Source organism: Schistocerca americana, chromosome 3, assembly GCF_021461395.2.
Source record: "Schistocerca americana isolate TAMUIC-IGC-003095 chromosome 3, iqSchAmer2.1, whole genome shotgun sequence".
Classification (NCBI taxonomy): Eukaryota; Metazoa; Arthropoda; class Insecta; order Orthoptera; family Acrididae; genus Schistocerca; species Schistocerca americana.
The window spans coordinates 912,221,613-912,365,791 of record NC_060121.1 but is presented as its reverse complement, the minus strand read 5'-3'; positions in this window follow the sequence as shown (position 1 = coordinate 912,365,791).

Sequence of the window (144,179 nt, the reverse complement as noted above, 5' to 3'; positions counted from 1 at the left end):
CACACAACAAAACACACACACGTGCACACAAAACAGACGAAAAATATAAAACAACACAAACGAAAGACGTAAGATAAACACACAGTGACAGCTGACAACACTGCGCTCTGTAAACACACACATATAGATATCCAAATGGAAAGTTCAAAGCCGGCCGCGTTGGCCGAGCGGTTCTAGGCGCTGCATCCTGGAACCGCGCGATTGCTACGGTCGCAGGTTCGAATCCTGCCTCGGGCATGGATGTGTGTGTTGCCCTTAGGTTAGTTAGGTTTAAGTAGTTCTAAGTTGTAGGGGACTGATGACCTCAGATGTTAAGTCCCATAGTGCTCAGAGCCATTTGAACCATTTTTTTTTTTTTGAAAGTGCAAGTGACGTTTTATAATAAATGTAGGTGTAAAAACTCGGGAAATCGACCAGCATGAGAATGAGGACCTAATGAACACATCTCCAGGACCACAATATAAAGTATTATAGATTAACAACACTGGAAATCGTAAGTAACACCGAACGATAATTTAACATCACAACATTTGTGCTACAAAAGTTGTTTCTAACCTGAAAGAAGAGAAAATCGTAACAAAATGTAACATAGTAACAAACTGTAATTACTATATAATACATTTATCATACGTATAAAAAAACTTGTATTACTGGCCAGTGAAGATGCTACACAAATAAAAGAAAAGAAACGCAAATGTCAAAAAACAAACTGCCTTTCATCTTGTTGCACAGACAGAACACGTTTCCATGAATTTTGAAGCAACTAAGGACTGACGGCAAAAGAAAAAATGACGAGTATAATGTGATTAGCTTGCAGCAACGACACATTAATATGAATGAAGTTCAGTATGCAACACCACCTTTGAATTAGCCTTCCCATGTTCGATAGTACCGTCACAGCAGCATGGCATACGTCAGTTCCTCTTCGGAGCCACACAGTCACTGCTATTAATGCGCGGGCACGTTGTTGTAAATTCATTAGGAAAGGGAGATGGTGTTTAGAAAATTAAAATTCCCCACCAGTTAACTTTGCCAACAATTACTTGAATTACTCAGTTTCATCTTAATCAATGTTTAAGTTTGCACCAAGTAATTTCATGATACGCCTGTTTCATTTTTTGCCCATTTAAACTTGTATAAACTCAGAGTCATGCGATTCATGCGTTTGATTAAAGTAGTTAGCAAACCCTCTATCACGCGCGATGTTCGTGAATAAAAGAATTGTGAATACCCCAACTTAACGATGACTGCTAGGGCTGAAATTTTCTTAAGCGTTAACTGAAGCTGTTGCGCACGTTGAATCCAGCAATTATCCGGGCGTATGTTAACTCGACACAGATTATTTTTAACAATCTTGAGGTTTCACAAGGTTACAGCAGGTGAGGAATCCATAGCGGGCAGCATCAGGCCAGTCAGAAGACTGACGACTCAAAAAAAAGTGTATTTTTAATAATGAATGCCTGCTACTGCAACTTACCAAAAGAATTTTATTTCTACATCTCAATATTTAGAGAAACTGGAATGCAATTCAGAACGCAGTGTGTACTACCTTTTAGTAGCGAACCCATCTTCGCTATTAGTCAGTTGAAGAATCATGCTAGCTGAGAGAAGCAGATAAACAAGAAGATTGGCTGTCAACACGTCGTGTTGGCTTCTCAAGAAACACATCACTGGTCCCTGTTTTATTAATGGGACGCTAAATAGCCAACAGTATCTACAATTCCAAAAAACATACTGCTGCAATTATTGGAAGATATTGCACTACAAATAATATGGTACCAACGTGACGGATGTCCTGTCCACACTGCACAGATAGTTGCAGACCTACATAATAGAACAACTGGAGATGGTTCGATCGGGTGTTCAGGAAACACACACTCACCAAACTTCAGACCTCTGGATTTTTATTTGTGATGAGAATTAAAATAACAGGTCTACCAGTAAACACGAGTGATCCTCGAAGATATGAAATGCCATATAACACGGGCCTATGCCTGTTCGGAATTGCTTATAGCAAGTATCAGTCCTTAAGGCCAACATTTTCAGTGCTTGATATGGTGTGATAATAGAAACCTGAGCCACACCTAAGTTACAGGTTTGCTTACTTTTGGTACAGTACTGACTGGTGTTTGTGAGGTCTCTTCTCCTACTGCGGGACTGTGGTTTACGGCACTGTTACCTTGTTACTATCTGATCAAGTTCCAAACATAGTATGGCGTTTGAGACATCTTTGTAGACTCTCCTAATGCCACAGAAAAATTATACAGTTTAATTTAAAATTTGAGTGGATGCTACAAACGTTAAAAATTACTTGCATACGTCAGTAGATTCTCCATATCGTCCACTGTAACTTGGCACTAACGGCACCTCTAATATTTACTAGTAGTCTCACTGTATGTTTACTTAACAACAACATACATGCATTACTTCTTACCTGTCTTTTTGTTCTTGTTCGCTATGACATACGATAATGCTGTAAACATTTTAACAGTTCCATGTAAACTAAAACGAACGCTCTTACTTTATTTCTCACACTCATTTTTCAAGAATGTACTTAATAATAAAAAATTTTTTTAATGAATTTTGAAAGTCAGAAACGACAAGAAGCCCTGCAGAGAAGTTCAGTGACAACAGTCCATCGAATCTCGTGAGCAGCTGGCACGCTGCTTCTCAGTCGCCTCCACAGACGGCGTGGAACTTGTCTTGTTCTGCAGTATTTTTCAGAAGTTTCTGATCCCCTCAACAATATACAGGGTGGTCCATTGATAGTGACTTGGCCAAATATCTGACGAAATAAGCATCAAACGAAAAAACTACAAGGAACGAAGCTCGTCTAGCTTGAAGGGGGAAACCAGATGGCGCTATGGTCGGCCCGCTACATGGCGCTGCCTTAGGTCAAACGAATATCAACTGCGTTTTTTTAAATAGGAACCTCCATTTTTTATTACATATTCGTGTAGTACGTAAAGAAATATGAATGTTTTAGTTGGGCCACTTTTTTCGCTTTGTGATAGATGGTGCTGTAATAGTCACAAACGTATTAAGTACGTGGTATCACGTAACATTCCGCCAGTGCGGACGGTATTTGCTTTGTGATACATTACCCGTGTTAAAATGAACCGTTTACCAATTGCGGGAAAGGTCGATATCGTGTTCATGTATGGCTATTGTGATCAAAATGCCCGACGGGCGCGTGCTATGTATGCTGCTCGGTATCCTGGACGACATCATCCAAGTGTCCGGACCGTTCGCCGGATAGTTACGTTATTTAAGAAAACAAGAAGTGTTCAGCCACATGTGAAACGTCAACCACGACCTGCAACAAATGATGATGCCCAAGTAGGTGTTTTAGCTGCTGTCGCGGCTAATCCGCACGTAAGTAGCAGACAAATTGCTCGAGAATCGGGAATCTGAAAAACGTCGGTGTTGAGAACATTGCACCCGTACCATATTTCTATGCACCAGGAATTGCATGGCGACGACTTTGAACGTCGTGTACAGTTCTGCCACTGGGCACAAGATAAATTACGGGACGATGACAGATTTTTTGCAAGCGTTCTATTTAGCGACGAAGCGTCATTCATCAACAGCGGTAACGTAAACCGGCATAATATGCACTATTGGGCAACGGAAAATCCACGATGGCTGCGACAAGTGGATCATCAGCGACCTAGTCGGGTTAATGTTTGGTGCAGCGTTATGGGAGGAAGGATAACTGGCCCCCATTTTATCGATGGCAATCTAAATGTTGCAATGTATACTGATTTCCTACGTAATGTTCTACCGATGTTACTACAAGATGTTTCACTGCATGACAAAATGACGATGTACTTCCAACATGATGGATGTCCGGCACATAGCTCGCGTGCGGATGAAGCGGTATTGAATAGCATATTTCATGACAGGTGTTTTGGTCGTCGAAGCACCACACCATGGCCCGCACGTTCACCGGATCTGACGTCCCCGGATTTCTTTCTGTGGGGAAAGTTGAAGGATATTTGCTATTCACCGACAACGCCTGACAACATGCGACAGCGCATTGTCAGTGCATGTGCGAACATTACGGAAGGCAAACTACTCGCTGTTGAGAGGAACGTCGTTACACGTATTGCCAAATGCCTTGAGGTTGACGGACATCACTTTGAGCATTTATTGCATTAATGTGGTATTTACAGGTAATCACGCTGTAACAGCATGCGTTCTCAGAAATGATAAGTTCACAAAGGTACATGTATCACATTGTAACAACCGAAATAAAATGATCAAAGGTACCTACGTTCTGTATTTTAATTTAAAAAACCTACCTGTCACCATCTGTTCGTCTAAAATTGTGAGCCATATGTTTGTGACTATTACAGCGCCATCCATCACAACGCGAAAAAAGTGGTCCAACTAAAACATTCATATTTCTTTACGTACTACACGAATATGTAATAAAAATGGCGGTTCCTATTTTTAAAAAAACGCAGTTGATGTCCGTTTAACGTATGGCAGCACCATCTAGCGGGCCAACCATAGTGTCATCTGGTTTCCCCCTTCAAGCTAGCCGAGTTTCGTTCTTTGTAGTTTTTTCGTTTGACGCTTATTTCGTGAGATATTTGGCCCCCGTCACGATCAATGGACCACCCTGTATAATGAGTTGTATCAACATCACCTACTAACTTAACACATGTTTGACATCATTGCACAACCGGCGCTATTGTACCATAATGCTGACCGCAGCGGCCGTATAGCACCATTATACAGTATGTATGTGAATGGTGACAGTATCTGTATTTACGTTTCTTGTGTCCGCCATGGGCACCAGTATTTAGGAAACCACGCTCATAATGTAAGCCACACTTCTTCCGCGGAGGAAGAGTTCAGAAAGGACAGCAGTGCCTGGTACTCAGAAAGAGCACCAAAGTCTATTGGCGAGTTTCTTGCAGGAAGCGAAGGCTGCAGCTTGGAGGGGCGGCTTTCAACCACCTCTTCTCGGCGGGCGGTCCTCTGACTGCATAACAAAACGCCGGCCGAACAATAAGTCCATAAAACGGAGCGCGCGCGCCGATTGTCTGCTCAATGGGCACGATTATTTTATTGACACCTATTGGGTGTCGGCGGGCTCTCGTATAATGCGGCCATTATTTTTACGTAACTTTCTTTCCCAGAGAGAGAAGGGGCCAACTGCATAACAACTTCCGCGTTTAATTGTAGCCGACATTGCGAAATCTAGAACTGAGTCCAGCCAGCAGCGAATGCCCGGACGAAAGCCTTTAGGTTACCAATGCGACTTTCACGCCCGTAGCTTGCACGGTATCTTCTGGAACGTATCTCTGTTGTTCGATTGCTGCGGTCGGAAAGCCGTGTCCTACATTCTTTTGACGGAGGTCTCCAGTTAGTTGTTATTGTTAGTTGATCCCCGACAGAAAGGGTGTATTTTGTGTTCTTATCGAATCGGAATGTTCTAGCCATAAACAGGGAGTGAAAATAACGCTGACAATAAACTTTTTGGCACGACCGAATTCAGTCGATCGACTGAAGGTGCAGTAGTCGAACTGCGATATTGACGGTTCTAATGGCTCTGAGCACTATGGGACCTAACATCTGAGGTCATCAGTCCTCTAGAACTTAAAACTACTTAAACCTAACTAACGTAAGGACATCACACACATCCATGCCCGAGGCAGATTCCAAACTGCGATCGTAGCGGTCACGCGATTCCAGACTGAAGCGCTTATAACTGTTCGGCCTGCGATATTGACGGTTGATCTCCTCTATTTGCTTTGTCGTTACACCTTATTGCCAACATTCTTTAAGTTGTGCACTGAAGAAAAAATGAGGATGGGGGAAAAGATGCAGCAGAGGAACAGAAGGACAACGAAAGAATTAGCACTGATTAGATGGACGGATGACAAAGTTCTTCTGGTAAACAGTGAGGAAGACATGGAAAACTTCATGAATAGAATGGACAGGATACTTAACGTGGACTGTTTCTTATGATTAAACGAAGCTAACATGAAAGCTGTGCAACGTAGAAGAACAATGAACAGCGACTTACTTGAAAATGAATACTGAAAGACATTCATTTTAGAGTGAGCAGGAATGAACAGTATGGATGAAGCAAGAAACATATCAAAAACAAAAGGCTCACGAAAAGAAAACTTTCTTTAACACAAAGGATCTCCTGGTATAAAATGGTAACACTGAATAGAGAGATATTTCTTGAAAGTCTACGCCTAGTACCAAACAGAGCAAGGAAGCGTAACGTGGACGCAAAAAAGCCAGTGAAGATAAAACTGGAAGAATTTTAAATATGGCGTTAGGTAAGATGTCAAAAGAAGCTCAGGATTCATTGAGATAGTTAGAGACGGAACACAAACCAGGATTTGGCGAATAAAGCGAAGGAAATGGTCAGCGACCACTTGAAAAAATCTGTCAGATATTCTCATTTAGTAATTTGGGGAAACCAAGTGAAAATGAAATCTGAGTGTCCATATCGCGTTCTGAACCGTGCTCATTTTGAATGAGAATCCTGTGCCTTAGCCTCTGAGTCTAGTGGCTCAATGAGGATGTCAAAAATTAGGTGGACACATGAAGCAACGGAACGAAGAGAGGACTGCAAAGAACGAGTGGAGTAGGAAGTTCATGGAAAATTCTTTCCATAAACCGTACCTAACTGATGGAACAACTGCTACGGCAGACCTGGATAGATAGCTTTTTGTAATACGAAGTAGCAGAAGGGAAATATCGCAGGACTAGACGAAGACAAGAATATGCTTAAGAGATTGTGGAGGGTGTTGACTGTAGCAGGTAGATTTAGCACAGGTTGTGGAGGGATATGGATTACAGCATCAAAAAGTGATGTGCTATGACGTAAAAGACAGTGCAATATGTGCAGGACGACGCTGGCCTCCTTTTCATCTGGAAGACATTGAACAAATTGCATTTAACGTCATTCTCCTCAGTTAAAAGGCATACACATCCACTGAAGAACAAGAGAATAATACGAAGACGACATTAAAAAACTTTAGAGAATATTAATTTATAAAAAATAAATACATTGAACGATTCTATTGCATTAAGAATATACTCCTTTAGCGTTGAAACATAATGGGGTCTCAATAGCTGTTGATTGTGTTTGACCACTGTATACAACGAAAACATCGTCACAGTGAGAACAACAAACGTAGGTATACAACAGATTACATTTGTTTCTTGTGGGTTGCCTCACTATGGAAAAGTTGTAGGACAATTAAGAGATCTTGAAACATAAATCAGATCTGAGAATTACAGATTTTTATTTGCTCTTTATGATGCACAAAATCCGCATAAAATTGGATGAGAGCACAGTTCTCTAAAATATCAATAGAAATTACACAAAATGACGCAAATACTGGGCGGGGAGAGGGGGGTTTGGGGGGCGGGCGGTACCAGATGTAGCGTTGTATCAACAACAACAACAGAAGTAAATGGTATAACAAGATAGAATTCGTTACGAATAGTAAAATTGAACACCGAATCAGTTACTGTGAACAGTTCAGTGAAAGGATTGTTCTTATCAGATTCGACAACAAACCAATGCCGAAAACGACAGTTCAAGTAGTAATGCCAACGTTGCAAAGAAAATATATGAGAATATTGAAGGTAATTCAGAATGTAAAGGCAGACGAAAATGTAATATTCATGGTGTATTGAAACGCGTTTATGAGGGAAGGAACAGAAGAAAGAGTTACAGCAGAAGATTGACTTGACAGTAGGAATGAGAGAGGAGAAAGACTAATTGAGTGCTGCAATCAATTTCAGATGGTAATAGCCAACACTCTGTTAAAGTTTGAAAAGAGGAGTATACGTACTTGGAAAAAGACAAGAGACGTGGTAAGTTTGCAGATGGGTTACATCACGGTCGACAGAGATTCCCAAATCATGTACTAGATTGTAAGGCCTACCCCGGTGTAGACATAGAATGAGATCGCAATTAAGTAGTGATGAAGGGTAGACCGAAATTGAAGAGAATCGTGCGGAAGAATCAAAGTGGAAGGAAATGAGAAACTGAAGTACCGAGGAATGATGAGACGCATTTGAAGTTCGCTAAGGATGTGGATCCTGCGATAAGGAATACAGGAGCAGGCAGTTCAGTTGAAGAAGAGTGGACATCTCTAAAAGAGGCAGTCACAAGTGTTGGACATGGTTACAAGGAAGGTAACTGCGAGGAAGTCTTGGTAAAATGGTTCAAATGGCTCTGAGCACTATGGGACTTAACATCTGTGGTCATCAGTCCCCTAGAACTTAGAACTACTTAAACCTAACTAACCTAAGGACATCACACACATCCATGCCCGAGGCAGGAGTCGAACCTGCGACCGTAGCGGTCACGCGGTTCCAGACTGAAGCGCCTAGAACCGCACGGCCACATCGGCCGGCAGTCTTGGTAAACGGAAGAGGTACTTCAGTTAATCGGCAAAAGCTAAGGTACAAAAATGTTCAGGGAAAGAAAATATTACAGCAACATCAATGCCTTAGGAATGCGAAGTTCTGAGAGGTCTAATTTCTGAAGTACACACGATGTATTTGACGGAATCTTTTCAATGTATCCATTTTATTTGCCTGTCACAGATTTTTCAAGGTGTTGGTTGAAATGTACGATTACTTGGCTAAGACTAATTTGCTGAGTGCTTGACATGATGATTTTACCAATACAGTCTTTCTAATCCACTGATATCATTATTAGTTTTACACTTTGAGAACTGTTATATTTCTAAAATTTTCTAAAATCCATTTCTCATGCTCGTGAGATTAATGCAGATACGAGGAGTAAGTACTTTTGTGCCCTGTTGGCTAGCATGTGACGTAGCATGTGAAAGTTGCTGGATTTGGACGGGTTACTCCTGTAACTGAAATATCAGATCTGAAGATGGTTCTGAATGAACCGAAACCGATCATATGAATAATAAAAAAAAAATTTGCAATCAAGACGGATTTTAAGTAACATTATAAAATCACTGATTGCTGTTATCCCATAAGACATTATGTCTGTTTTTGTAAAATGAGTACATTGAAAAGATTCCGTCAAATACATCGTCACCGTGTGTACTTCAGAAATTAGACCTCGCAGAACGAGCACACACTGAAGCAGTACCTTAGTGTTTAGAAAACAACACACATCTTCCTTTACACTCTGTGTGGTGACAAGACTCCAAGTTCCTCTCGCAATCACAACATGTCACACCAGTCCTGTCTCACAGAAAGGTGCGAGCAAACCTACAACTTCGATCTTAACCCCAACTCCAGTTATTAGATGCTAAAACAACAATTGAGGAGCGCCGGAACAAAAACCGATAAATCCGCATTGGCTGTTAATACAGGAAGTAACAAATAGTGATCCCTAAACGGCTCCACAAGCTATAAAAAGAAGAAACACACCATAAAACACTTGATGTCGCGTTGTGCTGAAAATTATTTTGTGGCAGCATGTATTATTACTCCCGTACCTCCCCCCTACAGCTCAAACTCGCGAATACAGCAAAAGTGGATATATCGTGTTTTGTTCCGGCGCTCCTCAATTATATCTTAATTTCGCATCCTTCTCTCTAGTTCACTTCAGTTATCAGACAGTAAGACAAGTTTCATTTTACTTTTTCAATTCCTACGCTTTCCTCTATAATGCATTAAAACTGAAGGTACCGTTGTCTTCTACATGCACAGCAGCATTGTGCGTCTGTAAAACTTGTTTTATTTTCCTGCTGTTCATTTCGATTGCTTTTATGTAGATGTGAGTTAACAGAATGTTCGTTTGTTTTATTTGCTACACTTATACAAAGTATAGTTCAGGAACTCTGTTCACGTTCTGAGTGCTGTTATATGGCTCATGCGTCATTCAAAACAACCAACAGCAGAAGATGTCAACAGTTTGCAGTACGCTCAGCTGAAATGGCAGTTGTATAGTGAACCATGTTATAATAATCGAGCGAATAGATTCAGTAATGAAGGTAATGTTGTTTCCTGAAACCAGGCAGCATAGACTTGAAAATACATACAGTTAGCGTCATGAGCTGATGATACGCGGTGCCTTTCATGTCATTAAGTTTTTCTTTCACTTCCAGCTTCGGTCTGTATCAGTAGCATATGAAGAAGAGAAACACGAGGCAGCTTCATACTCCACATAGCAGGTCTAGCGGGCGGCAATAGCCGCACATGTGGCGCATACCAAAACGAGCTTCGGTGAAATTAAATGCAAAAGGGTGAATATTAAGGCTGCAACGGCAATGTCAGTGTTGAACTCAGAGCAGAGAGCGGATAGGTGGAAACAGTGCACAGTAGGCCTCTATGAGAGGGGCCATTTGTCTGATGACATGATAGAAGGAGAAATTGCAGTCGATATGGAAGACATAGGGGATTAAGTATTAGTGTCAGAATTTAAAAGAGCTCTGGAAAGCTAGACATCAAACAAGGTAGAAGGGAAAGCAACATTCCATCGTAATTTCTATAATAATTGTAGGAAGTGGCAAGCAAAGAACTATTCAAGTTGATGTATAGAATCTATGATACAATCGGACGTTCAAAAAAATATCATCCACACAGTTCTAAAGATAGCAAGAGCCAGCAAGTGCAAGAACTACAGGACAATCAGTTTAACAAGCTCTTGCATCCGAGCTGCCTACAAGATTTATATACAGAAGAAAATAGAAATAAGGAATAGGGAAAGACAGTTAATATGTAAGTGGCAGTCGAATGAAAACAAGACAGATGGAAATAAATAAATAAAATGTTCGTTATTTTAAAAGTAATCACCATAACTGTTACTACATTTATCCCACCGTGAGACAAGATGGTCCTACATGGAAAAAAGGTTGCGGTTGCCTACGGAACCACGATTGTACCCAGACGTGGACCTCTTGCTCCGAACCAAATCTATGGCCACGAATGTCTTTCTTCAGAGCGCCAAAAATATGGAAATCGCAGGGGGAGAGATCGGGACTGTATTAAGGACGTAAATAAATGCATTAACAATTATGGCGATCACTTTTTAAATAATAAACAGTTTACTTTTTTCCCCATCTGTTTCGATTTCTTTTGACTGCTTCCTATACAAGAACCGAGTAGGAACAGCAACACAGCAAGACCAAGAAGTAGAGCCCGGATTAAAAATTATGTCACACAGCAACGCAGTCTGTTCAATTTATACACGGAAGAAGCAAAGACTGAAATAAAGGAAAGTTTCAAGAGTGGGATTAAAATTCATGGTGAAAGCTGCCAATGATGAGCAGTACTGATGACATTTCCTATTCCCAACGAAAGTGAAGGAGAATTATAAGATCTGTTGAATGGAATGAACAGAATATGGCTTGCGAGTAAACCGGAAAAAGAAGTAATCCGAAGTAGCAGAAATGAGAATAGCGAGGTTCTTAACGTCAAAACTGGTCATCCAGAAATTAAGGAATTCTGCTACATTGGAAGTAAAGTGACCCATGACTGACGAAGCAAGGACGACGTTAAAATCAGACCAGACTAGTACAGGAAGAGATGGTATTCCTGGCCAGGATAGGTCTACTAGAATCTAACGTAGGCCTTGATTTGAGGAAGAAATTCTGAGAATGCGCATTTGGAAAACAGCATTGTATGGTAGTGAATCATGAAGAATTGCAAAATCGAAACAGAAAAGATGCGTTTGAGATATGATGCTCTAAAGAATGTAACATATGGAAAACACTGACAAGAAGAACGAACATGATCATACTATACGTGTTAAGACACAATGCAACAACCTCCATGGTACTAGTATGTGGGAAGACAGAGACTGGAGTACATTCAACGAATTCTTGAAGATGTAGGGTGAAAGTGCTGCTCTGAGCTGAACATGCTAGCACAGGAGCAGAATTGTGGTGGGCCACATCAAAGCAGTCTGAAGATTGATGAGTCGAAAAATAAATAATTAAGTAAAAGAGAGAGAGAGAGAGAGGAAACGCAGCAAGATTTCCTCATCCGGGCAACTTGCGAATTCAAAGTTAACAAGACAAAATGGAGGACCAAAATTTAATTAAGTAGGCAACACAAGTAGGGTGGCAGAACATATACGCTGCATGCTGGTCAGAATATGGATCTTACTATCGCATTTGCGACAGTCACTTTTCCACAAAATCAGCTAGCTTGTGCTAATCATTATCCCTTGACGACCGGGAGACGAAAAGCGGAGAAATTTCCTTCTCTACCCTCAAATACCAATTTTTCAAAAACTCCACATGGATGGGCAAAAGTCATGCTCTCAGTTATTCTGTGACAGATGGCCGTGGCAGTATGGTGGTCTCTGCCCTCAGTGGGGATATGTGTCAGCTGTAGCCAACAAAAGTAAGGAGAGGCCCATGGTCGAACTTCTGCAAAGCTACACAGTACCCTACGGATGCTTGCCCTCCTAATGAGACTCGCTGACTGCTTCCTGTTAGCTAACAGGAACTAGAGACGAATCTGGAAACACTACTTCCCAGAAAGAAGAACACAGATCTTTCCGCCCAGGCTGACAGGTCCAGAAATCTCAATAAAATACCCATGGAGTACTGGTAAAAAAAGGAAACAAAATCGCATAGCGGTATGTGACAGTCATGTCATATCACACCTTCATCCCTCATTCAAAAAATAATAAAAACTTGTAAAACTGCAATATTTATTCACCGCATGGTTTACGCGTTCCAGAAATTAACTAACTCGAACAACCACTGGAATCAGAAAGGATTTCTAAAAGTTTTCCACCAGGACACACAAAATGACAAGGTATCATATTGCTTGCTTCATTTATGATATCACGAGGAGAGGATAAAAGTGGTACCTCAGTCTTGTACTCGTATAAAGTGTGTTAGCTGTATCAAAACATAGTACCAAGACTCTCCGTTCCATAAAATATAAATCAAAAAATCATAAAGTTTCTTTCAGGTTGGATTGGCTGTGTATACTTGGTACCAGGAGCGTAATCTTGATTGCCTTAATTTAATGCAGTGTTTGTTACATGCAAGAAGCCTGTCATGGAGCCTTGATTTAAACTAGGCAGTATGGTACCTGATCTGTCTGGACACGCAAGCAATTAGTGTGTTGACAAACTGCCTATTGGCTTCACCCTCAATTGCCGACAATGGAGGGTGAAGCTTTGACAATGCCAGCCAGCCACTCGTGCTGGCGAAACGTCAGTAAAATCATTAGACGAACGTCGGCCGAAGAACCCGATACAGAAGCCAATAGGCAGTTTGTCAACAAGTGGCCACGAAAGCCTTAACAATTTTGAATTAGTGTGTTCCCCACCGTGACTACAACAGCCCTTATCACTGATTAATCCCTGGTAAGATCAACCAACTGCTACTGCACCTGGACATATAGTATTGTCGATGCATAGCTCTATTTGAAACTGTCGCTCGATATAGTCAAAGAGTCTATATGTACATCTCTGCTTTCGTGTCCATTAGATAATTTGGCTGAAGAGATATTTATCTGTGATTGTACAGTCAAATGACCTTAAGATTGGCAAGTTATTCAAATTTCAAATAATATCAAGTTACAATGAAATAATAGTATTAATAATATAATAACCAGAAGGGTCGCTATCTACCAATATGAAACTACAAGATTTATGTTGAACAAACTGACAATTTATTCAGTTAATCACTTCAAAACAAAATACTTAAATGGTGGTCCTATAATAACTGAACCATCAGTGATCCTCGAAAAGAACTGAGTTTCCCAACTTGTAATTATATATTGTCCACTATGGCGGTAACTATACTAAAGTATGCGAAATTATAAGCAGGTCTATGTAATCAGTTCACTACTACTTCCAAAACAGCAAGTAAATAAAGGTAAAGTTCTATAATGCACATCCTATGATGTTCACGAATTGTCAAATTTCCCGCTAACTCTCAAAACTGAATTCGCACTTGCTGCACTTGCTTCAGACTTTATCTAGTTGAGAGCGAGCTTTCGTGCAGCCACTTGGCACCCAAAAACCTACACTTTGCCGCACTACCATGTCTCCGACAAGTCACGTGAAGACTGCCCTGCACCAATGCTCACTGCTGAAATAGTGTTCCTAAGAGCAGTTCCACGACCCGGCATGCCTGAGCGACTGTTTGCTCGTGTCAGTGAGATCTCACGTTTCCCCACCAAAACGCACAACCTACATAAAAATATAGGAAATGATCCGCCATTTGAATGATAATGAAGTCACTAATTTGACAAATGAGCTAAATGAAAGGTATTTCTCTTACAGTTCCATTAAGACCAAACACAATATTCTATACATAAATGTATAGACATAAATAATTAAAATATTGATCCTGTGCATACATGGTTATGACAAATAATTATCAAATATACATTACACCACGTACAATAATAATCTTGACCTGCACAAGTGACATGTCTTTTCATGTTCAATTTAGTGATAGTATCAGTTCTTATGTACCATTTATCATTTCTTAGTTTTAATACAGGCCTAATTAAGTTTTAGTGTAATAAATCAAAAGCGATTAATAACCAGACGAATGTAAATGGTCTCATAAGGAAAACTATGAGAAACGCCATACTAAATTCATTTGTTGCGTGACCGTGCAAAATACTGTAATGTGAAACATTTACTTAATTAAAAATGTTTAAAATTAGTACTAATGCAATAAATGAAATATATACAAATGTCTGACTTTAAGTGATCATAGCTGTACTGCTAGGTTGCTATGCAACGCCCTGTTTGTCGCAGTCATTTAAATTGTTCGATAGTTCATAATTTTCAATGTATTTTGTCAGAGCATTTGTTTACTGTAATTACCTACCTTCTGCAGTTTCTGTGATAATTATAATACTAATACTTTAATAAATGCACACCAGCGCCACCCGTCTCTTGATATGACTTGATCTGCTCTATGATGAAAAACTGAATTACTTCTGAAAGTTTTTCGAGTTGCAACTGCCACCATTTAACAGATCATTCATACTCCAGTCCAAGTTTTCAGCCATCCCTATTTTGGTTTTGTTGGCAAACAGCTGTTTAGCTGATACTGGGCGCTCGTTTGTCGGTGACTGAGTGACTGGCTGTGAAATCCTTGGGTATCAACGTTAATAATTGGAAACAGTCGCCTCAGTGTGACCTGAAATAGACGTGGAAGGTATACCCGGGACTATTTGTATAGCTAAGCAATAATGATTATATGATTTGGATCTTACCAGTATGTTACGTTATCATCTACCCTTCTACAAAGCTTATACAGGGTGGGGCAAATAATAGTGGCTCGAACGACTGGATACGGCTGGCCGTGACTACGTGGCAGCGATAACGGAGGAGGAAGAAACCTACCATTACTTCCAACAGGATGGAGCAGCTGGCCATACAGCTTGCCGGACCTTGGAGCAGTTTTACACAATCCTCACGACTCACAGAGTTGTTGGTAGAGGTGAGTCTGGTTACGGCCATACCTGGGCACCCAGGTCACCTGATCTGTCAGCGTACTATTACTTTGTGTGGGAAGCTCTCAAGTCTAACGTGTATCGCAACAACTATCATAGTCTTCAAGAACTGCTACAGAACAGACTGCAACTATTCCAGCAGTCAGCTTTGATCTACCTTCAGCAACTTGCTGACCAGGAACAAAAAGTGCCAAAAGATTAATGGTGGTCACTTTCAACATCTGCTTTACTCAGATTAGTATGTTTCTTTGTATCCTGGAACTCTCTTCCCCAGGCCACTTTTATTTGCCACATCCTGCACAATTATAACACTTTTGATTCATTTTCTGTGTGTTTAGCACTAATGATAGCTATACGGTGGTTGAAAACTAGATCTGCGATTAACAAATTATATTAGCGACTGATCGCTGCACATTTTCTCAACTGTATATATGCCTCCGTATGAGCCCTAATTTCTCTTATCTTATCTTCGTGGTCCTTATACGTCTTCGTGGTCCTTATGCAAAATGTTCGTGGATGGCAGTAGAATCATTTTGCAGTCAGCTTCAAGTGCCGGTTCTCTAAATTTTCTCAATATCGTCGTCTTCTCTCCAGGGATTCCAACTTGAGTTCAGGAATCAGCTCCATAATACTCATGTGTTGAGCGAACCTGCTGATAACACGTTTAGCAGCCTGCCTCATCTGAACAGAATGTGACTATGACGGTTGTCAACAACGTTCGCCTGTGTAGAAGTCATTTCCTTTGGGGTCTATTCTTTCCATGCGGATATATTACTGTTTGTGTTAAGCGTGTACCTTTCATTTCATAGTGTGCTGTGTGTCAGAACCCTATTTCAGCTAGAGAAAGACCATTTTTGATGTAATAAATTCAGTATAACCGAGTAGTTTTCACAAATAAAATGTTGAATTGCATTATTTTTTTCGTTATTTTGCCTCTTCTAATAATGAAGTGCTGTGTTTCACTCTCTGACGTTGCAACAGCTGAATTGTTAAGTTTCACCTCTTGCGAAAATTGTGCTGTCTCCTCAATAAAGCAATAACTGGGATGCAATGTCACGGTCTCTTCTATATGCTCCTACAGAAAAGATAAATGTTTTCAGTTCCTCCTGGAATAATGTCTGAAAGTTTCTTTATGTAGGTTACCAAACATGTAAATCATTCTAGTTATCATTTGTACTATGGTGCCTTTAACTACATACTTTATTCAGTACCTCTGAGGTTTTCTGGTTAAATGAAACGCAGTTGAGAGAGATGGACAATCATTTATACGCGCTTTTTTATTTGGATTAACGTTAGAGGCTTACAAGTATACATCTAATTCTATAACAGTGTCAGATGGTGATGCTGATGGATGATACAGGGTGTTTCAAAAATGACCGGTATATTTGAAACGGCAATAAAAACTAAACGAGCAGCGATAGAAATACACCGTTTGTTGCAATATGCTTGGGACAACAGTACACTTTCAGGCAGACAAACTTTCGAAATTAAGTAGTTGCAATTTTCAACAACAGATGGCGCTGCGGTCTGGGAAACTCTATAGTACGATATTTTCCACACATCCACCATGCGTAGCAATAATATGGCGTAGACTCTGAATGAAATTACCCGAAACCTTTGACAACGTGTCTGGCGGAATGGCTTCACATGCAGATGAGATGTACTGCTTCAGCTGTTCAATTGTTTCTGGATTCTGGCGGTACACCTGGTCTTTCAAGTGTCCCCACAGAAAGAAGTCACAGGGGTTCATGTCTGGCGAATAGGGAGGCCAATCCACGCCGCCTCCTGTATGTTTCGGATAGCCCAAAGCAATCACACGATCATCGAAATATTCATTCAGGAAATTAAAGACGAAACTAAAGACGTCGGCAGTGCGATGTGGCCGGGCACCATCTTGCATAAACCACGAGGTGTTCGCAGTGTTGTCTAAGGCAGTTTGTACCGCCACAAATTCACGAAGAATGTCCAGATAGCGTGATGCAGTAATCGTTTCGGATCTGAAAACTGGGCCAGTGATTCCTTTGGAAGAAATGGCAGCCCAGACCATTACTTTTTGAGGATGCAGGGACGATGGGACTGCAACATGGGGCTTTTCGGTTCCCCATATGCGCCAGTTCTGTTTATTGACGAAGCCGTCCAGGTAAAAATAAGCTTCGTCAGTAAACCAAATGCTGCCCACATGCATATCGCCGTCATCAATCCTGTGCACTATATCGTTAGCGAATGTCTCTCGTGCAGCAATGGTAGCGGCGCTGAGGGGTTGCCGCGTTTGAATTTTGTATGGATAGAGGTGTAAACTCTGGCGCATGAGACGATACGTGGACGTTGGCGTCATTTGGACCGCAGCTGCAACACGGCGAACGGAAACCCGAGGCCGCTGTTGGATCACCTGCTGCACTAGCTGCGTGTTGCCCTCTGTGGTTGCCGTACGCGGTCGCCCTACCTTTCCGACACGTTCATCCGTCACGTTCCCAGTCCGTTGAAATTTTTCAAACAGATCCTTTATTCTATCGCTTTTCGGTCCTTTGGTTACATTAAACCTCCGTTGAAAACTTCGTCTTGTTGCAACAACACTGTGTTCTAGGTGGTGGAATTCCAACACCAGAAAAATCCTCTGTTCTAAGGAATAAACCATGTTGTCTACAGCACACTTGCACGTTGTGAACAGCACACGCTTACAGCAGAAAGACGACGTACAGAATGGCGCACCCACAGACTGCGTTGTCTTCTATATCTTTCACATCACTTGCAGCGCCAAGTGTTGTTGAAAATTGTAACTACTGTAATTTCGAAAGTTTGTCCGCCTGAAAATGTACTGTTGTCCCAAGCATATTGCAACAAACGGTGTATTTCTATCGCTGCTCGTTTAGTTTTTATTGCCGTTTCAGATATTCCGGTCATTTTTGAAACACCCTTTATATACTGCACACTGAAGTATAAGATGCATCGAAATTCATTGCAAAGACTTCTTCTGAAGTGTTCTGATGAATAAGCTCAGTAAACTAATGCCAGGCATACCCATAAAATCTGTACACACAAGGGTGCCACCCAAGACCCTTGTCTACAGCACACTGGAAGGCTTCGGTAGCACACACAAAGTTTCTGAATGTAGATTTCTGAAAGTGAGTGCAGTGTGTGGCATTTCACTGTTTTGGTTAGTCCCCAATACATATTGTACGGAAATGAAGTTACGCTGTTAGCATTTGAGAGTTGAACCCTGCCGTTATTTGTACTGATGTGATGAAATGACAATTTATTTGAGACGTGTGAGTCTCAACTTTATCTTCGATAATGATAGACGCAGAAGAAATGAAATGCAACGGCCGGGACTTGAAACCAAGTCTCCTGCTTACTATGCAGATGTGCTAACTGTTACACCGCCGTAGCAATGTGGCTCACACCGATGCACCAGCTACCTGAGTCCAATTCCCCCGCTAACATTCACTTCTTTAGCTTCTATCACTATCGTATATAAAGTTTAGCCTCACATTTCTCAAGGAAATTGTTATTCCATTAGATCAGTAGGTCAGATATGTCTAAGGTACAGGCAGGCTTTGCCCGTTATGTACAAAGCTGGGGTACTAATTCAGCACCAGAGAGCCTTGGCAATACTGACTATTTAAGAAGGGGAAAATGGGCTGAAGTTTGTGTTAGGAAGGACACTGGACTTTGAAGTCTGTGCAGTTGTGTGAGCCACACTGTTACAGTGACAACGGTAAGCACATCTGCCCAGTAATCCTGGCCACGGCACAAATTTTTATTCATCTCTTCAGCTCCTGTCAGCATCGAAATATTTGTGCTCAATTCTGACATAATAGGTACCATTCATAGTCTCGTATCACTACTTTCATCCCATTAAATCACGGATTTTCGAAGTTACAGCGGCACTGAACTCTCTATCTGATGCCAAGCCTGTAACAACACGTTTACTGTTACTCGCATTCAGTTTGTAAACCGCAGAGAATAAAGCCACATTCGTAGGTGCATTATGTAATGGAGATGTTTTCATAAATGATACAGATTTTGGTGATGTGAAAACTCAGAGTCTGAGAACAATTCTGTGTGGGGATTAGAGTTTTGTTCCAATGTGTCAGGTGCACAATGTAATGCTGGTGGTTTGGTGATCGATGAAAACACTGGATATATAGAAAACCCGAAGTCTGGAAACAGTTCTGTTTTCAGCTGCAGTATATTGAACACTGTATGAAGGGGTCTGTCTCCTTACTGACTTGATTTCTGTAGCTCTGAGGCAGCAGGCGCTGCATCAGAGAGAGTTACATGAAAACTAAAAGAACACGACATACTCGCAGTAATAATAATAATAAACACTGAGAGAGGATTAACGCTTTGGAGACTAGCCTCTCAGAAAAATATCGGATCTAGGAAACCGGCCATTTATGGCGTTATTTAAAGTTACTGGCCCATATGTAACTGTTATATCTTTTACATATTCAAGAGGAATACATACTAAGAAAGGACAAAGCTCCAAGATTTATTTTTCGTATTTACTTCAGTTCTTTGATAGATTACAAATATCAAAACAATCATTACAGAAAACAGTGCACTGCGAGTTATTGAACAGTTTCTTCCCCTTGAAATTCCAAAATTTCTTGCTCATTCAACAAACATGATGTATTTTTGGAAGAGTTGCAGCAAGCTGTGAAACCTAATGAGTACACACCCAAAATTATATCAATATGATGATATTGGCTTAGCCATTCGTGAAAGCAATAGCTATGTTTACTAATGTTTCGACAACAGAAGGCGGCACCCGTCCAGGATCGGGTAGCAAGACATACATACATTGTACTCATACAAAATGAGTCCGTTTTTCGAACGTAGGTGTCTCACACATCGAGATAATCATGGCTCTCCCTATACTAGGACTTGGTCTTTTTAACAGGAAGTTGTGGCCTGACCTACATTCGTTCGTGGTTTCGAAAGTGTTAATGCTTACAGCTGAATATGCGAGTGAGTTTTGTGTCTGGGATGGCAGATCTCTGATTATGCTTCATGATGATAACCTTTCACAAGGATGTCTTGAACATGTGTGTCAAGTTCACCGGATGAGTGGACAGTGTGGAGGAATTGTAGGGATGGGTGACTGCAGCACTATGAAAAGTGAAACAACTATTTTATACTGGTGACATTACAGTATCGCCATCTTGGATTGTGACATCAAAGGTCTGCCAACTCCCAACTTCGATTTTCAATTTAGGGGCCATCTGAGACTCTATATTCAGCAAAAGTGGCCTAGTTCCAGTGCGACATGATGAAAATCCTGTAGGATATCAGAAATCAGACAGCCATACGGACTGCAGCAGCTATGGAACGTTTGTGAGCTGTACACAGATCCTACAACCATTGCAGCGTGTGATGTCAAGGAAGAATCCAGTAGGATGTGACTCTCTTGAAGCTAAGAAGTCTTTGGTAACAGCACCAAACATTCGTGAACACTATGATATTACATATATTAATAGCCTCCACATTAGCGTGATTGGTATGTGAGTGACGTAGAACTTGCACCAATTCGTCATGCTGAGTCTGTGGTCTATTTTAAAGCTCTTGTGGAAGTCTGTAGCTTGCAAGCGATCAGTGAATTTTATTGTAACGTGGGGCATTTTGTTACGGTTTCCCTATAACAGAGGGTAATTCGTCACACTTTTTGTGTAACATAGGGCATTTTCTTCCAAGTTTTGTTGCGACAGGGGTAGTTGGTTACAATTTCACTGTAACACTGAGTATTTTGTTACAATTTTAATGTAACGTTGAGCATAAAGTTACAATTTTACTGTGACATTGCGCAATTTCTTCAATTTTTTTGCAATAGAGGCAATTTCTTACAATTTCATTTTAACAAAGGGAATTTGTAACAATTTCGCTTTAACAATGGACATTTTACTACAGTTTTGTTGTAGTATGGAGCATTTTGTTACAAGTTCACTGTAATAGGGGTAATTTGTTGGGGATTTTTCTTACAGTTTGTACTGCAATAGGGGCAATTTAATACAGCTCACTATAACATTGGGTACTTTGTTATAATTTTACTGTAACATAGGAAAATTTGTTACAATTTCGCTTTAGCATACAGATATATGGGATGAAGCGTTATGTACTATCCACTGATTAACGAATGCATTTTTGAATTTCTTGCTATATTTTCATTTCATATAAAATATTCAAAGTCCAAACTTCATTTGGAATATTTCAGAGTGTCTTTCATTAAATGAAACTCCCCATGTGCTTGAATAGCTCAGAGTTCAGTGATTGTCAGAGGTATTTCACTATAGTGGAACATGTTTCAATGACCAACAACCTAGCAAGCTTGTAGAATTTCTCTAAGTCCGCAAGCCTGGTTGTTTCCGGCAAAAGACCTCCTGCACTAGCGCCCTTGCTGAAGAAATAATACAGGCATCCATCAGAACCGATTCAGAAACCCTACAGAAGTAGTCCAACTACATTGTCAATCGATTACAAACATGAGAACCTTCCATATATTCCTCATACCTTCAGACTCCTCAACTGCCACCATTCAGAAATACAGAGTATGCGATACAGCACATTTATAGAAAAAATCAGTGTAAGTTAAAGGATAATACTGTCATATACCAAAAAATGTTTGGTCATTACGTCACAGCTAGTTGAGAATCTATGATATAAATCTACTACTAATTCAGTTACTTGGCAACCTATTTTAATCTATAATATGAATCTACTTCTACTACCTTAACTGAATTCGTCATGGGACTTACTGTTTGAATCTATAGAATGGTTGTACTACTACAACAACCACTGGTACCCTAACAGCTGCGTGTCATTGACGATACAGCTCTTTGAACTATTATACAGTAGAGCATTTTCCTTCCCAATCATCCATATAACTGACTATGATGTATCGCTCAAACCATCCTACAGTTGTTTAGGGAGCACTCATATTGATGTGTTAGCTATCATATTCATCTGATCTGAATGTAGCTGGGACACTCAACACAAGAAATTTACGGAAGTTGGGTGTGAACATTGAAACACGTATGTAACGCAGCAGCGATGGCGAGGCATTGTAGCATCTGTGACCAGAGAGTATGCGCTTGACCGCGCGAGTGTTGCGAGCGGTTCTCAGTCAGTAGTGGTCTTTGCGAGTTAGTTGTCGCTATGCAGAGTAGCAGTCAGTCAGTCGTTGCGAGTCTGTAGCTCTGTCTAGTTGAGAGCAGTACTCAGTCTGTAGTCGTCATGCAGAGCGGTCGGTCAGTAGTAGCAGCCCAGTGCGGTTGTGTGATGTAGGCGGTCGGCAACAATGGTCAAGATGAGGAATAAGGTATACTGTTAATTAATATAATCATTAGATAATGAAAAATTTTATTTATTGTAATTATTCTCCAACAAGTCTCCCAATAATAATTTTTTATTTCAAAAGCATTTTCTCAAAAGTTTAATTTTTTTTGAACTAAAGATCTCGTTGCACTTCCCATTTCATTCCACTTCTTTTGAAGAAAAATTCCACTAAAATCACAAAAAAGAGAATATTATTATTTGCAATGCAGTTCCTCCAAGTGGTGAGCAACAACAAGAGCAGATATGTGACATCCATTTATTCTGAGGTAAGACTTTAATTCTGATTGTTTTTACACAGGGCCAAAAACCGATATTTCGGTTTAATTGAATTTTCTTGTCACTGAATGGACTTTAATTTTTTGAAGGATTTATAATTGAGTCAGATTGCGAATTTCACATTTGTTGCCATTGTCAGGACATTTGATTGTGGGCAGGTTACGCATAGAGCCATGTCCATCAGCATTTCTAATTAGTATCGTTATTTTCTTTAAAAATTTTTGTGGGGAGGTTACACTTGGCCCACATTTCTATTAAGTATTGTCCATTTTCTTTCTTTTAAAAATTGCGGTGGGGAGGTTACACTTGGCGACACCCAGTCCAGGATCGTATTTCGTTGAGAGTCTTTTGAGCGACAGTCAGATATCTGCTCTTATTTGCTTAGATAATTAGGATTTGGCGCAACGCTTTTAATAATATTGTGACTTTCTTTCTACAGGTCAACGGCAATTTGCTGCTTTGTTGTATTTGTGTGTTGCTTTTGCATTGTGCTTATTTGTTTTGTGAAAAATTTTGACTATTGTAAAAATGCCGCGAAAGACTGTGAATAGTGTATCGCGAGGTATTACGAACGAAACTACCGATTTAAACATCTTTACCGATAGGACATGTGACACGCAGTGTAATGATGACAATCCTGCGTTCACTAACAATCAGTGCATTACAACCACTAATGATGACTTTTACCTTGATAATGAACAAACGAACTCAATTGTCTCGTCTGTTAAATTGACGACAATTGATGACGCAGAATGCTCTATGGTAATGAGCGCTGCAGAGCTTAACACACCCGATTTGGAAAACCCAAGTAACGAACAGACAAATTTGTCTAATGAAAATGAACAGATCACACAAAGTAGGGCGGATTTATTTAATTCCGAAACAATGACTGATAGTATACATTTGACTGACAAACCTTTTTGTAAATTTCAAAATGACCAAATGGTTACAGAAAGTGAAACAATTCCAGATCCACTATTGAACAGTACAGATAATAGAAATGGTAATTTTGGCTCGGATCCAATTATGGCAATACTGCTACAACTTAGGGAAGATAATAAACAACAGAATAAAAAATTAGATAAACAGAGTGAAGATTTCAGACAACTTAGGGAAGATAACAAACAACAGAATGAAAACCTCAAGCAACTCAATGAACAGGTCAAACAACTTAGGGAAGATAACAAACACTTAAATGAAAAACTTGACAATAATGACGAAAATTTCAAACAACTTAGTGAACAAATTACAGCCGTTGCCGCGCAGTGCCATGACACTAAGGAACAGTTGCGCGTGGAAATTGAGGCTTGTTCACAAAAAAATAGCGAAGAAATAAAGTCTGTTGCGCAAGAATTAAGGGAAACGCAAACAGCCGCGACAAATACACTCAGAGACGAAATTAGCGGAGTCGCCAAACAGTGCTCTGAAAAAGCTACACAATTACGGGACGAGTTTAGAGCAATGACGGTAGAACTTTCGCGCACTATGGACGCAAAGATAGACACGAAATTCGAACAGCAGAACACTCAGATTAACGAGCGCTTTAATCAGCACATACAGAACAGTGATACGCGTTTCCGCAGATTTATTCAGGATCAAAACAAAGTAAAACGACAAGTCATGGAAACAATCACTGCACAAAGACAAGAGGACAAACGTAAAATATTCGCGAAAGCGAAGACGTATGTAGACAATAATATTACCACAGTGTCCGACAAAATTAATACCATAGAACAATTGAACGCGGAATTACGGGATGAAATTTCTGACCTTAAATCAAAAACAGATACACACACAGTAAATATTCAAACAGTGACAGATAGATTCGAACAGTTAGATCTAACACAGGATTGTGATGTTATCAAAGCTGATGTTAAAAAACTGAGCGAAACTACGCGCAAGTTGCAAAAACAGATTAATGCGTCTGATTCTAAAACCGGTGATCAGGTTAAGATATTGACTGAAAAATGTGATGAATTGGCCAGTCGTATTGATGTTATCGAAAATGCTAATGACAATAAATCAGACGATACTGCACCGGTTTCATTTATCCAAACGCCTGAATTTCAAAATTTACAGCAGACTATTAATGAGATCGATTCATCTAACAACACGTTACGTAGGAAATTATCAAATTTACAACAAGAAGTAACAGAAATGAAAAACACTTCTGTTAATAATACACAACAGACGCCACTTTATGAACATGTGTCAGACTCACGCAGCGCGTATAATTTGGGTAATCTGCAGAGAGTACGGGACTTAGATTCCGAACAACCACAGTTCAATAGATACTCTTACGATCCTGAACCTGTTCCATCATGCAGAGATGATAACTTCGACTACAAACATTTTCTGTCAGTGAGAAAGTTTAAGGTTTTCAAAAACGATAGAACGCAGATTCACCCACTGGATTGGATTCAACAGTTTAGTTTTGCTCTTCCACCGACTTGGCCTGTAACACATAAACTTGAATTTATTTGCAGTTTTTTGGAAGGCGAACCGGCAACTCGTATGAGACCGATCGCGAGACAGTGTTACTCGGTAGAGGAATTTCAGAATGCTTTTCTGTCAGCGTACTGGTCGAAGACGACACAGCGCGGAATTAAAGACCAACTAATTAGTTTGCCAAACTATGAAAACTCAAATTTTCCCAGTGTAACGCAATTTTTTGAGCATATGGTACAACAAAACCAGTACCTAAGTGAACCGTACAGTGAATCCGCACTTATACAACTATGCATCTCTAAATTACCACGGTCATTACGAGTGTCACTTCTAACGGGCCAGCAAAAAGAAAACATTTCAGCATTCAGAGATCTTTTACAGCTCTTGGAAGTACAGCAATCTGATTATTCTTTTGTAAACAAAAACTTTTTGAGTAACAACCAAGGTCAGCAACAGTACTACAATTATGATCAGGGACGTAATTCCAGTCGGAAAGATAACAGACGTTTTAGGAACGACAATTACCAAAACTTTAATAACAGGCAAAATTCGAATTATCAATACCGTCAAAATTTTCAGCAACAGGAACAACACTTTAGTAACAATAGAGGTGTTTCACAACAACAACATCAAAACCAGCCGGTTAACATACCTAACCAACAATGGAATACACAAGGTCAACCAGGCTTTAATGTTTTGCCGCGTGGACGTATAGCCCCTGGTACAACAAATAGTAACGTACGTCAGCAAGGAAACAACTACGTACAAAGAAGACAGTATTTCAATTCCTATCGTAATGCACCGTATAGGAATGACTATTACGACAGACGTAAAAATAATGAGGACAATTTTCAGCGAACATCTAACAACAGTCGGTCATACCAGCAGCAAAATCATACGCAAGAACATATTCTCATGAATGAACCCGACAGTAGGTACCATCCAGAGCGTAACACGCCTGGAAGAAGTAATAGGACAGTTCAAATAGTCGAAATGCCACAGAATCCTCCTAATAATAATAACACGTCAGATAGAATCTGACTAAATACTGCACAGGACGCATCTTCTAGTAACACAAGCACTACCTTTGACACGCAAAATGTTGTTCACGAAAATGTAATTACTTTTGACGACATCAGAGACACTCTTTTACAGGAAAGACCAGTTATTCAGAAAACCATTTCACATCCTGTTATCGAAATTAAAATTGGTTCATCGAAATTCTCAGCAGTAATTGATTCCGGATCACCTATATCAGTAATAAATGAGGAGACTTTTAATGAGTGCAACAAAGAGAATACCTATCCGACACTACCATTAGGCAAAACAAAAGTGAAAGGAGCAGTATCGAGTAAAGGTGTAGACGTTAAATTACAGACGCATTTATCATTTTGTATTGGAGGTCATACTTTCCACTCTAATTTTTGGATTGTTCCTTTATTGACAACAGACATTATTTTAGGCACGAATTTTCTGGTACAACACGACGCAGTTATCGATTTTCAGAATTCTTATTTAATGTTAAAGGATGAAAATGTACAACTTGCTTTAGAATTTCAGCACTCACTATCTGCGGAAGAGCAAACAATTAACCGCACAGAGGTCATTTCCGCAACACGTGACATAGACTGTAATCCCACATTGTTCACGGATACGTACGTACATAACTATAATACTCCAGACGAAGCTGACTACGACGTTATGCAGTTAATTTCTGATAAGGTTAAAGAGAGCAGTGCAACTACAGACGACGAACGAACGCAATTACACAAAATTCTTTTACAGCAAGCTCCAGTTTTTGACAACATTCCTGGTACTATGTCCGGCTTTATGTATGAATTTCAAGTCAAACCGCACGACACATTTAAAGCAAAGCATTATCCCATTCCATATATTCACAGAGAACAAGTTAAAAAAGAATTGCAGGATATGCTCGACCAAGGAATTATAGAACCAGCAGTTAGTCCGTACATAAACCCACTACATATTGTTAAGAAAAAAGATGGCTCACTTCGCCTTGTACTTGATTCACGTCACATTAATGACATTATTATTAATGAAACAGATCGACCACAGACATTAGAGGAACTTTTACAGAAATTTCACGGCACTGCTATTTATTCCACATTAGATTTGAAATCGGGATTTTGGCAAATTCAACTTCATCCGAATTGTAGAAAATATACAGCTTTTCTCTGTTTCGGCGACTGTTATCAATTTTGCAAATTACCATTCGGCTTAACTATCTCTTCTGCAGCTTTTATTCGCGGTTTGAACACAATACTTCCGACAGAACTTAAGGACAGGATCACGACGTATGTAGACGACATTCTTATTGCAGAAGCTAACTGGTCTGAACACAATCTGATTCTTGAACAACTGTTACAAACCTTTTATGCACAAGGACTTACAGTTAATCTTAGTAAATCGCACTTTGGCAAAACTTCTATAAAATTTCTCGGACACGTGATTTCAGCAGAAGGCATTACGCCTGATCCAGAAAAACTTCAGGCTCTACGTGACATTAGTGTTCCTACGACGAAGAAACAATTACGCAGTTTTTTGGGCTTAATTAACTTTTTTCGTAAATTTATTCACCATTCTGCTTTAGACACGCCTAGACTATGCCAATTAACGGGTAAAAACACTATTTGGTCTTGGGATAAGCAAGCACACTCTGAATTCATGAACCTGAAACATGCTTTGTTGAATGCACCACTTTTATCGCATCCAGATCTTACTAGAAATTTTTCCATTGCTACCGACAGTTCCAACACCGCCTTAGGCGTACACATTTTCCAGGAAATAGAAGAAGATGGTTCTACAGTAATTAAAAACATCGCATTTGCAAGTCGCATTTTGTCACCTGCTGAACGAAATTATTCCGTCACAGAACTTGAAACATTATGTGTTGTATGGGCTTTCACGAGATTTAGGCACTTTCTTTACGGCAGACATACCACCGTCTACACAGACCATAGAGCGATACAATTTTTACTTTCAGCTAAATTCACTCACGACAGGTTAAGCAGATGGAAACTATATTTACAGGAATTTAATTTTACAATAGTTCACATTCCCGGCACGCAAAATGTTATAGCAGACGCACTATCGCGTTCTCTCGGCAACAATCAGCAAGACGTAGCAACCAACTTCTGCAAAACAAATTTCAGTGTCATGTACATTCAGCAAGTTGCATTTGAAAACTTTATTTCATCGTCATTACAGGACATAGCACGAGAACAAAATAAAGACAATGTGTGGAAAGAAATTAAACACCTTTGGCAAGATAGGAATAATGTTACGATTAGAAACCACTACACTGTACGCAATGACATTCTGTTTCGCCGCTCTCATCCTGACAGCAACAATTGGTTATTATGCATTCCTGACGAACTGGTTAACAAATTAATTTGGTACACTCATTTAAGCTACGCACATTACGGAGCACGAAAGTGTTTTCTTATACTGAGACAGAACTGTTATTTTACTAACATGGAAAAACGTATACGACGAGTTTTAGCGTCTTGTAAAATTTGCCAGAAAGCTAAATCAGACACCACTTCACATATTCCTCCTTTATATCCCATTATACCTGTGAAATTAAGACACATGGCCGCAGTAGATATTTTTGGTCCGATTCCCAGAACTAACAGAGGTTTTTGCTACATTTTTGTCGCTGTTGAGCTCACTTCAAAATTTGTTACTTTCACTCCGTTACGCAAAGCTACTGCTAAAACTGTTTCGAAAGCATTTGTAAAACATTTTCTATTTCATGTAGGGCATGTAATCAAAGTAATTTCTGATAATGGATCTCAATTTCGTAGTAGTGTATGGACACGCATGTTACGAGCTAGAAACATTTCTCCGATCTATATATCCAAGTACCACGCTTCTTCGAACCCTTGTGAAAGATTAATGAAGGAAATTGGTAAGCTGTGCAGAATATACTGCCACAAAAGACATATTGATTGGGATACACACATACTCTCATTCCAAGATGTAATTAATTCCATTCCAAATGAATCCACTATGCTATCTCCGACTGTTATACTGAAAAACGTTGAACCACCGAACAAAATTAAAGAATTAATAGAATTCCCCAAAAATCGTCGCCTACGACACCACGAAATAATTGACATTGCGCTGAACAACATCAAACGTGCCGCAGAGCGCCGGAGAAGACAGCAAAAACAGGTTTGTACACGCCGCGACTTTCACGTTGGACAGAAGATATTAGTACGTACACACTATTTATCCAGCAAATTAAAAGGTAAGTGCAGTAAATTTGAACTTCTATACGCAGGTCCGTATCGGATTCGCAGCATCCCTCACCCCAATGTTGTACACGTCGAAACTTTGAGAACCAGAAAATCGAAAGGCAATCACCATATCTCAAACATTAAACCGTTTATTGAGTGAAACCACTGTATGATTCAACACACTATGATGCCATTTACTAATGCAATTAATTCACCTGACTAATTATTGATGATTATCGTATTTTTTTTCTTGGCAAGTGCCCGGCAAGGTAAGGTTAGCAGGTCGCTCTTCTTGTCGTTACACATCAGACCGTGCATATTTTTCCAGATGAATTTACACATTTACGACTATTTCTGCAATTATATTTATGTGACTACTTATTGATGATTATCGTATTTTTTTTCTTGGCAAGTGCCCGGCAAGGTAAGGTTAGCAGGTCGCTTTTCTTGTCGTTACACATCAGACCGTGCACATTTTCCATTTTTTTGTGTATATGACTGTACTCCAGTTTTGTTTGTATGCACTATGAAATAGTTAAGATATAACACACACCAGTCGACTTTGACATTTTTTTTTTTTTGCCTTATGACATCTCAACATCGTGACTGTTTCACATTTTTTTTTTGCTACTGCATTGTATTATTCTGTGTACATTTTTTCGCATCCGAACACTGTCAATGTCTTGGACATATTACGTTTTCTGTCATGTTATGCTGTATGGTTAATTGTGTCACCATAAACCAGTCATTATTTAGTGGGTATAGGATTTAAATGCAAGACATTAATCTTTGTTCATCAATTTCAGAAAGGAATGATGATTCTAAGAAATAAATTTAACATAAATGGGAATTTCACCTACGGAATAAACGAAAGGAGATGCAATAACTTTATGAGGAAGAGTAAAGGGATCAGGATTAACAAGCATTAACAAGACTATACTATACTCATCACAGAATAGCAGTCTTAACTAATTTTTTCTTTCAGAATACAAGGTGATTGATGCAGGCTGTCAGAGAGAACTACACATCTTATTTTTAGTGATGAAATATGCTAGTGATAAGGAATAATTGTGTAATGAGTAATGAAGTGATTTTTTTGCAGATGATAATGAATACTGATGAATAATGATGAAGGATATGATGTTATGAATAATGAAGTTTTTCTCTACAGGTGATGATAATGGTGAAGTTATGATGATATGGATAATGAAGTTTTTTTTTCTTTATGCCACGTAGTTATTTAAGTATTTGTTGCGGTTTGCTTTGACAGCAGGTGTTATATTGCATAGTAGGATGACGGAAAGTTTTGGAATGGACAGCTATGGAACACATTTTATACACATTTCACTACTTGTTAATTCGAAGTTCACTACTTTTCAGCATAGTGTGCGCTTCTTCTTTCAGGTCAATAATCCGTTTTTGTATTTTTTCCAGGAGAAGTTTTTCATGACACTTACTAAACCTGTTACTTATTATACCTGTTCTAGTACTTGCATTTTTATATTTTTTACCCATTTGTGTTTATCGTTTATAAATGTGACCACATGTACTGCCTTGTTACATAATCTTGCTACAGCTGACTCATGACGAATGACGTTACCTATCCTCATTAGCAGCAATAGGTCAAAAGCGAAAAGTATTATGCCTCAGCAATTAATTATCGATCCCAACGCAATGCATTGCTACCAAAAAAAATGTATTACCAGTCCCACATAATGTCACTAGTTTATGATAATTCTGAATAATACTGATCAACTCTGAATAGCATGTCACTCGAGTAATGACCTCTTAATGAGACTATATTCAAAATAATGCTTTGTCACTAGCTAATAACTGCCACTGTTTATTGTAATGCCTGTGATTACTAATGATTTGACTGTAATTAACTGATTTTTAATAATGACTTTGTAATGATCTGAATAATACTGAATGATGAACTATGTTTTATTCTATTCAATACTTGATGGCCACTGAGTGCCAATAATTAATGTCACTCCACGAATTGTTATTAATTATGCCATTGATTAGCTCTTGTTTCCAATGTTGATACTTTGTTGTTGGAAATGAATGTGACTGTTTCATAATGCTTTGTAATTAGGAAAAGACTAATGATTCTTAATAGATTGGAATGACACATAATTAATTAACTATGGTACTGTTTAATAATGCTTTGTAATTAATTAAGGCTAATAATTCTTAGTATATTGAAATGACAAATGATTAATTAATTAACTGTAATTAGACAAATGATTAATTATCGACACATGATTAATTAACTGTAATTATACAAATGATTAATTAACTGTAATTAGACAAATGATTAATTAAAGACAAATGATTAATTAACTGTAATTAGGAGTAGGTTAATGATTCTTAATTATACTCTGTAACTGAAAAGAATGCGATTATTTCATAATATTTTGTAACCAGGAAAAGAAGGCTACTGATTCTATGTAAAACAATTAATGAACATTTTTCTGTAATACTACATACTTGGTACAGAAATGTTCAATAACTGGGCTATGAATGCCACGAACTATCAATGAAGACTGTAATTGTCAATATTATGTGACTTGATGTCCTTCACCTCATAAGCTGACTACCCTGAATTACTGCAATGTCCATTGTCCTGTTTATCCCAGTGATCATGGAGCACTATATTTGGTTTTGCACTAATTCTACGTTGGTGTGCCTTGTAAGAGTGTGGTGTTGACACGACATGCTGTCCACCACCATGAGCGATGAAGACATTATTATGGTCCCACTGTTTGGTGTACCTAATGTACTGCCAAAATGAAAACATGGAACATTACTACGACAGTTCAGTGTCTTGGCTACACTGATAAATTCTGATGGGAAAAGAACTTCAAGTTGTGTCACTTGGTGTTGTACTACTGTGGAAAGATATGGACTTTCAGAGCAGCTGTGTGCAATCTAAAGTGCTACAACCATGATGCAATCCTTCCCTTTCCTATCCTGATTCTTGTCACATAAAGAAAAAATTTTTTTTTGGTAACATCATTTATGTTCATAGGTTATACATTTTTCGATTCGCTAAACTCCAGTGTGAGTACACTTATGTCACTGGTCGACATGATGTTTGCCATTATGTTTATTTGTTGTGAAAATACTAAAGACATTTTTCAGTGCATGTGCACTTTGGACATGAATTTTTTTTTTTTGCCATTATGTTTATTTGTTGTGAAAATGCTAAAGACATTTTTCAGTGCATGTACACTTGTCAACATAATATTTTTTGCCAGTCTGTTTATTTGTTCTGAATATGCTAAAGAATTTTTTCAGTGCCTGTGCACTTTGTTATCTGTCAAATAATTTGTATATACTTTTCTGATTTGCTACTATGTTTTGTACTCACATTTTGTCTTTGTCTGATATATTTTGTACTTAGTGCGTGTGCACAATATTTACTTTATGTACTACATCTAATTATTCTTGCCAGTCTGTTTATTTGTTCTGCATATGCTAAAGAATTTTTTCAGTGCCTGTGCACTTTGTTATCTGTCAAAAAGTTTGTATATACTTTTTTCTGATTTGCTACTATGTTTAGTATTCACATTTTGTCTTTGTCTGATATATTTTGTACTTAGTGCGTGTGCACAACATTTACTTTATGTACTACATCTAATTATTCTTGCCAGTCTGTTAATTTGTTCTGCATATGCTAAAGAATTTTTTCAGTGCCTGTGCACTTTATCTGTCAAATAATTTGTATATACTTTTTTCTGATTTGCTACTATGTTTAGTATTCACATTTTGTCCTTGTCTGATATATTTTGTACTTAGTGCGTGTGCACAACATTTAAATATTCTGTAAGTTGTAGGATTTTGTTAATTAAAGAAAAATTTTGCCGCGCTTGGCAAGTCCAAATGACTCACCATCGCTGCCAAATTTTTGCCCCCCGAGTGGAGGGTTATGAAACACGTATGTAACGCAGCAGCGATGGCGAGGCATTGTAGCATCTGTGACCAGAGAGTATGCGCTTGACCGCGCGAGTGTTGCGAGCGGTTCTCAGTCAGTAGTGGTCTTTGCGAGTTAGTTGTCGCTATGCAGAGTAGCAGTCAGTCAGTCGTTGCGAGTCTGTAGCTCTGTCTAGTTGAGAGCAGTACTCAGTCTGTAGTCGTCATGCAGAGCGGTCGGTCAGTAGTAGCAGCCCAGTGCGGTTGTGTGATGTAGGCGGTCGGCAACAATGGTCAAGATGAGGAATAAGGTATACTGTTAATTAATATAATCATTAGATAATGAAAAATTTTATTTATTGTAATTATTCTCCAACAAGTCTCCCAATAATAATTTTTTATTTCAAAAGCATTTTCTCAAAAGTTTAATTTTTTTTGAACTAAAGATCTCGTTGCACTTCCCATTTCATTCCACTTCTTTTGAAGAAAAATTCCACTAAAATCACAAAAAAGAGAATATTATTATTTGCAATGCAGTTCCTCCAAGTGGTGAGCAACAACAAGAGCAGATATGTGACATCCATTTATTCTGAGGTAAGACTTTAATTCTGATTGTTTTTACACAGGGCCAAAAACCGATATTTCGGTTTAATTGAATTTTCTTGTCACTGAATGGACTTTAATTTTTTGAAGGATTTATAATTGAGTCAGATTGCGAATTTCACATTTGTTGCCATTGTCAGGACATTTGATTGTGGGCAGGTTACGCATAGAGCCATGTCCATCAGCATTTCTAATTAGTATCGTTATTTTCTTTAAAAATTTTTGTGGGGAGGTTACACTTGGCCCACATTTCTATTAAGTATTGTCCATTTTCTTTCTTTTAAAAATTGCGGTGGGGAGGTTACAACATACAATGTCAAATACCTCCAGAAACCTAGAAGAATCCGTTGTACCATTCTTTATCTGACAACAGTTCTAAGCTGTCAGGTGGAGTTCTGTATAATTCGTAACAGCTCACTCTAGCTATGACAACCTGACAACCATCCACAATCCTAGCCAGGAAAAGATTCCCAACACAAATGTATTGTTGAAGATGTCTGATCTGCATTCATTAGATATGATTTAGAAAAGCATGCTGTATCTACACTCCTGGAAATTGAAATAAGAACACCGTGAATTCATTGTCCCAGGAAGGGGAAACTTTATTGACACATTCCTGGGGTCAGATACATCACATGATCACACTGACAGAACCACAGGCACATAGACACAGGCAACAGAGCATGCACAATGTCGGCACTAGTACAGTGTATATCCACCTTTCGCAGCAATGCAGGCTGCTATTCTCCCATGGAGACGATCGTAGAGATGCTGGATGTAGTCCTGTGGAACGGCTTGCCATGCCATTTCCACCTGGCGGCTCAGTTGGACCAGCGTTCGTGCTGGACGTGCAGACCGCGTGAGACGACGCTTCATCCAGTCCCAAACATGCTCAATGGGGCAATGGGGGACAGATCCGGAGATCTTGCTGGCCAGGGTAGTTGACTTACACCTTCTAGAGCACGTTGGGTGGCACGGGATACATGCGGACGTGCATTGTCCTGTTGGAACAGCAAGTTCCCTTGCCGGTCTAGGAATGGTAGAACGATGGGTTCGATGACGGTTTGGATGTACCGTGCACTATTCAGTGTCCCCTCGACGATCACCAGTGGTGTACGGCCAGTGTAGGAGATCGCTCCCCACACCATGATGCCGGGTGTTGGCCCTGTGTGCCTCGGTCGTATGCAGTCCTGATTGTGGCGCTCACCTGCACGGCGCCAAACACGCATACGACCATCATTGGCACCAAGCCAGAAGCGACTCTCATCGCTGAAGACGACACGTCTCCATTCGTCCCTCCATTCACGCCTGTCGCGACACCACTGGAGGCGGGCTGCACGATGTTGGGGCGTGAGCGGAAGACGGCCTAACGGTGTGCGGGACCGTAGCCCAGCTTCATGGAGACGGTTGCGAATGGTCCTCGCCGATACCCCAGGAGCAACAGTGTCCCTAATTTGCTGGGAAGTGGCGGTGCGGTCCCCTACGGCACTGCGTAGGATCCTACGGTCTTGGCGTGCATCCGTGCGTCGCTGCGGTCCGGTCCCAGGTCGACGGGCACGTGCACCTTCCGCCGACCACTGGCGACAACATCGATGTACTGTGGAGACCTCACGCCCCACGTGTTGAGCAATTCGGCGGTACGTCCACCCGGCCTCCCGCATGCCCACTATACGCCCTCGCTCAAAGTCCATCAACTGCACATACGGTTCACGTCCACGCTGTCGCGGCATGCTACCAGTGTTAAAGACTGCGATGGAGCTCCGTATGCCACGGCAAACTGGCTAACACTTACGGCGGCGGTGCACAAATGCTGCGCAGCTAGCGCCATTCGACGGCCAACACCGCGGTTCCTGGTGTGTCCGCTGTGCCGTGCGTGTGATCATTGCTTGTACAGCCCTCTCGCAGTGTCCGGAGCAAGTATGGTGGGTCTGACACACCGGTGTCAATGTGTTCTTTTTTCCATTTCCAGGAGTGTATGTCCGACAACTAACTCGCTGCACATCTTCTGTGACATTTCCGAATTGATGTTCTGTGATTATCTTTGATTGCAAAACCAGACACAATTGTCATCACTCATCTAGTGTGTAGTAATACAAGGCTACCCTCAATTAAAAGGTTTATCCTACAACATGTAGAGCTATTCGCAGCTCTTGTGGCTACAAATTGCTACCTTAGAAATACAGAGTTACTCTGTCCTAAGCAAGACAATTTCACAGATCTACACTCAAGCACCTGTATTTATCTTCCCTATACTGATGGCTCGCAGGTCCAGCTGATTTTTTACGTCAGAAGACTGTAACATCATAAATCTGCTGGAGATGCTAGATCTCTTATGTACAATATAAAACACAATTTATGTGAAGATTTATTAAAAATAAATAAATTTCTAGCCTGAATGCTAGATCACTTTCTGTTTACATTATGCATGACTAGAATTTAACGTATCATCTACATTGATACCATTTAAGAAAAAACCGTAGTTCACACGGAAGAGGATATAAATCCGTTGTGATCTTGCTGAAGGAGCCACATCAATACAGCCATCAAACTCAACACATCTGGGACGCTATTGGACATTCTATATTCGTCAGAATGATTTAGAACTCTTATGGAGACGTGTAATCTCGACAAACATGGATCTTGCTAACAGTACAGTTCTAGAGGTTTGATCGGTATTTCTGTGACATAAGCGTCACAATATGTAGCGAACGAAATCACAGACCAGACATGCTAGGACCATACGAAAGTGTAATAGTAAGGAACATGTTTGACACAAAATTCATCGTAGTAGGTGTCGGATTCATTGGCTGCAGCATAAAACTGACCGATTTAGATGTGAATTCAATGACTGTTATATGTATGGACTACTGTTTATGTCCCACATTGCTAGCAAATATAAATATCACTTCACACACATGTCTTAAGAGCATGAAAGCCTCTCGCAGTTCTACATCTACATTTATACTCCGCAAGCCACCCAACGGCGTGTGGCGGAGGGCACTTTACGTGCCACTGTCATTATCTGCCTTTCCTGTTCCAGTCGCGTATGGTTCGCGGGAAGAAAGACTGCCGGAAAGCCTCCGTGCGCACTCGAATCTCTCTAATTTTACATTCGTGATCTATTCGGGAGGTATAAGTTGGGGCAAGCAATATATTCGATACCTCATCCACAAACGCACACTCTCAAAACCTGGACAGCAAGCTACACCGCGATGCAGAGCGCCTCTCTTGCAGAGTCTGCCACTTGAGTTTGCTAAACATCTCCGTAACGCTATCACGCTTACCAAATAACCCTGTGACGAAACGCGCCGCTCTTCTTTGGATCTTCTGTGTCTCCTCTGTCAACCCAACCTGGTGCGGATCCCACACTAATGAGCAATACTCAAGTATAGGGCGAACGGGTGTTTTGTAAACCACCTCCTTTGTTGATGGACTACATTTTCTGAGGACTCTCTCAATGAATCTCAACCTGGCACCCGCCCTACCAACAACTAATTTTATATGATCATTCCGCTTCAAATCGTTCCGCACGTACGCATACTCCCAGAAGTAACTGCTACCAGAGTTTGTTCCGCTCTCATATAATCAAACATTAAGGATCCTTCTTTCTATGTATTCGCAATACATTACGATTGTCTATGTTAAGGGTCACTTGCCACTCCCTGCACCAAGTGCCTATCCGCTGCAGATCTTCCTGCATTTCGCTGCAATTTTCTAATGCTGCAACTTCTCTGTATACTACAGAATCATCCTCTAAAATCCGCACGGAACTTCCGACGCTATCTACTAGGTCATTTGTATATACTGTGAAGAGCAATGGTCCCATAACACTCCCCTGTGGCACGCCAGAGGTTACTTTAACGTCTGTAGACGTCTCTCCATTGATAACAACATGCTGTGTTGTGTTTGCTAAAAACTCTTCAATCCAGCCACACAGCTGGTCTGATATTCCGCAGGCTCTTACTTTGTTTATCAGGCGACAGTGTGGAACTGTATCGAACGCCTTCCGAAAGTCAAGGAAAATGGCATCTACCTGAGAGCCTGTATCTAATATTTTCTGGGTCTCATGAACAAATAAAGCGAGTCTCACACGATCGCTGTTTCCGGAATCCATGTTGATTCCTACAGAGTAGATTCTGGGTTTCCAGAAATGACATGATACGCGAGCAAAAAACATGTTCTAAAATTCTACAACAGATCGATGTCAGAGATATAGGCCTATAGTTTTACGCATCTGCTCGACGACCCTTCTTGAAAACTGGGACTACCTGTGCTCTTTTCCAATCATTTGGAACCTTCCGTTCCTCTAGAGACTTCCGGTACACGGCTGTTATAAGGGGGGCAAGTTCTTTCGCGTACTCTGTGTAGAATCGAATTGGTATCCCGCCAGGTCCAGTGGACTTTCCTCTGTTGAGTGATTTCAGTAGGCCGGCCGGTGTGGCCGTGCGGTTCTAGGCGCTTCAGTCTGGAACCGCGCGACCGCTACGGTCGCAGGTTCGAATCCTGCATCGGGCATGGATGTGTGTGATGTCCTTAGGTTAGTTAGGTTTAAATAGTTCTAAGTTCAAGGGGACTGATGGCCTCAGAAGTCAAGTCCCATAGTGCTCAGAGCCATTTGTACCATTTTCTTGATTTCAGTTGCTTTTCTGTTCCTTGGACACTTATTTCGATGTCAGCCACTTTTCGTTCGTGCGAGGATTTCGAGAAGGAACTGCAGTGCGCTCTTCCTCTGTTCCTCTGTTCAGTAGCATTAGAATCCCGTTGCTATGTCGCGTAGCCCTGTGAGTCTCCAACAAATTAGTGAGTATACTCTGACTCATAGCTGTGGCTGGCTGCAGCACACGGTGGTTGGCCACTTATCGGTGGACAGGCGTAACTAGCATGTCAGTTGGTGCCACTCATTTCTAAAACTGAGATGTGGTTACGGCTTTAGATATATTCTGAAATTTATGCGTTTCAGATGGCTAAGAGGCTGGACACTATCCAGTTCTAAAATTAAACTGACATGGGAACCTCCCCATCGCACCCCCCTCAGATTTAGTTATAAGTTGGCACAGTGGATAGGCCTTGAAAAACTGAACACAGATCAATTGAGAAAACAGGAAGAAGTTGTGTGGAACTGTGAAAAAATAAGCAAAATATACAAACTGAGTAGTTCGTGGGAAGATGGACAACATCAAGGAAAGCGGAAGCGTAAGAGCGCTGTGGTCTCGTGGTAACGTGAGCAGGTGTGGAACGGTAGGTCCTGGGTTCAGATCTCCCATCGAGAGAAAATTTTAATTTTTTATTTTCAATGTATGTGACAAACTCTTATGTTTTCATCACTTTTGTTGGAGTGATTATCACATCCACAAGAAAATCTAAATCGGGCATGGGAGAAGAATCTTTTCACCCATTCGCCAAGTGTACAAGCTAGGTGAGCCGACAACATATTCCTGTCATGTGACGCACATGCCGTCACCAGTTTCGTATTGAATATATCAGATGTGTTTTCCTGTGGAGGAATCGGTTGACCTATGACCTTGCGATCAAATGTTTTCGGTTCCCATTGGAGAGGCACGTCCTTTCGTCTACTAATCGCACGGTTTTGCGGTGCGCTCGTAGAACACAGACACTAAACTTATTACAGTGAACAGAGACGTCAATGAACGAACAGACAGATAATAACTATTCAAAAATAAAGAAAGTAAAATTTTCACTTGAACCAAGGACCTCTCGTTCCGCAGCTGCTCAATCTACCACGGGACCACGGCGCTCCTGAGCTCGCATAGTCCATGATGTTGTGTATGTGACCCATGGACTACTCAGTTTGTATATTTTGCTTATTTTTTCACAGTTCCACATAACTTCTTCCTGTTTTCTCAGTTGATCTGTGTTCAGTTTTTCAAGGCCTATCCACTGTGGCAACTTGTAACTAAATCTGAGGGGGGTGCGATGGGGAGGTTCCCTTGTGAGCCTCAGTGTAAAATCGTGTTGTATTAACTGTGTGTTAGATTTGACCACACTGGTTATAGTTGGCAGTGCTCTGCCTGAGCATCAATAGAGAACAGACAATTGCCCACATTCCTAACTGGCGTCGTGGTATGGTGACACAAAGAAGTTAGGAGCTCCGTGACGCAGGTAAAAGCAGTAGTCCTGCACTGTTCGTCACACACGGTGCTCTGGTGCAGTCTGGTGCTGGGACCTGTCGTCAGCTGGGTCACATAGTGGACAGCACAGCAGGGTGTAGGCGAGGCGGCCCAGTGCCTGAAACTTCACAGCATGGCACAGCACAGTATCTAAATAAAGATGCATATGCAAATAGCTCCCAGTCCTAACCTACCGAACACGACAGCGATACGTGTCCGTACAATTTCAATCAGTCAGTTATACAGTTTTAAATCTAAGACAAGTTTTCTGCTTCTAACAACCAGAGGGCTGTTCGCACTTTTAAACTAGGAAAAGTCAGCTACAAACTTAAGGTGAGAATTGTTACGTCAGAGTGGTTTGGAAATTTGGACAGCATAAACCTAGGGAAAGTGAACTGCAACGTCTTAGGAGTAGAGAAAACGAATGATTTTTGAATTTCCCAACATTTTAAACCTACGACCTCATCGTGTCAATGAAATATGAGAACCACCCATGGTGTCCTGTCAACCACGTAGATTATGTTAGTATGTCCGTGTCGCTATCTTGAATCGCCATCTTGGATTCTGACTCAATGCAAACTGTCCCAGTACCGTAAGTTATATCGTCTTGAATTGCTATTTTGGATCCTGACGTCATAGGACTGAGAGGAAATCTGACAACCATACAGACCATTCTTGTATACTCAGGTCGCCATGGTTGATTACCATCTTCGAGTGTAGTGTCATATAAATTGTCGTGAATTTCATACCAATAGGACAATCTCTGCTCTGAGCTGTGACATCAGAGGGGTGAGAAAAAACCTGTACACAGTTGAGATGTTTTGAATTTCCCGCGAAATTGTTAATTTCCTACCATTCTATACATAGGCAAGTAGCCTATGCAGAGGGCTGGTGGAGAGGGAGAAATCTGGCAAGATGCATACCATCATCGATGACATCATTGGGGGTGATGAGGAGGAGGGAGGAGGGGAATCGGAAAAAATTCTAACGAGCTATTCACTTGTCGACTCAGGTCAGGTACGTCAGAAATTACATTTACATTTGAAGATTCACCTTTGTCGGCCGCGCGGGATAGCCATGCAGTTTGATGGCGCCTTCCCTCGATTCGCGCGGCTACCCCCGTCGGAGGTTCGAGTCCTCCATTGGGCATAGGTGTATGTATGTTGTCCTTAGCGTAAGCTAGTTTAAGATAGATTAAGTAGTGTGTAAGCCTAGGGACCGATGACCTCACCAGTTTGGTCCCATAGGGAACTACCAATTCACTTGTGTCGAGAATGACACGATGTATTCCGTTTGCTAGAAACGCCAATCACACATTTGGTCTGATATTCCGTTCGCTCCTATTTTGTTCGTTCATAATTTTGTTGAACAACTCGTCTTTGAAGAAGTCGATATGGCGTTACAGCTACTCTGCGAAGCGTAAATTTCTGAGCAAAATGTCTATCAATTTTCAACGGCATTTCTTTGGCCTCCATCAGTAGCACATGTGTTGGCATGGAATTCATACCGTCCAAGCACATTCTGATACCACGCTAATGCAGGGTGTCAGTATTGTTGTATGCCAGTCAGCTCCATCCTTCGCACTCGGCAGTTTACTCAGAGCTGGCGGCTGGTGGCTGGCGGCTGGCTGGGGCGGGCGCCGCCATTAGGCGGAGCGGCGGTGGGATGGCGACGCCCGCCGCCGCTCGATACTCCGCCGGATCTCCACCCCCACCCCCTGCCTAGCGCCGCGACGCCGCCCCCACACAGCTCTCACGGCGGCACGCGTCTCGCTCAAGTGGCGTCCAAAATTACCGTGCGTACTTAGTGCAACAACGAAACGTTTGGGGATAGAATAAAGATGGAGCAACATGCTCGTGCCAACTGAAAAACCCTATGGCATTTTGATAGACGAACGATTAATCATCCTTATACCGAGCTGTGTCCTTCGTGTTAGCCATACCCACTCGACGCACAAGGATGTGCTTTCTTGTCTGTAGAACGACACACGGGTCTAACTTGTCACACTATCATCGGAGTGTCTTCGCTGCATCATAAATATCTGAATTACTGTAACAAGAAACAAGATGTAACTCATTTGCAATTTTCCTGCACTTTCGTCGAAGCATAGCAAAAATGATCATTGCAAACCCTTGTCAGGAGGAAGATACTTCTTCCAAAAATTGCTTCTGTTTTATTGTATCATGAAAATACTAAAATGTACAACTCTCTCTTTCATTTTATAGCAGACGGTCGTTTGCTTACTAACTTTGTTGTACGGCTGGTGGTTACATAAACATTTTAATTTCCAGGTTTATGTTCCCAGATCTCTGTTAAGTTCCTTTCTATATTCAGTTTCATCTACAGTTGGTATCATGCTGAGGTTCCGTAACTATAAGTATGGTGTCCACGTGAATACTATTAATTGATCTTACGTTATTGTTCAAACTGTCTACATTATGATTGCTATGTATAATATTTTTATATTTATACCAAGCTTTTCGCAGCACGACTCAACCGGAAAAGAAAACCTTGCAATAGACTTTCTGTCAACGGGATGGGGAACCACAACAGAAATGTGGAATCTAAAATCACGTTGTACCACCATCGTCTGACATGACAAACCCTCCTTTAGCCTCATTACCAGTTTATGTGATCACAGGTTATGATCAGTTAGACCAAATTTCTCAATTACAGTATTTGAGTGCATGCATCCATGACGGTCGGCCACGCTCTACATAACATAAAAAGGCAAACCGAACGTCATTCTGCAACTTCATCAATAACAAAACAGAATAACGCAAACAACTTAAAATAATTGCAAAGTATTAGAAGACATCGTTACAGAAGTCTAAACTCACTCGACCTGCTGAACAACGTTTACATTTAACATATCAGCTATGATTTTCAGTTGTATTTTTGACGCTATGTAGGGTGTGCTTGAAGGTTAAATTAAATATGCAAACAAATACTTTGTGACAATCGAAACTGCTATAATAATGAAGGTTTTCATGGCACTGGCTGGTGGTACAATATGATTTTCGAGAGGTATCTCAAAATATGTGGGAAACCACCTACTAAAAATGTTTCATGAAATGTGGGAGGTTAGACAGTACAAGCTGATTTATCCGGGTGTAACTACGTAAGCCATACTATTTTTCTGCTTGCTTATTATAGAGATCTTGGACAGAACTTCTCGGAATCCTACAGAAAAGTATCCTTTCCCACACACCATAAGATAACTTCCGGAGTGTAGGTGTAAATGTAGTCCTGGAATCATTACAGTCCTGTGACACAGTTTTAGGAGGACCTCGTTGAACATTTCGTTCTCGTTTTCTCTCTCGTCATATAAACCATCCAGTTCATAATACTGATCATGTTTTACACTGAGGATGTTCTACTCTCACTTCTTGGTTAACTTAAGATGGGGTTTGTTTCTGTAGTATTTTTTGGCAATTCGTTATGCCTAGTTAACCCTTTCTTTCTGTATGGTACCAGTAAATGTTCGGTTACAGATACTTCAGTGCATGATCTTTCGACTTTCTTTTAATTCAGAAAGTAATGTGACTCCCATCGTATCCTCCATGAACACATCTGTTACTTAGTTCTTTCGCATCGTGTTTTGCAGGTACACACTTCGATCACATAATACAAGAAAACCACCGCCGCATTGGAAATAAAAACAGACATTTGAACTTTATGTTATCGGTATAGTAGAAAGGGTATAATATCCGTCCAGGAAGGAGATTTCATACGGTGGGTCGTAAAGCAAAAAGAAAACATTCTCAGTGAGCAAAAAAAAAAACGGGGAACACTGTTGTTACTGGTCCACAACTTAACGTGTAGGTAAATGAAAGATTATCAGAGAATGGCTCAAATGGCTCTGAGCACTATGCGACTTAACTTCTGAGGTCATCAGTCGCCTAGAACTTAGAGCTAATTAAGCCTAACTAACCTAAGGACGTCACACACATCCATGCCCGAGGCAGGACTCGAACCTACTACCGTAGCGGTCGCTCGGTTCCAGACTGTAGCGCCTAGAACCGCACGGCAACTCCGGCCGGCGATTATCAGAGAAGTTTGTGTGTAGAAGTGCTTAAAGAAGAGATAGTGCACACCCCTGTAAAACAAAGGAGACATTAAAGTAAGAGCTCAATCCAGATCTTTTACTTGTCAATTATATAAATATTGATGTAACGTAGAAGTGCTGGTATGAAATACTAAATACCTCAGAGCAAAGGTTTTCAGTTGAGCAAACAACCAGTTCCTTCATTTCCTTGTAGAGCATTGAAAATGTATAAAACAATTAGGTGGCATATGCTTGCTTAAAACAATAATAAAAATTCGGTTAGAAAATATGAGTAGTAGTGATTCTTATTTACGGGATAAACAGTGTAGAGGATATTCTACTTCATTATACAGCTTCACATAATTTAGGTGCCTAGACGAACTTGTTACCTTTTTTCACCAAGTACAGTAGTCCTCGATCATACGAATTCAGTGATGTAACTGTTTCATAAGTTTGCCCAGCCACGCGAACCGTGGCAAGGCCCCATGAGACCGCACGGCTACCCCGCGCGGCATGTGTAGTAGAATCTTTACGTTACAAGATTCTACAACATGTGCATCTGAGCTCAGATGCAATGAGATATCTCGCATAGAATGACCTCCTCCATGCCAACCAGTATCGTTCCAAAACGTCGATCATGCGAAACCTAACTCGAGCTTTTCTCGCATGACTTACTGCTTTGGATCAAAGCAGTCGGGTAGATGCAATACCTCTTGTTTTCCGAAAAGCATTTGCCTTCGTACCACATATACGGACATTGTCAAAAGTACGATAATTTCGGATACCAAACGAAATTTGTAATTGGACGGAGGATTTTTTGGTAAGAAGTATGCAGATTGTTATCTCGGATGGAAAGTCATCGCTAGGTGTAGAAGTAACTTCGGCTGTACCCCAGTGAACTGTGTTCGGACCCTTGCTGTTCATGTTTTATATCAATGATCTTGTAGACAATACAGAGTTGTAACCTCAGACTTTTTGCAGATGATGCAATAATCTAAAATGAATTACTGTCTGGCAGAACCTGAGCAAATATTCAGTCAGATATCGATGTCAAAGTTGTGGAAATACTAGCAGCTTACTTTAAATGTTCAGGAATGGAAAATTGTGCACTTCACAAAACCAAAAAGCATAGTACCCTACGACTGTAATATCTCTGAGACACAGTTGGAATCGGCCGCCTCATACCAATACCTGGGTGTAACACTTGTACGTATATGAAATGGAACGATCACATAGGCTCACAAGGAACCTCTGCTTACGGCATTCGACGTCCCATATGTTGTCTATCATGCAACCACAACAATGGCTGCTAATGGCAACAGGGGGGAGGGGGGGGGGATGGGGCAGGACTGAAGGTGAGGTGAGCACCGCGGGAGGCTACGGAGCGTAGTCGATATGCTTAATCGAAGAGTATGTCACAGTGTTGGTGGTGTTGATACGAAGCAGAGCAATGGCAACGATACACAAAGCAAACATTGCGTTATGTCTGCAACAACAGGTGCCGAAGTTGACATTTCATCAAGAAGGAACTCAAAGAAGTGGAAGATGAAATACCGCCGGCCCTTGTGGCCGAGCGGTTCTAGGCGCTTCAGTCCGCAGCTGCTGCTACGGTCGCAGGTTCGAATCCTGCCTCGGCCATGGACGCGTGTGATGTCCTTAGGTTAGTTAGGTTTAAGTAGTTCTAAGTCTAGGGGACTCATGACCTCAGATGTTAAGTCCCATAGTGCTCAGAGCCATTTGAACCATTTTGATGAAATATTAGCGTTTCTGCAAGATGAGTCAGTGAAATGTATGGTGTCGTACGTACACGCTCGACTGTACAGACTCTGTACGTGAGGAGTGCAGTGATGGCGATACGTGCTTAATAAATGAAAGAGATAATGAGACAAGAGTCGAGCCATATAGTTCGCCATCCTTGTGGGACAGGGAGCTATAAATTCTGTCTCCAGTGGAATGTAATAAAGGTCAGTCGTTGTCCAAGGAGCGTGCACTAAACATAATTAAGTACATGGAAGCTTAATGAAAGAAACAATTATGACCAGATTCTGAATTAGTCGGCAGCAGTATGACCGTGTAGTGCATAGGAAAAACTACGGAAATCCAAAGGAGGACAAGGCGCACTTGTTACAGGAACTGGTGTTTGTGCGTTCAAGGCTGGTCGATACAGTTTACACTATGTGCGTGATAGTGACCTAATACATCATGCACCTCAAATTGCGCGTGACAGAGATGACAGTGGTTTCAGGGGAAGCAGTGGATTATTGCATAACTTCAAACAGTGCTACAGAATTAGAAGGCGTAAGGTAAACGAAAGTGTCATCTAGACGATGCACAGCAAACTGCAGAACCACCCGGAAAATTTACAGATGAGATACGAGTAATTCACTAAGGAATTTGTTGTCAACTCCGACCACCCGGGATGTGAAGTGCAAATGCATATGAAAGGAATCTTGGAAATTAGAGGTACCAAGAAACTTGTGTCAAGATCAACTAACATCAATGCCTTAACGCATTCGTATACAATTATGCCGACAGCATAGTTTCATTTTTAGCAATGAAGCTGAAGTCCTAATTCCAATAGTCAGCAAGGCTTGGAAAACATGTTGGTCACTGTTATGTGCTCTTTGTGACACAAACGAGAAACATAGTGGTTTATTATCGATCACGATCGGTTTCAACCTCTGAAACTCCTTCTTAAGTGATAGTCTCAAAAGTTCCAATTTGAGTAGATAACAAATCCAAGAATAGTGTTTAATAAGTGCGTATAAAAATGCCAAGAACGAGGTATAAATTTAAAAACAGTACTTCACAGTAAACTAATCGCTTCTTTGTGAGATGCGATGTCCGAATACGCGTATATAAACAGTACGACTTAAGGGGGAAGTGCATGAAGCCCTAATGTTTCAGGACAATATTTCCTACTATTTATCTAAATGAAGACAGGTGACAACATCTTCACTGTGTGAAAAGTAATTTGAACTAAAGAAATACAGTGGAACACTCTGCATCTCAGAATTCACACACCATCAGACAGACATACGGATACACAAACATTAAATGCAGTAATGCCTATAGATCTGTTCTGTCAGAACTTTGCATGCGTCGAGACTTCTCCAGCATAATGGCTACAAGATATATCGCCATTCGGTATTATGACCATGATTGGCTACAAAATGTAGATATAACATCGTGAAGCATAAACATTCCTTTTCCTTCTTCTGCCTTTCACAGACGAGGCCTGTCGACCTATCCTAGCCTCTATTACACAACATCACCATTATACGTGAGAGTGTAGACAATAGACTATTTCCCTAGACTATAAAAACCTTACACAAAGATCGAGTACAGTGTCCATTTCTGCTGAATAAGACGACTTACAAATTATTTCATTTCCCACTGAAATCATCAATTTGAAAGATACGCATAAATGCCTTTCCAGTAACATTTTGATAAACATGGTGCTTGCATACCACTTCAGTGATGCCTTTCGTTAACATTATCATTCGCTCACGTCTAATAAGGAATGGAGCCCCCATCTACTTAATAATGTACTGCTTCATTACCTTTTTCCTGTGATAGGCACAGCCTTCCACCACAAATATAACCAAGCCACTAAAAGAACCGTAGCCGAGATATTTTCTTCGCACTACTCTTGTTTTTGTTCCGACAAAATTATATGTTGCATTTAGCGGAGATAAACAGTATACTCTACAGAAATCAGGGAATACACCTTCAATACTTACAACAGAATTGCATCTCTCTTGGACAGTATCGTTCGTGCTCCGAGAAAACAAACTATGGGAACAACGTTTCCACTAATGTAAATTCCGGGCCACAACTGCACGATGAATAAAATTAAAAATGTGTTATGTATTTTAATACCAGTTAATAAACCTTGAAACTTAGTCAGAGAGAGAAGCATCTCAGAGTGCCACATTCAGAGTAGGCGACCTTTCACAGGCGCAATAATAATAATAATAATAAAAAGAATGGAACGCCGACCGAGATAGTAAAGCTGTTTGTGCCACTACTCAATTCTAGAATCTCAATAACAAGTCTGCTATTGTTGTCCTATCAGATACACACGATAGGGCGTTACACCACCTCTCTGCTAAATGCAGACGAAAATCGACCATTGTTCGCTTACCGTACAAAGAATGTTCACTACATTTGAATTGTCTGAGCACTTTACTCACTGGAGAGCAAGAGGAGTACCAGATCAGCAAAAAAGTCTCATCTCTTGATACCTTCTAATGTATGTTTCTGCATCCACCAATTATCATTTCGTGATTTAATCCCGAGAAATAAAAGTTGAAAACTGGACAACATTTAACAAATTCAACAATAGTTAGACTAGCACCTAAAATGCTTTCAGCATGTGCTTATCTTGAATGGAATACAAATGGTATTTAACAGGATTAGAAAATTCTAAGTACTTAGAAAACTTAAACAAGAAAAAAGAAATAATAGCCTTGCTAGAACGTTTAGTTTCGACTACTTTTGCCGGAAGAATAGCTTCCAACTTGGTGAACATATTTTGCTGTTGCCATTCACTGATGTCTTGTGGAGTAATATTCTGGGGTTACTACAACACATAAGCAAAAAATATTCATTGCTCAAAAATGTAATTAGAACTGCATGCGGTGGTTCACACACGTACACGTTGCAGGCATCTCTCTAATCAATTGGGAATGTTAACCACAACCTCACTGTACGTTTATTCACTTATGAAACTTGTAATCAACAGTCATTCTGACTTTAAAAGTGACAGAGACATTCACAAGTACAAATCTAGAATGCATATGTGATCTGCATTGCCCTCTAATGATTGTAACTTTTGCGCAGAAAGGGGTGAAATACGCAGCTGCAAAACTCTTCGACCAACTGCCCACGCAAATAAAATATCTTATAGACAGCATCATTGTTCTCAAAAGTAGATTAAGTATGTTTCTCGTTAACAACTCATTCTGCGTCACAGGAGAACTGAAAAGAACTAAGTAGCCACATTTGCAGAAAAACCTGCAAATGGCGAGCGTGTAAACATTCTGTTTCATCTTTTTTCTAGTTATAAACATATGTTCTACGTTTGTTCTGTTGACACGTTCCACAACGTAACGTTATCGTGAATTTGATCTATGCAACAAGTAATTATCACATTAAATGTACAAGTATGGGCTTCCGCGACCGTTGTCATCTTTAGTAATTCGTCTTCAGGTACTTGGCCTCGTCATCATGATGTTCATGAGAGCAGCGTTTGGACCACTGTTGGAGACTACTCCATCAGGCAGATTTTATTTTACCAGTATGGTCGAAACACTCGGCTTAGAAAGAAGGCGTCGACGCGAGCACGTACCCACAAAGTTTTATTGAAGGTGTGTAACGTTGAGAACCATGCAAGCATTTTATAAGAATGTCGGGTACCCTCCTACTGCACCAGTGAAACTACATATAAAGGGTGAGTCACCTAACGTTACCGCTGGATATATTTCGTAAACCACATCAAATACTGACGAACCGATTCCACAGACCGAACGTGAGGAGAGGGGCTAGTGTAATTGTTTAATACAAACCATACAAAAATGTACGGAAGTATGTTTTTTAACGCAAACCTACGTTTTTTTAAAATGGAACCACGTTAGTTTTGTTAGCACATCTGAACATATAAACATATACGTAATCAGTGCCGTTTGTTGCATTGTAAAATGTTAACAAAATTAACGGAGTTCCATTGAAAAAGACGCAGGTTTGTGTTAAAAAACATACATCCGTGCATTTTTTTATGGTTTGTATTAACCAATTACACTAGCCCCTCTCCTCACGTTCGGTCTGTGGAATCGATTCGTCAGTATTTGATGTGGTTTACGAAATATATCCAGCGGTAATGTTAGGTGATTCACCCTGTACATTCGTTGCAACTGAGGAAAGGTACTTTTACATCAGAACCGTCTAATCGACTGGACTCAGATACATATTTTCAGCTAGAGAGGAAAGGACTGTAGCGTTATTGCGTATGGATGGTACTGAAATATTGATAACCACTTTAGAAATAACAGCAGTCATCCTCAAGTAGCCTGAAAAAAGTTAATTGCCAAGCGTCGTCTCAAAAGTTTACGAATTAAACCGCGAACAACAGTATTTCGTCGATTTCTAATAAATTACAGCTTACGCATTTTACAAATAAGGTACAGGGAGAGTATACATGATTTATTCGTTTACAAAGCTCTATATTTTCCGAAGTATTACATGTAAAAATGTGATTGATGCACGAATAGAATAGTAAAATCGCCATGTTCCAAGTGCGCTCCGCGGGGTTAGCCGAGCGGTCGCAGGCGCTGCAGTCATGGACTGTGCGGCTGGTCCCGGCGGAGGTTCGAGTCCTCCCTCGGGCATGGGTGTGTGTGTTTGTCCACAGGATAATTCAGGTTAAGTAGTGTGTAAGCTTACGGACTGGTGACCTTGTAAGTAGGCTGTTTAGGTTTTTTTATTGGTAACGGCACCTCTGTATGAAAATCACTGGCTGTGCTGTGTGCAGTCTGCGGCTGCTTTGCATTGTTGTGATACTCGCCATTGTAGTGTTGGGCAGCGGCAGCTGGATGTGAACAGCGCGTAGCGTTGCGCAGTTGGAGGTGAGCCGCCAGCAGTGGTGGATGTGGGGAGAGAGATGGCGGAGTTTTGAAATTTGTCATGAACTGCTATATTTATATATGATGATATCAAGGTAAATACATTGTTTGTTCTCTATTAATATCTTTCATTTGCTAACTATCCCTATCAGTAGTTAGCGCCTTCAGTAGTTTGAATCTTTGATTTAGCTAGCAGTAGTGGCGCTCGCTGTATTGCAGTGGTTCGAGTAATGAAGATTTTTGTGAGGTAAGTGATTTCTGGAAGGTATAGGTTAATGTTAGTCAGGGCCATTCTTTTGTAGGGATTCTTGAAAGTCAGATTGTGTTGCGCTAAAAATATTGTGTGTAAGGTTAAGCACAGTCATGTATAAATTTTTAAAAGGGGACGTTTCATATGTCGACCCTTAGCCGAGGATACCTCACTGGAATCTTCTGATTTTTTTTCTTGTAGTTTGTGTAATTAGTGTAGCCTTTGTTTATTGCTAGCGCGCAATTGTAGAGAAAATCTCCTTTGTAGTTGCAGTCTTTCATTGTTGTGGCATGCATGTAGATTTGCACCAAGTATTTCGCAGCTGCAATTAACTAGATATTATTTTCAGTGTTATGTTAATGTGTTCTCTTATTTTTGCTCTTCAAATTGTGCTTTTCTGTGTTATCGTGAAATATTGTGACAATAATGGCGTGTGAAAAACGTAATACTAGGCTCCAAAGTAAATTGAGAAATGACAGGGAAGACGAAAGCAGTGTGTTAGCGCCGCAGAGTAATGAATTAACTAATGTTCAAAGTAGTAATTTGGTAATTGTGCATAGGGAAATGGAGCGGGCGGCAAACAATGGTGTAGACAGTGAAACAATTAGAGAACAGGGAAGCATTATCGATCGATCGGTCGGCAACAGCTCGCCTCAGGAATCCGAAATGACAGGAAACAATCTCGCAAATACTGTAGATTCAGGTTTTGGATCCTCACCGTTTTCTCAAATAAGCCAAGACACATTTTCTGCTTGTCAAAATGCGAATGTTTCCGGTGTAAATTCACTGCCGAAAAGCACTGAGCAACATGTTCCAGACACCAGTGCATTGTTATTACAATTAATACAGCAAATGGGACAAACACAGCAAAAGCTTCAGAAGTTAGACACAATGGAACAAAATCTTCGAAAGTTAGATACAGTGGAACAAAATCTTAAAAAGTTAGACACAGTGGAACAAAATCTTAAAAAGTTAGACACAATGGAACAACATCAGAGACAAACACAGCAACAGTTAGACACAATGGAACAATATCTTCAAAAGTTAGACACCACACTTGAACAAACACGTGAAGATTTAACTACTGAGTTACATAACATTGAATCGAAATGTCAAAAAGTCTGTAATGACGTAAAAACACAAATTTGTGAGCAATTTCAACCTATTTTTTCGCGGCATGAAAATGCATTACAGAATCACGAAGCAGCCATAAAAGAACTGCAAGCCATTGTTCATGAAAATTATGAGACCTTGTGGGCTAAAATTGACTCAGTTGCATCTACCGATTCGGTTACGCAAGTTGCAATAACTCAGGAAAACTTAAAGGACACAGTAGATTCGATTTCAACACAAATGGACACTCTGAAACTTGGTTCAGAAAAACACACTGAGGAAATGTGTTCACTATCGGAGAAAGTAGCCGATCTTTCGGATCAGGTCACTAACTTATCTACAAAGGTAGATGATGATCTGAACGACACAAGACCTGTAGCCTTCACTGACACAGAAGAGTATGAACAAATTAGAAAATTCAAACAGAAGCAAAATCAAATCAATACACAGTACAAAAGAGAAATCCGGGAAGTACAAGATCAGCTGACACAGGTAATACAAGAATTACGTATTTCAGAGGATACTCGCACCCCAATACGGGAAGAGGGACACAGAAATACTGAACAGCCACAAAATAATAACACAGGGCATTTCGGAAGTTATGAAAGAAATTGGCAATGTGCACCGAATTTTGATATGGAACGGCCGACACGACCTAACAATGACCGATATGCGACTCGCCGACATGATTATTTTGACTATAAGCTGTTCATTACTACACGTAAATTCAAAGCATTTAAGAATTCTGGCAACGACATTCATCCACAAGCATGGCTCCATCAATTCTCGCATTGTTTTCCTCCCAACTGGTCGTTAGAACACAGATTAGAATTTATGTGTGGCTACTTGGAGAATGAACCAGCTGTAAGAATGCGATCGGTCATTTACGATTGCCACAGTGAAGGAGAGTTTTACCATGCGTTCCTCTCAGCATATTGGTCACAAGCTACACAAGACCGAGTAAAACATAGCATCATGATGATGAAACACTTTGAACAATCTGAATTTTCCAGTCTTGTCAAATATTTTGAAGACATGTTGCATAAGAATCAGTACCTGACAAACCCATACAGCCCCTCTGAACTCATCCGCATTTGATTAATCAAATTGCCTGAACATTTACGACATATTATTTTTGCAGGACGTTGCAAAGACGACATTGAAGCTTTTCAGGGACTCCTACAAGAATTAGAAATTGACACAGACAGTCGCCGGATGCGAAAACAGGAAAACAATCACTACAGGTCACATACGTCACAATTCCGTGATGACAGAAACAATAACTGGACACGAAAAGGCTATTCTTACAACGCAAATCGTGACCAAAACAGACACCACCCATATGACAACCGCTGGCAGAGTAATGATAGTTACAGAGAAAGATCGCATTTCCGTAGTAATGACTATCACAGAGACAATCAGAGAAACAGACAATATGGGAACCAAAACAATTATTATCAAGGGAGGCAGAATAACTTCAGACGCAACAGTTCGACGCACAGTTACGATTCAGGGAGAAATTCTCCACCACGTGACGGACAAGGAAGAAACTACGGAACCTACCGACATGACGACAGACGATATACTCGTAACGACAGACCTGAATTGCATCAGAATTGGCGGGATTCAAACAGAGCAGGGCACTTTCGACAACGTGAATTTGTAGAAGCTAGGTCTCCTAATCCCAATAACGACGCGCGCCAACAAAGAGACAGACAATGACTCGCACAGCAGGCAGCCGCTTGCGCCCGCTGGCTCCGAGAAAAATAACATAAGACGCTAGCCTTGAGAAAAATTTTAGCATTCTTTACCGACGTATACCACATGATAATTGCGCTGAAGTTGAAACTCTGCGTACTAGGAAGAGTAAAGGACTGCACCACATTTCACATGTAAAACCGTTTATTGAAAGTTAATCTACTTTTTAACTTTGTCTTTGCCATAAAACTTTTCACTTCACATTTCTAGTATGCTTTGTCAGACTTAAACTGTTAACATGCAACAATGTTTGAAGCTAAATATCCAGTCAAGAACCAAGAGAACTTATTGAAACAGAAATGACGAATGCATTGTTATAGTGAACAGACGTCACAGTGTTATTGTGTGTGTACATTCTTGCTTGTTAGTTGCACGATTATGGAACGACTATAAGGCTTACATACTTAAAACATATACTGGTACTGCTAATGAGATTTTAATGCAACATTTTGGTTTACTTGAAAATATATTCGGGATTTAAAGTACTTTCAGTGAGATACCAGATGGCACAGTGGTTAGTTTATGTGACAGCTACACGATTTTATCACGACGCTACTAATGAGTGACAATTTACAATGTTGCTTTTGCAGTGTTTCTGTTTTATATCTGCACAGTTTTCTGTATTATTCTGGAAAGTAAAACATGTTTTAATAGTAACTTTTGTGGTATAGATACAATGAGACAGCCTTTTCCGTAGCACAACAATACATTACAGCACAGTAATTTCTTCATCACAACAATAAGCGTAATAACTAAGATATCTATAAGCAAAGCATTTCACTTTTGTTTATCATGAGGTAAGTACATTGGCTTCTGCAGAACTTAGCTTTTGGAGGACGATAACTACGACACTTCCACAGAGATTATCTTACAACAAGACGCACATTTAGTGCTACAGGACATGCATTTCAGTGATTAATGTTGTACTTAAAACATTTATTTTTAAAGATTTTTGAATTACAAAGAAAGTTTTCCGTGATACATTTCATTCCATTGCTGTAATCTGTAACACCTGAGGGTATAATTACATTAATCCTCAGGGGGGTATACGCCTACTTTGTGTACCATGTGTGTGGCAACCACAAGGAACCCTAGCTAATATGGTATTTGCTTATACAACTTTACACATCGGTACCATATTTCTCTAACACGCAAATTACACAGCTATCTGATTATGTAACTGAGAGATAAACTTTTTTTATTACATCAGTGACAGATGTTTACGCAATTACACAGTTGGATAACTTCACACTTATGAAATTGTATTTTGTCTGTACTTTGTGAAATGCTCATACTTTTTCGGAACCATTGTGATACTACGAGAGCTTTGAATGATATATTTGGTAAGGGAGCATGATTTTAAAGTACGTTTGAGGTAGATGACACTATTGAAATGAGCAGAGAATTTTTTTTAAGTTTTGAAATTATTGGAGGAAGCTACGACGATTTTGAGATTTGACTGAGGTGTTATGATGTTATTATTAGGACGACAATGTGTATTATGCTGCTGAGGTATGTTTATGATTAATAGGCTGATGCTATATGAGTTATTTGATTAAGCCACGTAGCTGTTATGATGAAATATTGAAGAAGTGTCGACGAATAAGGTAAGGAATAATGAGTAGTGTTTAGGGACTCTGGTTTGTGAAAAAGGTTGTTGGAAACCAAGAAGCGTACTTTAAGAGTTATGAAATGTGCGTAAATGCGTGACTGTATCACAATGCTGACGAATATTTTATTTGGACACTTATATTTATAGGGTTTTGTTTCTACACATGTGCAACGCAAATTCTCGACCCGTGAAATTTTGTATATGAGACTGTCACAGTAGCGGAAACTGCTGTCGTAGATATTTCCGTAAGAAAGTTAAGTGACCACCTGCACGCAATGCGTCGTGGGCACACAGCTGTGTCAGACGCCGGGAGAACAAGTCATTAGTGAGTGCCTCATCAGAAGCACAGGTAGAATAAAAGAAAGGGGAGGCCATTGTCCTCGCTATTGACATTGCCTTGTTGAAAGCATACTGTGGAGCTCGTAATTTATGATATTTACTAAAATGCCTAATGAAATGATTAGAAACATTTTACATCTATTGTCTTTGTAGTTAAGAGATTGCTCATTTTGTTTAATATCTGGTTTCCAGCTGTGTTGCAGCATTGGTTTTATAAAATAAACTTAAATGCATCTGCTAATGTGAACACTTTCTGTCAACAGATTTATTAAATAATTATTTTCTGATCCACATTCTTCGAAAAAGGAGCTCTTGGAATGGAGAGAACAATAAGAAGGGACTAATAACAGTAACTGCATCTATAATTTTCTTTTCAAGTACTTGGTAATTTCTTTTGTAGAATAATTTGTGGTGCACCACTTTAATTACTTAGACATTAAGATGTGATTATACATTTCCCTTATCTGCATTGTTATCTTTAGTGTACTATTTTTTCTGCGTGAGCTATGTCATGTTTAGATATAAGCTGCTGTTTGCCAGCCATAGTGTTACTGAATTTGACTTTGTGTTACTCTGCTAAGCCAGTTTTACTACTCATTTATTTTTCTTGTTGCTGCACATTGGCTCATATTAGTTGTAATGTTGCATTGCTTGGTAATTTAGATTTACTGTAGCTTGCTTTGCAAATTTCCATTTTTTTGTCATTGCTGTTTGTGTTAATTGTTTTGTGCTGCTGCATTGCCTCGTCCCTTAGTTTAGCATCTGAGCTCAGTAGATTTAAGTTAGCTTAAGAGGGGGGTAGCCTATAAGAGAATGAGTTGCGATGAATTTGAAGAAATGCACTGAGAGGCTATACGAGAAAAGTACAGAAAGCAGGTATAGATAGGACTTTTGGAAATAATGAAGAACGAAGGGAGATCTCCGAGAAGTAAAGAAAGTTTTGTTTGCAAAATACTGCAGTAAAACAAACCCTGTCCTTTCCTTGTATTATTCCGCTATATGTTTGTGTACCCTTGGGTATTTATGTTTTTCCTGTATTTATATGTTTATCTGATAAGACTTATTTTGTAGAATTTTTCTAATACTAAGCTACATTCACTATGATGAGGAATACTGTTATCCTCGAATATAATTGGCATTAATAATATGTTATTTACTTTGTAAAGATGTTAGACATTATTTATTCTGTTTTGTTTTAATGCTCATGTGTGAAGTTGATGTTTCGAAAGTTATTCCGATCTTTTATGTATGTACTCATGTCATAATTCCTGTAACATTGATGTATATGTTTATTTCTATTCTTTTGTAAAACCCCTATTATCTACAAATGTTATCTGTATTATTATGTTTCAATGATGTTTTCTGTATCTTTGTAATTGTATTCTCATGTTATAAAATTGTACTTGACACCAGTTCATCAAATTAAGTAACTTGTGAGTTACATTTCACTGCACACGTTTCTGTTGGTCATAGTATATGGACAATATGTGAGAAGTTGGGACTGTTAGTGTTTGCACGTGTGTTACTAATTCAGCAAGGGACTGGATAACAGCATTGCTGGTTCTAAGGACAATTCCAAAAACTTTGTGAGTGCACAAGTGGTGGTTTATGGACTTGCTATGTTCTCCGCAAGACTCTTCGATGGTGAATGTGCACCTGCACAATCGCAACAGATGGCTGCTGGACATTTCCACAAGGACTACAGTGGGTCTACACCTTTGCTGACTCACCAGTACCATTATTTCTGCAAGGACTGCAGTGGGTCTGCGCCTCTGATGGCCCACTAATACCGTAATCTCTACCAGGACTGCAGTGGGTCTGCTCTGTGATGACCTACCTACCAATGTTCTTCAAAACGTCGAATGACTCTGCTGTGGGTTTGCTCTGTTGTGACCCATTACTTGTCTGCATGTCGAGAGTCAGCACTGTCTTTCCGTTGGAAGGACAACACTACTTCTTCAAGACTGCATGGAAATCCACTACTTCCCTGTGCATTTCCTTTTACTGTTCAGACTTTGAAAAAAAAAAGAAAAACACTGTAATTTTACTGTGATGAATCAGGACTGTCTTTATAGACTGTGAGAAAATTTTAGGTTTTGACCAACATTGTATCAATAAGTGTGTGCATTTGATTTCTTTGTTATTGTAATTATAAAATTTTTTTTTCAAATCTGTATTGGCCACTGCCCAATCCAATCTGTAAATTTTTTTGTGGGGAGCATGGGGGCTATGTAAGTAGGCTGTTTAAGTTTTTTTATTGGTAACGCCACCTCTGTATGAAAATCACTGGCTGTGCTGTGTGCAGTCTGCGGCTGCTTTGCATTGTTGTAATACTCGCCATTGTAGTGTTGGGCAGCGGCAGCTGGATGTGAACAGCGCGTAGCGTTGCGCAGTTGGAGGTGAGCCGCCAGCAGTGGTGGATGTGGGGAGAGAGATGGCGGAGTTTTGAAATTTGTCATGAACTGCTATATTTATATATGATGATATCAAGGTAAATACATTGTTTGTTCTCTATTAATATCTTTCATTTGCTAACTATCCCTATCAGTAGTTAGTGCCTTCAGTAGTTTGAATCTTTTATTTAGCTGGCAGTAGTGGCGCTCGCTGTATTGCAGTGGTTCGAGTAATGAAGATTTTTGTGAGGTAAGTGATTTCTGGAAGGTATAGTTTAATGTTAGTCAGGGCCATTCTTTTGTAGGGATTCTTGAAAGTCAGATTGCGTTGCGCTAAAAATATTGTGTGTCAGGTTAAGCACAGTCGTGTATAATTTGTTAAAAAGGGGACGTTTCAACCTTAACAGTTAAGTCCCATAATATTTCACACACATTTGAACATTTTGAACAAGTGCGCTCTACAGCTGTTCTATGAGTGCCTCTCTGATGACATGACACGTCCAAAATGTAGTCAAGATCGCTCCATACCTTTCGTAGCAACATACTATGAATGGCCACCGCAGCAGCATTGATGCATTCTGTCAGCTGTTCTAGTGTTCTCGGCAGTGGGGGTAGGCTAACACGCTTCTTAATGTATCCTCGAAGGGAAAACTCACAAAGCGTTGAGTCTGCGAGCTAGGGGTATAAGGCATCAAATAAAGAAAGTAGGTTACAGTACACTTGTTCGCCCACTGCTTGAATACTGCTCACCGGTGTGGGATTCGTACAAGATAGGGTAGATAGAAGAGATAGAGAAGATACATCGGAGAGCAGCGCGCTTCGTTACAGGATCATTTAGTAATCGCGAAAGCGTTACGGAGATGATTGATAAACTCCAGTGGAAGACTCTGCAGGAGAGACGCTCAGTAGCTCGGTACGGGCTTTTGTTGAAGTTTCGAGAACATACCTTCACCGAGGAGTCAAGCAGTATATTGCTCCCTCCTACGTATAGCTCGCGAAGAGACCAGATTAGAGCCCACACAGAGGCATACCGACAATCTTTATTTCCACAAGCAATACGAGACTGGAATAGAAGGGAGAACCGATAGAGGTACTCAAGGTACCCTCCACCACACACCGTCAGGTGGCTTGCGGAGTATGGATGTAGATGTAGACCCTCGTAAACTTCATCACTACGGCCAATTCAGGAATGCGGAAAAGCACGATATAAGCCATTGCAAATGTGAAATTCTGGTACATTAATAAGCGCTGTAGGTGCCAGACTGATAAATGCGACCATGCAGACGTGCATGTATTGCGTTGTATAGGTGCTAGATGTCAACTTATGGGACGGAGTTCCATGCCTGTTGCACACGGTGAGTCAGGGACGGTTAACGCTGTTTGTGGATCACGCTGGAACTGTCGTCCAATGATGTCACATATGTGTTCGATTGGACACAGATCTAGTGATCGGGCAGGCCAGGCCAACACGTCGACAATCTGTAGTCCATGTCTGGGTTACAACAGGGCTATGTGGGCGAGCTTTATCCTGTTGGAAAACACTCCCTGCATTGCATGAATGGAGCCGCAGCAGGTCGAATCACAAGATTGTCGTACAAATTTGCAATCTGGGTGCGTGGGATAACTCCAATAGTGGCCTGCTCTCGTGCGAAATCGCATCTAAGACCATGCTGCACGTGTAGGTTCAATGTGTCTACCACGCAGACAGGTTGGGTACAGGCCCTCACCCGTCCGTCTTCTAACCAACATGCGGCCATCGCCACCACCGAGGCAGAACCAGCTATCATCAGAAAGCACAACAAATCTCCACTTTGCCGTGCAATTAGATCTCGCTTAATGTCGGTAGTAGAAATGCACGCCAGAGGGCATCTGTCTCGGAGCTGTCCCTGAAGTAAGCGATTTGTAACAGTGGTGCCAACTGCTGCTCAGTCTGCTACTTCAAAAGCAGTACTATGCTCCAGAGCCATACGCCGAACACGATGGTCTTTCCTCTCAGTAGTGCCACGTGGCCACCTGGAGACCGATCTTTTTAACATCTTATATTCTCGTGAGCACCGCTGCCAGCAATCATGGACAGTGGCTACATTCCTGCCATGTATTTCTGCAATATCGCAGAAGGAACATCCAGATTCTAGTAGCCTTATTATACGAACTCGTTCAAACTCAATGAGGTATTGAAGATGGGCATTGTTGTACAACTTCAGCTCAACACATCCAATCGAAAAGGTAACTAACCTTTACAGGTGTGTTTAAAGCAAACCTGATTTGCATCCTCAAAGTGGCGCTATTAGCGCTACTGTTATGCGACTGGTGTGAAATCTGAGTGTGGTATCGACAGCTACGATGCCACGGCGTAGGTACAAGTTCTTAGGTTGGCACTACGACACCGACACCGACGACAGCGCCCTCTAGCCGGCGCTGTGCGGCACTACGAGCGCCGCTCCGGTTGGTTGGTTGGTCTGGGGAAGGAGACCAGACAGCGGGGTCATCGGTCTCATCGGATTAGGGAAGGATGGGGAAGGAAGTCGGCCGTGCCCTTTCAGAGGAACCATCCCGGCATTTGCCTGGAGTGATTTAGGGAAATCACGGAAAACCTAAATCAGGATGGCCGCTCCGGATTCAGCCCATTTCTTCGCGAGCTGACGACCAACCAACATTGTTTCATTTTCATAATGGGCGAGCCACTACAGATTTTGCCTGTGTTAGCTTTGATACATCCGGCTTCGCACATACGTGCTCATCTTTACCAAAAGTTACGTATATGTCATTGACTAATATTCTCTATTAAATATACTTTTATGGTAAAAGCAGTACCGAGATTTTTACCTCACCTACTCCTACTCGCTTCCTACATTCGTCCTACCCTTCAGTTTACAGGAGCAGACCCACGCGCCGCCTTCCAGGTGGGATACAAAACTAAGGATACATCACCTTTCAGATGCTGAAACAATCCCACCAACTTACGTTTACATCGCACAACTTCTTGGTGTTAAGATTTTTTTCCGTCAGTGTGTAAATGTTAGAGGTACACCTGTCACTGTATTCTCAGAGAAGGAAAACGGCCCGCACAGCTTTGTTCAAATGGTTCAAATGGCTCTGAGCACTACGGGACTCAACTGCTGTGGTCATAAGTCCCCTAGGACTTAGAACTACTTAAACCTAACTAACCTAAGGACAGCACACAACACCCAGCCATCACGAGGCAGAGAAAATCCCTGACCCCGCCGGGAATCGAACCCGGGAACCCGGGCGTGGGAAGCGAGAACGCTACCGCACGACCACGAGGTGCGGGCTGCACAGCTTTGTGTGTGTGGTTACACTGAAAACAGTAACCTTCGTCGAATCTCATTCATGCGCCACAATTTCATGACAAATTCAGTGCTCTACACCCTCAAATTGTGGCGATTAATTTCTCCAGATAAATGAAAGGTGTCGCATATTTCAACACACAAAATCTCTTTTCTTTCTTTGTCACCATTCCGCAAAGGCACTGGACGCGTAACTCCAACTGGTGGTTACAATACAAAACAAACTCGGTAAACTTACGGTTCTATTCATACATAAGTCATGTTTGTACATGTATTACCTCGGAAAATGTAGAACTTTGAGAACGAATGTATCATTTATAGTAGCGTATTAAAAATGCATTCCAAGGAAAAAACTCAGTAATTTTTAAAATGAGAAATTATTTTTATCTTTTAAGAGGGCTTTTGACAAAGTAATGTTCAATAGCCTCATGCACAGACTCGACATGCAAGGCCTACCAGGAAAGGGAAACAGAAGTAGTCGTCGAAGGTAAAGTGTGGAAATCATTAATAGCAAGAGTACACGCGCCAAAATGAGATGCATAAGATTGCAACGATATGCATCGTGATTCCGAGGTCACGATACGATCTTCAAGGGATGATGGAGAAGGGCAAGTGTATTATTTCGAGAAGAACACTGATCCGGAAAATACGTACTTGTTGGGATGATACAGCCTAAATTTTCCACACATAAACACTGATTATTCCATTCCAAAATTGCAAGCAAAACAGAAAAAACACTGCCAATATTCACTGTAACATTTAGGAAATGACACATGAACGGAGAAAGTAGGACACAGCAATTAAAACGCTATACAAGACTCCGTCGTATCTTAACAAGTGGGTCAGATTTCGTACAAGTGGAGTCAGCATGAGAAAAATTGAAAGGAAGTTCGTAAGTTTCCTGTTCTTTACGATCAGGGAAGTGAAAACTACAGGAATATCGAGTACAAAGACAGAGTTTGGAAGACAATTGCAACAGATCTACAAGCCAAAGGTAAGATAAAAACTATACAAGTTTTAATACCCGAAAGATATTTATTTACTTTTTATTTTACAAACAGATGTTTGGTTTATGTCATCGTTATATCGCCAAGGCGACATGATATTGCCATTCCACAGTCCCTTGTGGAGAGTGCAGGAATTTTTTGAGTTGTTCTCGTACAGCAAATGCAGCATCTTTTGATCTCCCACGAATTCGAGGTAGGTTTCGAAGATTTGATGAACTTCCGGATCCCTCAGCAGTTTCCGTTTGATCCATCCTCTGTTCGGGCACCCTATAACCTTCCATTTTTCGAATAAAGTTGTACAGCACACACGCAGCCGTCACAATCATTGTAAGGTTATTAGGATCTCCCTGAAGGATTCTTCTAAATATTCAAAATTTCTGTTGCAATATACCGAATGCATTTTCGGATATTCTTCTTGCCCGACTCAAACGATAATTAAATATAGCCTTGTCATTTGTTAAGTTCCTGCCAGGATATGGTCGCATCAAGTATGTTTTGAGAGGGAAAGCTTCATCGCCTACAATTACCATTGGAAGTTCAACATCAGTTCCGGGTAAAGTTTTACTCTTTGGGACGCTAAGCGTATTGTTTTCCAATGACTTTCCAAGATTTGAATTTACTAGAATGCCTCCATCAGAGTTTTTTCCGTACGCTCCCACGTCTATTGCAATAAAATTATAACATGGGTCAACCAGAGCAAGAAGCACAATGGAATATGTTTTTTTGTAATTCCAATAGAGACTTCCTGAGTTGTTTGGAGCCTGTATTGTTACGTGCTTTCCATCTAAAGATCCAATGCAGTTTGGAAACTGCCATTTTGTCTAAAACTCCGCAGCTATAGCATTCCATTTTTCTTCATTCGGCACAGGCATCACCCCTTCTAACAATAAATCGATAACTGTTCTAGAGGTGTCATGGACGATAGCTGCAACTGTGGATTTTCCCAACCTGTAGCTGAAGGAAATAGTTTTAAAGGAATCTCCTGTAGCAAGGAACCTGAAAAAAATTGAATGTATAAGATGAGAAATACTGTATAATCTATAAAATATTTGCAGCATTTTAAACATTGTAATATAAATACGCGATTTAAAATATTTTTGCTACAGGAGGAATAGAGGAGTGCAAAAAAAAATGGGCATCTGTTCGTGACCAACTAAGGAAGACCTTGCAGAAAAGGAAAACTGTTTCAGGACAAGCTGCTGTTCATCAACATAAATACAAGTATGAAGATCTCTTAACGTTCCTGCTACCTTACATGGTAGAACGAGAAACAGTTTCCAATGTTCCTTACACGCAAGACAATAATGAGCATAAACAAGAATCAAATACAGATTCCCAAGAGGAGCAGTCGATTGTTGAAAACGAAAAAGTGTCTACACAAGAAGACATTGCAGATGAAGAATGGATCATTAAAACCCAGGATAGTGAAACAGAGAATTTGATAGAGCGCACTCGGTATTCCCAGACGCCCTCAGCTCATTCGTCCGTCACTTCAAAGAAGAACACGTTTATGAAACCACCACTGAAACGAAAATTTCAGCGTGAGGTTAAACCACAAGAATCTGCATCAAGCCAGCTCATGGCTTACATTTTGGCAGAAAAAAAAGCTGAAAAACAGAGAGATATACAAAACCCAGTTGATGCTTTTTTGGCTGGTATAGCACCAGCCCTAAAATCATTGTATCCACTACTGTTTCATCAAGCTAAAAGTAGGATTTTTTCAATTGTACAAGACTGTGAACTGAAGCAACTCATGAATGACGTATCAGTCCATCAATTCACTCCATCATCCTCCAATTCCTCAGCAAAATCTGTTTCAACATCATATCCTTCACCTGTGGGAAACGAGTCAACAGAACCTACACAGCAGCTTTTGGACCTGCAAAGGGATTCGCACAATTCGTATATAAATAACCAAAGCCATCGTCCTCCAAGTTCCCCTGCATCCTCATCAGCTTCAGAAACTAATTCACTGAATAGTCCTCATTTGTTTTTCTTAGGGTAGTAGAAATTTAACTGTATTATTTACTAACTTATGTATTTATCTTTCAATTACTAAAGTAACAAAATAAAAATGCTGTCCTTAAAACTTCTTATTTATTTGTGTTCTGTGTACTTTTCTTTAACCTACCGTAAAAAAACACCCAGTCGTTCTTTGGGTGAAACCTATACTCTCCAGAACGTGTCATTTTTTCTCAGCCTTGGTTCTAGTTTCTTTAAAAGTTCACAGAAGGTGTACTGCGTCATCCTAAAATATTCATAAAACTTAGTCTCATCACCTACGAGGTGAGAAAATAGTGTTCGAAACTCTCCCTGTACTGGTCTTGTTTTCCAGGCACTGTGGATCCATAATTTTCTTCTTCTTGTTTGCCTTCGTTCGTTTTCCTCTTCGTCTAAAGCAAGTGCTATAAGTCCTAATTCACTATTACGAAAATTAGTGAACATGTTTTACAGCTTTCACAAACCGAAACACAGATCACCGCGTCAGAGTCACTACAAGGAACAACAGAGACGCGGACGTGCCCCGGTCATGTGTGGCCCCTGCAGGAACGGACCGGAGTGCGGCCGTCACTCGTCCCACGCTCGGCCCTGACACGGCCCGGACGTGTGTGTCCCGACCTTTAGAGGCATATCAGCACTTACATTGTCAACTTAGATATATACATTCATTCTTACACATGAAACACTGTTATACAGAGACAATGCGTCATTGATCACAATGGTCAAATCTTACAGTTAAATATTCAAAAAACTACTCTAACACAGCATTGAACAGTTAGTGGATTTTTAAGTCACAGATTTATTAATGGCGTTGGTAACAATAGTATAAATCCAAAATTAATACTTGTAACCTTTTCCTATGAATCAGATTAGCAATCAGCACAGGACTCAGGGATTGCAAATCGGAACTATTTAAGGGAAATCGTATAAAATTTTGCTTGGAGGTAAATGGTATATACATGGTGGTCCATTGATCGTGACCGGGCCAAATATCTCACGAAATAAGCGTCAAACGGAAAGACTACACAGAACGAAACTTATCTAGCTTGAAGGCGGAAACCAGATGGCGCTATGGTTGGCCCGCTAGATGGCGCTGTCATAGGTCAAACGGATATTAACTGCGTTTTTATGAATAGAAACTCCCATTTTTTTACATATTCGTGCAGTGCGTAAAGAAATATGAATGTTTTAGTTGGACAACTTTTTTCGCTTTGTGATAGATGGCGCTGTAATAGTCACAAACATATGGCTCACAATTTTAGCCGAACAGTTGGTAACAGGTAGGTTTTTTAAATTAAAATACAGAACGTGGTTACGATTGAACATTTTATTTCGGTTGTTCCAATGTGATACATGTACCTTTGTGAACTTACGATTTCTGAGAACGCATGCTGTTACAGCGTAATTACCTGTAAGTACCACATTAATGAAATAAATGCTCAAAATGATATCCGTAAACCTCACTGCATTTGGTAATACGTGTAACGACATTCCTCTCAACAGCGGGTACTTCGCCTTCCGTAATGTTCGCACATGCATTGACAATGGGCTGACGCATGCTGTAAAGCGTTGTTGGTGGATCACGATAGCAAATATCCTTCAACTTTCCCACAGAAAGAAATCCGGGGACGTCAGATCTGGTGAACGTGCGGGCCATGATATGGCGCTTCGACGAGCAATTCACCTGTCATGAAATATGCTATTCAATACCGCTTCAACCGCACGGGAGCTATGCGCCGGACATCCCATGATGTTGGAAGTACATCGCCATTCTGTCATGCAGTGAAACATCTTGTAGTAACAACGGTAAAACGTTACGTAGGAAATCATCATACATTGCACCATTTAGATTGATATCGATAAATGGGGGCAATTATCCTTTCTCCCATAATGCCGCACCATGGATTAACCCGGGAAGGTCGCTGATGTTCCACTTGTCGCAGCCATCGTGGCTTTTCCGTCGCCCAATAGTGCATTCAAAGTCGTCACCATGCAATTCCTGGTGCATAGAAATATGGTACGGGTGCAATCGATGTTGATGTAGCATTATCAACACCGACGTTTTTGAGATTCCCGATTTTCCCGCAATTTGTCAGCTACTGACGTGCGGATTAGCCGCGACAGCAGCTAAAGCGCCTTCTTGGGCATCATCATTTGTTGCAGGTCGTGGTTGACGTTTCACATGTGGCTGAACACTTCCTGTTTCCTTAAATAACGTAACTATCCGGCGAACGGTCCGGGCGCTTGGATGATGTCGTCCAGGATACCGATCAGCATACATAGCACACGCCCGTTGGGCATTTTGATCGCAATAGCCATACATCAACACGATATCGACCTTTTCGGCAATTGGTAAACGGTCCATTTTAACGCGGGTAATGTATCACGAAGCAAATACCGTCCGCACTGGCGGAATGTTACGTGATACCACGTACTTCAACATTTGGGACTATTACAGCGCCATCTATCACAAAGCGAAAAAAGTTGTCCAACTAAAACATTCATATTTCTTTAAGTACTACACGAATATGTAATAAAACTTGGGGGTTCCTATTTGAAAAACGCAGTTGACAGCCTTTTGACCTATGACAGCGCCATCTAGCGGGTCAACCATAGCTCCATCTGGTTTCCCTCTTCAAGCTAGATGAGTTTCGTTCTTTCTAGTTTTTTCGTCCGATCCTTATTTCGTGAGATATTTGGCCCGGTTACTATCAATGGAGCACCCTGTACAAGAGACAGTCAAACGAAAACGAGACAGATGGAGAAGAAAGTAAATAGGCCGTAAATGTTTATTATTTCAAAAGTAATCACCATAACAGTTAATTCGTTTATCCTACAGTGAGACAAGACGATCGGTGTCTCTATGGAAAAATGCGTACTATTACCTACGGAATCATAAAGAACGAGGAGGCTCTCCGCATAATCGACATTCAACAAATAGTTGAGGATGTAGAGAGCAAGTTCCACGAGATGTAGAGGTTAGCTCAGGAGAGGAACTCCTGGCGGGCCGCATCAAACCGGTCAGAAGACTGACGATTCAGAAAAAAAAAGAAAGAAAGAAAACGGGACCACGATTGCACCCTGGCGCGCACATCTTCGTCGGAAACAAATCTACGGCGGCCACAAATGTCTTTCTCCAGGGCTCCATAAAAATGGAAATCGTATTGGAAGAGATCGGGACTGTATGTGTAAAGGTTTCCCAGTGAAATGTCTGCAGCGTCGTCGAAACAGCCTTGGCAATATGTTGGCAAACGTTGTACTGCAACTGAGTGATACGGTATGTCAACATTCTGGGCGGCTGGACTCGAGAGCGCGCTTCAGTATTTGGAAAGCGTCCACGTTCCACTGTGAGTTAATTATGGCGCCATGTTCCAGAAAGTCAATGAGCAGTAGATCGACGGACTGCGTCATTCTGTTGCAGGATAATGCCCTCTCGCGCCTTGCCAAGTTCGCTTCGACTACGCTGCAGAGGTTTCAAGTGCGAAGCCGTTACACATCCTCCATTCAGCCGTCGATTCGCTTCGGACGAAGAGATACGCTCCTCTTTACAATCGTGATTCCGTAGGCAACCGCAAGCATTTTTCCATGAAGGTACTGATCGTCTTGTCTGACAGTGGTATAAATGTGTTAACAATTATGGCGCATACTTCTGAAAAAATAAATAGTTTACTTACTTTTTTTTATCTGTCTCATTTTCATTTGACCTCCTAAACACATATTCGTTCAGATGTCTGGAAGTGACTTTTGCGTGAATGGTGACGCTTCTACAATGGTGAACAATTTTAGAGACTAGCCCGGAGCGAAGTCATGGTGCAGCTGCAGTCGGTTTCGCTAGTCGTCTTTCATGCTCAAAAGCACGTTCATATATTGTATACCGTATTCGGACCTACTCCAGCGTTATTTTCCATCGTCTTTGCCTAATTAGTATTCATCATAATATAGTACATATTTTTAATTCCAAAAATGGATGTGGACTGTACTGTACGCAGTCTCGCGCAGTACATGCTTTGACGTCTCATGCGATGCTGCGCTTACGCCACCTTACCACTCGATTTAAACCAGAATGTTTTACAAAGTTATTGCAAACATGACATTGAACTTAGTGTCTGATTTAATAACAAACAATTTGAATGATTGAATGTAAGCAGTATTAGAAAGAAGTTACAAGGACAGGCAATGGCCCTGCTATTACTGCAGCGATTATGTTCACGTTAATCAGATTAAGCTAGTTTCAAAAAACGTATGGATACTGAATGGGGTTATGTTAGAACGTCAGTTAAGTTCTGAGCGCGAAGAACAGCAGTCGTACGCACAGCATTGTATTAAATGCATTTATGAATAACTTTAGAACAGATGTTCAATCTGTCATGAAGGACAATACGGGAGCGGTGGTACAAGGATCAATATAATCTGTGCCCATAGCTCATTGAAAGTCCATCACTGAACTCACCATCACGGAATACTCAAACTTCCGTGTACCTTTTAAAGATTTCCACTATAACATACTCAGGATGAAAATTTCCCGATTCTCGAAAGAGTCAAAGAAGTTCATCGAAGGTACTGAACTGTTGATGTCTCCTGTTAGAAGATATAAACTCGTCGATACGCTTTTGAGGATTGAAATAAAAAACACTCGAGCATTATTAGTTGACGGAAAGTCATCGAGTAAAACAGAAGTGATTTCAGGCGTTCCCCAAGGTAGTGTTACAAGCTCTTTGCTGTTCCTTATCTATATAAACGATTTGGGTGACAATCTGATCAGCCGTCTTCGGATTGTTTGGAGATGACACTGTCATTTATCGACTAATAAAGTCATCAGAAGATCAAAACAAACTGCAAAGCGATTTAGAAAAAATATCTGAATGGTGGGAAAAGTGGCAGTTGACCCTAAATAACGAAAAGTGTGAGGCCATCCACATGAGTACTAAAAGGAACTCGTTAAACTTCGGTTACACGATAAATAAGTCTAATCTAAAAGCCGTATATTCAACTAAATACCTCGGTATTATAATTACGAATAACTTAAATTGGAAGGAACACATATTAAATGTTATGGGAAAGGCTAACCAAAGACTGTGTTTTATTGGCAGGACACTTAGAAAATGTAACAGACCTACTAAGGAGAATGCCTACACTACGCTTGTCCGTCCTCTTTTAGAATATGCTGCTCGGTGTGGGATCCTTACCAGATAGGACTGACGGAGACATCGAAAAAGTTCAAAGAAAGGCAGCACGTTTTGTTTTATCGCGAAATATGGGAGAGAGTGTCACAGAAATGATACAGGATTTGGGCTGGAAATCATTAAAAGAAAGGCGTTTTTCGTTGCGACGGAATCTTCTCACGAAACTCCAATCATCAACTTTTCCTCCGAATGCGAAAATATTTTGTTGACACCGACCGACATAGGGAGGAAGATCGCCACGATAAAATAAGGGAAATCAGAGCTCGTACGGAAAGATATAGGTGTTGATTCTTTCCGCGCGCTATACGAGATTGGAATAATAGAGAATTGTGAAGGTGGTTCCATGAACCCTCTGCCAGGCACTGAAACGTGATTTGCAGAGTATCCATGTAGATGTAGATATGTATCAAAATTTCTGTGAGTCTTCGCCGCACTGACCTCAGAATTTCGTTTCACTTAACTCACTACTCCGTTATTAAAGAGGTAACGTAGTAAATTATGTAATATGCTATAATCAGTGGAAGTGCGTTAAACATTAATTTTAAACGGAAATTTAAGCAGCTCAGAAAACAAGAGAGAAATTAAAACCTCCTGAAATGTACGAGGAAATGAAGAAAAAAGACAAAGTCTTATTATTTCGGTTGCATTTCTGCTTTACTGTTGGAGGAAAACCTTCATTGTTTTAATAGCAGTTTAATTTGAGGAAACTAATAATAATGTTCGAACTGGAAATTTTCTGGAGAAATGTCATGAAAACACGTTCTGTATTCATATCTAGGAATTTTAGTCCTATAACCCCCTGAATCAATCAATCAATCGATTAATCAAATCTAGGATCAGAGAATGTGATATAATCCAGAATGAGATTTTCACTCTGCAGCGGAGTGTGCGCTGATATGAAACTTCCTGGCAGATTAAAACTGTGTGCCCGACCGAGACTCGAACTCGGGACCTTTGCCTTTCGCGGGCAAGTGCTCTACCATCTGAGCTACCGAAGCACGACTCACGCCCGCTACCCACAGCTTTTTTTCTGCCAGTATCTCGTCTCCTACCTTCCAAACTTTACAGAAGCTCTCCTGCGAACCTTGCAGAACTAGCACTCCTGAAAGAAAGGATATAGCGGAGAGCTTCTGTAAAGTTTGGAAGGTAGGAGACGAGATACTGGCAGAAGTAAAGCTGTGGGTACCGAGCGTGCGTCGTGCTTCAGTAGCTCAGATGGTAGAGCGCTTGCCCGCGAAAGGCAAAGGTCCCGAGTTCGAGTCTCGGTCGGGCACACAGTTTTAATCTGCCAGGAAGTTTCAATGTGATATAATATTTGCAGTCATTTATTGATTTATTGGAAGCAGTCCCACACAACACATTTCTTAGGTTTTCTTGCATAAATCCAAAAATCTTTAAGTAACTTGAGAATCATTCTTTTAGCCATTTGTGGTGTCTCCTAGATCACAATTTCTTCACTGTGAGAACGAGCTTCACCACAGTGCTTTGCTCGGTGCTGGTTTGTGTTGCCTCCATCCACCAGGCGGCTCCCTGCCAACAGTGTCTTTCTGCTTCACTTCGTGAGACGGGGCTGTGAAGTTACAATTTCATCAGTACTTTAGTACAACGTCTGATGCTCGGGAAATATACGCCACCACATTCCCAGGAAAACAAGTTCCGACTGAGTTGCCGTTTCCTCAAGAAACGTTCTTTCACCACAGCAAATGGACTACCATGGTCGACGGAGCAGGTCCTGTTGTACCCGGTGTCCGTATATGCAAAGTGAATCTTTGATGTTGTTTGAAATGGTGTCAATAAATTTTACATAAGTCGTACATGAGAAAAAGTTAGGTTGCTAATTGTTTCTAAACAGATGGTCGGAACCTAAGCACTTCAAAGGATTGGTGCCGGGTATGTGTATGTGATCCCTTCGAAATTGGTGGCGAGAAAAGCAGAGGAGAAGGGAGGGGGGTAGGGAATGACAAAAATTACCTTCGAGCGTCCTAAAGAGATTCACGGCGATAGACGGCGGACTTGCGTGGCAGATGTTACGCAACCAACAGCCAATCAGTTTCCCGGGCGAGACTTCCCAGCTCCACAAATAAACTCCTGGGCTTTTCAATTACCGTTGCTATTTCCTTTCACTATTCATCAGTCGTTCCATCGTTTACCACATTATCGCCGCCATCTGAACGACACCGGCCGGTATAATTTATTGAGACACAAACACCAATAAAAAGGCGCTATCGCTCCATTAATCATTAATTTGTGACCGACCTGCCGGCGTGGTTCTGTTTAGTCATGCGTTGTCCGCTGCTGACGTCCGGCCGCTGTCAGCCGCCTCTGGGAGCGGCCGCGGCGCCGCCTGCTGGCTGACCGGGAACTGCTGACTTGTCACGTCTGTATTATCCACACCCGTTGTTCATCTCCTACTGTGACTTCGCTGCAGTTGTACTACAGTAACGTTAATGCAGGCATTTATACTCACATTAAAAAAAAAAAAAAAAATTGCGTCACCTCGGTTCCGAGAGTTCCGGAACCTGTACAGAAAATTGGAATGGAGATCACCATAAACATCATTTCCGCCCTTTTTATTGCTTATGAAAACCACACATTGCATGTTGTACCACCATACAGCGAGACCTTCAGAGGTGGTCGTCCAGATTGGTGTACACACCGTTACGTCTAATACCCTGTAGCACGTCCTCTTTGTAGTGCTACAACGATGAAAATTAATATTACGCCGATGTCAAACCTTATTTTCATGATTTAAAGAAGTATTCATGATATTAAAAATGTAATTATAATTTTATTATTTTCATTTTTGTGCTCAGTGTATCAAAGATTTTCTAGTGCACGGAATAAATTAGCATTGTTTTTACTACGAAACTATACATGTTTGTTAAGGGTTAAGCATGTAATAATTCGATATAAGACAGTTTGTTGAGTCTGAATTTTGTTCTCGTACTGGTCGGTAGAGAAGGAAAAGTTGCTTAATCGATGTGAAGGTATAAAGGCTGTAAAAAGGAGAGAGAGAGAAGGTAAATACAAGTTATTCAAAACAAATATCTCTCAAGTGTAACGTCTTGTCATTTCCTATAACTAAAAATTGCAAGGTCTAATCTGAGCCTGCCCTGAATAACAGCGAAGAACATTTATGTTATCATAAATTTTCTTCGTTTGATCACGGTTGTGATTCGCATGTTTCTTTTTGTTACGCGACGTGTTATGAATATTTTCATTATACGCGCAAAAGCGCACACAGCTTTAATCGAACCTGCGTCTTTCGGAAACGATAACTTGTAATCAGTACAATTACGCGAATACCGTCTAAATCGCAACCGTGATCGCAAAAGTGTTTCCTGGACCAAATAATTCTTATAAAATGTGTATTCTCCAAAGCGAGCAGCATTGCACTATCGCTGACTCGCAACAGTCGAAAGAGTAAAAACAGTGCTAAAATAAAATTGCCACCTTTTAATAAGTATTAATATCCCATTAAATAAATAAGTAGCAATTCAGTGGCTATCCAATCAATAAACAGGGAGGGCAATTCAGTGGCAACCCTATTGACATGTTGTTGTACATCTATATATATAGAGTCAATTGTATTTAAATAACTGCGAGAAGGATCAGTAAAATACAGCATCAAGTGTTTTCAGGAGAAGTTAGTTGAACGAGATTGGAACTGAATTTTAATCAAACGAAAGTGAACATTTATAGTACTGATTCCAATCTGGTGCAGTGTAGTAATTATTTTATGTTTTGTGTGACGGAATAATTGATGTGTTGCGTGTGACGTTTTCCCGATTAGACTTGCACCCAAACATTTGCAAACATGGTGAAAACAGTGCGACGTGTAAGAAAACCTACACAGCAGGAAGTAACTGTAGAACATTCAGAGGAGGAAGGAATAACTAGTGATGTAGAAATTGGTAATATTTTTTCAGGTCAGACAGAGGATATAGAACAGGACACTAATATTAAAGTCAGTGATCCATCTGCTGTAGAACACTCAGGCAGAATACAGACAGTAGTTCAAGTGCATACTGAAGCAGAACCACAAGAAACACCAGTTACAGTCGATTTACCACCGGTAGAGCCAACACAAACAGTAATGGATCCACTTTCTCTCTTAATGATGAAAATGGAACAAATGTTTAAAATACAGGAACAATCACAGATACAGCATGAACAAGAAACTGCTAAACTGCTCGCAACTGAGATTAATAATAATTTAGATAAACGTATTAGCAGAGAAGATGAACGTATTAGGACCTTGGATGAACGCATCCGTCAATTAGACGAGCGTACGCAGTTGAGCTTTTCACAGTTCTCAAAAGAGAAAGATCAAAAGCTTGAAAACCGGTTAAAAGAACACGATTGCCAGCTGCGACAGCAAATAGATGTCCAGTTGTCTGCTATACAGAACAACATACCATGACTTACCACAGAATGTAAAGCAAGTAACCCAGGATGTGGACAAATTACAACAAACACACACTTCTTTGGAAGCAGAAATACGCAACAAAGTACACGTATAGAAAACCGTACGATTGATAATCAAAACGTAATAGAACAAAAATGCAAAGAACAAGAAGAACGCATTGTGACCACATTCAACACATGGCTAAATGACAAAGACAAACAAATTAGTACTGTTATACAGAAGGAACTACCTGTGATGTTACAACGAGCAGGAACACAACTGATACATGAAAACAACACAAAGATTCATGAACTCCAGACTGAATTACAAAACGTGCAGAAAGTGCTTAATGAAACACGTATGCAAACATTTCATAACAACCTGTTGAGATGGATGAAGTCACGAGGGAGGAGGTAGGCACTGCATTTATTCCATACACAGGCGCACTCTCGGGAAAAATCGCCCGCATTCTGAAGAAACACCGGGTCGGAACTGTGTTTTGTCCTCCAAATAAAACTCGTGCACTGGTGGGGAGCGCCAAAGATGACCTCGGTTTGAGGAAGGCCGGCGTGTACCAGATTCCGTGTCAATGTGGCAAGTCGTATATTGGTCAGACGATGCGTACCGTCGAGGATCGATGCCGTGAACACCAGAGGCACACACCGAGCGAGGTGGCGCTGTGGTTAGACACTGGACTCGCATTCGGAAGGACGACGGTTCAATCCCGCGTCCGGCCATCCTGATTTAGGTTTTCCGTGATTTCCCTAAATCACTCCAGGCAAATGCCGGGATGGTTCCTCTGAAAGGGCACGGCCGACTTCCTTCCCCATCCTTCCCTAATCCGATGAGACCGATGACCACGCTGTCTGGTCTCCTTCCCCAAACCAACCAACCAACCAACCAGAGGCACACTCGACTGATGTATCCGAGCAAGTCGGCGGTCGCTGAACTTTGTTTGTCGGAAAATCACGCCATGGAGTATGACCGCACGAGGATTCTGGTACAGACGTCGAGATACTGGGACAGCGTTGTTAGAGAGGCCATCGAAATTCGCACCAATGACGACCTCATAAACCGTGACTGTGGCTATAATCTTAGCAAGGCTTGGGAACCAGCGATCGGGTTAATCAAGAGTAAATCGAGCAGACGTATAGTTGTGACGACCACGGCGGACAGAGCCATCACACCGACGTCATCTCAGACGCCGTCGCAATCTGTTCCACCGCGCGACCGTGGCGCTGGGCGCGGACGGCGGAGGGAGCGCGCCGCGGGCGGAGGGTATTTAAATCGGCCGCCGCCGTGACCGAACCCAGTTCCCTCTGAGCAGCCATAGCATACGGATCTCCGTGCCGGCACGTTCACAGGAGCTCAGTCCGTCAGTTCACCTGATGATGGCGACATGTTTGATCGCCGAAATATTGTGCCCGTTGGACACTATAGACCGGCAGCATACCCGTGGATATTTTGATTATCTCATAACAGTTCACCGGAGTGTGTTAGTGTCACAGAAACACACCCTGATCATTATGAAACGCCTTTAACTGAAAGTAGGGGGCAGACGGGCAATGATTTCAATCCAACACATGGAGTAACATCCGTTTATCGAGACCATACACAATCATTGGTGACTCAAGATGCTTTAGTGAAGAATTCACAGTTTCAGAAGTTTACCAATGATAAGAACGGACCCCATCCAATTGTGTTTATCAAAGGGATCCGCGGAATAATGGCAAAAAGTTGGAACGAAAGGGAGAAAATTGTCTTTACCATTACCCATATACAAGGTGAGCCAATCAATAAACAGAGAGGGCAATTCATGCATGCATGCATGCCAGTATTTGTCGTGGCACACTATCCACATGTTCACCAAGGCACTGTTGGTCCAGATTGTCCCACTCCTAAACAGCGATTCGGCGTAGATCCCTCAGGGTGGTTGGTGGGTCACGTCGTCCATAAACAGCCCTTTTCAATCTATCCCAGGCATGTTAGATAGCGTTCATGTCTGGAGAACATGCTGGCCACTATAGTGGAGCGATGTCGTTATCCTAAAGGAAGTCATTTACAAGATGTGCACGACGGGTGCACGAATTGTCGTGCCGATATGGTTGCACTATCGATCGGAGGATAGCATTCACGTATCGTACAGCCGTTGCGGTGCCTTTCATGACTACAAGTAGCGTACGTCGGCCCCACATAATGCCACCCCAAAACAGCAGCAAACCTCCACCTTGCTGCACTCGCTGGACAGTGTGTCTAAGCCGTTCAACCCGACCGCGTTGCCTCCAAACACATCTCCGACAATTTTCTGCTTGAAGGCTTATGCGACACTCATCGGTGAAGATAACCTGACGCCCAATCCTGAGCGGTCCATTCGGCATGTTGTTGGGCCTATCTGTACTTGTGTGACAACTTTGTAACTTTCTTTAAAATTATTGAAAAACATAAATGAACGCCTGAACTTGGAATGCATACAAAACTGGAGTTATCGTGTAGCGTGTTGTAACTGCATGTGCTGCGCTTAATCTGTGTTATTTTTAGCAAAACTTTACGCCAACTGGTTGGGCAATACAATTCGCAATACCAAGAAAGAAATACAGTCACTGCAAAATACATTCAGCCCCTTAGGTTCAAAATGGTTCAAATGGCTCTGAGCACTATGGGACTCAACTGCTGAGGTCATTAGTCCCCTAGAACTTAGAACTAGTTAAACCTAACTAACCTAAGGACATCACAAACATCCATGCCCAAGGCAGGATTCGAACCTGCGACCGTAGCGGTCTTGCGGTTCCAGACTGCAGCGCCTTTAACCGCACGGCCACTTCGGCCGGCAGCCCCTTAGGTACTGAATCCTCTGGCCCTGTTTAAGACTGATAACTTTGGTCCCTGTGCACGTAACAAATAAATAAAATTGTCTTACCTCTAAAGCAGCAACAGTGGATCGCAACAGTGGATCGCGTATATTCTGCTCTCTCATGAAGAAGAATAAAACAATAAATGAAAAGCACCAGTTTGCTTTTGTTCTACAATATTACTTTTATTGCTAAACGGTTTTCGGCTTACAAGGCCATCTTCAGACATTTACTATTATCACCAAAGAATACCAAAGATGATGATACTCAGTAAATGTCTGAAGATGGCCTTGTAAGCCGAAAACCGGTTAGCAATAAAAGTAATATTGTAGAACAAAAGCAAACTGGTGCTTTTCATTTATTATAATGTTGTCCTACCAAGAACCGACGGAAGATTCTGTTAATAAGAATAAAATACACTAGCTACAGGGTCAGCGATGTGCAATGGTGGCCGTAATACTTTGAAATATAAACGAAATTCTTTTGGCTGATAGATGAAAACATTTAAGAAAAATTCAGTGTCTTTAAAAAACATATGACCTGGACAAGGAGGCGGTAGTGCTTTGGGTGAATTACTAACTTTTTCAATAGCGAAGTTGTATTCGAAGTTAAGTTTGGCTTTTCAAAACATCTGACAACTGAAATTGCGTTACTCAGAAAAAGTACATCTTTTTTACTAATGAAAACCTTTCCTTGCTAACGTAGTCACAAACATTGAGATGTGTACAGCAAGTATTATCTAAACCACTAAAAAGCATAAAGACAAATCATCAAATTACGTACAAACTGTGTTAAAAAATCTTAGAAACATTACAAAAGGGAAATATCTATCTAGCCTATACATCAAATCTGTTTACTTACATTCTGGGGTTACACTACATAGAATTCGCTGTTACCGATTATGAGGCTACTCATTTACACTAACGCCCTAACAAAAGGAAAGTAATAAAAAATTAACTTCTGTATCATAACTGCGAGAAGACTTCTGCTTTCACATTTATACACTACTGGCAATTAAAATTGCTACACCAAGAAGAAATGTAGATGATAAACGGGTATTCATTGAACAAATATATTATACAAGAACTGACATGTGATTACACTTTCCGGCAATTTGGGTACATAGATCCTGAGACATCAGTACCCAGAACAACCACCTCTGGCCGTAATAACGGCCTTGATACGCCTGGGCATTGAGTCAAACAGAGCTTGGATGGCGCGTACAGGTACAGCTGCCCATCCAGCTTCAACACGATACCACAGTTCATCAAGAGTAGTGACTGGCGTATTGTGACGAGCCAGTTGCTCGGCCACCATTGACCAGATGTTTTCAATTGGTGAGAGATCTGGAGAATGTGCTGGCCAGGGCAGCAGTCGAACACTTTCTGTATCTAGAAAGGCCCGTACAGGACCTGCAACATGCGGTCGTGCATTATCCTGCTAAAAATGTAGGGTTTCGCAGGGATCGAATGAAGGGTACAGCCACGGGTCGTAATACATCTGAAATGTAACGTCCACTGTTCAAAGTGCCGTCGATGCGAACAAGAGGTGACCAAGACGTGTAACCAATGGCACGCCATACCATCACGCCGGGTGATACGCCAGTATGGCGATGACTAATACACACTTCCAGTGTGCGTTCACCGCGATGTTGCCAAACACGGATGCGACCATCATGATGCTGTAAACAGAACCAGGATTCATCCGAAAAAATGACGTTTTGCTATTCGTGCACCCAGGTTCGTCGTTGAGTACACCATCGCAGGCGCTCCTGTCTGTGATGCAGCGTCAAGGGTAACAGCAGCCATGGTCTCAGAGCTGATAGTCCATGCTGCTGCAAACGTCGTCCAACTGTTCGTGCAGATGGTTGTTGTCTTGCAAACATCCCCCTCTCTTGACTCAGGGATCGAGACGTGGCTGCACGATCCGTTGCAGCCATGCGGATAAGATGCCTGTCATCTCGACTGCTAGCGATACGAGGCCGTTGGGATCCAGCACGGCGTTCCGCATTACCCTCCTGAACCCACCGATTCCATACTCTGCTAACAGTCATTGGATCTCGACCAACGCGAGCAGCAATGTTGCGATACGATAAACCGCAATCGGAATAGAGTACAATCCGACCTTTATCAAAGTCGGAAACGCGATGGTACGCATTTCTCCTCCTTACACGAGGCATCATAACATCGTTTCACCAGGCAACGCCGGTCAACTGCTGTTTGTTTATGAGAAATCGGTTGGAAACTTTCCTCATGTCAGCACGTTTTAGGTGTCGCCACTGGCGCCAACCTTGTGTGAATGCTCTGAAAAGCTAATCATTTGCATATCACAGCATCTTCTTCCTGTCGATTAAATTTCGCGTCTGTAGCACGTCATCTTCGTGGTGTAGCAATTTTAATGGCCAGTAGTGTATTTCGAATAATACACGAACTCGTAAAGCTTTTTTGTAACTTCAATACAGTAATCCTTTCTTGTCACAATTAAATTTACATTTCACTTTACACTGCATTATAAAATCCCTCATCGTTTTTAACTACCTATTTTAGGTGCGGTACAACACAAATATTGGTACGAGAAAATTCCTACATTACAAACCTACACTTGGTGGCTTTACAGAGCACACCACAAAAACTGCCTATTGCATCCTCTTTCGCTCTCTTATCCCAACACCCAGACCAGAAGCAGTATCTTTGGCTTTGCGGTCGTGCAAAGCCAGCGATTTGCTTTATAGAGCACACCAGAGACATACACTCCTGGAAATGGAAAAAAGAACACATTGACACCGGTGTGTCAGACCCACCATACTTGCTCCGGACACTGCGAGAGGGCTGTACAAGCAATGATCACACGCACGGCACAGCGGACACACCAGGAACCGCGGTGTTGGCAGTCGAATGGCGCTAGCTGCGCAGCATTTGTGCACCGCCACCGTCAGTGTCAGCCAGTTTGCCGTGGCATACGGAGCTCCATCGCAGTCTTTAACACTGGTACCATGCCGCGACAGCGTGGACGTGAACCGTATGTGCAGTTGACGGACTTTGAGCGAGGGCGTATAGTGGGCATGCGGGAGGCCGGGTGGACGTACCGCCGAATTGCTCAACACGTGGGGCGTGAGGTCTCCACAGTACATCGATGTTGTCGCCAGTGGTCGGCGGAAGGTGCACGTGCCCGTCGACCTGGGACCGGACCGCAGCGACGCACGGATGCACGCCAAGACCGTAGGATCCTACGCAGTGCCGTAGGGGACCGCACCGCCACTTCCCAGCAAATTAGGGACACTCTTGCTCCTGGGGTATCGGCGAGGACCATTCGCAACCGTCCCCATGAAGCTGGGCTACGGTCCCGCACACCGTTAGGCCGTCTTCCGCTCACGCCCCAACATCGTGCAGCCCGCCTCCAGTGGTGTCGCGACAGGCGTGAATGGAGGGACGAATGGAGACGTGCCGTCTTCAGCGATGAGAGTCGCTTCTGCCTTCGTGCCAATGATGGTCGTATGCGTGTTTGGCGCCGTGCAGGTGAGCGCCACAATCAGGACTGCATACGACCGAGGCACACAGGGCCAACACCCGGCATCATGGTGTGGGGAGCGATCTCCTACACTGGCCGTACACCCCTGGTGATCGTCGAGGGGACACTGAATAGTGCACGGTACATCCAAACCGTCATCGAACCCATCGTTCTACCATTCCTAGACCGGCAAGGGAACTTGCTGTTCCAACAGGACAATGCACGTCCGCATGTATCCCGTGCCACCCAACGTGCTCTAGAAGGTGTAAGTCAACTACCCTGGCCAGCAAGATCTCCGGATCTGTCCCCCATTCAGCATGTTTGGGACTGGATGAAGCGTCGTCTCACGCGGTCTGCACGTCCAGCACGAACGCTGGTCCAACTGAGGCGCCAGGTGGAAATGGCGTGGCAAGCCGTTCCACAGGACTACATCCAGCATCTCTACGATCGTCTCCATGGGAGAATAGCAGCCTGCATTGCTGCGAAAGGTGGACATACACTGTACTAGTGCCGACATTGTGCATGCTCTGTTGCCTGTGTCTATGTGCCTGTGGTTCTGTCAGTGTGATCATGTGATGTATCTGACCCCAGGAATGTGTCAATAAAGTTTCCCCTTCCTGGGACAATGAATTCACGGTGTTCTTATTTCAATTTCCAGGAGTGTACATCGTTTACAATATAATAGATTCATTTTAGTTTACATTAGTATCATTACAATATTCAGGTGCCTCATATAAGTGTTCCCCCCATGAACCATGGACCTTGCCGTTGGTGGGGAGGCTTGCATGCCTCAGCGATACAGATGGCCGTACCGTAGGTGCAACCACAACGGAGGGGTATCTGTTGAGAGGCCAGACAAACATGTGGTTCCTGAAGAGGGGCAGCAGCCTTTTCAGTAGTTGCAGGGGCAACAGTCTGGATCATTGACTGATCTGGCCTTGTAACATTAACCAAAACGGCCTTGCTGTGCTGGTACTGCGAACGGCTGAAACCAAGGGGAAACTACAGTCGTAATTTTTCCCGAGGACATGCAGCTTCACTGTATGATTAAATGATGATGGCGTCCTCTTGGGTAAAATATTCCGGAGGTAAAATAGTCCCCCATTCGGATCTCCGGGTGGGGACTACTCAAGAGGACGTCGTTATCAGGAGAAAGAAAACTGCTGTTCTACGGATCGGAGCGTGGAATGTCAGATCCCTTAATCGGGCAGGTAGGTTAGAAAATTTAAAAAGGGAAATGGATAGGTTAAAGTTAGATATAGTGGGAATTAGTGAAGTTCGGTGGCAGGAGGAACAAGACTTTTGGTCAGGTGATTACAGGGTTATAAATACAAAATCAAATAGGGGTAATGCAGGAGTAGGTTTAATAATGAATAAAAAAAATAGGAGTGCGGGTTACCTACTACAAACAGCATAGTGAACGCATTATTGTGGCCAAGATAGACACAAAGCCCATGTCTACTACAGTAGTACAAGTTTATATGCCAACTAGCTCTGCAGATGATGAAGAAATAGATGAAATGTATGACGAGATAAAAGAAATTATTCAGGTAGTGAAGGGAGACGAAAATTTAATAGTCATGGGTGACTGGAATTCGTCAGTAGGAAAAGGGAGAGAAGGAAACATAGTAGGTGAATATGGATTGGGGGGAAGGAATGAAAGAGGAAGCCGCCTTGTAGAATCTTGCACAGAGCATAACTTAATCATAGCTAACACTTGGTTCAAGAATCATAAAAGAAGGTTGTATACCTGGAAGAATCCTGGAGATACTAAAAGGTATCAGATAGATTATATAATGGTAAGACAGAGATTTAGGAACCAGGTTTTAAATTGTAAGACATTTCCTGGGGCAGATGTGGATTCTGACCACAATCTATTGGTTATGAACTGCAGATTGAAACTGAAGAAACTGCAAAAAGGTGGGAATTTAAGGAGATGGGACCTGGATAAACTGAAAGAACCAGAGGTTGTACAGAGTTTCGGGGAGAGCATAAGGGAACAATTGACAGGAATGGGGGAAAGAAATCAGTAGAAGAAGAATGGGTAGATCTGAGGGATGAAGTAGTGAAGGCAGCAGACGATCAAGTAGGTAAAAAGACGAGGGCTAATAGAAATCCTTGGGTAACAGAAGAAATATTGAATTTAATTGATGAAAGGAGAAAATATAAAAATGCAGTAAATGAAGTAGGCAAAAAGGAATACAAACGTCTCAAAAATGATATCGACAGGAAGTGCAAAATGGCTAAGCAGGGATGGCTAGAGGACAAATGTAAGGATGTAGAGGCTTGTCTGACTAGGGGTAAGATAGATACTGCCTACCGGAAAATTAACGAGACCTTTGGAGAGAAGAGAACCGCTTGTATGAATATCAAGAACTCAGATGGATACCCAGTTCTAAGCAAAGAAGGGAAGGCAGAAAGGTGGAAGGAGTATATAGAGGGTTTATACAAGGGCGATGTACTTCAGGACAATATTATGGAAATGGAAGAGGATGTAGATGAAGACGAAATGGGAGATAAGATACTGCGTGAAGAGTTTGACAGGGCACTGAAAGACCTGAGCGAAACAAGGCCCCGGGAGTAGACAACATTCCATTAGAACTACTGATGGCCTCGGGAGAGCCAGTCATGACAAAACTCTACCATCTGGAGAGCACGATGTATGAGACAGGCGAAATACCCTCAGACTTCAAGAAGAATATAATAATTCCAATCCCAAAGAAAGCAGGTGTTGACAAATGTGAAAATTACGGAACTATCAGTTTAATAAGTCACAGCTGCAAAATACTAACGCGAATTCTTTACAGACGAATGGAAAAACTGGTAGAAGCGGACCTCGGGGAAGATCAGCTTGGATTCCGTAGAAATGTTGGAACACGTGAGGCAATACTAACCTTACGACTTATCTTAGAAGAAAGATTAAGAAAAGGCAAACCTACGTTTCTAGCATTTGTAGACTTAGAGAAAGCTTTTGACAATGTTAACTGGAATACTCTCTTTCAAATTCTGAAGGTGGCAGGGGTAAAATACAGGGAGCGAAAGGCTATTTACAATTTGTACAGAAACCAGATGGCAGTTATAATAGACGAGGGGCATGAAAGGGAAGCAGTGGTTCGGAAAGGAGTGAGACAGGGTTGTAGCCTCTCCCCGATGTTATCCAATCTGTATACTGAGCAAGCAGTAAAGGAAACAAAAGAAAAATTCGGAGTAGGTATTAAAATTCATGGAGAAGAAGTAAAAACTTTGAGGTTCGCCGATGACATTGTAATTCTGTCAGAGACAGCAAAAGGCTTGGAAGAGCAGTTGAACGGAATGGACAGTGTCTTGAAAGGAGGATATAAGATGAACATCAACAAAAGCAAAACGAGGATAATGGAACGTAGTCAAATTAAGTCGGGTGATGCTGAGGGAATTAGATTAGGAAATGAGACACTTAAAGTAGTAAAGGAGTTTTGCTATTTAGGGAGTAAAATAACTGATGATTGTCGAAGTAGAGAGGATATAAAATGTAGACCGGCAATGGCAAGGAAAGCGTTTCTCAAGAAGAGAAATTTGTTAACATCGAGTATAGATTTAAGTGTGAGGAAGTCGTTTCTGAAAGTATTTGCATGGAGTGTAGCCATGTATGGAAGTGAAACATGGACGATAACTAGTTGGGACAAGAAGAGAATAAAAGCTTTCGAAATGTGGTGCTACAGAAGAATGCTGAAGATAAGGTGGGTAGATCACGTAACTAATGAGGAGGTATTGAATAGGATTGGGGAGAAGAGAAGTTTGTGGCACAACTTGACTAGAAGAAGGGATCGGTTGGTGGGACATGTTCTGAGGCATCAAGGGATCACAAATTTAGCATTGGAGGGCAGCGTGAGGGTAAAAATCGTAGAGGGAGACCAAGAGATGAATACACTAAGCAGATTCAGAAGGATGTAGGTTGCAGTAGGTACTGGGAGATGAAGAAGCTTGCACGGGATAGAGTAGCATGGAGAGCTGCATCAAACCAGTCTCAGGACTGAAGACCACAACAACAACAACAACATATAAGTGTACCGCAGTAGACTCTTTTCAACTTGAAATGAGAACAAAAGGAGGGAGGCGTTACGAGCAAAAACGTATGAGACGGCGCTGAATCTCCCTTTACTGACTCGAGAAACAAATGGGCCCTGGGAGAGATCAGGTGTGCCTTCCTGGTCTGTGGCGCACACCAGCGCTGTGGTCGCCCCACCCGCAGCGATAATGCCAGGGATACAGAGTCAAACGCGGCGATCCATTTTCTGAGGCCGTAACGACGCGAAATGGGAAATCGGACACCTCTCAAATGCGGCCGCTATAAATATGTAAACAGGCCCGCCACCCCCACGGCAGTCGCGTTTACGAGCGAAAACTTCGGCGAAGTCACGACCGCCCGTCGACGTGACCCACTGGCTGCCTCGACAACACAATGCGCTGCGGTCCTCCCCCACACCGCTCTTACCTCCCATATTTTCTTTTTATCCTCTAGACGCTGGCAATGTTTGTACGAACGTCCTCTTGCTTGTTCGGTAAAGTGTAATGTGTTATCTGTAGACGTCCAACACTATGGAAGAGAAATTGTTACCATTACTCTGCTCAATTTCTTTCTGCCGTTTTGTAGTCCGTGTTCATTTGTTTCTCGCATGTCATAGGTAGCAACATGAAAGTGGCTCTGAACACTATGGGACTTAACTTCTGAGGTCATCAGTCGCCTAGAACTTAGAACATTTTAAACCTAACTAACCTAAGGACATCACACACGTCCATGTCCGAGGCAGGATTCGAACCTGCGACCGTAGCGGTCGCGAGGTTCCAGACTGAAGCGCCTAGAATCGCTCGGCCTAGGGACATGAAAATTTTGTATAAACGATTACGCGAAATCAGCGGTTTTCTCTAAATATCGATCAATTTGGCATTTTCCTCGTTCCCATGTAAAAATGTCGTCAGTCAGAGGCTGGAGTTTATTAATACTGAAATTTTATATTGATTTTTTTTTCAAGGCTGATGTTCGCGTTTAGCCTTAAAAGACCGTTCATTTCCCGTGTAAAATGCTAATGCCTTATATATGAATTCAGGTGAAAATATTCCGCTGTGAACAAACTCTATTCTGGTAACAATTAGACCCGCCATCGCAGATTTCTCGATAATTTTCAACACGAATGTTTAATCTGCTCCCATGAGTTACATTGAAAATTGTGGTACAACCCAAGTATATATACGAAAAGCACCAAATACGGTAGACTGGCCTCACAAATTTTCACGCCAACATAGTGCCTGATCCGCCCTCTTCTATCAGCCAATCACAATACAATACGCGTGACGTCACGCAAACAAGAGCACAACCGTGTTATATCATAAAACGATACGATAACAATAGCATGACAGCAAGTGAAGCATAAAATAACTATTACATTTAACAAAGTACATATTGCACTGATTATAGAAGCTCACGTTCGCACTTCAGCAAAATTAATGACTGAGATTCTCAAGTAAACATCACAGACGTTACAAGAAGCCACCAGGCGGCACTGCAGTATTAGTTGTAAACAAAAATACGTCGTGTCATGTAAAGTATAAAGGCAAACCAAAGATCCAATAACATTACACTGCAGACTTACAATAAAAAATCCAAATCAAAGTACGTTACAAGTATTTTGTTATAGAAATTTTAAATTGATTAATATTTATATACAATTTAAAATCATCTTAAAAAACATAACAGGAAGCACTGTACATTCAAAATATCATTTAATACACTAGTAGTGAAACCATTCATATGACATATTACAAAAACAAGTACAATTTAAAAAAAATATACATGTCATATTATGCAGGCAGCATAAAGCCTCGACAACCGTACACTGTTAATAGGTGCCTCGGCGTAGTTAAGAGAACACGAAGGAACTACAAAAGGAACATTAAGTCTTCCACTCATAACTACGACAAACACGTCATTACAAGTACAGCAACAATTTAATGGTCAAGATTTAGTGAAACGACTGCAGAAGTTATGTTATATCCTATGATATAGTTCTTGTTTATGTTAAACTGTATTATGGCCCCTTTCAATCGGATCCCATTGTGCTTGAATGTGTTGATCTACGCTTTGCAGACCTGATGATGGCAAAGTTGTTTGCTGAAATCAGTCATCGTGATAAATGCTGTATAATGGCCAAGTTGTGATTTGTTCGCACATTAATCTAGAATGACTCCTAACTTGATAATCTCAAGCGTACACATTTTATTCAATAATATTTTTAAGAGTTTTGTGAACCGTCCATAGTTGATCGGTAGTTCCACAGATAATTTGAATGATCCCTTTATCGAAATGATGTGGAACGAGACGTTCTACAACATGTGTACACCTGATTAGCGTTAACATTAATGAACACATCATTTTATTCCTACTGTAAGTAGGCTGTTTAGGTTTTTATTTTGGTAACGCCACGTAGCGCCCTGTATGAAAATCACTGACTGTGCTGTGCGCAGTGTGAGGCTGGTCGGCACTGTTGGAATTTGCTATTGTAGTGTTGGGCAGTTGGCTGTTAACAGCGCGTAGCGTTGCGCAGTTGGAGGTGAGCCGCCAGCAGTGGTGGATGTGGGGAGAGAGATGGCGGAGTTTTGAGAGCGGATGATCTGGACGTGTGTCCATCAGAGGCAGTAAATTTGTAAGACTGGATGTCATTAACAGACTTTTGAACACTATTAAGGTAAATACATTGTTTGTTCTCTATCAAAATCTTTCATTTGCTAACTATGCCTATCAGCAGTTAGTGCCTTCAGTAGTTTGAATCTTTTATTTAGCTGGCAGTAGTGGCGCTCGCTGTGTTGCAGCAGTTCGAGTAACGAAGATTTTTGTGAGCTAAGTGATTCATGAAAGGTATAGGTTATTGTTAGTCAGGGCCACTCTTTTGTAGGGATTTTTGAAAGTCAGATTCCGCTGCGCTAAAAATATTGTGTGTCAGTTTAAGCACAGTCATTTATAATTTTTCTAAGGGGATGTTTCACTACTATTGCAACTATACTTGAAAACAAGCGTTTCACAAAAAAGACCATGGACCTTTCCGAGGTGGGATGGCTTGCGTGCCTTAACGATACAGGTAACGAAACTGTAAATGTAGTCGTAATGGAGGAGTATTTGAGCTGAGACCAGACTAGCCCGTTGTTCCGGAAGAGGAGCAGCATCTGTTTTACTTGTGGCAGGAACAACAGTCTGGTGATTGGCGGATCAGCCTTTGTAACATTAGGCACCGTGGACTTGCTATGTTGGTACTGCAAACAACTGAAAGCAAGGGAAAACTACGGCTATCATTTTTCCCGAGGACATGCAGCTCACTGTATGAGATAATAGCACCCTCGAAGACAGAATATTCCTGAGATAAAGTTTCGTCCTAATCAGATCTCCAGACAGAACTACCTAAGACAATGTTATCGTCCTGAAAAACAATTCTGGCTTTCCCTGGGTCAAAGCGTGAAATGTTAGATATGTTAATCGGGCAAATAAGTTCAAAATGGTTCAAATGTTCTGTATAGATTCACATCCTATGGATTGTAAATCACCGCCGAAGCCGCCGTCACGACAAGGAAAGGGTATAACTTCCCATGAAAAACCTGACAACGATACAGTGTAGTATTTACTAAAGCCACTTTCATACCCCTTGGAACAGGAAAGGGAGGTAATGACAGTGGCACGTAAAGTGCCCTCCGCCACACACCGTTGGATGGCTTACGGAGTATAAATGTAGATGTAGATGTAGAATGCGGTTAAGTGGAATATTTCTAGAAATACATGGAATTCTGACATTCACAAAAGTTCAAATGGTTCAGATGACTCTGAGCACTATGGGACTTAACTGCTGTGGTCATCAGTCCCCTAGAACTTAGAACTACTTAAACCTAACTAAACTAAGGACATCACACACATCCATGCCTGAGGCAGGATTCGAACCTGCGACCGTAGGGTAAATAAGAGAATTTGTAAAGAGAGATGGAAGTTTAAGTTGGATGTACTAAGAATTTGAGAAGTGCAATGGCAGGACAAACAGCACTTTAGTCGACTATAAATATAAAATCAGATAGAGCTAATGCTGTAGTAGGACTAATAATGAATAAGAAAACAGGAATGTGGGTCGGTTGCTATGAACAGCATAGTGAATGCATCGCGAAGTCTACGCTCACAACAGTAGTACAAGTTTACTACGTACCTACTTGCTACGCTGATAATGAAGAAATTGAAACAATGTGTGATGACATAAAAGAAATTATTTAGATGGATAAGGGAGACGAAAATTTTACTCTGATGAGAAATTGAAGTCCGATAGTAGGAAAAGGGCGAGAAAGAGCAGTTGTAGAATAACGTAAACTGAAGGAAAGGAATAAAAGAGCAAGTCACCTGATCGAATTTTGAAGAGTATAATTTAATCAATATTAACACTTGGCTTGAACATCATGAAATGTTCTTTACCTGGAAGAGACCGGAGGACACTGCAAGGTCTCGGACAGTTTTTTTTTTTTTTGTCATCACTCTTCCGATTCGTCTGAAACGGCCCTCCGCGAATTCTTCTCCTGTGCCGAATTCTTCATCTCAGAGAAGCGCTTGCAACCTACGTCCTCAATTATTCAATTATTTGCTGTATGTATTCCAATCCCCTGTCTTCCTCTATAGTTTTTACCCTCTCAATCTCCCTTTAATACCATGGAAGTTATTCCTTGATGTCTGAACGGATGCCCTACCATTCCGTCCCTTCTCGTTGTCAGTGTTTTCCTTGCCGACTCTGCGGAGAGCCGCATCATTGGTTGGTTTGTTAATTTGGGGGATGGGACCAAACAGTGAGGTCATCGGTCCCATCGGATTAGGGAAGGCTAAGGAAGGAAGTCGGCCGTTCTCTTTCAAAGCAACCCACCCGGCATTTGCCTGAAGCGATTTAGGGAAATCGCGGAAAACCTAAATCAGGATGGCCGCACAAGGGTTTCGACAGTCGTCCTCCTGAATGCAAGTCCAGTGTGCTAGTCACTGCGTTACCTCGCTCGGTACCTCCCCATACCTTATCTTACTAGTCCATCTAATTTTCAACGTTCTACTGTAGCACCGCAGCTCAAATGCTCCGATTCTCTTCACTTCCGGTTTTTCCCACAGTCCGTGTTTCACTACCGCACAAATTAAGCTCTACGTTTCATACTAGGGCATCTTGGCCAGGAATGCCCTTTTCGCCAGAGCTAGTCTGCTTCTTATGTCCTCCTTGCACTTCCCGTCATGAGTTATTTTGTTGCCTAGGTAGCAGTGTTGTGCTTTATGATAAAAGCTGGTCCTGCATCGGTGCCACTGACGACTTTCTTTTCGTTAGAAGGAAGCCTGTTCAGGACCTGCAACCTGTGTGTCAGTGTGCTAGACACACTGAACCTACACATGGAGTTATAGTCGGGGGTGTATTTTCGTATGACAGTGAGGCACTCTCGTGGTTACACCGCGCACTGTCACTGCAGATTTGTACGCTGGCTTGTGATTCAGCATGCCATTCATTAACAGGATTCCAACGGGTATTTTCAACAGGATAACGCCCGTCCACAACCGCTGTTGTAACCCAACATGCTCTACAGATTGTCGACATGTTGCTTTGGCCTGCCCGGTCACCAGATCTGTCTTCAATCGAGCACAATGGGACATTATCGGACCACAAGTCCAGCGTCATCCACAAACGCTAATAACTGTCCCGGTATTGACGGACCAAGCGCAACAGGTACGGAACTTCATTCCACAAACTGACATGCGGTACCTGCACAACACAATGCATGTACGTTAGCGTGTTTGCAATCAACATCCTGGCGGTTACGTCGATTAGTAATGTACCAGTATTTCACATTTACAATGGCTTATCTCACGCTTACATTAACCTGTAATCTTCCAACGTTAATCGCTTGAATATCTTACCTAGACAAATATCTTCCTGAAAATTTCATTACTCTACATTAATTATTTATTGGTGTTACGTTTTCTATTCCCGGCTTTCGGGGAGTACCCACACAGCCATCTCAACAGCGGAAAGTACATACGATAGTGTGGTCCGGCAATCCACAACATTCATTACTGTCAAGCCGTACCATGATACGAAATTAGATAGGCTTAGACTCGGCCTGTGGTACCATGCAGGCGATTTTCGTGTCGGTTACGACGATACGAAGATAAGGACCACACAACACCCTGTCGCTGAGCGGAGAAAATTCCCAACCCAGCCGGAAATCGAACCTGGGTCCTCTCGGTTAGCAGTCTGTTACACTGACCACGCAACTACTGTCTCGAACATTCGGTATATTTAGGGGTAATACTAAGAAGTAGTGTAAAATGGTACGGCCACGTGAGTCCCAGTCCTGACTACAGCAACACGGTGGAGGTGTTTGTGTGTGAAAGTGCCAAGGAGCATGAACGTCGCCAGATCAGCTCCACTACCGTCTTACGTCTCCCAGCACCTCTTACGATTGTAAGGGGTGCCATTGAGTACACAACACGATTACCTCCGGTTGGCATAGCCAGTAATTTGGACAGCAGGCGCAGGATTTCTGATGTGTTATGGTCAGTGGTTGCTCCCTATCCGCGATGTCACCTTTCAACAAAACAACGCAAGACCGCACGTTTTCCTTGCTGTCCGGCCCTACATATATACACACAATGTTGAACTGTTGTCCTGTGCAGTAGTTCTCCATATCTCTGACCTAATGAAGACATCTGATCACTGGCTGCTGAGACACTGGCACTCCACCAGTCACCAACCATTACTAATAATGAACTCTGGCGTAGAGATGAAACAGCATAGAATTATTCACCCATGCATGTCGTCCAAGTTCGGTTCAGACCGATACCCAGCAAGGTACGATCATTGCCTTATGGGCCACAGGTAGAGACACTTCTGAAATACAAAGTTATTAAACTGTTCATGTACTTCTGTGGTTGAAGTATACCGTACGTGGCAAAATAGCACTTTCCAAAAGCGGAATTGAAGCGGCTGTGGTAAACCACGGCCAATAGACGACAGGGGTGAACGACGACTGCGGAGATGTCTTCGGGCTAATATAAGTGCAACTTTTGGCCAACTGACCTCTCAGATGAAGCAACGGACTACCAACACTGTCTCTTCAAGGACTGTTCAGCGAACATTGGTATGTATGGGCCTCTGCAGCGTGCATCATTTGGTTCATGTTCCGTTGCTGACTGCTGTTCGTAAGTGATGACGGCTGCAATTTGCACTGGACGTCCACTGAGTGGCGAAAGGAGACGTTTTCAGATCACGTTTTATGCTCCATCGGACAGATGGCCGTTGGTGTCTACGGCGTGAAACGTCTGGAAGCAAAGATAGAAGCGTGAGGAGGGAGAGTTATAATCTGGGGTATGTTTTCGATGCGTTCACTAAGTGATCTCGCCGTTCTAGAAGGCACAGTTGTTCATCTGTCCTTGGGGACTGTGTCTACCTGTACATGCAGTTCGTTTTCTCCTCAGCATCATGGCATCTACCAGCAGGACAAGTCAACATGTCACACCTTTCGCTCCATACGGGCACGGTTTGAAGAGCATCAGGATGGGTGTACCATACTTCCATGGCCGCCAAACTCCTCAGATTTAAACCCAATCGAGAATCTGTGGGACCACCCCGATTGGGCCCTTGTGCCATGAATCCTCAACTGCGAAACGTAAAGCAACTGGCCACAGCATTGGAGTCAGTGACGCTCCACAAGCCCGCTGGTAGCTTCCAGAATCTAACTTACTCTCCTGCTGCATCTCTTGCAGTGGTCCATGCTACAAAAGTTGGTCATTCAGGCTTTTGACAGGTGGTCGCTTTAATGTGTGTCCCAGTTCCATTAGGACTAAGGTTATGAAAAATAAAAGTCATAGATTGTGTTCAATCACTTTATTTGTTCAAAACAGTCTGCCCCTGAACAAAAACACAGGTCAAACCGTTTTAAAGTGCCTTGAAACAATCACAGTAGACCTTTTCTGGAGTTGCATTTTGTACTGCAGTACAGTTTTCTTGGATGTTCAAAAACGGCTCTGAGCACTATGGGACTTAACATCTGAGGTCATTAGTCCCCTAGACTTAGAACTACTTAAACCTAACTAACCTAAGGACATCACACACATCCATGCTCTAGGCAGGATTAGAACCTGCGACCGCAGCAGCAGCGCGGTTCCAGACTGAAGCGCCTAGAACCGATCGGCCACAGAGGCCAGCCTTTCTTGGATGTCCTTAACTATGTCATGACGGTGTCCTTCCATTGTCAACTTCAATTTGGGGAACAGCAAGAAGTCGGTTGGGGCCAAATCCGGCGGATATGGTGGGTGATCCGGGAGTGTGATCCATTTGCTGGCCAAAAACTTGGAGACAACCTTCGATTTGTGGGCTATGGTGTCGTCATGGAGGAGCAACCAGGAACCTCCCTCTCGGTATTCGGGTTGGATTCGACGCATTCTTGCCCACAAACGCTGTAGGACTCGGGAAACTTGATGTCGGCTCACTGCTCCGCTGCAATTTTTCATTCACGGCCAGAATGTCTGCTGCAGCTTTGACTTCCTACACAGCTGTTTTTGAAACCTCAAGGATCGTAACGCCGCAGCTAGCCACGAGATAGCATTGCAGTTTGAAATTTCAGACAAGTAGTCCTAATGGAAATGGGAGACACTATGTACAGACAGTACGTAAAGTTTTTTTACTACTTTTGTGTTGCAATTTTAACAGCCAGCAGTGTAGTGGCCAGAACGCTGAGGAGGCCCCTACTGCTGGCCGGTGGGTAGGGTGCTCCACAGCCTGACAGCAGACAGCAGACAGTCGCTCGTGGGCGGCGCACACGTTTCCAGGCTTGTTTCCTCGTTACGCGATAGCGCGGGGGCGGCGGGTGGAGTGAGAGATGGCTGCAGTGACGAGCAGGCGGGAGTATAACCGCTGCCGCCGCGCCGGCTGATGAAGATGTCTGGCGGGCAGCGGGGGACCATCCGCCCCGCGGAGAGATGTCCTCTCCGATTACCGCCAGGTGAGAACCGCCGGCAGCGCCACCGCGCCACAATACCTGGCCGCGGCCGCGCTCATTTAAATACGCCTCGCCTCATTCTTAACAACGACAAGTAGTTTCAGGGAGAAAATAAAATACACGTTTCGTAGGTGGAGTCGCTTTGGCTCCTATACAAAACGGGCCGGTCCAGAGGGGTGGCCAAGCAAACGGAAAGAAAAAGAATGCGATGTAACTACCAGGAAGGAGCTTCAGGAAGGTATAGCGGCCACGAAAGTTTATCCGTGAAAGAAGAGGACGGTGATCGCGTCATTGTGTTGCCCACTGGTGCTGCTATTCGTCTAAGACGGTGTCGTATCAGTCGTTTATACACCTCGTGCACAAGGCTTATGTACGCTTAGCCTATTTTAGTATGCGAGTACAGAATGAAACTAACGAATAATCTTTTCTTCATACAAAAGAATGCTGTACGACCCTCGACTCCAACGGCATCAGCACCTGCACAAAACAAGAAAAACGGAATCGCTCCCGAATAACTGTCAGTAAATCTGTCCTCCTGCAAACGCGTATCAAAGCCCAGGAGTCTTACATTTATATCGTGGCCACAGAGGTAGTGGAAGCTATTTGCTGTTGCCTTTCATTTGAACGATTATGAAATACTACGTATATTCCAGTATCGCGACGACTATAATGATGATTAGTTTTGTAGCGACGTTTTGTTGTTATTCTAAATCAGAACTGAACGGGATATCGTAAAACCTGCTGCTGGCTCCTCTCTAATAGTTCTACATCTACATATATACTCCGCTAGCCACCAAGCGGTGTGTCGCGGAGGGCACAATTCGCGCCAAAGTCATATTTCCCCCCTCTGTTCCATTCGCGGATCGCGCGAGTGAAAAACGACTGTCTGAAAGTCTCAGTACGAGCTCTTATTTCCCTTATCTTTGAATGATGATCATTACGCGATTTGAAAGTTGGTGGTAATAATACATGCTCTACATCCTCGGTGAAGATTTGATTTCGGAATTTAGTGAGCAGCCCCATCTGTTTAGCGCGCTGTCTTTCTGCAAGTGTGTCCCACTTCAAACTTTCAATGAGATTTGTAACGCTCTCGCGATGGCTAAATGTAGCAGTCAGCCGGCCGGTGTGGCCGTGCGGTTCTAGGCGCTTCAGTCTGGAACCGCGTGACCGCTACGGTCGCAGGTTAGAATCCTGCCTCGGGCATGGATGTGTGTGATGTCCTTAGGTTAGTTAGGTTTAAGTAGTTCTAAGTTCTAGGAGACTAATGAGCACAGATGTTAACTCCCATAGTGCTCAGAGCCATTTGAACCATTTGTAGCAGTCACGATCTTGCCGCTCTTCTTTTGACCTTCTCAGTCTCTTGAATCGGACCCAACTGGTAAGGGTCCCATACAGACGAACAATACTCCACGACTGGGCGAACTAACGTATTGTAAGCTATTTCCTTTGTTGAAGGACTGTATCGCTTCAGGATTCAACCAATAAACCGCAATCTAGAGTTCGCCTTACCCGTTACTTGTGTAATCTGATCATTCCATTGGAGATCATTTCGAATAGTCACACTCAGGTACTTCACTGATGTTATCGCTTCCAAAGACTGATCATTTATTTTGTACTCATACATTAATGGGGATTTTCGCCTTGTTATACGCAGTGGGTTACACTTACTAATATTGAGAGATAACTGCCAGTCATTACATCACGAATTTATTTTCTGCAAATCCTGATTGATTTGTTCACAACTTTCGTGTGATACTACTTTCCTGTACACTACAGCATCATCGGCAAACAGTCTAAGGCCGCTGTCAGTACCATCAACAAGATCGTTTTTGTAAATCGTAAAAAGCAGAGGACCTATTGCGCTGCCCTGGTGCACAACTGAAGTTACTCTTGTTTCTGTTGAAGTTGCGTGCTAAATGCAACCAATCGTTGCATATCGCGGTTAAAACACTTTAGTTCCTCCTAACAGACAGATTTCGAAGCACTGTGAGCACATCATGACATGGTTGGTAATGACAGAGGCTTCAGAATTAACGTCAGTTCGAGCTACTCGCTGAGATTTTGGTGAAGATAGAAATAATTATAAACGCTGCATGATCCTGAAAGTTGTGAGTATTATACACTGAGGCGACAAAATTCATGGGATGCCTCATAATATCTTGTTAGCAGGTCAACATAGCATTAACTCAACAAGTCGTTGGTAATGGCCTGCAGAAATAATGATCCATGCTCCGCGTATAGCCGTCCATAACTTCGAAAGTGTTGTCGGTGCAGGATTTTGTGTACCATCTGGCCGCTCCATTATGTCCCATAAATTTTCGGCGGGACTCACGTCGGGCGATCTGGGTGAGCAAATCATTCGCTCGAATTATCCAGATTGTTCCTCAAACAAATCACGAATAAAACTGGGGTCTGATGACATGGCGCATTGTCATCGATAAAAATTCCGTCATTGTTTGGAAACATGAGGTCCATGAATGGCTGCAAATGATGTCCAAGAACCCGAACATAACCATTTCCAGTCAATGATCGGTTCACGTAAACATGTGAAACATCCCCTTTTGAAAATTTATGAATTGACTGTGCTGGTAAACCTCTTATGTTATTTGCTTTTCAAACAGCTGAGCAAAAATGAACGAACTCAGACATTTTTCTCTTTACTTATTCTGATCATCAGTAAAATGACACACAAATTTATTTAGCGCAACGCAATCTAACTTTCAATAATCCTTACAAAAGAATGCCCTTGACTAACAATAACCTATACCTTTCATGAATCATTTACCTCACAAAAATCTTCGTTACTCGTACTACTGCAATACAGCGAGCGCCAATACTGCCACCTAAATAAAAGATTCTAACTACTGAAGGTACTAACTACTGATAGGCATAGTTAGCAAATGAAAGATTTTGTTAGAGAACAAACAACGTATTTACCTTAATAATGTTCAAAAGTCATCATATACAGTTCATGATATCCAGTATTACAAATTTCCTCTTTCTGATGGACGCACGTCCAGATCGTCCGCTCTCAAAATTGTGCCATCTCTCGCCCCACATCCACCACCGCTCGCGGCTCACCTCCAACTGCACAACGCTACGCGCTGTTCACATCCAACTGCCCAACATTACAACAGCAAATATTCCAACAATGAGTCCAACCAGCCACAGACTGCACACAGCGCAGTCAGCGATTTTCATACAGAGCGCTACGTGGCGTTACCAACATAAAAACCTATACAGCCTACTTACACACGGCCCACACCATTATGGAGCTAGCGCCAGTTTACGCAGTGCCTTGTTGACAACTTGGGTCCATGGTCTCGTGGTGTCTGCGCTACACTCGAACCCTACTAGCAGCTCTTACCACACAAAATAGCCACCACTCACCGTTGGGTGGCTTGGGGAGTATAAATGTACATGCAGATGTAGAAAATCCGGACGCACGACAACTGTTTTCCGGCCATCTGGGGTCCAACCGATATGGTCACTAGGTCAGGAGAAGTGCTGCAGGCCATGTCGTGCTGTTAGCAAAAGCATTCGGGTCAGTCATATACTGCTATAGCCCATTAACGCCAAATTTCTTCGCACTGTCCTAATTGATACATTCGTCGTACGTACCACATTGATTTCTCAGGTTATTTCACGCAGTATTGCTTGTCTGTTAGGGTCGACAGCTCTACGCAAACGCCGCTGCTCTCGGTCTTTGAGAAAAGGCCGCCAGCTACTGCGTTGTCCGTGGTGAGAGGAAATGCCCGAAATTTGGTACTCTCGGCACTCTCTTGACCCTGCTGATCTCGAATGGTGAACCCTTTAACGATTTCAGAAATGGAATGTTTCGTGCATATAGCTCCAGCTACTATTGCACGTTCCGTCTATTAATTCCTGTCGTGCTACCGTAATCACGCCGGAAACCTTTTCACATGAATCAGCCGAGTACAGAGGACACCTCTTCCAATGCACTGCCTCTTATACCTTATGTATACCATGCCACTGCCACCCGTGTATGTACATATCACTATCCCACGACTTATGTCACCTCAGTGTAGAGTAAAAAACAAAGCGTGTTAGTATATATAACACATCTCGTTCCTATTCTTTATTCGAGGATATGACAAACTTTCTTCGCCATTCTTGTCCCTTCTGAGGCTGTGCTCCATCTCAGATGACTATTTCACCGACAGGACGCCACAGCGTAATATTTCTAAAGTTTTCCAGTTTCCTTTACTCTAATTCTCCCACAGGTATGTTTTACGCCCATACAGTACTATGGCTCAAACGTTCAAACGTACCATCTCTGAAACATGCTTTTCATGTCCATGCCTGTCATTTTTACTAATTAAGCTGTTTTCTCAAAGAAAAATTGCGTTTTCAGTAGTTTTATATCTTGCTTTGCTCATCTTGTGTAGGTTTACTTGCTCGAAATAAACATGCTTTTTAGTTCATCTAGCGGGTCTTCACTATGTGATGTTTAATAAGCGACTATTCTTACTTGTATTTCCCATCACATATTTCTTTTTCTAATCCCCAACCGGCATTAAATAGGTCCTGATACCATTCGATGTTTTCCGTTTGGACAGTAAGGTTTTGTTGTGCATTGGTCCAAAAACTTACTGCACTAGTATTGCTGTTCTAAAAGTTGTTTACCGTTTATCAGCGCTACTTCCAAAAATAAATTAACAACATCGATAGGTAGATGTCCTGTGACGAGGGCCTCCCGTTGGGCAGGCCGTTCGCCGGGTGCAAGTCTTTCGATTTGACGCCACTTCGGCGACTTGCGCATCGATGGGGATGAAATGATGATGATTAGGACAACACAATACCCAATCCCCGAGCGGAGAAAATCTCCCACCCAGCCGGGAATCTAACCCGGGCCCTTAGGATTGACCGTCTGTCACGCTGACCACTCAGCTACCGGAGGCGGACAACAACATCGATGATCAGCGTACATGTATCTTACAACTTCCGTCAGTAAACTAGTACTGCTTAAATATCAAGTTTATACAGTTCTCGGGACCAAGAATATAAAGAGCATCTAACATTGGCATAACGAACGAGAGAAAAGCACGACGGATGAAGGAAAGGGCAAGTAGACAACAAGAAGACGAAATGACGGCACTGGATGGAGTGCAAAGGCATTCGTATACTATTAGAACTTCGTAGAATGTTATACAATGAAGGCTTTCACGACCGGATGTTTCAGCTACTGAGAATTGTTCTGGGTTGTATGGTCGTGGTCCATGGAACTCTTCTATCCCTGACGTTTCGTCCAAGGCTGCGTTGGACATCTTCGGAGGTAGTCCTGGTTGTGCTGAGTCTTGCCGACAGCCGGCAGAACTACCTCCGAAGATGTCCAACGCAGCCTTGAACGAAACGTCAGGGATAGAAGAGTTCCATAGACCACGGCCATACAACCCGGAACAATTTTCAGTTGGTAGTCTGTTGCTTCTGTGTCTGGAGAGCGGATTACCGAAGTATTATAATGAGTCCCAAAGATTGGAACGATGACCCTTTATAGAGTGGGTGCTGCATGCATCAGTGCAAAGGCTCGGGGCGCAAAGTCCTGAGGTGCATGAGTCTCCTCAGCCCAGACGGAGAGACACAGACAAGTCTGCACCTATCCACCGTTCAGTTTATTTGGTGCTTTGCCTTACAACGCCTCACTGTTAGAAAATTAGGTTTTTCGCACACATTTCCGAAAATCTTGCATACTGCAACTAGAACTTTCCAGTGACGACTTTTCCATATAAACACTGCAGCCACACCAATTTTTGGCGTCGAAGACATTCAGTAAGCAAATACAAAAGTTCGCTTGAGTGTGTAGGGGCGGCCAGGTGCTCGCGTCAACACCCTTTGCAAGCCTACCTGCTAGTCCTATCTATTCTTCGCTTGCTCGCCACGCGGCGCTGCGAGGTCATCCAGACAAAGTGGAGCTAAAACTCAAAGTGGATCCTCGCGTTGTCTCCCTTTACATACAATATGTTCTTTGGTGTTGAAATGGTCTGACAGTTTATATTTAATAAACGTCCTTTGTAATAAATAATGTCCAAACCACTACAGATAATTTATTCTTCCATCTTCATTTCGATGATGTCTGGGAGTACTGTGTAGTCGAATAGTCGATACCTTTGTATCGATCTTTTAATACTTCAGATAAAATACAAAATTTTTTATAAGTTTTAAATATTTAGCTGTTATGTTACAACCTAGACCACCAAAACGATCATGCTCGATAATGGTCCTGGATAGATCACCTGTTCCCACCTTTCGCCATATGAGGGTACGTCTAGAATCACTACTTAGACTGAATCAATGCTAAGAACAATGCCAAACTCCTGGGCTGCTCTCGTCACACTTCGTCCTCCTTCCCCGTGTGAAATCATCGAAATGTGTGTCCGTACCATTTTTAACGAATAACATCACCACTCTACACCGTTACTGCTCGCTGACCGACACACGCTATCTTCTCCTGCTCCTTCAACTGCCTCGTGTTGCGGGGCTAAATCCATTTGGCGCTATAGTTGCTCCATGTGACGTTCAGCTCTCTGTGCACGACTGGGGCACCTCTGGTGACATGTTCCTGCATTTTTATTCATTTCAACGGAGATGTTAACACGTTAGTTGCTTTATCTATCTCGTACTTAAGTTTTGCACAGCATTGTATTATCTTCATGGTCTTTTTGTCAGGTATACGTAGCACTTTGCAATATGATAGCTGACTCTACTGGAAAATCACAATTTTTCAGGAAACCACGCCGTGATGCACGATGTCTTTCGTCTAGCATCTGCCGACTTAGTTGGATAAGCATATCCGCGAAGCTTTCGCGTTTATTAAACGAACCCTCGACGAAATATTCTGCTCTTGTTTAGTTCTTCTGGTTCATCGCTGTTTCCTCTATCAGGGCTGTCTGGCAAGGGTCGAAGAATGCCGAGCATTACTGAAGTATCGGTCGAACTAGGGTGCTTTAAGTTACCGCCCTTATTGGTTGACTGAATTTCTTGAGGATTTTACCAATTAATTCTATCTGGAAACTGTCTTTCCTCTGAGTTGATTTATACGTTCGTTCCACTTTAAATCGCTCCAAAGTAAATTAATGGATACGATTTCTCGGCAAATGTGTGATCATACATACTCCTATTCATGTGTAATATGTTACATATATTCCAATTTCTACCTTCTCAGTTTGTGCACTCTGCGGCTCTTTCATGTCCCTTGGAAATTAATCCATTATGTCTGAATTCATTTCCACTCTTTCTGTCCTTTCCCTAGTCGATGTTCTCTCTTGTGACCAGACAAAACTACTTTCCAGAATGCGATTTTCACTCTGCAGCGGAGTGTGCGCTGATATGAAACTTCCTGGCGGATTAAAACCGTGTGCCCGACCGAGACTCGAACTCGGGACCTTTGCCATTCGCGGGCAAGTGCTCTACCATCTGAGCTACCGAAGCACGACTCACGCCCGGTCCTCACAGGAGAGCTTCTGTTAAGTTTGGAAGGTAGGAGACGAGATACTGGCGGAAGTAAAGCTGTGAGGACCGGGCGTGAGTCGTGCTTCGGTAGCTCAGATGGTAGAGCACTTGCCCGCGAAAGGCCAAGGTCCCGAGTTCGAGTCTCGGTCGGGCACACAGTTTTAATCCGCCAGCAAGTTTCAAAACTACTTTCACCTGACCATAACTGTGGGTTCTTTGATTGCTCGGTGAGGTGACACATAGGAACTATAACTCAAGAAATATTAGTCTTTTATTACATACATGAATAAAAGATTTACGTAACTTTGACGTACTTTTTACCATAGTAGTACTGGATTATTTATAATTGTTATCGACTATGAAAGTATCAGTTGATGCACAAATTAAAAAACTGTTCCCTTGCAGTGCAAATTGCAACATTTTCGAAAGTATATCACAAACTGTAACAGTCACCGTCCTGCACGATGATGTTGACTGCTTTAGCTCGGGTCCAGTACTGGGGAGAGCTCTTACATGTTCGACACTATGTTGACCTCAGTGTGAGGGTGCTGCTGTACTGAGCGGGAGGGGGTGTCTGTTACAGTGCCTCCCATTAGTTGTTCTGGATTTCAGCGAGCCCTTTCTAATGTCTACAGTATCAATTCGCGTTGCTGACTTTGGCGTGGCATTGCGATCTCTGGACGGTACCACAATTTCCCCATATTTTTTCCTTTGGCCATTCTGTTGAGTAAAATCAGCTTTACTAGTCTCATCAGTCCGCTTAATATTCAACATCCCCCTCTAGTGCCATATCTCAAACGTTTCAAAGCTAAGATTTTTTCTCACTGTGCATGATCCACTTCTACACAGTACTCTGCTCCACACATACATTTACAGAAATTTCTGCCAGAAATTAGGGTGTACATTTGATTTAAGTAGAGTTTTCCTGTAATAGTCTGATTCTTAAATCCTCATTGATTCTCCGATGCTGGCTTATTTTGCTTCCAAGGCAGAAAAATTTCTTCAGTTCGCCTTCTACATGAGCCCCAGTTTGAATGTTAATTTGATAGCTAATATCACTTCTGTTACTCTTCTTTACTTTCGTATTTCTTTGGCTGATTTTCAATGCGTATTCTGCGCGCATTAGATTGTTCATTGCATTCAACAGAGCCCCATTTTAACTGAGAACAGCGATATCATCACCGAACTTTATCATTGACATCTCTTCATTTTTAATTTTAATCCCACTACTGAACCTTTCTTTTATTTCCGTCACTGCTTCCTCTACGTAAAGTTTGAAACGGAGGTTGTATCTCTGCCTTAGGCCCTTGTTAATCGGAGCATTTCTTCCTTCAAGAAGTAAGCTGAAGAATAGGACCGAGCGAACTAGGGACAAAGTGAAAAAAAAGGTGTATGCGATAGAATGAAAGAACTTTCAGTTCATAAAAAGACCAATCAGAGGTTCAGGCACTTTATGTGCTTCTAACTGGGCCCGTCAAGAACAAACATTAAAAAAATTAGAATTCGACAGATGTGGCACTGCCTGTAGCGTAACTCGCATCGAAAACGATTCTTACTAGCTGGCGGCCTCTTCGAGTGGCACGTAATTATTGATAAGGGATTCTTGTGGCAGGCGACGGGTATAAAGATGGAGCCGTCGCGATGCATCAGGCGCCGCGTGGGGCTGTAATTGTAATAAATGTAATACAGTTGTAAAGTGGCGCCTAATTAATCGCGTACCACGGCCAGCTATCTGAGGGGGAAGGGGTGCGTGCTTAATTATAGCAGCGCGGATAGCGAGGCCCGGCAAATAAATAAGGGGTAAGGGAATGGGGGAGGGACGAAGACGGAGGAGGGGGGGGGGGGGACGATCGCGGGCGGGCGATACGCTGCCGTAAACGTAAAGCATGTTTACAGCGGGCTAAACACTGGGTTGGCGCTCGCACCTCGTTCCCGGCCCCTCCCCCTGTGTGTTTTCCCCGGCGGCGTGTAATGTGTTACGGCTTAAGCAGCACCGCCCCCATGGGGCGGGGGCGACCCGAGGATGCAGCTGCCCCGCACTGCAAACTCTCACCTTGGTCTAACAGCAGCGGAGCCTGTCATTCCTAGCACTATGATGATGCGCCTGAGTTACTAGTTATTGTAAACCTCAGGTAATTGAGTGAAACGAACCTTCAGTACGTTACATCGACTGGAAGGCAAACTTACTGTGAAGTAGTATCCATCTAGTTGGGATTACGGAACGCAACAGTTGCAAGATTTTACCCCAGTAAAGGACGAGATCAAGGCCCGATCGAGCTGTAAAAGGTTGTAACAGGAGGTACCATTAACTGTAGCATGAACGGGGTCATTAATAACTTCAGTGAACCAGGAGTTTAGAGGCCCAATCTTCGCCAGCATAATGGCATTTTGTTCATACAGTTGCCAACGCCTGCAGAAATTGTTTTTTGTTGTCAGGGGTTAATACAGATATAAAGTGGCGGTGATAGTAACTTTTTATTTTTAATATGCTAAATTATTAATAGTGCTTTAGGAAACTTGGGTCCTCGAACAAAACGTTCTGTACATAGACACGTTCTTCTTAACAGAACCTCAAACGCTGTATAAAAAAAAGAGAAAAAACAAATAAAATTGATTTTTTCAAACTGTGTTTTTTAAATTATTTAATGGTCTGTGGTACTGGAAAAACAGCAAACTATAGTTAACAAAAATAAATAGAAGAAAATATTAATCTATCAAAGTTTCTGAAGAAGAGAGATTTGTTAACATCGAGTATAGATTTAAGTGTCAGAAAGTCGTTTCTGAAAGTATTTGTGTGGAGTGTAGCCATGTATGGAAGTGAAACGCGGACGATAAATACTTTAGACAAGAAGAGAATAGAAGCTTTCGAAATGTGGTGCTACAGAAGAATGCTGAAGATTAGATGGGTAGATCACATAACTAATGAGGAGGTATTGAACAGAATTGGGAAGAAGAGAAATTTGTGGCACAAATTGACTAGAAGAAGGGATCGGTTGGTAGGACATATTCTGAGGCATCAAGGGATCACCAATTTAGTATTGGAGGGTAGCGTGGAGGGTAAAAATCGTAGAGGGAGACCAAGAGATGAATACACCAGGCAGATTCAGAAGGATTTAGGCTGCAGTAGGTACTGGGAGATGAAGAAGCTTGCACAGGATAGAGCAGCATGGAGAGCTGCATCAAACCAGTCTCTGGACTGAAGACCACAACAACAACAAAGTAATAAGAAAAACGTTGCACAATACAGTAAGTGATCAAATCACAGATTATAGTGAAGTTTCATGAAAAACTAATTCTAAAGATATAAGCTTCACTAGAAAGAGTAGTCGCTCTGTGTAACGATATTAAGCTTTAAAAGAGATAGTAATTCAAAGAAATATTCGGTATATTCTATAAAAAGGTATAAAAATAATTTATTAAGTTTAAATACTAACTTGAACGGTGTAAAGAAATAAATAACAGAAACAGAGTTAAGGAAAAGTTGTTGTGCAATATGCTAAGTAAAAGACGATATTGGATTATATCACTGATCCTGCTATTGACGTGTCTCTGTCGAGTTTGGAGGTAATTTCAAAACAGAAGTTAGTGAAGTCTATTTAATGTTAATGCAAACCGGATAATACGCGGTAAATGATAGGTTGAAAATATGAAAATTCCTTTTTTGAGCAGCAATAGTAGTTTCTGTAAAGTTAGGTAGAAACTTATGTGTGTATTCTATATTACTGCCTACTCAGTCAGAGATATTGTCGCTATTTAATATTTACGGCAGATACAAATTCTGTGTCACAAGAGGTTCTTGGGCAATTTGCACAGCGTTAGAAGTTCAACTTTATACCTGTGGCCATAATACTGACGAAGTATACAGACGACTTTGAAAGTGGATCACTGACAGATTGTCAGTATGTTTACCACAGATAATTATGAGCTTACGAGAAGCGGCGGTGATAACCAGTTATTTTAGCGCCATACTTCATTAAACATAAATAATATCAAAGACCAGTTTAGCCCTGTACTAATTTATCATAGTCCGAAATACCCAGTTGGCTCGATAGTAAAATTCGTAGATTGCATTGTGGTTGACAAGATTCAAGCAAAAATTGTATCAAAATACGTTGCTCAGAAGATACCGAGTTCCATTGTAATTTTCTTTCTATTGCAACATAATAGCCGGTTTCTTTTACCGCCTAAGGCATTAGGAGGGTAAGTATATAATGTTGTTGAAGTAGCTGTTATTAGTACGGAAAATCTGTATAGACGACGATACAGAATTTTTGGGTGGTACAAGCCCATACTTATCCCTGTTCTAACGATAAATTTATTCTCAATGTTGGAACCAACCTATACTTGTTATTTCATCTCACAGTGAAGTTATTTTGCATGCATTAGTACTCTTGCTAGACTAACATTATAGCGCCTGATACAAATGATCGAACTGATCAATAACAGAGATAAAGTATAATATGTAGTGAGACAAAGGACAGGTTTTCCAAGCATAGGGCACGTCACGTACCTTTTGAAGCCTTACAATATCTGATTCGCTTCCGTACCAAATCACCTGTATTGAGTCGATTCGATATTTTAATAAGACTGTATACCTAATTTAGAAGGTCATGTTCACGAGCAACAGTAGGTCACATTTTTATCGTATGATCTTTAGTTCAGCTATACTGTCCAATTGCTTGTGGGAGAATACCAAGCCATTTGTGCGATTCTCGAAGATTAAAATACATTCACTTACGATTTTTTATCATTCCGTTTAAGTGTTCCACAATACTCGCTTTCATGTGGGAAAATGACAATGAATGGTGTATTCCGTACCTATCCATTAACATCTTGAAATACTTTTTGAAGATTGATTCGGCAAGGATTCGTCCCTATTTACAGTAATTGTTCAGGCACATGCGCAGTCTTTGCTTTCTCAGATAGTGCCCAGACGAATTTAGAATACGTATCCATAACCATTAAAATATATCTGAAACCCTTATTCAGTACTGATTATTGCCTCATAACTACGAGATCTGCCCACCAAGGATCATCCATACTTTGTATTATAACACATCTACGTGGGAGTGTTTTGCACACCGGATTGTGGAGTTTTCAAACTACTGTCTCCATAACTACTATTCAGTAATGCATATTTCTTGAAGCTCCGATGAAGAGTATTTGCCTTGGCGGATGATGCCACGAGTAGTTGTAGCTATGCTATTATTTTGTTGGCTCATCATAATATATATACTCCAGAGGTAGAGTGTTCATTCTTTTACGCTGACTGTCGATACCTTAACCTACACTACGTACATCGGCTAACTCAGGTCTAATAATATTCTTGCATATCTTTTGGTAAACCTTCCGGGATGTAAGGTCGTGGTCCATGAAACTCTTCAGCTCCTAACGTTTCGTCCAGAGTTGCGCTGGACATCTTCAGAGGGGTGTTTCCCCTCCGGTGAGTCTTGCCGACTCACCGGAGGAGAAACACCCCTCTGAAGATGTCCAGCGCAACTCTGGACGAAACGTTAGGAGCTGAAGAGTTTCATGGACCACGACCTTACATCCCGGAAGGTTTACCAGAAGATATGTCATCCGGTCGTGAAAGCTTTCATACTATAATATTCTTGCATTTCCAACTGTTTGGATTTTTTATTCATCCGTTTGGGGTATTGTTTCGCCTATGTGTGTTAGTCATTCGTAATATTTCAACGTATGTTTGTGTCTGTTTTGACAAACACTTCTCATGGCCAAAAATTTTAAAAATATTAAGTCCTCTAATCCAGGCGTTCTTTCACATTCTTCATTCTCTACCCCAAATCTTTATAATATGCTTTGTTTTACGTATAGGATGCTTACACAGTATACGCGGTACATCCCTGCTGACCCCGTATGTTAACATTATGACAGTTAATATAATTACTAATAGTATATCCGTATTCTTCTTTTCCTCTTCTGCCTTCATCCGTAGTCTGTGAGAACCATTTAAGACTTTCAGTGTCTGGCTTAAATGTTTCAAAGAAAAAATTCTCTTGACCCAACCGTCCTAACTTTAGCAATCGGAATTGCCGGCAAGTAGTCTTCTGCATATCGATGACTTTGCATTTTGTCGACATGCTGCTGCATAATAAAATGTCTTTGAAACTGTATGCAGCTTTATAGTCTTGCAAACTTGTACACTGAAAAGGGTTTTCTCTTCGTATGTCTAAAATTCTTTCAGCCATGTCAACCTTTGTATTTACTATACTGATTAATCTCAGAATAATTCTGGTGCTTTCTTCTCAAGCATTTCTATCCTCAGTATTTGTTGGAGGCGTTTTTTGTATCTTCTAATGTTTTTTCAGTTACATTGATCTTTAAATTTACCCTTTTTATAACATCTCTCAACACCTTCATTTCTATAGTATTACATTTAAGAGTTTCGGTGATTTATTTAATTTCTATAGTACACCAGTTACGTCTTCTGTTTATTTCTTCAATTTCTGTATCATGTGTGATCATTTCCTCAGAATGAATACGTGACACATATGTGAAATTATCAATAGTATACAACGTACTGTCAAGGTTACGTACTGGTACACTATCTTTTAAACAGAAATTCCTGGAAGTTTCATCTGTATCACCCATCAGCCAGTTTTCTTGTTTTATTGATAACTACAAACCTGTACTCCATGTAATTAGCCGTCCCCACATATGGTTATAAATTAATTGAATGGCACGCCAGTACTTCCATGAACTTTATAAACGAGCTTTGAATTAATATTATCCTGCCTGAAGGTGTTAAGGTTTTCATTATCCCTTACCTACTGCTTCAGAATCCTGGAGTATGTTTGGCTCACATAAAAGACACCAACTCCCCTATGACGACTGAAACAGAGAAATGTTTCTCTAGCTGATCCTGATTTTCCACTGGAACAGCGTTAAATTTGAATACAATACAACACACGGTGCAGGGATATCACTGTTTTCACTGTATGTTGCACCGTCAGTGCCGTGCAATATCTCTAGTAATTGCTGATATTTGGGCTAAAATAATGTTCTTGAAAACAAATTCAAAAATCAAAGTGGATCCCTTCAATATGTGTTAACAATAACATAACAAAGTTCACCTTGGTGCAATGAATGGGTCAACAGTTATAGCTCATATATTATCTGGTAAGAGTGATTCATTCTTGTTGTTCTTCCAGTTTTTTGTATCATTACAGGACCAATCGGTTATTACGAAGGCTATGGTGATGAAAATGCATTTACATTATCATACAACTGATTTTATAACGAAATAAAAACACACAATTACCTCTTACACTTCTGTTTATTTATAGATCCCTGTATGTAGATGGATATGTGAACATGCTTAAATAAGAATGTGGTTCTTTGCCTAATCTGGCACAGTTGGTTCATACATATTTACATGTAGGGTCTATTGATATGCAACATGATTCGAAAAATTGAGAGATGGGTTCCTCTAATGGATGAAGAGTTTGTACATTAACTCCAACAATTTGGTCCATATTTTCTCGTAGAATCTGCACGCATATGGTTGCCAGTTTAGCCACTTCTCAAGAGCATGCTGGATTACGTAACTGCCATACGTTAGATACTGAAACATATGCTCTTGTAGATGAGAGCAGTCTCCCTCATTAAACAATTTAACTTCGTACATCAGCTATTATCATTGAGAGAGACTGGGCATTTCTGTAGAACATGGCGGCAATTTGCATTGAGGTATTGCATAGGCGCATTAACTCATCCAGGAATAATATGACTTGTTTCACTACATCGAGGATTTTCGAAAGCCACACTAGCTAGATATCACAATCCGAAACCATTCCTACACTGACATTTGTACTGCCACTGGTGTTGAAACTACATGTGAAGTAAACAGAGTAATTTTCACTGGGGGAGGGGGGGGGCTGCAATAACTTTCCCTTAACTGTACGGAAAAGAAGTTTTGAGTACGTGATACGCCCGCCAGACCCGCTGGGCAGAACAGATAATTACGATTGTGGAAAGGGCGAAATAGGTTGGGGTCAGTTTCACCTTCTAATTGTAATTTATTGTAATTTAATAACACTTTTACAACCAAAGCGGCACGTGGCCGGACCTTCACCGAATGCAACTCTTTCACGGCTGAAGGCCACCAAACAAGAAATCTTAGCAAATCAACAAGATAAAAATCCAGTTAAGATAGCAATAAAATAATGTTAAAAAATCACAGCAAAGTAGATAGAACAAACATCTGCCAGGTGCAACACAAACGGCTGAAGGCCGCAATTAAGTTTCAAAATTTTAGAATATATCATCACAGACTTTTAAAGGCAAAAGGTCACAATTCTTAAAAACAAGAAATCTTAAAAACCAATAAGATAAAAATGCAATTAAAGAGGTAAATAAAATAAATCAAAAAAACATATCACGGCTAAGTGGAAAGCCTCAAGGCAAAGCAGATAGAACAAACATATGCAAGGTGCGATGCCAATGGCTGAAGGCCACAATTAAGTTTCAAAAATTTAAAATATAGTACCATAATCTTTTAAAGGCAGAAGGCCGTGATGTTTAAGCTTGAAATTTAAGAATTAATTTTGCAAATTTTTTTTAAAAAAGGAAAAAAATAACCATAAGACTCAAATTTTAAGCAGCTGAAAACAGATAATTAAGCACCGGTGGCACCCAGAAGCCTCCAGTGAGGTCGGTCTGCCCTCGTTCACTTAGGCTAGACAGGTGGTGAGCCCAACTACACTTGATCCGTCGGAATCCAACCAGGGGACAGCCACGGACCGACCGATACAACGGCTTGCTTCCCATCAATTAGTACATGAGAACTCGAACAGAAAAGGTTGCAAACGTGATAATTCACAATGGAGTATGTATTAGCTTTCAAAATTACACACCATGTTGGACGGCGACAATAGGCGAGGAAAGGACGCTGCCTGAAATTACATTAATGGCCAGGGCAGGTAACCGGAACACTAACGGCCACAAAGGTAGAAAATTTCGCTGGTGCACTTGAATTAGAAATACGGTAATATAGTTAATTTCACCCAAAGGAACACTGTCTGAATTTACGTCAGTCCCTGGGCCGCCCCAAGCGACCGACTTCTCTCAGAATGCCGACAACATCTAAAATAGTCGTCAGTGGAAATAACACCAACTACACACAGAACGTGACAAACACTGCACGAAGACCTGAACGATACACGCACGAAGACAAATCGGGAGTCGATGCACACACACACAGCCGACTCATGAACGATCGGCGAGCCAAAACGCGTGGTCCAGTAGGACGACCGACCGACGATCCATCACGACCGTGGCCCAGCTCAAGTGATGCGTGGCGGCAATGGTCGGGCGAGCCATGTCGACGCAGACCTCACTGCTCCAACCCGACAGCACTAGTGCCGCATTGAAACTACCCAACTGGCAGGTCCGGACTGCGCTCCAGACGCGTTCCAACTGACTGGCAGACCCGAACTCGCAACCCGAACTGCCTTACGACAGACAACGACCGGGAAGTAATAGCAATCGAGCAAAGACACTACGAGAGGGGATACATCGAAACGCGCTTCTAGTGCCACTCACGATCAGGGAAAGGAGCAACTCAATGACAGTAGTAACTTAAATTAACGTGGTTAGGTGCAAGTACGTTAAATACAGGGTGTAAAATAGATGATGGAGGGAACACGAGCCACACACGGCTCATTGTCCATCTTTTTTTGTGACTACGTTCATATTCAACATCATCACTAATACGTACATCACAGCTGTCTTGAGACGCAGAGTGGCATGCAGCAACTCTGTCTGTCCATCGGTATCAATAACGCACTGTATAGATCACGCAGCTTCCCTACACTTGAATGACGAAAATAAATCCACAATCCTACAGTTGTTAATTCCAGGATTGCGTCTCCGTACACACCCATGATGACACTTTCCTGTGAAACATGTGGACGTGGACAGGAATACGAGACGGGTCGTATTCTGTCGTCAAATTACTCTATGCGTACTGCATCGTGCCACACGGATACCCCACTCAAACCATGTATACTTCGCTTTAACACCACCGCGTTGAACATTCTCAATTTCAATTACTACGTCAAATTCTCTGCCTAGTGCTACGTTCATGCATTTGAATCTTCTGGCGGTCATGTGACGGGCATTGATGAAGAATAGCGTTCGTGAACCACTTAACTGGAGTTGAAGAAACTCAGATATCCCGCCACTGTTCTGCTGCTGGTGGGATGTTTACGGCGACTGTGTTTTCTGATATCACAAGTCAGGTATGTGCTGTGGCTAAGATGCAGACCATATGAAGTCCAACACCTGTCCTGGTCCAACATATCGGCGAGTGCTGATTGCCACTCCACAGCATCAGGGAGACTAGGCGCTCTTGGAAAAAAAATCGGCGCCCGCCAGAGTGGCCGTGCGGTTCTAGGGGCTACAGTCTGGAGCCGGGCGACCGCTGTGGTCGCAGGTTCGAATCCTGCCTCGGGCATGGATGTGTGTGATGTCCCTAGGTTAGTTAGGTTTAATTAGTTCTAAGTTCTAGGCGACTGATGACCTCAGAAGTTAAGTCGCATAGTGCTCAGCCAGCCATTTGAACCAAAAAAATCGGAAGTATTTGAAAACAAAGCAGATAGAATTATAATAAATGAATAATAATGAAAAAGATGGGTGGACTAATAGGTGGGCTACTATTTACATTCGAATTGACAGTCTTCTTATTTTTTCTATTAGTTACGGACGCAGTGCTGATCTCTGCTGGTGCTTTATGATGGTGATGATGATGATGACGATGATGCATCCACTACGGTGTACAGGCCTCAAATGACAAAACTCACACAACTGGAGTAGAAAGGGAAGGAGGTCGGAAAGGGGGAAGTAGTTTTACCGCCATTTTTAACTCTTCGTATTAGTCTAGATTAATGAGATGACCCTGACCTCGACTCTGGAGCTTGAACCGCCCCAGTGGGTGACCGTTCTCCGCCGTTTTTATAATATAAAATTGGCCTACAAGCCTGGGTGACGGAAAGGCTGGGCTTATCTTCACACGTGGCAGTTATCACGTTACATAGTGACTTAAATTTACCACATGCAATTTCCCGAGGGGCGTGGGTGGTTATCTCGAGATCAGATTGATATTTGTCCCCGTACCAGCCCATAGCCACTACTTCCATATGTTTGCTTCTGTTGGTTAACACAGTGATTAAATCGAGCCTAGTTGCAACTTTGACGGGCGTTCAATAAGTAATGTAACACACATTTTTCTCTGCCAGTCTCGGTTGAAACAATGTGGAATTTGCTGTGGTACATGGTGGAATATTTTCGCTTCAGCCTCTATGGTTTTATGAAGGCGCTATAAGGGCCTTCCAAATGGCGTCTGTAACGCAGGTGCTTTCCAATCAGAGAACTGTCACTGAGTTTCTTTTGATGGAAAAGCACAGCATCGTAGATATTCATGGCGCTTGTAGAATGTCTACGAAGACGTGGTAGCGTGGGAAAGCACGGTGAGCCGTTGGGTGAGGCTTCTGCCATCATCACAACAACGTCGCACAAACCTGTCCGTTCTCCGGCGCGCCGGCAAGCCGCACACAGCTGTGACTCCTGTATTGTTCGAACGTGCGGTCATTCGAACGTGCGTTCATTCGAACGTGCGTTCATTCGAACGTGCGGACACTTTCATTCGAGGTGATTGACGGATCGCAGAGACCTCGCTGCATGTCTGGACGTTTCTGTTGGTAGTGCTGACACACGCACTCGTTCACCAGTTGAGGAACTCAAAATTGAGCGTCCACGGTATTCCTCACCGCCTAACCGAAGACCGTAAAGAGCAATGAAAGACCATCTGTGCGGAATTGCTTGCGCGCGGAGAGAGAGGTTGACGATTAAGCAAGATACTGGCTCCGCCGTCCACCTTTAGAGTGGTACCTTGCAGGCATGCAGGGCCTCCCAGTAAAGTGGCATAAGGCGGTTGCATTGGACGGAGATTATGTTGAAAAAATAGGGTTTTGTTGCAAAAAGAGTGAGGAATCATATGGTGTAGTGGAATCCCGAATGAAATCAAACTTCTTTAAATAAAAATGTGTTGCATTACCATCACTTGCAGTCAACAGAAAACGATTTACTAATAAGTAGGCATCCCTACTTTCATTTGGCTTTCGAAGCAAATGAATGATGGAGGGGGAGGCCATGATACTGCAGCTGCAGTATGTTGTTGCTTCTGCAGTAGTAAGAGCTATTTTTGCTATAGCTGTTTAGTTTTCCCACTTCTGTTCTTGCTGTTGCTTCAAAAATTCTTGCTGCCACAACTTTAGAATCTCATGCCTCATACTAAACAGTTGTACTGTGGGACAGTTCTCCTCGTCACCATACTTCCTTACTTGCCACAGGTAGTACACAGTTTATGGTCATCTGGAACCGCGTGACCGCTACGGTCGCAGGTTCGGACCCTGCCTCGGGCATGGATGTATGTGATGTCCTTAGGTTAGTTAGGTTTAAGTAGTTCTAAGTTCTAGGGGACTGATGACCTCAGATGTTAAGTCCCATTGTGCTCAGAGCCGTTCTAGAGCCTAAGGCCAGTGGCATCACGTTAGAAGCGTCAGTCCGTCTACGGCAGCCATCCACTGTCGGCTAGGTTTTGTGCGAAGTAAGGTCAAGTCTGTGAAATTTAAATGCATATTGTGGCATTCCAAGTGAAAAATAAAGTGAATATACCATGCTTTATCGTGTCTAGGTTTTTTGTACGACAGTTAATATTTTATTCAATTACTACATGGTTTACAATATGCGAGGAGTTACTGGAAGTATAGGAAAATCGTGAGGAGTTTGTTGAAAAAAGCGTGGATGAGAATCTTCCGAGTGAAGAAGAAGATTCTGCTTTCATTACGGGAGAGGATGCAGTTGACCATAATGAAACGTAGGACGCTAGTTCCAATGAGCGCCTCCAAACTTCTCATTTCACATCAAGGTAATCGGGACTGTGAGGAAGAATAAGCGAGAGCTCTCAGCCGATTTTACAGTCGCGCCGAAAATACGACCAAATGCAAAGTTTTATCACACGCAGGATTTAACCCTCCTTTCTTATGCTCCGATAAAGAAGGAATCTAATAGAATTTTCCTCGCAGGTTCTTCTTTCATACACAGTAAATCACACTGGACCATTGTGAAGACCAGGAATTTGCATACACGTAAACGGAAAATCGATGGCTGTAATGAAAAAGTGACGGCCATCTGTTGCTTAGAAAATTTATATCTCGATCTCGTGACACTGTATTTTTGGAGGAGACATATGCCGTAAGTACGCTCCGATTAGATCTCAGGCATGGAATGTTTTGAATAGGCCCCGATCGTTTCTGCTCTTCCCTAAAAACCTTTTTGTTAGCGTTTTTTTCAGTCCATGGTATCTCCAACATCATCCTTCAACAGCACATCTCAAAAGCTTCAAGCATTTTCTTCTCTGCCTTCCTCAGCGTCCAAGTTTCTGCTGCGTATCTGCATGGGCTCCAAATATAGCTCTTTAAGAATCTTTCCTGTCAGTCGAGAATACACTGTTTTACGTGAGTGGTGTTCTGAATAAGTGATTATTTTGCCTGGGCTATTCTAATTTTACAGTTACATATAGAAAATTATGGATGATCGATCCTCGTAAGAAATTAAACATAATATTGCACACGACACGTCTCCAGAATCTACATGTTGCTGAGAAAGTTAGTGACAATGAATCTTCTTGAGTAATTAGAAGTATATGCCCACAATTAAACCTCAAGATGTAATATACTCAATCACAAATGAAATCTTGATTTCGGTTTCTTAATACGGAATTTGTACACCTAATTTCTGCAGAATAATTTACACCTTCTGTATCTATGGGTAAACCTAAGACACACAGTTTGGTACTAATACAGAAGATAAAAATGAAGGCCATAGCTCTTTACGGTAGTTCACTTTTAGTCTCGGACTTCATGTAGATTATTTGTCGTATTAAATTGTAGTACTGTTAATTTATACTACTCCCATCTCAGACTTCCTGTGCCACTCCAACAACCATCTCCACCGCCTTAGAATTTTCCCCAGTACTTCACTCTTTAATTAAACCTCATTTCACAGGCACTTCTTTAATTGCAACCTTAGTACTCATATTGTTAGATAGATCAATTTTATACACCCGTCTGCGAGCAAGTTCTTAACCGATTACCGAAGATCTACTTTAGAAACTATATCTCCTGTCGAAAAACCCAAACCAAAGCAAAAACACTCTATCTTTCTTGTTGTCGTTGATGTAAGCTACCGAATTACTCGTATATCTCGAGACTTGTTAGTAGCAGGAACGGTTTTTCTCTTGCAGTGATTTCATTACATGAACACTGTGTCCTGCACCTACTTTCTGTGTTCTTTTGCCAGATTTCAACACACTTTACAGCTCATACTTCCCTTTTTATTTCTTTGGAAATAGAAGTTCCACATCACAGCTTTACTGCTTTTTTTATTTTACTTCTTTGTATTTCGCTCTTTGCGATTGGTTTCGTGGTCGCAGCGCCATTCCCCGAAACCAGTCGCAAAGAGCGAAATACAAACAAGTGAAATAAAAAACAGTAAAGCTATGTTGTGGAACTTCTATTTCCAAAGAAATAAAAAGGGAAGTATGAGCTGTAAAGTGTGTTGAAATCTGGCAAAAGAATACAGAAAGTAGGTGCAGGACACAATGTTCATGTAATGAAATCACTGCAAGAAAAAAACCGTTCCTGCTACTAACAAGGATCGAGATATGCAAGTAATTCGGCAGCTTACATCAACGACAACAAGAAAAATAGAGTGTTTTTGCATTGCTTTGGGTTCTTTGACAGGAGATATAGTTTTTAAAGTAGATCTTCGGTACTGGGTTAAGAACGTACTCGCAGACGGGTGTATAAAATTGATCCATCTAACTATATGAGTAGTAGGGTTGCTATTAAAAAATGTATTTGCAAAACACTTTATCAGCTATGAACCTGCAAATGTAATTGTTCTTTGAGAACAATGGAGAAGACCGTTAAAAGAATAATTTTTACCTACTACCACAAAATTCCAGTTAAACTAGAGTTTTATAAATACATAGTAAAGAAAAATTTGATAGTATGAATGTCTACTTCAAAACCTTACTTACGACATTAGTAAAGTACATTGTGCAGACTAGAGCCGAGAATTCTTACGTTTATGTAAACAGATGGTGGAATAGGGAGAAAGGAAAGGAACTATTGACGTCAGCTATATCTAGACTTTACGCCGAATCAGGGACAACGAATGAAACTATGTGCCGAATGGCGATTCGAACGCGGAATTTTTTAGTAGGCAGTATTGTTAACTACTGTACCATACGGCCACAGTGTTTATTGCAACTGCGCAAACTATCTCGGCACGCCTCTCAGCCGACCCTCATTCCCACGAAGCGCCACATATCCCCAGTCCCTATCCATGTCATCCATGCTCACTACTTTGACATTTCTAATGGAGGTCGAACGTAATTACGCATACGCACGGTAGGTGGTTCATTCATTGCCCATCGAGGCGAATCAGTTACATTAATGCGTGGCGTCTGTTCTTTCGCACACCTTCAGTGCGGATGCACAGTTACGTTCAGCCCCCTGCGAGAATCTCAAAGTAGCGTGCATGGAGGACATGGACGGGACCGGGGATTGCGGATAGGTGGAGCTAGGCGGGAGGGCCGAAATAGTCCGCGCAAATGCGATGAATACTGTGTCAAAATGGCGCATTGATTAACGCAACTGCCCAGAAAGCACGTGATCCCGGGTTCGAATCCCAGTTCGGCACTCATTTCCACTCGTCGCTGGTGATTCCGTATAAATCCCGATGCAGCTGGCGTCAATAGGTCCTTCCCTTTCCTTCCCCCCCCCCCCCCCCCCCCCCCCCCTCGACCAAAAGACCAAAGGGAATAGTTGCGGTTATTATATTAATGCTTGAAACTGGATTCCACAGTCAAAAAGTGGAGCGTACCAGAAGTTTAAAAATATAGCAGAAGTATTGCGACACAGGCGATTTGTATTTTCTGGAACTCAGTCAATATGAGATACTAGGCTTCCATGTATCAATTACAACAACAACACTGACTGATGAATAATTGGGAAAGAAGCTATATGAAAGAACAAGAATATTAAAATTAAAATCTTGTTAAGGAAGGCAGTAAAATAAAAATGTCACGAAATGGCCCAAAGAGAGAAAATAGACGCAGAGAGGAAAAGAAGGGGACAAGAAAAGGAAAGCGTAATTCCTTGTGGTCCTCAAAAGAAGCAAACGGAAAATGAACTACAATCACTCTGCATAAATACCTAATAAGGAATGTGGTACTTTGTAAGTAGGCTGTTTATGTTTTCTTATTGGCAACATTACGTAGCGCTCTGTATGAAAATCATTGGCTGTGCTTTTTGCAGTCTGTGGCTAGTTTGCATTGTTGTCTGCCATTGTAGTGTTGGGCAGCTGGATGTTAACAGCGAGTAGCGTTGCGCAGTTGGAGGCGAGCCGCCAGCAGTGGTGGATGTGAGGAGAGAAATGGCCGAGTTTTGAAATTTGTAAGACTGGATGTCGTTAACTGCTATATATATTATGACTTTTGAACACTAGTAAGGTAAATACATTGTTTGTTCTCAATCAAAATCTTTCATTTGCTAACTATGCCTATTAGTAGTTAGTGCCTTCAGTAGTTTGAATCTTTTATTTAGCTGGCAGTAGTGGCGCTCGCTGTGTTGCAGTAGTTCGAGTAACGAAGATTTTTGGTGAGGTAAGTGATTTGTGAAAGGTATAGGTTAATGTTAGTCAGGGCCATTCTTTTGTAGGGATTACTGAAAGTCAGATTGCGTTGCGCTAAAAATATTGTGTGTCAGTTTAAGGACAGTCATGTATAATTGTTCTAAGGGGACGTTTCATATGTCGACCCTTAGCCGAGGATACCTCACTGGAATCTTCTGCTTTTTTTCTTGTAGTTTGTGTAATTAGTGTAGCTATTGTTTATTGCTAGCGCGTAATTGTAGAGAGAATCTCCTTTGAAGTTGCAGTCTTTCATTGTTGTACAGTAAACAGTTGTGGCATGCATGTAGATTCGCACCAAGTATTTCGCATCTGCGCTTGCAATTAACGAGATATTATTTTCAGTGCTATGTTAATGTGTCCTCTTATTTTTGCTCTTCAAATTGTGTTTTTCTGTGTTGTCGTGTGAAATATTGTGACAATAATGGCGTGTGAAAAACGTAATACTAGGCTCCAAAGTAAACTGAGAAATGACAGTGAGGATGAAAGCAGTGTGTTAGTGCCATCATCTAATGAATTAACTAACGTCCAAAGTAGTAATTTGGTAATTGTGCATAGGGAAATGGAGCGGGCTGCAAATAATGGTGTATGCAGTGAAACAATTAGTGAACAGGGAAGCATTATCGATCGATCGGTCGGCAACAGCTCGCCTCAGGATTCCGAAATGACAGGACACAATCTCGCAAATACTGTAGATTCAGTTTTTGCGTCCTCACCGTTTTCTCAAATAATTCAAGACACATTTTCTGCTTTTCAAAATGCGAATATTGCCGGTTCAAATGCACTGCCAAATAGCACTGAGGAACATGTTTCAGGCACCAGTGCACTGTTATTACAGTTAACGCAACAAATGGGACAAAGGCTACAAAAGTTAGACACAACGCTTGAACAAAATCAGAAACAAATGGGACAAAATCTTCAAAAGTTAGACACAATGGAACAACACTAGAGACAAACACAGCTACAGTTAGACACAATGGAACAAAATCTTCGGAAGTTAGACATCACACTTGAACAAACACGTGAAGATTTAACTACTGAGTTACATAACATTGAATCGAAATGTCAAAAAGTCTGTAATGACGTAAAAACACAAATTTGTGAGCATTTCCAACCTATTTTTTCGCGTCATGAAAATGCATTACAGAATCACGAAGCAGCCATAAAAGAACTGCAAACTATTGTTCATGAAAATCATGAGACCTTGCAAGCTAAAACTGACTCAGTTGCATCTGCCGATTTGGTTACGCAACTTGCAAACACTCAGGAAAACTTAAAGGACACAGTAGATACGATTTCAACACAAATGGACACTCTGAAATTTGGTTCAGAAAAACACACTGAGGAAATAAGTACACTATCGGAGAAAGTAGCCGAACTTTCGGATCAGTTCACTAACTTATCTACAAAGGTAGATGATGATCTGAATGACACAAGACCTGTAGCCTTTACTGACACTGAAGAGTATGAACAAATTAGAAAATTCAAACAAAATCAAAATCAAATCAATACACTGTACAAAAGAGAAATCCGGGAAGTACAAGATCAGTTGGCACAAGTAATACAAGAATTACATATTTCAGAGGACACTCACGCTCCAGTACGGGAAGAGGGACTTAGAAATACAGAACAACCACAAAATAATAACACAGGACACTTCGGAAATTATGAAAGAAATTGGCAAGGCACACCGAATTTTGAGATGGAACCGCCGAAACGACGTAACAATGACCGACATGCGACTCGTCGACATGATGATTTTGACTATAAGCTGTTCATTACTACACGTAAATTCAAAACATTTAAGAATTCTGGCAACGACATTCATCCACGAGCATGGCTTCATCAATTCTCTCATTGTTTTCCTCCCAACTGGTCTTTGCAGCACAGATTAGAATTTATGTGTGGCTACTTAGAGAATGAACCAGCTGTAAGAATGCGATCGGTCATTCACGATTGTCACAGTGAAGGAGAATTTTATCATGCCTTCCTCTCAGCATATTGGTCTCAAGCTACACAAGACCGAGTAAAACAGCATCATAATGATGAAACATTTCGAACAATCTGAATTCTCCAGTCTTGTGAAATATTTTGAAGAAATGTTGTATAAGAATCAGTACCTGTCAAACCCATAGAGCCCCTCAGAACTCATCCGCATTTGCTTAATCAAATTACCTGAACATTTACGACATATTATTTTGGCAGGACGTTGCAAAGACGACGTCGGAGCTTTTCAGGGACTCTTACAAGAATTGGAAATTGAGACTGACAATAGCGGAATGCGAAAACACGAGCACAACAATTACAGGTCACATCTGTCACAATTCCGCAACAAAAGAAATAATAACTGGACACGACAAGGCTATTCTCACAACACAAATCGTGACCAAAACAGACATCATCCGTATGACAACCGTTGGCAGAATAATAGTTACAGAGAAAGATCGCTTTTCCATAGTAATGAATGTGACAGAGACAACTATAGAAACAGACAATATGGGAACCAAAATAATTATTATCAAGGGAGACAGAATAACTTCAGACGCAACGGTCCACCATGCAGTTACGATTCTGGGAGAAATTCTCCACCACATGACCGACAAACAAGAAACTACGTAAACTACCGACAAAACGACAGACCTGAATTCCATCAGAACTGGCGAGCTTCAAACAGGGCAGGGCCTTCTCGTCAAGGTGAATTTGTAGAAGTTAGGTCTCCTAATCCCAATAACGGCGCGCGCCAACAAAGAGACAGACAATGACTTGCACTGCAGGCAGCCACGTGCGCCAGCCGGCTCAGCGAAAAATAACATAGACGCTACCTTGAGAAAAATTTTAGCATTCCTTACCGACGTATACGACATGATGATTGCGTTCAAGTTGATATTCTGCGTACTAGGAAGAGTAAAGGATTGCACCCCATTTCACACGTAAAACCGTTTATTGAAAGATAATCTGCTTTATAACTTACTCTTTGCCATAAAATTTTTCACTTCACGGTACTAGTATGCTTTGTCAGACTTCGAAACTGTTAACATGCAACAATGTTTTGAAGTTCACTATCCAGTCTAGAACCTAGGGAACATATTTAGACAGTATTTACGAGTACATTGTTATAGTGAACCGACGATACAGTGTTGTTATTTGTACATTCTAGCTTGTTAGTTGCACGATTACGTAACGACTATCAGGCTTACGTACTTAGAACATATACTGCCAATCAGATTTTAATGCATCATTTTGGTTTACTTGAAAATAAATTCTAGATTTACAGTACTTTCTGAGAGATACCAGATGGCACAGTGGTTAGTTTATTTGACAGTTACACGATTATATCGCGACGCTACTAATATGTGACACAATTTACATTGTTGCTTTTGCGGTGTATCTGTTTTATATCTGCACAGTTTTTCTGTACTATTCTGGAAAGTAAAAGATGTTTTAGTAGTAACTTTTGTAGTATAGCTACAATGAGATAGCCTTTTCCGTAGCACAACAATACATTACGTTATAGTACTTTCTTGATCTTGGTAAGGTATGTAATAACTACAATATCTATACGCAAAGCATTTCACTTTCATTTATGGTGAGGTAAGTACATTGACTTCTGCAGAACTTTGCTTACAGAGGACGATAACTATGACACTTCCACAGAATTATCTTACAGCAAGACGCACATTTAGCGCTACACGACACGTATTTGAGAGATTAATTTTGCACTTAAGCCATTTATTTTTCAAGCTTTTTGAATTACAAAGAAAGTTTTCCATGATACATTTCATTCCATTGCCGTAATCTGTAACACCTGAGGGTATAATTACATTAATCCTCAGGGGGGTACACGCTTACTTTGTGTACCATGTGTTTGGCAAGCACAAGGAGCCCTAGCTAATATGGTATTTGCTTATACAACTTTACACATCAGTACCATATTTCTCTAACACAGAATTACACAGCTATCTGATCATTTAACTGAGAGAGACAAATATTTATTTTACTACATCAGTGACAGATTTTTATGTAATTACACAGTTGGATAACATCACACTTATGAAATTGTTTCTGTCTGTACTTTGTGAAATGTTCATATTTTTTTGGAACCATTGTGATACTATGAGAGCTTTGAATAATGTATTTGGTATGGGATCATGATTTTTAAAGTACGGTTGAGATAGATGAAACTTTTGACATGAGCAGAGAATTTTTTTTAGGTTTTGAAATTATTGGAGGAAACTACAACGATTTTGAGATTTGCTGAGGTTTTATGATGTTATGATGACGATGTGTATTACGCTGTTGCGGTATGTTTATGATCAGTAAGCTGATGCTATATGAGGAATTTGATTATGCTACATATTTATTATGATGAAATATTGAAGAAGTGTCTACGAATATGTATATGTGTAATAAAGCAAGGAATAATGAGTAGTGGTTAGGGACTCTGGTTTGTGAAAAAGGATGTTGGAAACCGAGAATCGTACTTTAAAAGTTATGAAATGTGTGTATATGCATGAATGTATCACTATGCTGGCGAAAATTTTTGGACACTGCTATATTTACAGGATATTGTTTCTACAGATTTGAAACTCAAATCTCGACCTGTGAAATTTTTATATGAGACTGTCATTGTAGTGCAAACTGGTGTCACAAATATTGTGGTAAGAAAGTTAAGTGACCACCTGCACATAATGCGTCATGGGCACCCAGCTGCGCGACAGTCACCTGGAAAAAACCATTAGTGTGTGCCTTTCAGAGGCACAGGTGGAGAAAAAAAGAGGCCATTATCCTCGCTATTGACATTCCTTTGTAGAAAGCGTCGCATATACGACACGCTTAAACTTGAAAACATACGATTACACTTTGGAGCTCTTAATTTATGATATTTACTAAAATGCCTAATGAAATGATGAGAAACATTTTTACGTCTATTGTTTTTCTAGCTACCCTGCAGCATTGGTTAAAATAAAATTTTATAGATTTACTAATATAAGTATTTTATGCCTACAGACCCAGTAAAGAATAACTTTATGTGTACTTCAAAAAAACAAAGGAGCACAAAAAGATATTTCCCTTCACAGGAATTGCATATAGAATTTTCTTTTTGAGTACTTGGTAATTTCTTTTGTAGAATAAATTGTGATGCATCACTCTAGTGTTAAGATGTGACTTAGGTATTAGACATGGCCATCTTTAATGTAATATTTTTTCTGCTTGAGCTTTGTCATGTTTATATATAAGTTATTGCATTTGCTGCTGCTGTTTACCATGCATAGTGCTACTAAATTTCACTCTGTATTACTCTGTTAAGCTAGTTTTACTACTGATTTATTTTTCTTGTTGCTGTACATTGGCTCCTATCAGTTGTAATGTTGCATTGCTTGGTAATTTAGATTTACTGTAGCTTGCCTTGCCAATTTTCATTTTTTTTGTCATTGCTGTTTGTGTTAATTGTTTTGTGCTGCTGCGTTGCCTTATCCCTTAGTTTAGCATCTGAGCTCAGTAGATTTAAGTTAGCTTAAGATGGGGAGGCTATATAAGAGAACGAGTTGTGATGAATGGAAGGAAATGAATTGAGAAGCTATAAGAAAATGGTTAGGCCAAAAAAGTAGTGTACAGTGGAGAAAAACTATTTTTGAAAGAGGATGTGAACAGAATACAGAAAGCAGGCTTAGATATGACTTTTTGGGAGTAATGATGAACGAAGGGAGATCTCCATGCAAAATACTGCAGTAAAACAAACCCTGTCCTTTCCTTCTGTGTTATTCTACTATGTGTTTGTGTACTCTTGCATATTTGTGTTTTTCCTGTCTTTATGTGTTTAGCTGATATGAGTTATGTTGTGGAATTTTTCTAATAATATGTTATCTTCTTTGTAAAGATGCTTAGACATTATTTATTCTGTTTTGTTTTAATGCTCATGTGTGAAGTTGATGTTTCGAAAGTTATTATGATCTTTTATGTATGTACTTATGTCATAATTCCTGTAACACTGATGTGTATGTTATTTCGATTCTTTTGTAAAGCCCGTATTACTACAAATGTTATCTGTATTGTTATGATCTTTAATGATGTATTTTGTACCTTTCTTATTGTATTCTTATGTCATAAAATTGTAATTGACACCAGTTCATCAAAATTAAGTAACTTGTAAGTTACATTTCACTGCACACATTTCTGTTGGTCATAATAAATGGACAATATGTGAGAAGTAGGGACTGATAGTGTTTGCACGTGTGTTAATAATTCATCAAGGGACTGGATAACAGCATTGCTGGTTCTAAGGACATTTCAAAAAAAATTTTATGTGAGTGCACAAGTGGTGGTTTATGGACTTGCTATATTGTGCACAAGATTCTTCTTTGGTGATTGTGCACCTGCACAGTCGCAACAGATGGCTGCTATCCATCTCTACAAGGACTACAGTGGGTCTGCATCTTTGATGACCCACCAATACCATTATTTCTACATGGACTACAGTGGGTCTACACCTTTGCTGACTCACCAGTACCATTATTTCTACAAGGACTGCAGTGGGTCGGCACTCCTGGTGGCCCACCAATACCACAATCTCTACCAGGACTACAGTGGGTCTGCACCTCTGGTGGCCCACCAATACCGTAATCTCTACCAGGACTACAGTGGGTCTCCTCTGTGATGACCTACTTACTAATATTCTTCAAAACTTCGACTTACTCTGCTGTGGGTTTGCTCCGGTGTGGACCATTACCTGCCTGCATGTCAAGAGTCAGCACTGTCCATCCGTTGGAAGGACAACACTACTTCTTCAAGACTGCATGGAAATCCACTACTTCCGTGTGCATTTTCTTTTACTGCTCAGACATTGAGAAAAACACTGCTATTTTACTGTGATGAACAATCAGAACTGTCTTTATGGACTGTGAGAAAATTTTAGCTTTTGACCGACATTGTATCAATAAGTGTGTGCATTTGATATCTTTGTTATTGTAATTATGAAAAATTTTATCAAATCATTATTGGCCACTGCCCAAAACAATTTGTAAAATTTTTTGTGGGGAGCATGGGGGCTATGTAAGTAGGCTGTTTATGTTTTCTTATTGGTAACGTTACGTAGCGCTCTGTATGAAAATCATTGGCTGTGCTTTGTGCAGTCTGTGGCTAGTTTGCATTGTTGTCTGCCATTGTAGTGTTGGGCAGCTGGATGTGAACAGCGCGTAGCGTTGCGCAGTTGGAGGCAAGCCGCCAGCAGTGGTGGATGTGAGGAGAGAAATGGCGGAGTTTTGAAATTTGTAAGATTGGATGTCGTGAACTGCTATATATATTACGACTTTTGAACGCTAGTAAGGTAAATACATTGTTTGTTCTCTATCGAAATCTTTCATTTGCTAACTATGCCTATTAGTAGTTAGTGCCTTCAGTAGTTTGAATCTTTTATTTAGCTGGCAGTAGTGGCGCTAGCTGTATTGCAGTAGTTCGAGTAACGAAGATTTTTGGTGAGGTAAGTGATTTGTGAAAGGTATAGGTTAATGTTAGTCAGGGCCATTCTTTTGTAGGGATTTTTGAAAGTCATATTGCGTTGCACTAAAAATATTGTGTGTCAGTTTAAGCACAGTCATGTATAATTTTTCTAAGGGGACGTTTCTACATTTGAGATTGGAGTATACTGGTCATTCTTTATTTATGTTGATTATTATTTTTCTTATTGAATTTGATTATGATTATTTTTTTCTGTTATTTTTTTAGTTTTTTCTGTTTGTGAGGGAGCTTTAGGTCTTTCTATTTTGGTTTCAATAATTCGGTCTCTTGTTGACGATTTTTTTAATGCTTTCGAATTGTCTTTATGTTAAAGTATTTATTTATAACTGTTTTTGATCTCTCTTTGTTTATTAAATAATTTTATCATTTAATTAGTTTACTAATTATTTAAGTATTTAATTAGTTTTCTAATAGCCGAGGAATGTGTGGGGCCACGGTCATAGCCTACCCGGAGGAATGAACGCAGCGTTCACCTGAAACGTTTTTGAGAAAACGAAAGAAAACGTACATTATAATGACATTGCCAGCTAAAGAAGCCTGAATCCTGTTTATATCATTTCTTCTTTAGTAATCTTAGATTCGTTTCTGTGAGTTACATTCAAAATAACACAGATTGTGTGGACCTAAATTATTCCTGCAGAGAATAAAGAGTTTGCCGACAGAACTTTCGGGTGTGTTGAACGTGCTGATACCATCCATCTGCATTGATCTGTGCTACCATAAAATTTGCGGACATAAACCACTCGTCGAGATTCGATATTTGTAAAATACAGGCATAACAAAAATTATAATTATTCTCATGACATTACACTCGCAGACTAATCCAACGCAAAACCAGTCACCTGTCAACACAGCTTGTGTCTCGGGGTGCGCTGTAGATCCAGAAAATAATATAGAAGCAAATTAAACATGGTCAAGGCTCTGTTCTGTTCCGTTTGCACATTTATGACATCACTTTGTGAGGATGTAAATCCTCAATAGTCACATTTTTTACTACTTTTAGGCACTTTCTAAGTTTATTGTTTATGCCATAAGAATTTTAACGCACTGTTTAGGGAGAATTAGTCACTCCTATAAATGTACGAGAATATTGTTATTAGTAAAAAAAATCTTATTCTCCAGATTCCTGGGGATGGGGGGGGGGGGGGGAGGGGAGACAAGTGTCCCCGTTGCTACCCCCCCTCACCCTCCCCAAACTGCAGACGCCTAAGGCCTCACTGCATATAGGATCTGCGCGATGCAGCATTTGTGACCGCGAGTGCCTCCAGCCGCACGAGCGGAAAACTTTATACGTAAGAGATCAGCAGGTCAGCTGTATTCCAGTGCATGTCCTGGGTACAGCGTCCGATAGTACAAGCCTAACTTATGTTGGCTTCGCCTATGTGAAACGGGAGTCGTCGAATTTCAGGTCTTCCAATATAAAGAAAGGCTTATTACATTCAAACCAGTAACCATGTTTTTGAAGTAGTTACTGTGAAAGTATTGTGGTGAGGGAACATTAAGATGCATTGCCGCGCAACTGCGGCCCTTTCACCGTTACTTCCACAGCAGTCTACTATACAATTACCAAAATGTTTTTAAAATGAATTTGGCGTAGTTTGTGTCTCATCGACTTTTGAGGCCAAAATATCTACTGCTTAGTTTTTCGTACAAGTGGTGCAGAATACGTTTGAAAGTAGCCTACATTGTTTTCCTACAACAGTTAAAAAACACTAAGAGCAGCAAAACTAATTTCTAATTTAATGTTCATTAAAACAAGAAGAAGCATATTCCCTTTGCTTAATGTGCAATTTGAATGAACGCAACGTAAAAACGAAAGTAAATTTTGAAACACTTCTAATTCTACACCACCTGTGGCAGTGAGGTTATCTCAGTTTTTTTTATGAACATGAACCTTGAAATGAGTTAGGATTTATTAACTTAGCTTGAACACCATAACCAGTGTTTACACAACACTCCGTCGTACAAAGTTTATCCACCCGTTCTAACTGGAACTTTGTTTGAACTTCCACGACACATTTACCTTTTGAACTTCGAAAGTGTATCTTTCTGGTATTATAAGGTCTTAAATTAGTGTACTCGGTCTCCCTTTTCTTCTCCTGTATCTCGCAGTAATATCATCTGATGCAGCCTCCAACCAAGATAATTTTGGTTTCATGTGCTATCTTGGTACATATCCTGGACTGTGAGAGTCTCTCGATTGATGAAATGACGATTACAAACGGGAGAGCGTTTTGCTACTGTCAACTGCTTAGCATCACCCGTATTCCTCTTCAGTACCGCGATCCAAGCCTTCTGTCTAGTTGCGTGTTGCTTTTCATTTGGAAAGAAGAACACTTCGTTCCAGGAGGAGTGATGCTATTTGTAAAGTCACAACCAACGCAGAACAGTTACAGTCATCCTTCCTAGAGCCTAAGCTCTAAATTCAATCATCTTTACACTAGGTGGCTGGTTTATGCGAAACGTTATCGTCTAGAGTGTAGCACTTGCAGCTCACACGCACCTTTTTGAGTATCGACAGTCATGGAGTAACAGCCGATTAAACTGTATGCGGCAGCAAAAATACTATTTGCCTACTGACAATGATTTGTGAGTTACTGCCGCTGTTTTTGACGCGCGCCCTGGGCGTATTGTTTGAAACAACACCAGTTGATCGGCAGCACTGTTGACATGCAGATGCGCTGAGGTGTGTGTATTTCGATATAACCCGGATGAACTTGCACGCATCAGGAGATTATGTTCAGTTTAATTATTCGCGCTGCGGTAGTAGTAGGCCTGTAATTGATGTTTCAGTATTTTATTGTATTCTTGAGTACGGGGCATTTCTACGCCAAAATGTAATGTGAACTTGTTTTTGGAAAGGAGAAGAACTTCGTTTCGCGAGGAGAGTTACTATTTGTGAAGTGACAACCAACTCAGAACAGCTCCTCCTTCCATCGTTTCGAATCGTTGCAACTTCAGACACCGGTAGTGCGTCGCACAATAACAATGCAAACACCAAACGCAGTAGGATGACAGGCACTGCATTTAGCTGGATAAAGGATAAATGAGGTTTCAAGATATTTGTAAGTGGTGATGTGTCAGTCATTGTGTACGACTTTATTCCTTGTACAGGTAAAAGTCTGCTTCCAGATGTTACTGAGGAGGAAATATCTTTAGGAATTGGCTGGCAGAATGCACGAAAGGTCAATAAAAAGATGAAAACAGGAGCTTCTGTGTCAAAGAATGATGTACAAAATGACAGTCTTGGTCGCTCACAAGGCAATGGACCAAAGAGGCGATGTCGGGGTTGCTCTGGCAGTAAAAATAAGGAGCTGTTGTGTGCTCTGTTCCAGAGAGGAATTGTTTGAAGACTTTTCACTTGAAACAAAGTAAAATGCAAAAACTTTTTTCCCTCCACAGGAACAACATTGTGGTGTTTCATACTATAGCACTCACAAGCAACTTGTTTTATTTCGAAATAATAAATGTTACTAAAGAACCTTCAACATCGCAGCGCGTCAGCAATCGTTGGTTAATATACTAAAAAACTAGAAACCCACCTCGATTGCGAAAACCCACAAGTGCCAAAGAAGGCCTTTGTCAATGATTAAAAGAACACCACGGCTGTACATTTATAAACGAAAAAAAGGAAAACACAAACAGTAGATGTGTGGAGCGTACACCATTAAGTTAAGTAGTGGTTTTGACTTTGTACATACGAACTGTTTGTGGGTTTTATTGTTCTGAAGAAGGTGTAGTTATCTACGCCGAAACCTAGGTTAACACTAGGTGCTTTTTTCGCAATCGAGGAGGGTTTCTAGTTTTTTAATAAATGTTACTAAAACTGAAATGCATGTAAAATTGTTCACCTGACCACATACATCTAATTTAAGTAACATAATATTTTTTCTTTGTTGTATTTGTGTGTGTGACCAACAAAGGTTAATGAACGTATTTAGAAAAAGTGTAGTCGCTCGGTTAAGTGCAGTTTTGGGAATGAAGAGGAAATATCTTTAAAAATGAACCGAACGACGTGAAATAATAATCATGGATTTATGATACGTCCTTGTATATACACATCCATGTGTCAAAAAATGTGTTTTGCATTCGGAATGTTTGTCCCGGCTTGTACGACGGGCAGAAATCAGAGACTATCAGTAGGGCCACACAATCTATAAGTCTAACTCGACAAACATTTTCAATTACAGTAAGTACGTTAGGCAGTAATGGCAACAAGTAAATCACAATTCGAGACGACAATGAGAAATAAGTTCGTCGTTTCGGAAAGTACATTCGTTTAGAACAGCCAGGTTGTAGGACGGGCAGAGATAATAGACTACCGCAGTGGTCACGGTTATTATCTACGACAATTCTGTATCCAAAACATACAGTTAATAAACATTTTAAAACGAACAAAATGGTATTTGTTATATGGAAAGGGAGTCTCTTATTCGTGATTAGTAAGTACACTTCGTAAAATATACGATGCCCTTTCGCCTACGATGGTAAAAAGTCTCTTTTATGTTACGATTTTCTATAAATTATAAATTTTATCATAAAATTGGATTGCAATGTCAGAAACCGGTTAAAAAACCTTTCTAACTACAGCTCATTCATCCCTCTGGGACGAAAAAGGGATGTCGACTTGATAAATAACATACATTATCAGTATTATCGAACGAGGGAACCTTAAGAAATTTGACGTCCTATTCTCGTCGAAGCGGGGATTAAAAAACAGTTTTAAAAAGTGTGCAACCCTCTGAAACACACACTTTCGTAAGTCTACACAATAACTGAGTGCTGTTAGTGACAAACCGCACATTTTCAGATCCAATTACGAAGTTCGTTGGGTAGAACTCAAAGATACCGGAGATCTTTCTGATATTGTGGAAGGTTGTAACACCGCCACGATGGCATTGCTGCTACATTACTCCTCTCTAGCCCGTTCCTCCAGCAGGCCAAGCAAACGTGATCCTTGAGTAGCATATTAAAAACAGCTGATGACGAATCACAAAATGTATTGTTTATCCTTGTTCCTGCGAAAGGGGAAAAGTTTCTGCATTTTGTTTTGTTTCGAGTGAAAAGTCTTCAAACAATTGGTCTCTGGAGCAAAGCACACATTTCCTCATTTTACTGTCAAATTCTCCTTTTCCTCTTCAATAACATCTGGAAGTAGACTTTTTCCTGTACAAGGAATAAGTCGTACATAATGACTGACTCATCACCACTTACAAATATTTTGAAACCTCATTTATCGTTTATCCAACTGAATGCAGTGCCTGTCATCAAACTCCGTTTGGTGTTTGCGTTGGTATTGTGCGATTCACTACCAGTATCTGAAGTTGCAACGATTCGAAACTTTGGAAGGAAGACAGAAAGATTGGGTTCAACGTCCCGTCGACATACAGGTCATTAGAGAGGGATCATAAGCTCCTAATGTTTCAAGGATTGCGAAAGAAATCGGCCGCTTCCTTTCAAAGGAACCACCCCGGCATTTGCCAGGAGCGATTTAGGGAAACCGCGGAAAACCTAAATATGAATGGCCAGATGCGACTTTAAATCTTTATCCTCCCAAATACACGTCCAGTATGCGAACCACCGCACCACCTTGCCTGGTAGCAAAGATTGGTTGTTAAGTGTCTGACAACACCGTGGGTTCTTCACCAGTCTTCCCGTAAGATTCTGGAATTTACAGTAAGTGACTATTGCGAACCATCTCTGGTTCATACGCTGGATCTTCGTTACTACTGGAAAATGTCTTCCGGCAGTAAAATAATAGTGGGTCTTTTATTTCACCCCGATAATGTGTTTGCTTCCACCTCCAATATATTGTAAATGAGTACTCATGACATTACTAGAGACATTACACACGAGTTACAAAGTTCGATATTGTGGCAATGTTGTCTACAGGTAACACCTTCCTTACACTTCATTTTTATAATCTTCAGATTTGAATTCGCTAACACATCTCTATAATAACTGACCTTCAAGACTTTGTGCAGTTTTCGTTGTATAAGATAAAACAGCGCCACAAATTCGAAGTAAACCTCCAGTAACCGACGCTCACATAACCTAACACGCTGTCTGCCAAAGATGCACTCTATTAAGAATCTTTGCATCAGAGAAAACACCATCGCTGGATCAAAGAGTTTAAACGTTGCTTGTAAGCATCATCGCCCATCCGAGGACCAAACTTGAGGTACAGAACCGCGTAGTAAACATAGAGTAAATATCTCTGGAGTGAGCATTCACATGCGCAGAACAGATTTTGTGTTGTCAACATACATTGCCGGCCTGGTCACGTGTTCTCGGGACGTCATGTGATCGTCCGTATAGCGCCCTGTATATTTCGAATGTCACTACATCCCTAGTACAGACGTGTTCTTTTCGAACGTGTCGTGGATTATTTATGTGTATTGCGCAGACATTTTAACAGTATCCATTCGATACCGGGAATAAACCAGGTACCTAACTTTTAAGGGCAAGTGATATTGCATTCTGCTTCTTTGCGATAGGTGTCACACTTCAGATGCACTCGATTTTTGGTAGTTTTCGGTATGATACGGCGCTTTATAGTATTACGGGGCCTGACGTACATTTTTGCAGTGATAGTCTTGCAAAACGACTTGACAGTACGCTAGTGCTTTTGCAAGCGTCCGAAGAACACCGAATTTGCCACTCATTAGCGATTATATCCCTGCTAATTCTTCCTTTTTTTCTGCTATTTCTGCGTATTTATTTTCTCGTTTTTGCGACCTAAAGCAAAATTTTTCTTATTGGCGACTCTTTGAAGTATTTATTTAATGCATTTTACTTACTTGCTCCCAGTTTATTAAATAAATAGTAGACTGCGTAATATATATACATAATCGACAAGTCACTGATAAATGCATGGAGGATAGTATTTGCTGAAACAACTAACCATTCCCTTTCCTGTTCCACTTGCAAATTTACGAGAGGAAGCGATAGTGTCTAAGCTTTTGTACGAGGCGTAATATCTGTTATATAGTAATAAAATCGTAGAAAAATAAGTCTACAAGTCTACAGAATCAAGGCTTAATTATAATGCGTCTCGAAATTTTTAAACATGTTGTGTACATAGTTCCGCGTAGTCAGCGCGTACGCAACTTTCCCACTAGACCGCGCCCCGCTAAGCACAACAGCGCAGGCGCAGCGCTCGTCCGTCTCCGCACTACGAGATGGCGCTGCCTTAGAGACGGATCAAATTCTGCTTCTGCCATTCTGCGTATTAATATGTAACGCAGCCAATGAAATTGCTGCTAACGTAGAATCTTTTCTCCTCGCGGATCACACTCGCGCAGTGATACCTGAACGCGTGAGGTATTATAAAGAGTGTACAGACCTCCGATTAGTCAGTCTGCATTAGTCTGTACCAGTCTGTACGAGTTCTACATTTGTTCCTACATTTGTCTGTACCAGTCTATAGTCAAGTTTCAGTCTGCGCCTAATAAGATTACCATATTCCTGTACATAGCCATGAAGATAAATGAATAGACACTTTGTCAAGTATCAGAGATATGTGAGAATAAGATTAACGTACCAAGACCAAAGGTACTTCAGATTGTCAATTGTAAACAGCATACAGAATCAAGTTACGTAATGTCTACGCTTTATATTATTTTAATAAATGTGTATGAAAATTAATCAAGTTCTGTTTAACGTTGGTCACTGTCAATCTGCTACTCAAAGTGTGCAAGTGGTATTTCTATTGTCTGACCTAAAGGCAGAAGATAAACACGCCACGATAAGACCACAACACATACTGCTGACACTCGCCTACTTCGTTAGAGCGACAAATCAAATAATCTGATGGTCTGTGTACTGAAGGTCTTAAAGTACGCACACCACAAAACATATGCATTGTCTCTTAATAATATAACTATAATTAGAGCTACATGGTATGTGTCCGTGAAAAGTTACTATCCCTCCTTTCACATATTTTTCTTTGCATCCATAGCAACAACAGTAATTCACCATCGCTATCACACTATCAACAAACGGTGAAATACAACAAAAACTCTTGATATTATAAACTTCAAACGCTGCAGAAAGCACACTCGCACAGCGAAGTCCCGGAAACACGTGACAATCCTGGTTTCATGTTGACTACATGCGCAGAACGCAATGCTCACTCCAGAGATATTTACTCTATGGTAGTAAACAGTGTTCAAATTTGATGTTGCTCCAGAGCAACATTGCCCAATAAAGTGTTAAAACTATAAAAGTCCGAAAGTTTCGCACGTATCTTACAGAGCAAAAAGCTGTTAGCAGATGAGTAGATGCCCGTTTTTGGCTACAACGAAAGCGAGCGGCCGTGTACTCGTGTCGGAAATTACCTTGGCCTTGGGAAAGGAACAGGAGCGCACATTATGTGTGTGGGCAGAGTGCTGGCCGGCGTTAACGCACAGTGGAATCGTGAAGCGACATGCAGCGCCCATGCCGACACTACCTTAATTGGCGGTGCGAGGGGGGGAGGGGCGCTGTGGGAGGGGGGGGGGGGGTGAGGAGCGGCAAAAGAGGCATGGGCAGAGGGGGGAGGCTGGGGCTCGGGGCAGCGTCTCACTCCCTCACGGCTTTAATTTGGCTGTCAGGGCTGTCTCGGCGGGTCCCATCAGATAACAGGAAAAGGCCCCAGCTTCTCATAAAAGTAATTGCTGCAGCATCGCTGCGGAAACCCACTTATAAAAACCAACAATTGTCAAATCTATATCTTTAATATAATTTAAGGGCCGATGGGCGGCCGCGATAGCCTGCGCACAGATTAATGGGGTGTGCAGGGGGGGAGGGGAGGGGAGGGGGAATGGAGGGAGGGGGGGAGGTGGGAAGAGGAGTGCGAGAGCAGGCCAACCGGCGCGCTCGTTAAACCGCGCTCCGTTTGTCTCGGCATTGTTGTCGGACAGGCCTGGCGCGCGCGTGTGCGCCACCTCGCGACGACCCACTAAATCCGGCCTGCTCGTTCAGCTGTTTAACGGCCGGCGCTGCGACAGCGCCGACGAAAGCGCGCGCGCCCGCCCATCGCATCGGGCCGCCTGTTCGCCCGGCGTCGATTAATCGCTGTTAGCGCGGTCTCTGCAACCTGCGTCCCCTCTGACCCGGCTGCGCCGGCGCGGGCAGAAAAAAAAAAAACTGGATGGCGCTGTTCGGTAATCGCCTTAATCGGCATCGTTGACAAGTTAGGGCCTGCCCGTTGTAAATGCCGCGACCTGAGGGTTTGGGGCTAATTAAAATACTTTTTTCGTCGTTCTGTTATTTTTAGCCGGTGATCGAGCCACGCAGCTGGGTTCCTCGGTCGGTGAGCTCACAGTGGACATCGCAACGCTCGCTCTGCTGTGTAATCGTGTTCTAGACTGATATATATGCACTCTAAATCGTCCAGCTTGGGCTAAACGAGGTTCTCCGTGTACTGAAGCTAAAAGCTTTGTGCGGGACTGCTACTCGAATCCGAACCTTACGTTTCGAAAGCAGTGTCCTTGCCGAACGAGCTCATGCGCAGATCCTAGGTTTGGTTCCTTGTGTGCGGCCAATTATAACTTGCCGTAAGCCTCACTTTTGACACACAACAGGTGCCTAGAATATTAATGACGATACAGGGCGACCGAAAAGTCACGCACACAAAAGCTAATCATAACCTCATACAATTTTTAACACATGCTCAAAATAGTTCCCTTGTTCAGTAACGTACGCAAGAAATGGTTTTACAGTGTTTGGGCCACTGTGATGAGAAAGTTAACACTGGTGTTAATTTCTGTTGTTATGCTAATCTTTAGTTCCTTCAATGTGTCCGGCCTCTTTTATAGCCCCTTCCCTTCAGGTAACACCACAGGAAGAAGTCTCGAGACCTCAGTTCGGGGGAAAGTGGATGCCATAAACCCTTAGCGAAAATTCGGTCATCAAAATGTTCGCTTAAAAACGAAATCTTCAATTAGAACTGCGTTAAATTGCACCGTCGAACAATAGCGTCCGTTAGGAGGGGGAAGAGTGGGCACTTGACCTCTCCTGGACTCTGTGGCAGAACTTTCGTGAATCTCAGAATTCCATGTATTTCTAGAAATGGTTATCCCTTATTCCACTTAACCGCATGCAAGGTGTATCATAGTGGCTTTAGTAAATACTACATTACAAAATTGTTGAGGCTTTCGTGGCCACTTGTTGACAAACTGTCTACTGGCTTCTGTCTCGGGTTCTTCGGCCGACGTTCATCTAATGATTTTTCTGCCAGTTCACCACCGGCAGTGGAGGGTGAAGCTTTGACAATGCCAGTCACTCGTGCTGGCGAAACGTCAGAATAATCATTAGATGAACGTCGGCCGAAGAACCCGAGACAGAAGCCAGTAGGCAGTTTGTCAAATACTACATTGTTTGGTTGTCAGGTTTTTCATGAGAAGTTACACCGTTTCCTTGTCGTGGCGGCGGCTTCGGCGGTGTTTTACAATCTATAGGATGTGAATCTATACAGAACATTGCCGAAATAGAGGATCCGGTGGTTTTTTTGTCACTTCATTGTGCACTCTTAATGAGCTGCAGAAAGCAACAGTAGCACAGTACTGAGATGGCTGCAGTGTGCCCCTCCCCCCCCCCCCCCTCCCCCCGCGGCACCCGTTCCCAATTCCCACAAGAACAGCCCCTTCGCTTGCGGATATCGTCTTAATCTCAACTGTAACTTTACATTTGACCCGTCAAGTTTGCAAAGACTTCAGTCAGTTGTACAGGCATAGCGACTGCAACACAGTGTGAAGAACTCGGTCAAGTTATAACTTACTGTAGGTGTATACAGTTCAACGTGAACTGCGGGCCCAAATAGAGAAAAAAACGGAATTCTTTGCTCGAAGAGAGGAAAAAAATACTAAATATCAAGGTCAAAAAGGTGTTTGGACCCTCTTAAATTATATAGTTCTTAAACTACATGGTGTGCAACAATGCGCGATGCAGAGTAAAGATAATTGTTGTCTACCCGTCTCAAATAATCAGTTGTACCAAAAATGAAACTTTTGGTATCTCGATCCCTCTCGGACATTTGTCCGCCGACGTACACGCGCAAGAAACGAAATAAACTCTGCAACGATGTTTCGGTGCAGAGCGTTGTTCATTGTTGTTTGAAAGAAAATAGGGCCCGACTATTCGATGACACAGTAGGCAAACCAATCTCCAGTTTTCTGACAGTGTAAGGTATTTTCATGGAAGACATATATGTTTTCAGTTGACCAAATTAATGTGTTTTCACTATTCACGTATCCACTGTGGTGAAACCACGTCTTGTCAGTGAAGAATACTGTTCTGCTGTTCCAGGGATGTCAACAAATTTTTGCCGCGCTGCAGTCATGGACTGTGCGGCTGATCCCGGAGGAGGTTCGAGTCCTCCCTCGGGCATGGGTGTGTGTGTTCGTCCTTAGGATAATTAAGTAGTGTGTAAGCTTAGGGACTGATGACCTGAGCAGTTAGGTCCTATAAGATTTCACACGCATTTGTACATTTTGAACAACAAATTTTATGTGATGTAATATCTTGTATAGACACCTTTTATTAACCTGACACCATCCACATCATTACGAAGTGTCGTATTCATGATCTATGGAACAAGCACTAATCTAATCTAATCTAACCTAACCATGTACAATACGCTGTACGCATCTCTATCTGGCGCCTGGCGTCTTCAGCGTGTGCACACATGAATGCTACGCACGAAATGTTACCTTCTGCATAGCTTTCTGACAACTGCCGTACGAAATGTGAGATTGGACAGCTTATCTCCTCAATCTATTTTGAAGGAGAGCGCAGCGTCACATTCCCCAATTCAGACGGTTCAGCGTGCGTCAAAATGGTCCATCTCCCGGTTGTCTCGGGTTAATCTCGTTGCTGTTCAATTGTTCGGCGATTCGGCATAAGGACATTTTCCACGAAAAGCGCCTACCACACGGGCGTACAAATCACTGGCAAAAAAAAATTCAACAATGAAAATTCGTCGTCCTTGGGAAAACGAGCTGTTTACCAAGCAGTAACCTGCACAGTATTATAGATTGTCTTCTGACCTGTATCAGTTACTTTTTCGTCTTTCTCTGTTGTCGGTAATACGTGTGGTGCGTTCTTACGGTGGCTCATCTAATTGACATCTGGTGCCCCACCCTCACACACACACACACACACACACACACACACACACACACACACACACCTGAGGCAAAATTTGCCTCTCCTTAGGCTCTTGGTAACATCTTTAAAAATAAATCAAAATCTATTGAACGCGGAAATGGGTGGTTTCTCTCTTAAATTAGTACAACATAGAAATTTATTCCAGAATTTTAGTCCAGTGTTAAGTATTAAAAGAAAAAAGTCATCTCAATTTAAGGTAATTCTTACGATCCATAAAAACTTTACCGAAAACAGTTTCAATAAAAATATGCTACCTATTAAACACAATTGAAAGACTAAAAAAGAAAAGTTCTGTTATTTTTTGTTAAATAATACGGTTTACTAATTCTGTGATTTACAAATTATTTCACTTTCGATTGGGAAAAAGAAAGAAACACAACTACTTGATAAAACAGGCAGCAAGAACACATGTAAAACAATATCATAATACACAGCTACTGATGATGACCTAATAAACTGAGGTGCAAAGCGCCTGGCAAAACAATATTGTCCTTACTCATTTGCAAACAGGCGATCATAACGTAAAACTCAATGATTTAATAGAAGTACTAACCAATTGGTAATTGGTTAAGAGGTCCATACTAGTTTGTAGTGGCAAAAAATGCTTTCTTTCTGTTTCATTAGTGTTTTGTTAGTTTGTTTTATTTCCAGTGTTTGCAAGTCGCAGTTACTAGTAATTATTATAGGGTATATACTTGTCGTCATATAAGAACATGTTCAATAGGCCATTAGCTTACGAAATAATAGACTGTAATTATAAAAATAAATTAAATAAATATTATTCCAAAATTAGAAAAGTCAAGATTTATTTGCACAAAAAATATACAGATAAAATTATCAAACAATATTTACAATGCAGTGCTCAACATTTCTTTACTTAATTCTGTGTGTCTTGTTTCCTTTCTAACTGGCAAATAACTTTGGAAAAGCATTACCTGTTTCTCTGAATAGAGCTGATTTGTTCACTACTATAATAATTTACATAAAGAAATCTTTTTATCTGTTCCCATTTTTAGGTACACTGTATTAAGCCTTTTCTTTGTGCTGTTATTCTAAAACCTAAATCATTTACATTTTCAGATAATAGAACTGTCTTAGCAGTATTTGCGGTAATCTTCTGTTTTTGTGCAGCACTTTTCACAACGAATGAGTTAAAATAGAAGGGAAATCCTGCCACTTCCACTAGTAAGTATTACTCATAGAAGTAATTTGTCGACTCTATTTTTGTGAACAGTGTTTAGATTATATGAAGCACATCTTTGTTTAACATATACAAGATAACTTTGTGATCAATAAAAGCTGTGAATAAATACTAATTTTTGTAATAGTGAATGATGTATGTGCTAAATGCGGAAGTGGTACTTAATACAGTATTCTTTGATGAAAACTTGGAGATGATTGGATGTGAATACAGACTGAGCTTGATAATAAACCACCTATCGACTGCTGCTGCTTCATCATTATTATTTGTCTACAATTTAGGTACGCTCAATTGTCAAATAGACGGAACAGGTGTCACTTACAAGTTTTCTTCGTTTTGTTCTAATATCACAGAATCGTTCTTACCTTGATTTAATATTTTACTTCTTTACTCTTTATTCAAAGAGTTATCTTTAAATTTGACAAAACTTTGTTTTCCTTTTTCAAGACACAAATTATACCTGTTCTATAGATCAGTATATAGAGCTGTCCGTACGTGATACGAAAGGCCTGTAAAACTTAGCTGGATTACTCGTAACAATACTATCGTTGCCAATCCGGTAGGCTTCAAGCATGCATTATCATCTAGGGCATGAAATTAAATACAAAACCTAAATGTAGAAATTGAGCTTAATCCCTGACTTCCAGATGAGTTCAATCCATCTATGTAGTAAAATAAAACTCGCGATCTATGTGTCGAAAAATCAAGTAACGTGAAAACGACATTAGATTTTTTGCGCGCAATGGATAACGTTTAATACAAGGCCATTTTAGCTCTGAGAATGGGCTGTTCTACTAGACAGTAAATACTTCAGTTTTTGAATTATTTTTATTTCCTACGAGTAGTAAATATTGTAAATGTGTAGCCTTCTTCCATTATTGGGTAACTTCATTAGTTCTGAAACTTTCCCGGCGTATTCCTTCTTTTAATAATTTTCAGGTGTTTAGCCGGATCCCGTCGGAATTCTGCCACGATATTCCGAGCATCTTCAGGTGAGCCGAGGTGCATTCACGGTGTTTATGTCGAATCTTCCGCATACGAAATGTGCTGGCGTCTTTCGGCGCATGCGTCACGTGGTGACCTGCGTGGGACAGCCGATTTTTGTGTGCTGCCCATGGTGATGAAAGCGAGAGATAATCTAATCTTTGGGTATCGAATGATCCCATCGATTCCGTTATGACTCGATAATTTTAATCATAGGATTCCAATTTTTATCCAAATGAAGGCCGGTGTCACGATTTATAAGATTATCGGCCGTTTCTTTGATTTCTGAGTACCAAAACCTGGGAACTGGAGCTAAAATTTTTGTTCTGTTGTATTTCATTGAGTGTCTCATGGAAATACAGAGTGCTGCTATTGCTCATCCTAATAGTTACCGAAGACGTGTGTATCTTTCGTGAAACTTCCTGGGAGATTAAAACTGTGTGCCCGACCGAGACTCAAACTCGGGACCTTTGCCTTTCGCGGGCAAGTGCTCTACCATCTGAGCTACCCTAGCATGATTCACGACCCGTCCTCACAGCTTAGATTGGTTCAAATGGCTCTGAGCACTATGGGACTTAACATCTGTGGTCATCAGTCCGGTAGAACTTAGAACTACTTAAACCTAACTAACCTAAGGACATCACACACATCCATGCCCGAGGCAGGATTCGAACCTGCGACCGTAGCGGTCGCGCGGTTCCAGACTGCAGCGCCTAGAACCGCTCGGCCACTCTGGCCGGCCACAGCTTAGAGTCTGCCGGTACCTCGTCTCCTACTTTTCGTGTTCTGCACACAGCTCCTGGGCAAACGACACGAACTGGCAACATGTTTTAACGTTTGCTATGTACAGAGAGCACGAATTAATTTTTATTCTAAGAATTTCAGCGCGCAGTAAGTATGAACTAAATGGCGAAAATGAAAACAGAAATTAACTTGTAAATAATTTTTTTTTTCTAGAATCACAATTTGACAACAAACTTTAGACATTGGTGTCTCCAGCATCGCTACAAACGTAACACAAAACAGAGCACAACAGCTACCGCAGGTACGGCTGATCCCGGCGGAGGTTCGAGTCCTCCTTCGGGCATGGGTGTGTGTGTTTGTCCATAGGATAATTTAGGTTAAGTAGTGTGAAAGCTTAGCAATTAAGTCCCATAAGGTTTCACACACATTTGAACATTTTTTAAACAACAGCTACAGCATAACATAGTTGCAGCTTAGTCGGACAGAATCGCACTACGGCGCACATCCAAAACACGTTCGCTTACCGGACGAACTCTAGTGCACTCATCGCTGTTTGTTTTATGACTCTAGCTCCACAACGCTGCATTTTGAAGCAACTGGTATTTGCAAAATTCTTCTGGTTTCAACGAACTCTGTACTGGTCTGCTCTTATTATTAAGCTCTTAGGTTCTTTTTCTTCTCCTTGTAAATGTAGGACAATCTCTTAAAAATTCCGTGTTTATTGTATGTAATTTTCTACATTTCGTGAGGTTGCATGGGTACTGAGGATAAACTACAATTATACAGCATAAAACATGGGAGATCGAAACTGTGCACTAGACTAGAAGTGGAGCCCGAAAGTTATCCTTTCGCGAGTCATACCATTACGAAACAGCTAACGTTTATGTAATGTTAATGATTTGTGGAGTGGGGGGGGGAGAAGATGACTCATGTTTATTTAGCGAAATCGGGCTGGCTTATCCACACATACTGCAGATACTTCAATTACTTTCACTTTGTTCTGATATAACGTCAACTGCAGTCGTTTTCAGTCCCTAGTTGCTCTAACGTTGTGATCAGGTTTCTTTTCTCCCTCACGTACGTGGGTTGTATAAAAATACAGAAACATCGCGAGAAACATAAATGTACATGCTAGCCAAACCTGTGCCGTTGTAGCTGACCACGAACAACACCGTGCGATGTCCTAAGCACGTTGCAAGTGTCAGTCATGATCAGATTAGTGTTCTGCCCAGTTGTGAGTGCTTTATGTCAGAGCTACACTACTGGCCATTAAAATTCCTACACCACGAAGATGACGTGCTACAGACGCGAAATTTAACCGACAGGAAGAAGATGCTGTGATATGCAAACGATTAGCTTCTCAGAGCATTCACACAATTTTGGCGCCGGTGGCGACACCTACAACGTGCTGACCTGAGGAAAGTTTCCAACCGATTTCTCATACACAAATAGCATTTGACCGGCGTTGCTTGGCGAAACGTTGTTCTGATGCCTCTTGTAACGAGGAGAAATGCGTACCATCACGTTTCCGATTTTGATAAAGGTTGTATTATAGCCTATCTCAACTGCGGTTTATCGTATCGCGACATTGCTGCTCGCGTTGGTCGAGATCCAATATGGAATCGATGGGTTCAGGAGGGCAATACGGGACGCCGTGCTGGATCCCAACGGCCTCGTATCACTAGCAGTCGAGATGACAGGCATCTTATCCGCACGGATCGTGCAGCCACGTCTCGATCCCTGAGTCAACAGATGGGGACGTTTGCAAGACAACAACCATCTGCACGAACAGTTCGACGACGTTTGCAGCAGCTTGGACTACCAGCTCGGAGACCGTGGCTGCGGTTACCCTTGACGCTGCATCACGGACAGGAGCTCCTGCGATGGTGTGCTCAACGACGAACCTGGGAGCACGAATGGCAAAACGTCATTTTTTCTGATGAATCCAGGTTCTGTTTACAGCACCATGAGGGTCGCCTCCGTGTTTGCCTACATTGCGGTGAACGCACGTTGGAAGCGTGTATTAGTCATCGCCATGCTGGCGTATCACCCGGCGTGATGGTATGGGGTGCCATTGGTTACACGTCTCGGTCACCTCTTGTTCGCACTGACGGCACTTTGAACAGTGGACGTTACATTTCAGATGTGTTACGACCCGTGGCTCTACCCTTCATTCGATCCCTACGAAACCATACGTTTCAGCAGCATAATGCACGACCACATGTTGCAGGTCCTGTACGAGCCTTTCTGGATACAGAAAATGTTAAACTGCTGCCCTGGCCAGCACATTCTCCAGATCTCTCACTAACTGAAAACGTCTGGTCAATGGTGGCCGAGCAACTGGCTCGTCACAATACGCCAGTCACTACTTTCGATGAACTGTGGTATCGTGTTGACGCTGCGTGGGCAGCTGTACCTGTACACACCATCCAAGCTCTGTTTGACTCAATGCGCAGGCGTATCAAGGCCGTTATTACGGCCAGAGGTGGTTGATCTGGGTACTGATTTCTCAGGATCTATGTACCCAAATTGCGTGAAAATGTAATCACATGTCAGTTCTAGTACAATATATTTGTCCAATGAATACTCGTTTATCATATGCATTTCTTCTTGGTGTAGCAATTTAATGGCCAGTAGCGTAAATGAATTCGAACGTGGGAAATTTATTACTGTTCCTGTGATAGGTGCTTGCGTAACATAGGTAGCTGAAGTGTTTGGTATTTGAAGAGATACCGTATCGAAGATGTATACCGCATTCAGGGAAAGCGGAAAGACATCCTCCACCAAGTCACAACGTGGGTGAAAGTTTGTGTTGGGTGATAGTGGCGGGCGGAGTCTGAAGACGATTCTGAAGAACAGTAAGTGAACGACTGCTGTAAGAGTCACTGCAGCACTGAATGTCGCACTTGCCAACCTGTCAGCAACGAAACAACACGAATGATGTTCTATAAACTGGGAACTGCAGGGTGAGTTGGCGTTCAGAAACAACTCAGTGATGCAGATACCCGTAACAGGAATACGTGGTGCCGAAGCCATAAAACCTGGACTGTGGAGCTAGGGAGGAATGTCCTTTGGTCGGATGATACTTGTTGCACACTGTTTCCAACTTCTGGCCGAGTTTACGTCCCAAGAGTGATGCATGGCGGTGGTTCGGTGATGATTTAGTCAGCCGTATCGGGGTATTCCGAGGGCTCCACGGTTATTCTGCAAGATCGAATTACTGCCAAGGATTATGCGACCAGTTGACTGACCATGTCCATTCCATGGACAATGTTTGTTCCCCATTGGTGATGGGGTGTGCCAAGGCGACAGGGCGCCCGTTCATCCAGCTGCCACCGTCCAGGAATGGCTTTGTGAGCACGAGGGCGAAATGTCACATCACCAGTCGCCTCCACAGCCATCAGATCTCAAAATTAATGAGCCTCACAGACATAATTTGGAGAGATGACTGCGAGTCGAGCAGATGCGCAAAACTATAGGCCTATATCTCTGACATCGATCTGTTGTAGAATTTTAGAACTTTTTTTTTGCTC